Raw genomic sequence first — 144179 nt, 5'->3', positions numbered from 1 at the left:
TTCTTCAGGTAATAACATGGCAAAAAGAAAGTAAGTTACTTGTAAGGCTGTTCCCATCAAGGTCATTTCACAGTAAGCAATACTGTGCTAACTAATGAATTATTGATCACGTGTCATTTAACACTTGTTATTCACTGGTGTTACACACTCAGTGGTAATTAAGTTTATGCAACAGTGGAAGACGCTGATAGAATCTGTATTAAAACTGCAAGTCACACGTGCCAGTAGCTCCAAGACTACATTTTATGAATTCTTAAAATTGCTTTCCTTGGGTGAGATAACTCAATGACAGCTAATGCAGTTTACAATCTCCTGAGTGGTCTTTCCAAATTAAAGCTGAAATCGAGAAACTGTTTGCTTATAGTATCTTTAATCCTACGTAGTTTAATACTTCATCACAACCATGACTACTCATAGGCACCTAAATGCTTGCCAAAATATGTTATAATCTGCAGTAGTCTTTAAAAGACACTCCTCCCAGAGCCACTTCACAGGAAGTCATTCAGCAAGCCAATTCTAGCAGGATTGTTCATCACCACATGCAAGGAACTCAAAGCTGTCTGCAAAGAGAAGCAGCACTATGATTACCTATTCTGATGCCACACTAGCAGTCCAGTGACAGTGCAGATAACAGATCTTTGGAATTCCCATGCTTAGCAAAAAGTGGGGATAAATTTGTAACCTACTTACAGAGAGCCCATTCTCTGCCTGCATGACATGGAGCTAACCCCTTCATGGTAACACACAGAAGCAGTTACACAAATATTTCACGCTGAGTCTCCTGTAAGGCAACCCTTACAAAAGTTTGTAGCAAAGACAGAATTATGTATCAAGGTCTCAAGTTAACCTTCAAAAGTTTAGCATGTTTGCTATGCAGTCACCTCTTGATCACTTTTGTGAGTTTATTCCATTCATATGAGTTTCCAGATAATGAAGACCAGTCAAACATCAGACTCACCATACCAGTTTTGTTCAGGTCATGAGCTGAGTTCCCATATCTAAAACCAGATGTCAGAATCAACCTTATTCCTGTAAATTAAACAACTGGACTTGTGAGATTATTTTACTCTAAGAGTATTTTACCCTGGAAAGACCTTCTGTCTTCAGGAAAAAAACATATGTGATGTGAGGCTATCCAAAAACAGATAAACAGCAAGAAAAGGGAATTCCTGAATTAATTTTTCATTGATAAGAGTTTCATAGTAACATTCAGTGCCACAGAATAGCATTAAAGAGTACAATTTCTATAAACTGGTGCTATTTGCTAAACAATTAAATTTGGGAATTGTTTTCTTTGCCCTATCTGCTAGTGATTATCTGTCTGCTTAGGGTATGTCAGTTCACTCTATGTGCTAACATACCACGTTCTTTAATGAAATGGCCAGAGACAAAGAGCTAGAGGAGAGGATACTCCTGGCAGTAAGAGATTCAGTAGGAAAAAAAAACTTGGGCTGCCTAATGTCTGACCTACAGAATGTGACACCCAAAATACCTTGTGCAACACAGATGTAAAACTCTAAAGACTATGCATTTTAAAATTAGAAATAAAAGCTGAAAGGAGACCAGCTAGCATTGTGGTATGGTGGACTTTCAACAGTTTTCATGGCATTGCCATCAAAACATCTTCAAAATAGATCAATAGTCAAATCAGACTCCTAGAATCTGAGCCCATAATGAACAGTTCTGCCATGTTCAGAGATCATGGAAATTTGGTATATGACATTGAGAAGAAAAGAAATCCCCAGAAACAATACATTAAGAGCCTCAAATTCCTCTGTGGAAATCAGTCTAGTAGTACTGTGTCTTTTCCCATCCTGAGCAAGCCTTCTAAATGAGCTATTGTTGTCTGTAGCCTTCAGTAGCCAAAAGAAACTCTTATTTCAGGTGAAACACAAGTAAACAATATGCCCTTCCCTAGAAAAGTATTTCCTCTGACTGTATCTTGTTCTCATCTCCAGTCAGTTTGGTTGTAGAGAATCACAAGAGCAGTGACAAACTGAATTGGCTGTAACCCCTTCAAGTGTTAAAAGGAGATTCCAAGACACTACAGTAGACCTCTATCTCCCAACAATGTGTGCTGAAAGTCTCCTTTCTGAAGGAGAGACAGGAAAACTAAAGCAGTGCTTTTAGCCCAATGATTCTTCTCCCAGCCAGCAGCTCAGTGGATAGTCTGCTGAATATTCCTGCTCAAAAACAGTGAAAAAAGCAAATGAGAAGCCAGAGATATTTCATAAAATGTACTTTTATTTCTTCATTGAAAAATAGCCCTCTACTGCAGCCCGAATATCCCCCACAGCACCAGTTACCTGCAGGAAACTCGGCACACAGTTTGAAACACAGACGTCATAGCTGGAAATATCAGCAAAAGGTGGGGAGGGGATAGAGGCAGTGTTGGCACAGAAATAGTGTTAAGGCAACAGGTTATCCAGGCCATCTGAACCCAAGGCGGGTTAGTTTTAGTCCCCCTCCCTTCTTCCCAAAGACCACAGACTTCTAATTTGAAGACTAAATTAGTAAATACATACACAGAAAGTGAAGCAATTTAAGAGTAGCTATTTTCTGACAGAATTGGTTTCAAATAATTAATTTTTATCCCCACGATGTTTAGGAGCTGCTTGATTCTGAAATGCTAGGACGGTTTCTAGCACAGCCATTCATAAGGTTGTTACTGAAACTTGATTCCTTGAGCCAAGGGTAAATCTTTGCTGTAGTTGATTGTACTGAAAGAGAAACAAGAATTTAGAGACTTAATCACTGAGATAGATAATGCAGTCCAAATCCTATGTACAAGCCTCTGATTCCTGTCACATCTAAACAAAAGACTTCTCTAAAGCAATCTGCCTACTTAAAATTATGAACTAATTTTACTCCAGTTTTCAATACAGTAACCATGTACAGGAAGAGACCACATTTTCCATTATCTCCTCCTTTATAGAGAATCTTCTCTTTAGCTATTTAATCTATTACTAGGACAATGTCCAGATAGAAAAGTCAAGGTGGGATTTCTTATGTTCATATGTCCTTGCATGGAAAGCAAAGACAGCACAAGTAAAGGCTATGGAAGTCAGCAGAGGATACTATGGTCATGCACTATGGGCTGCCAGATTTGTGGATAGATAACCAACATATAGCTGAATCACCTACCAGAGGCAATAGTGGTGTCCTCACTGTGGTTGCAACTTAGTGTATTTCCTACCAAGTTCCAGTAATTTTTCAGACAAGATTAAAATCAGTCAAAATGGGGGGGAGAGGGGGCAGGAACCCCCAAACCACCTCTTTTTTTTTTTCCTTTGGAAAATAAAAAAAATGTCTTTATAAAAACCTTTCAAATCTTCTTCTACTATGAATGTGAAGAAAAGGCAATTACACTTACAGATGGTTATGTCACATTCAGTAAAGATAGTAGACTTGTACCCAAAGATTTATATGTTTTGAACGTTCAGAAGTTCATCTGTATTTTAAATCTATTTGGTCTGCCTTACCAAGTAGATCGTCTCATATAAAGTTTCCATGAATCACTTCCAGATTCTCTTCCCCCACCAGTGTGCTTTTCACCACCTGTACCAAAAACATTATAAATTAAAAGCCAATTTTTGGACACAGGAATCTGGACTAATTCCAGGAGTTAAGACATTTTTATAAAAAAACATGGTAAAACTATTCCTTTCCTTTGCTCTTTATCTGTACTAAATTACTACCCCACACAACATGCAAAGCTATCTCTCTCCTCATACTTGATGCAAAAAAAAATCTGCCTGGATTTCAAAGTCTCATCATGGTCTCACAAGAGTACAAGAATGTGGCTGGTTCTTGTACCATTTAAATGGTAAACTTAATACTACTTCTTCCACCCCCTCACTTCCTTAAGTATATACAAAAAAGAGAAATAAAGGCAAAGGATTTTATTAAAATATTTCTCACAAAAATACTACAGACCATACATCTTATATAAACTTGCCAGTATACACAAAATTGCTCAAGATTGTTTTAGTTAAAACCTTTACACAGTTTTCCACCTGGCCATACCTTTAAACACCTCCAGAATATATCTCTGAGTTACACTCCTTTGATGAAGGGGAGGAGAAAGAAGTAACATATGGGTTTTTTAAAAACCAAATACAGGTATTTTTAAAAGTTTAAATCTAACTACCACTAGTCAGTATCTGTTTTCTGCTAAAGCAGTATGATTCAAAACGAAGTTCATTGATTTCTTCACATTTAGTCGTTTAAATGGAATGATTACAACCTTGAAGAAGCGCAAGTACATACCAAAAGCACCTCCAATCTCAGCTCCGCTGGTTGGGATGTTAACATTCACAATGCCACAGTCAGATCCCTTTGGCCTACAAAGATAAGGCACAATTCCTCCTTAGGATCAGGAAAGGCTCCCTCCCTAAAATGAGGGTTGTAAAACGCTCAACTAGCATTATGTATAGGTTTACAAATTACATGAAAGACTGATCTTATGTGCCTCAGGAAAGTATAAACGTAATTTAAATTATACCCAAGCCAGCGGAAAATCCTTCCCAAATCCTTGGTAAAGATACTGCTGGAAAGACCTTGTTTTACTTCATTATTCCAGGCAAAAACCTCCTCTTCCTCCTAGAAGAAGCATGTGTCAATGGTTATCCAAAGCAAAGCAGTCAGAAAGAAGTTCTGTGAGAAAAAACCCAACATACTACAGCCATAATGCAAATGTACGGAATGGCACTGGACAAATACACACGTACCATGTCAGCAACACCTCCATGGCTGCACAAACAGTCTGCTTCTGAACAGGTATGAGCAGTATCAACAATGAACACTAACAATAGAAACATACTCCTGTAGAGATTCTCATTGCAACTCCAGAGCTCACACACAGTGAGGCAAACAGCAGCTATCTCACAGAGCAGAACAAGAGATACCACTTCTTGAAGCACTGGGACAATTGCATGGATATGACACGTCTGAGATCTGTCTCGTGACTCTACTGTTACCATCCTTGACACCTGTTTCCCCACTGTTATTTTACCTTAAATTTCAGCACATACAGTATGGGGGCAAATGTCTCAGTGTGGACAATGGGCGCATTATGAGGAAGGCCAGTCACAATGGTTGGTTCAACATAGTTTCCAGGGCGATTTATAACCTTCAAAATAAATAAAAAATAAAGTTCCAATCAGCATCCAGCTTAGTATTAGTGTAGGAAAGGAATCCTTCATGGTCTGACTACTACAGCCGAGAAATCTGAAATGGAAGGAAGACCAGATAGTCTGAGTAACTTAAATTTTACTTATTTAAATATTTAAAATATAGAAGCATAACTTATGTCCACTAAGGATGTAATCCAATTGTAAAGTCTAGCAGCTGAGACTTCCTTTCTCCTACTTGTAAGCTACTTAGAATTTTAAAAGTGTAAAGAAGATGAAAGACAATGAAAGACAAGAACTTCCAGAACAATAAGCCAATGAGAAACGTCCTGTATGATGAAGATGTACAAGTGGTTGTCTTGAACCTCCAGTATTTCCTCAAGTTAGATATTGTGAGGGACAGAACTGCATTTTTCCTTTGTTATGCGTTTGACATTGCTGTTTTTATTTTCGCTATTACTTGCAACTGGGGCGTGGTGTAAGAGTAGCTTCCAAGTAGAATTGCCTTTACGCTGAAAAAAGGATTGAAATTCAAACATTCTCAATCTGACTAAACTAACATCCTGTAGTGGCTGACAAGACAAGCTGAGGTACAAGCTTGGCCTAAGCCATCACATTACTGTATTTTTTTCTTAGAGCACAAACTGTAGCAGGAAAAATAAAAGTTAAGTCACCTTTCCACCACAGACCACAGAGCCACCTTGTTGTTTTGCTTGTTCTACTGCATCAAGGAACATTTTCACTGCTTCTTTGGTATGAAGTGGCCCATACAGAGTGTCAGCTGAAAAAAAAAAAGATTCAGAAACATACTTTCATCAAAACTGTGTATGTTTGCAAATATTCTTATCGCAACATCTTGGGACTAACTGTTTAATCTGTCCAGGATGAGCACTATTAGCCAGATTCTTCATCTTCCTCTCAGAGTTGTATTCTAAATGAAACCAGCTATTTCCACCCCCTGGTAAACTCCTAAAATGCATGCTTTGGATCTATAATCACTTCAGAATTTAAACAGAAAGAAACCAACAGCAACTTGTTTCTTAAACCCATGAGCTGGAAATAGCTACTTACAATCCCATGGATCACCGATGCGGACCTGGGCATAGGCCTTAGCAAGCTTTGCCACCACCTCATCATGGATACTCTCATGGAGAAACTAAAATGTGGTAAGAAAGTTTTAAGACAGCGCAGTTGATGTAACTATTTCTGAAGTACTACTGCACTTTAAAGGGGGCTGAATGAAGAATGGAAATAGTGTTGTTCATATTCAGCAAATCCCAAAATTAAAAAGAGATGGAGGCCAACGCCTCTGAAACAGCACCAACATCAGGAAATGAAGATGTAAAACATCATGAAGATTTATAACAAGCCAAGAAACAAAAATCAGTTCTAATTTTACCGCATCTCAGATCAGTGTTATTGTGTTCTGTCAGCATTTCAGTTTAGTGTTCTAGAATAAACACTCAAGAAATTTTATTGCTAGAGTTTGAGGAATCACTGACACATCCATTTTGCCTAGTATTTCCTGAATTAACCCAACACTGACAAGACTATACAGACACTGGCTGAAACTATAACACCATTAAACTTGTTAAAAATGATAGGTTAAGAATCAATAATGAAGTAGGTAACATATACCCCCTTGCTTTGCTGCAATATAAACAGTGCACCAAAATTTGTAGCAGTCACAAGCAAAGCTCCAGCAATGAAAACAGAAAAAAAGAAAAACTTTGCCAAGTACTGTTTTCCTGACTTATAGCACATTTAGAAATACATACAAAGAAACTGTTTAGAGCTAGAATTACACTGGAATGAAACCACGTTCTTATTTTCCTGCCATACTTATTTTTGACAAAATAAAAATGTGTTTCAAATGTTATTTGTTGCTCTTCACAATATTAAGAATTAGGCATTTTCTGAGCCAACTTGGAATGAAGCTAAAATTCAGAGCTACTCAAACTAGACAACACTCATTTACTCACCAGCCTTCTAGCAGTTGTGCACCTCTGACCTGCTGTTCCCACAGCAGCAAATAGAGCAGATGGGATGACTAAGTTCAGATCTGCATCTTCAAACACTTAAAAAATTAAAACATGAGAATGTTACTAAAGTAAACAGGCAGTTCACCAGACTTAAGATGCTAAACAGTATTAGAAACTGACAGGTTGGTCAAGAATCATTAGGAATAGCTGCACTAGCACAGCATGGTAAGATACAAAGAAACATCTTGAAACTCCTATTTCTCCACAGATGGAATTAGACACATGCAACTGGACATAATTATAGGCTTGAAGAGAGCCTTTTGCAATAAAGTTTGCAAATAATTTCAGCTTCCTTTCAACTCAAGAAACTACAAGCAATTTCTTGTCATTTCTCAACCTTGTCTGTCTCTGAGAAGTTTATCAGCATAAAGTAGCAATCGTAAAGTGTATCCAGGTGGCCTTGCAAAAAGCATAGCTAAAACACACAGGTGTATAAAATGTACAATGAGCTGAACGAATTCATCTGGCTAGAAGACACTGAGATGTTTTATAAAGTTCAAAGGATCCCCAAAATATCACTCAGCTGAAGTCCCACAAAAGTTTCTTAAGCATCCAAAACTATTATTAAGTTTGGGACAAAGTCCAACCAAACAATGATTATGTGATCATTCAAAGTCAGTAACAGAAAAAGCAGGACTTTCCATTAAAAATAAACTATTTTCAAAGCATAAACAAATTTATACTGCTGGCTACAAAGCAGCATAGGAAAAATGAAGGACCTGTTCAAATGTGATTTTCAAAGGAGTAGATGATGTAGCATCATATTTGTACTTCAAAAGAGTATTTATATGTAAATAAGTACATTTGTCCAGAATATGAGAAAGGTGAAACAAAAGGCAGCAGCACCAAAGGCCAGCAATTTAGATATTCATTGAACTCATACATTCTTTCTGCCATGCTGGTCAGCTTTATAGTATTTATGTTGTTTATCTAGGAACTGGATCATATCCTAAGGTACTTAAACCTGAAAAATGTGCTACTGAAATAAATACCTGCATGCCTTTCTTTCAAGTACTGTAAGCATCTTAAACTTTATATATAGGTACTTACACTCTAAAATGCTAAAAGTGCAGTGTTCACAAGATTACATATGAAAGTGCAGTTAGGCATCCAAACTAACTTCCTACAGAAATGGTGGGGGTCACTCTCCACGGAAGTATCCAGAAGGTGTCAGGATGTGGCACTTGGGGACATGGTTTAGTGGTGAATATGCTGGTGTTTGGTTAAGAGTTGAAGTCAATCTTAAAGGTCTTTTCCAACCTTAATGATTTTACACTTAAAACTATCTTAAGATCAAACTTAGTTTAGTACTGTCTACAACCTATCATTGAAGTTACTGTTCTCTCATTCTGTTCTCCTCTTCAACACTGATTACTTAGAAGACCTTGGACTCTCACTTTTTATCTTAAAACACTGCTCCCTCCACAATACCAAAGACAGAAAAACCCCACAATGTTCTATTATTCTACACAAACTATATGTACTTTTAAAAGCCCGGGGGGGGAAACAAACAAAAGAAACAGGAAAAAAAAGGCACAATTAGCTATGAATATTTGTATATTTCAAAATATCATTTATGAGATTAAATTTCTGCAGAGCATATTACCAATAATGGCATTGTTTCCTCCCAATTCCAGCAAGCTTCGACCTAAAGAAAAACACAAAGTAAGTTATGTTACTAAAACACAAAGTAAGTTATGTCAACCTACATCTGGGTGAATATTTACTATCTGTTCTGGTTTCTGGGGGGCTTTTTTACAATTGTATGAACTTCAAACATATAAAACCAAAAATATGTTTGCAAAGTACTGTTTATAAACTAAGAACTTAGAATCCAGCAGCTGAGATTCTTGCCTGTACACTTTTAAATATTTGCAACAAAAAGAGCACCTCAAAAATAATCTATTTTACACTATATTTATCAGGAGTAAAAGGTGAGGGGGAGGGTATTCATATATTCTAGTCATATTGCCAAAAGACCATAAGCCCTGGTTGTTCACCCTAACAATCTTCAATTAAACACTAATGGAAACCACCACACCTCTCCCCAAATTAATTGTAGGACTATGGATTTGTGGATAACCTGGAAAAAAAATCTGAATTGTATCAGAACTAACTGAAAAATGCTGTACGTATCTATGAGCAGTTTCAAACCCCAGTTTATCTATGCCAAAAAAAGAAAAGGAGGTGACATGGCTGAAACAAACTTATTTTAAAATCTCATGGGCCACCACTGCCTTCACCAAACATGGAAAGAAATGGGGAAGAACCCACACACTCACCAAATCTCTCCTGAACCATAAGCGCTACTTGCTTGCCCACTTTTGTGCTGCCAGTGAAGGACAAGAGGTCCATCCTCTCATCTCTCGCCATTGCTGTCCTGTACAATGGAACACAAAGCACTGTGTTCAACAAGACACACAGACAGAAAAGCAGCTTACACCTTCCATATACATCAGCTTCAACCAGGGAGATCTTTTAAGCCAGACATACTTCTTTGAAACATCAGATGATGAGCTAATGGCAGGAGAGCTTCTTCTTAGCCAGAAAAGAGGAACAAGGCTAGGCTGTTTCCATTCACCTTTTCAGGCCGAAAAAGCATCATCTGTAGTAACACTGAAATTCAGTCTAAAGTATATTGTGAGATCAGCTCCAATTGTTATGATCTATAAGACAATATGCAAATCTATGATTTTTTTTTTTAATACTTGCCATATGTTTTGCCTTCTCTTAAAATACTCAAAAGATATTTTTGAATATACATTTGTACTGGGGATTTCCTCATTGGAAAAATCAAACAAAGTGATTTGGATTGTACAGCTTCCAAACACAGGTATACATCTATAAGCATATGCAGAGTCCTGCATGAGCATGGAAAAGGGAAATTACTCTCCTCCACAACTAATCTAAAAGGTTAATGTATCATACATTGAAAACTCTCAAGAATATGGTAAGGGGAACCTAATATTAGCTGAATTCTTTGGGTGTAAGCATATGCAGAAGTGGAATATAAACTTAGTCATGTCTCTTCATTAAATATCCAACAAGTTGTTTGCTTGCAGCTGATCTCACAACAGCAAGTAGACATATGTATTACATTTAGTGCAGGGCCAGAGTTTCAGAGCAGCTGATAAAAATCATGGCAACATATGCATGTACTGGGAACTCCTAGAGATAGAATAATTTAACAAGAAGTACCTCCAAGAATATTTTTTACCTTTTATAAAGGTTCACAAAACACAAGAAATGTTACCTACCCAATATCGGCTCCACCACAAACCAGAGAGCAGATTGCTCCAGGCAACTTGTTATCCTCCAAGACTTTGGCAATTATCCTGAAGTCAAAGATGTAAAAATGTTAGAGATTTATGACAGGTGCAAATAGAGAATAAACCATTAGAACTGTCTGGGGGTTTTGGGGTAGTCATAGTTCAGTGTAAGTGTTCTCAGGAGTTAATATTAGATCTACAAGACGTAGTAATTACTTATTTCAGGTGGCCTACTTTTACTTAGCATTTTAAAACAAGCATTATTGGTAATGCACAATAAGTATTTAAAATGTTAATATAAAGTAACAATAAACCTAAAGAAAGTATCACTATGAAATTTATTCTTTGGAGAAGTTCTTTTTATTGAGAGGAAGATAGAAGAAACCAGAACTCACTTTGTAACAGCAACACTAACAAGAGATGTTGTAGGAGCACCCTTCCTAGAAAGAAAAAAAAAATACATTATCTTCCTATTCTTTTCAGTTCTTTAAGAATAGGAAAGAATTCAAATAAGCAAATAATTCAAATAATTTTTAGGATCTCTGATCTACAGCATGCTTTGGTTAGGCTGATTTTCATGTACAAATTAAGACAAGAACTCAAGCATTTCCTTCTGCAGCTGAGCATTTAAAACTTCTACTGAAATCCATGTGGACAAGGGCTAGGCCAGACTTCAGACTGAAGCAGGCAGATGAAAGTAAAGCAGGAGACAGGAGAGAAAGTAAAGCTACTCATTTAGATTTTTAAGCCTAGCTGTACCAACTCTGAATATGTTAACTACCACTGTTGCAATCCCTCACCCTAGGTTCTTTATTTACAGGCTATTTGGCTAAGTCCTGGAGGCATCTGTACCATAGCACCTCAAAAAAGAGGTTACCACAAAATTAAACAAAGCTGACTACAAAAAGACCTAAAAATAAAGAGAATTTAGGCCTACATTATATAGAATCAAATATCCACAAATACCTGACACTAAATAGCAATTTAATGCCGGAGTTAATAGCTTTCTAGTTTAAAAATACTGTTAGGCAAGTGGAGAGCTAGATCTTACCAGAGGCAGGCATTTCCACAGATCATTGCAATTGCGCTGTTCCACCCATAAACTGCCACGGGGAAGTTAAAGGCTGTGATGACTCCTACTAGACCAACAGGATTCCACTGCTCTATAAGGGCATGGCCAGGTCCTGAAAACAAAGCCACAATAATGCAGTTTTCATCCATTTAATGTTTGTAGTTTTTTTTAAAAAGGGAAAATATATAAGCAAGAAACCTAGCATCACTCTTCAGGCTACCACAGCATTAGCCTGCAAAGAGCTTTATTGTTTGTGCTCTGCAGCTTACCTGGATGTATGTTAGTTAGACTGTGCAAAAAGCTAATGATCTGACAACAAGAAGTTTTATTATTTAAGTTATTCAGTTAAGATAATGACCTGTGGTAATCAACAACTGACAAAGAGGTCTCTCCTTTCTAATTACATTTCGAAATTTTTTACATAGTTTTCTCTACCAGCTCTCATCAATAAAGAAATCAAAGAGAACCAGTGTTTCAAAGAACAGAGAAAATGGATGGAATGACCTGCTGATCTGTCACTTCATTAGATACTTCATTGGGTGGCACTACTGCCCACTACACCTATTCCTAAAGCTCCCTTAATAACACATAGAACAGAGATCTTGCTGCACTACAAGACAGTATATTTAAGCTACACTTCCGTATCTTCGTTTCTTTGAAGGAAAAACAAACAAACAACAGACAAAAGAAAAAATATAACAGACTTACTTTCTGAAGGCAAGATGGGTCCACCAATCATTCGGGACAAACCAACAGCATAGTCACAGACATCAACATACTCCTGCACTTCCCCAACACCCTCGACAAAAATCTTTCCCATTTCCAAAGAGACCTGAAAAAATTCAGAGGAAGACAAACTTTTTTACAAAATTCCCTTGGATCCCAGTATTTTGTCTCTCCCCATAGTCAGGTGTATCTACTCACCAAGTAAGATTTAACACACACTTTTTCATTAGAAGCTTCCCCAGTTATTCAGAACTTAAAGAAACAACTCACAAGACAACTGGACAAGGGTCATATCCCAGTACAACAGGAAGAAATTAGAAAAGTAAATTAATGGAGAAAAATTTTTAAAATCCTACTGAAAGGAGCATCGAACACTAATGAGGTTCATAGATTTAGATCAACAAAACCTTGGATTTACATAAGCAGGCCTGCCTACATGGTGTGCCAGGCAAGGAACAAGTTGTAAAAGAGGAATTACTCTGCTCCAGCAAAAGAACACAGCCACTTACGTTATTCATAAGCAAACTACTCATCTTACAACAACTCATAGCAAATTTGAGAGATTTCATTTGGAGACACTTGCTGACATGTTGAATATTTTACTAAACTTGGATTTTAAGAATGAATTTATTGGTTTTTTCTGAAGTTGATCTTAAACTACATTCTTCTCTTAAAAATATGTTAGATTTACTCATTTGAAATGTATCTGTGAGAATAAGCTGGTATTTGAAGATATCTTCATCCAAAGGTGAGAAAATTTGAAAATTCAGGAACTGAGAAGTCACCTACTTATCTCTGCTCAGTTTTGTAGTCATGCTCTGATAGCTAGGTGTGACCTTCATGCAGCTGTCACCTATCACTTTACACTGTTGATTGTACTTCAAAAAGGCTGTTAAATGAGGAATTGGGTTCAAAGGATTTCCACAGGATTTTTCTCTCCATGTGAAAGTTAACCTAAAGATGATTAACTGTATTTCTATGATGTCTATGGTTATCTCAAGACAGAGGGAACAGCCCCTATCTGTGACCAAAAAACAGTATCAGATATATTTACTAAGAAACACAGTAGTGGATCTGTAACAGCAGTAGAAATACCTGGATACCTCACTAGGGCATGGCAAGGTAAGGCTGGAAACTTCCTAAAGTGTATGAGAATGATGAGTTTCTATACTGTTTCTTTTTACATATCCTAAAGCCAGGCAAAGTCCTAAAACCTGAATACCTATTGCACGTCTTTCATCCTGAAATTCATCCTCAGTCCTAGCAGAGCTGAACAGATATCTGTTTGGGAAAATTAAGAAAATGTGGCAAGAAGCCATAAGTTTTGGTCAAGGAATATAGAACAAACTTCTGTCTGTCCACATTCATAATTCAAAACTCTACTGTTTTTGAATACAGGAGTACAGTAGCACTGTAATTCCACCACAGAAACTGTGCTGAGGAGACAACATCAAGGGAAACGGCAGAACAAAGTTCTGAAGCTTAACAATATGGGCTTGACTACACATGGAGTTATTCACTGACAACTGTTTCCGAACAGCAGCACAGACAGGCAAGCCCTGTAAAAAGGAAGTGGAAGTTGCCCACTTGTCTCCTTTTTTTTCCCTAGCAACTAGCAAGAGTTTTAGAGGAATGGTCCTTCAACCTTTATACCCTGCACGGCACTGCAAGATCATCTCGTTAAGACCATTCTAACTTCTGAAGCCTCATATTTCCACAAGTCAGTTGCAAAATCCTGCAAATCACCAGAAAGAGCTCAAGGTTAAAAACTCTGTATTTGAAGGTCTTTTTCATGATACTTTTGTATTAGGAAGTGCCCTATCTGACGGGCAGGAGGGAAAATAGCAGGGCAACAGTTGTACCACTCATCCCAGAGGCACATAATAAATTTTCTTTTCCTATTATACATTGTCATGTCACAGAATCATAGAATATCCTGAGCTCAAAGGGACCCACAGGGATCATCAAGTCCAGCTCGTGGCCCAGCACTATCCCCAGGAATCACACCACGTGCCTGAGGGCATTGCCCAAACACCTCCTAAACTCTGCCAGGGTTGGTGCTGTGACCACTTCCCTAGGGAGCCTGTTCAGTGCCAAATCACCCTGTGGGTGAAGACTCTTTCCTTAATAAAGTGACCAAACTCTCAATGGACACAGTTTCATGCCCTTTCTATGCCATAATATTTTTAAAATTTTTTCTTCTTTTAAAAATTAAAACTTAGTTAGGCAAGATAACAGAATTAACAGCAATTATTTAACAATTACTAAAGTTAGTATTGCAGAGAAAACTCTTAGTATTACTAACAAAAACCCCAGTTTTGACACACCCCTCGCCCTCATTCCTCACTTCCCCCCCACAAAAAAATGTAAGCTACTTCTGAAAATACCTTACCAAGCTTCCTAGAACTTTGATTTTTTGTCTTAGGGCATCACCAATCTGTCGTACTATTTCTCCACGTTTAGGTGCAGGGATCTAGTCAAAACAAAACAGAAGAATCTATGTGAGGCTGAAAATCTGTAACTCCTGCTGTATATATACTGCTAGTTTTCTGTCCCTGCAGTAAACAATCATTGATTGTTGTGCTTTTTTGTTTATCTTCCCAAGACACTGTTAATTGTTCATTTTTATCATGTGCACTGCTTTACAAGAAACTGTCTTCTGCCTCAGAGACTGATAATACTGCAAACATTTTGTCTGTTAAAAACTTCAGTTCCACTGAATATTGCCAAAAGCATCTGTTAAACTACATCACCCTCAATGCAACCAAACAATCAGCTGCACCTCAGGAAACAAGCATTTTTCATAAAACTACACTTACTGTACTTTTCTGTTTTTGAGCCTTGAAGTGTACTCAATACTACACTTCCAAACTTTCTTTCAGTATGACATTTTACTTTGATAGCAGAAATTAAGACACATAGAAATCCCAATCATGAAAATATTAAGCTCATATACCAACTCTTAATATATTTTTAACGTCGTATCAGTATGGTAAATAATAATGAATAGCCAAGATGAATTTGCAAACCATATGTAACAGGATTTAAACAGGTTTAAAACAGTAGTTCTCTGTAAAAACAAGACTGAGGAGAAATGCATAAACCATGCAAGCATATCTCTTTACAGGCAATATCTTTCAAGTAAGCTCATTATGAACAACAAAATTTACAAATTAATAACAAATAGTTTTGAGAAAAAGTCTTCAAGAAACATTCGATGTCTTGATTCTTCATCTGTTGGATTGTTTTCAGATTATTTACACACATGTTATCAGTCTACAACATCATACTCACAAATTGTAACAAAAAAACATGTACTAACATATCCTGAGGAAGCTGAGAAAGCTGTTTTGTTCATCCTAAACTTTGTTGTCTTCAGATAAGGTAAACTACTTTACTGGCTAAAACATAGAGTGCACATCACCTTTTGAAATCCAAGTTTCAGATTCTACCAAAGAAACAACAGGTAGCTGTAAGAACCAAGCCTGGCACAGCCACCAACAGAATGGATGCTAGCTGGACACAGCTGGTATAGCTGCATGACGATCTACAGCTTGCTAAGGAAAAATACCTTAGCTATGATATACAACAGAACACAAATGCTTTTCAACACACAGTTATTCTGTGAAATATCAAGACACTGGGTGAACAAAAAAAATGTTTATAACCAGCAGTCTTCCTCAGACCATGAGAACAAGATGATCAACACAAGCTATACATCTAAATACTCCAGAGTTCTCCTAGAAGAACGCAGGGGACAACATGAAGTGAAACATGCACAGGAATAGTTCAGGTGCTACAGGGTTTCTGAACTTCACCAGACCTCTTGGCAACAGGTCACAGGCACAAGCCTTGGTAAATCTGTCAGGGTTTACAAAACAAACATATCCCACAAGTCAGTGTTCTCATCTTTGTACCCCAATGGGATCATACACAGACTATCTGGGTTTGTTTCTTGAGGTCTCCATTGCAGATTTTTGCTTTAATGCACCACACACCGTACGAACACATTTTTATGCCTCCACCTCATGGGGCAATCTAACAGCCTGTCTCTGCCAGAGATCTGCAAAGAAAGAGAAGTCTCCGTTAACTTACATCAGCCCAGATCTTCCATGCCTCTTTAGCCTTCTTTACTGTTTCTTCATAATCCTCCAAATTACCCTACGTGAAGAAGCACATCAAATTTAGGAAAATCAAACCCCCACAAAAAAGCTTCTGCATCCAACTCACGACATTTTTATAGAGTACTTTCACTACAGGATACCACTTTTACAAGGATGCTTGTATGCTGACACAGTTTGGTCCCAACATGACAAGTTGTCTGAAGCCACTGTCAACAAAAAGTACATCTGCTGCTTAAATTAAAAACAAACAAACAAACAAACACCCTAAAAACCCACAAAAAACCCCAAACAAACAAAAACCCAAACCAACAAACAAACAAACCCCCAAAACCCACGGGCAGAAACTTTCATTCGGGTGTTAGAGGAAGCTCCATATAGAATAACAGGTTTATATATGTCTGTATATACATATATAAAAATATGTCCTAATCCATCAGCCACACCAGGCATCAAGGGCTAGTTGAGTCCTAATACACAAAAGTAGTAGGTAAATACAATAGCGCTATTCTTACAGTAAAAACTGTCACATTTACTTGAATGTCACGTTGCTTTCCTTCCTACTTCATCCCAGGCCACTCATCCCTACTAAACAGGAACAATCTGTCCCTATTTTGCAACTCCCCAAAGGAAAGGGGAAATGAAGGGGAAGGGTCCTTGCTCTTCCCAAATATGCTTGCAAGAGTGCAAGGCGGAGGGCTTGAGACAAGAAGGAAAATAAAAGAAGGCAAACAGACTGTTTTTCTTCACAGGAAAGCCGCAGGCATATTGCCAGCAGTAGGCCCTGGCTGCGACGAGCTCCAGCGGCCGCCCTGGACTCAACATCCCCTGGACCCTGCAGCGGTATCGGGAGTTTCGTGCCCTTCTCCATGCGGGTCGCGGCTGGGGCAGCGCCCAAACCAACGCCCCGGGACGCCTGGCTCCAGCGACAGGGCCGCGGAGCTCCTCCCGCCCCCGGGAGGCGCTGCCCCCGGCCGCGCTCACCTGCCGGACGCTGGCGATGGGCTCGTTGTTGGCGGGGCAGTACGTGGTCACCACCTAGAGCAGGACGGGAGCGGTGAGCGGCAGAGCCCCTTCACCCGGCCGAGGGGGGTCGACCCCCGAGGCCCCGCCGCCCGCCGCCCCCGCGCCCCCCGCACCTGCCCGCGGCCGCCCCAGCGCCCGTTGTACACGCCCGGGTTCTCCTCCTGCAGCCCCAGCTCCCGCAGCCACGCGTAGCGCTCCTGGCTGATCAGCAGCGTGGACATGGCGGCGACCGGCGGCGACCCTGCCCTCGGCAGCGGCAGCGGCAGCAGCGCAGCGAAGGCGCGGCGGAGCCCCAGCATGGCCGGCGGCGGCCAGCGCGGGGGGACGCGGCAATGGCGGCCGCGCCCCGCCCGCCCGCGGCCATTGGCGGCGCCGGGCCCGCGCCCCCCGCCCCGCCCGGACACGGCCCCGCGGCCAGCCTGGGCGGGCCGGGCCCCCGCGCCGGGCCTCCCTGACCCCGCCTGACCGGGCCCGCCGGCCGGGCCTCCCCGCCCCGCACTGGCAGCGCAGCCCAGCCCGTGTGGTGTCCGAAATCTAGCCCCACTCTGCTTCTTTTCGAGAAGGGTCGACTGAGATGGGGCCTCATCTTTGTGTATGAGTATCTGAATGGAGGGTGGCAAGAGGACAGAGCCAGAGCTCTGGTCAGTGGTGCCAAGGAACAGGATGAGTGGCAACAGGCAGAAACCGGTGAACGAGACGTTCCACTTGAGCATGAGGAAGAATTTACTGTGCGGGTGACTAAACACTGGAACAGATTGGCCAGAGAGAGTGTGGAGTCTCTCTCACTGGAGATACTCAACAACCATCTGGATGCAAATCTGTGCCACGCGCCCTGGGATGACCCCACTTAAACAGTCAGCTTGGACCAGATGACCCACGGTGCTCCCTTCCAATGCGATCCATTCTGTGATTCTGTGGGATTCCACACACCCTTCAAGAGCAGCAGGGGCAGAGTCATCCCCAAGTCATGTGTTCCTAATTGCTGCAGAGAATAAGAGCAGGGACATCAAACCAAGGGAAAAAAACCCGTAACTATCTTTATGCAACAAATAGTAATACATAGGAGTATGCACAAGTCTTTCCATTCTCCAATACTATGCTTGAATCTCAGTTAAAAATCTCCGTGTCTTTGGCTTCTGCGCCAGCCACTTAATCTACATGCCAGTGTTTGTGATGTTACAGCATTTTTCTTTTCCCATATGCAGGACTAATGCACTTGATATGCACTCACCTTGCAAAATGAAGTGATTTCTATGCCGTATTTTACCGTAATTACACTTCAGGTGGCTTTGGAGATTTAGATTACTCACTTTGATCATGAAATATTATTTTCTGAATGACCAAACCAATGAGGAATAAACCCTGATCCTAATATCTAAATATCTCACACATACTTACGGGATAGAAGAGAAATGGCTCTGCTCTCAAGAATGCCATTATTTATTTTTTGGTTTTCCACAGCTACACACTTTTCCTTCATGTAAATTGCATTAACTATAAATAGTAATTTACTCTTTAAGAAATGTTTGTTGAAGTAATTTTGTCAAATGAAAAATATTTTTGGATGATGTAAACAGATTAGTAGTAAAAAATAATCTTGGCAAAGTTCAAGAGCTGGCTTTACCTTTGGCTTTCCTGCATGCCAGATCAAATTGTCCCTTTTACCTGGAAAATGTATTTGGATGGTATAAAACTTGTATCAAAAAGGTAGCAATGTTTTCTTTCTGCAGACCTTCACATTTTTTGGCCTTATATATCTTTACAAGATCAAACAGGTGTTTCACCACACAGCATTGTGTTCTAACAAAAAAGTGGGACCCTCAAATGTTCAGGGCAATAGCTGAGATGCAGGAACTGAATTTCAGTTCCACAGTCCCTCCTCATCACCATAAGCAGGTAGTTCCTTAGCTCCTCTAGTAACAACTGCACACAGCTATTGGTGCAGGACTGCTGGTTGAGCCACAGAGAAAATCTGAAACCCTGGCACCGTGCCTGACTTGGCTGTGCTCATATTTTTTGCTGTAGAGCATCCAAGCAGATGAAAATATCACTGTCATAAGTGGTGCAAAAGTCCTTTCCAGAGGGACCTGGGGCCAGCTTGTCTGCAAGCAGCCAGTGATCATGATGCAGGGCTAACCATGTTGTTATTAACCGTCCACTGCAGTGAAGATGTGCTTAGGCCTACATTCAGCCTTAGTGGGGCCCAAGCTTTTCTTCTTCCTGCTGTGTCCACTCCAGATCCACATCTAAATCTACGTATCTTCAAAAGTTGCAAGCACAACAGGGGTGTGAATTCAGGTCAATGTCTGAAATAAAGAACAGACACAATCTGTGCTCTGTCCCACAGTCACAGAGCAAGGCTAATCACAGGGGAGTGTGCAGGATAGAAAAACACTGTGCAACAGCCAGATACATGGAGGTGGGAGTGGGAGGAGAAGCCCTGTATCACACTAGAGTAGGTAGGTTTTTTCTGTTTGTTCTACATGGGCATCCTGAGCTTGATATTTTTAATTTTTTTCAGCCAGAGTTTTAGAGAGAAATCATCTGTCTGTGGTAAACTTACTTCACTTTGTGATCATGCTAACATGACAATTTTTATTCTTCTTGATTTACATGTGTTGTATCCACCACTGAGAGCACATCTTGAAATTTGTGATATTTAAAACTGGCCATGAAACACTATTCTGCCCTAAGGTTATAATTAAGGTTCACTTCAAACAAAGCTGTCAGATATGAAAAGATTAATTTCAGTGATGCTTGTGAAAGTTGGTAAAAATATATCCTCATCGTGTCCATCAAAGCTTCCTTCTTTACAGATCTGATCAGCTGAGCATTGTCACAGGACCTCTTGGCTTCAGCTTAGAGAAAGAAACGTTGTTGTCAAAGGGGCTTGGAAAGGGAGGTAGTTCAACAATATCCCAGTTATGAAACAGACTTTGAATCCTATGAAACTGTTCTCTTGGGTTCTGGATTCACTACAGGGATCTTCAGATGTAGTTCTTCCTTTCTCTGTGATTCTTTTTCTCATCTGTAGGGAAAGGTTCAAATTCCATGCATCTTTAAAGCAATATCCAAGGAGTGTTACCTGGACACAATGAGGGTGGAGGGCCAAATGTCCCTGTTCAGGAGGTCCCAGAGCTTTTACACTTTTGTGAAGATAGAACAACATCAATGCAGTACAAGCAATTCAAACAAGGGGAGTGGGGAGGAAAAGGAAGAAAGCTTCCAAAAATTGCTTAAAATTTTGCTTCCTTTCACATATTTTTGCAGCATGACAGAACCTTGCCTCAAAGCAGCAGGCTCCTCTGTCCTGTTCACATGACTGTTATTTCAGTTAATTTTCAGAAGGAACTGTATATTTTTCTCAGTGGTAGTACACACGGAATTCAAAGAACTATAGTGATTCATGCTCTGAAAAACAGTCAGATCTACAGGAGGGAAAGCAAACAACAAAAAGGCTCTCTTGACCTGAGGTATTTCAAATCAGTGCTTTTCACTTTTGTAGTTTGTCAGTTGCTCATATTTTAAAGTGTCCTATTTACACTGCACTGAAAGTGATAACTGCCAGAAATTCTAATTCTATTTCAATCCTAAGAAATAGGTATACATGTTGTATAGCCCATAAAGACAGAAAATGGTTTGAGGTATTAGGAAACAACAATAACAAAAAGAAAAACAAACAAACAAACAAAACCAAAAAAACGCCACCCAAGAAGGTATCTTGTCATGTGCACAATGCAACAAGGAATTTAGCATGATTAAAAACAGTCTTTGCATATTAGCTCCAGGTGACAGTGCCATGGGCTGTGCACTCTGGCTTGTCCTCTTTCGATATTGTCCGTGCACTGATAACAAGAGAGTTACATCCTTGGGTGCAGCTTGATGACCTATACCATAACAAATTGCTCTGTCTTCCATATAGCCTTTTCCACCTGCAGAAAGCAGTTTAGAAAGTAAGTTACCATCATTAGAGCCATTTCATCACTGAGGAAATGGAAATCCAGAGCTATTGCTTCACACACTAGGGGCAGAAATCCCTTTGAACTTAAGTTTCAGTCTGGTATTTAGCCCTCAGACCTTGCTACTGTATCATTCTCAATGTCCCATTGTGTTACAGCTCTGGAGTTCTCATATAGACTGCGACTGTTGTAAAAGCACTTTCTTCTTTGCAAATAACAAGCTCCTAGTAATATAAAAACGACTAGCAAACCCACCTTGCACACAGTTGGCTTGTCATGGGAGTTGTGTATATCTTTACACTGATGGGTGGAATAAACGGTGATACGTGGAAAAATACATTTTACTCAGGCTGGCAGCCTGTCCCCAGCTGAACTCTGCCAGGAATCAATACTGGGCTCCACACTGTCCAACATGTTCATAAACTATCTGGATGATGGGATTAAAAGCACTTTGTCTAAGTTCACTGCTGGTGCCAAACTGTGACGAGGTGAATCCATCAGAAGGGAGAGCCATCTTAGAGAAACCCTGACAGGCTGAAGGAGTGGGCAGGAAAGAACAGAGTGAAGAAAGTAAAGTCTTGCATGTGGGAGACAACCAAAGAACCCGGAACAGGCTAGGATTTGTGTGGTGTGGGAACAGCCTTGCTGGAAGGGACCAGAAGGTCCTGATGGACAACAAGCCAGACACGATTCAGCAGTTCACTGCAGCAGCAGCAGCAATGGCAAAAGGCTAGAGAACCTGCCCCATGAGGAACGACTGAAAGAGTTAAATGTCTCCTCCAGGGAGAAGAGAAGGCTCAGAGGGGACCTAATCACATTATTTGAGTACTTCTGGGGTATCTACAAAGATGATGGAGGCTCTCTTCACAAAGTGCTATAGGTAAAAGACAAAGGGCACTGGTAACATTTGCACTGGGTGAGGTTTCATCTTGATGTAAGAAAGACATTTCTTACAACAAGAACTATCACTGGAACAACCTCCCTAGGGACTTGGTAGAGTTCCTATTGCTGGTGGTTTTCAAGATGCAATCAGATGAAGTGCTAAATAATCTCTTGTGGGTTCCCTTTCCCACAAAAGGACTTGATGAGTTTCCAAGGTCGCTTCTGAGATTCTCTGGCATATGTGGAGTGCGTTGTTGTAGAGTCCAATATATGAGCAATGGAGAGAAGGACAAGGAGAGGTGCAAAAGAACTTAGAACTACTTGAAAAATTCTGATGGATTTGAGGTACATATTGAATCATGCTGAGAACTAGACCACATAGGAGGGGAAAAAAAAGGGCAATGTTTTATATATACATGGGGATCTTTGAACAACTTTGTTATCAGCATGGGGCAAGACTGTCCATATTAAGTAGGCATCTCAGAAAGAGTTTACTTGCCAATTTTCATGTTACCACATGGAAAACAAAACAAAACAAAACAAAAACAACAAAAAAGCACAAAAAAATCCACAAAGAAAACACAAAACCCCCTGAAACCCCAAAAACCAAAATCAAAATCACTACAAACAAACAACAAAAAACCCCCAAAAAAACCAAAAACCCAAACAAAAAAGCAATAAACCAAACAAATCACCCCCCAAACAAACAAACAAACAAAAAACAAACAAAAAAACCAAATAAAATTTAAAAAAACCAACACCAGGTCATAAGTTACTTGGAAATGTGGGACTTTAAAAACAACAGAAACCTCCCCATATGTTTAAAGGGGTTTACCTGGAAGTTCAAACAGCCAGAGAATCTACCTTTTGTGCTGAGGCCATGAGCTATACATTACATCTACCTGTTGCTTAGCAGTTTAGGATAGGATGCAACAGGCCAATCACATTCAACATTTTTTCCATACTGATAACGTGTGTCTCTTCCCCTGTAGTGTTTATGATAGAACCCTGACTACGAAGGAAGTTAAAGAAATGGGTGTTTGTGTAGCCACCATAACAATTTTTGGTTAGAAACAAAGGTTTTCTCAAATGTAACTTAGCAGCTAAATGTCTGTGTGGGTGGTAAAGATGCTGTGAAAATAGCCTACCCTCTAGGAATGTAATTATTCAGTGCTTTACAGATTTGCATTTCTTGGCCTTTCAGTAGCATTGCTTGATGAGAAAGGTTGGCTGTGCAGCTGATACAAGCATTATGCAGAGATCTCTGTGATACATGCAGAAAATTGCTATGAGGACATTAAGAAATGCAAAACCAAGAAAAAAAAGGATCATCCAAATGTTAGCTAACATGAATCTGGATTTCATTATGACAATGTGCATATTAGAATAATAGGGGTAAGAGAGTTAGGGATGAGAATCTACAAGAATGAAATCAGCAGATATTTGACAATACCTGTCTGTTATAGGGACATCATATCTTTGAGATACATATTTAAGTTCAAGCCCAGGAATATGTCCAGATAGAAAAAACATCATCAACAACAACAACTGCATTTTTTTTATGCTTCAATATCCAGTGATATTGAAGCATAAAACCAGTGAACCAGTGAACCAAAGCCTACAACCTCTGGAGACCTGGCAGAAGATTGAAAGAGAAAGGAATTCAAGAGCTCAAATTCCATGTGAAGCTCCACAGGTTTTGAAGGGCAAAGATCACCTTCCCAGGAAACATGGCTCAGCAGCTATCAATACTCCCTCCTTCTGGATAACATTCCCGTGAATATTACAGATTTGGGGCAGAATGGGACATGTCTGGAAGGTCTTTAGTCTTGTTGGCATGGAATAGTTCAGTGTTAATTCTGAATTCCAATTTAGAATTGAAAAAACCCTGCTTGTCCTGTTAGAGAGAGGAGGAGTTGTATTTAATCCAGTTGGCATCCTTAGACCAAATGAACCTGGAAAGCTGAGTCCCATGTATAAGTATTACTGATCTTGCTAGGCTGAGAAAAGTATTACCAGGACTCAACTCTTTTTCCAAAATGGGCGCAAATTATTTAACCCTCATTTTTGGAGCTGTTCAGTTGTGTAGTACTTTCTTCTTCTAATATACCCTCAAAAAGAAAATATGTACAGATATAAAGAAAATCTGTACAGATATAGAAGTCAAAGTAATTTTTGATTCTGATGCTCAGCAAGACATCTAGGATTAACTAACATTTCACTGTAACTCTGAAATCCCTTAAGATTGCTGCCAATATAGAACTGAAAACACCCAGGGACCATCAAACACATTGTAAATATAACATTACCTTGATCAATGTATTCCACATTATTGGTTACTGTATAATGAAGTCAACTTTGTGGGAACTGTCTTCAACTCAGTTTTATACACAGTGTCAGGTTGTTTAATTCAAACTACTGCAAACTACTACTAACACACTTCCCCTTTGGAATTCTAAGGAAGTCAGGAGGCAGTCTTAATGGATCAGTGATTAAACTAAATGGAAGTTGAGAAACCTAAACTTCCTAGGGAGACCTGTGAAGCAGACTGCCAAAATCAATCAGATCTGTGAGAAGTCAGGCTTGAAGGCGAGGCCCAGTGAGTGGCAGGGATATTTTGAAGTGTTTCATACCTCATGGGAGCAGTTGCATGCTCTGTCTTGGACTGCTACTTTCTCCTCTTGATGTCTGTATAACTTAGGTCAAAGTTACAAGGTACTTATATAGCTTAAGTAATAAGATATCAGTTTAACCTGATATATCAATATAATGTAAATCATAGCCTTTGATACCTATACCTACCTGAATCATAATTTTTATACCTATATAACCTGATATAAATAACTTTCTATACGATGTAATGACTATATTATGACTGTATATGGTTAACTAGCTGCTTAATTCTGAATAGATATAAAAGAAGAAAAAAGCTCATCAGGTGGATAGTGTCAGAGATAGGTGAGTGTAGTACTAATGAGAAATTGGCAAATATAAAGCTAATTAGACACAAAATAAAGAATTTAGGCCAGTTAGGATGAGACAGAATAAGGAACACCATAACTGTGCATGCTCCAAAGACAAAGTAAGAAAAGTTCAGATGTGAAGAGGACCTTGGAAGCCTTCATCAAAGACCCCCGACAGCCCCCAAACTGGGGAAGTGCAAGCTCAGTGCAAAAGAACTATCTAATGACCATAAGATCTATATAAATATATCTAAATATACTATGTAAATTAGTTCTAGCACGTATATGATGATGTTACAGTGATTTAATAACACTAAGCAATACTTACTGTATAAATATACTACAGCACTTGACAAAGGTGGGTGGGTTAGGTGGAGATATCCCCCTCACCACCACAGCTGCAATAAACAAATACCTGCTCTATAGACACCGGTCTGTGGGGATTTATTTCCAGCCTAACTTTTGGGCATCACTCTCCTGCAGCCTCATCTCCAGTCTATGGCACTGAACTTGGTGAGCAAGCTTGGGAGCACAGCTGATGGATATTTTGCCATCTGGTGGTAGTTCACAGGGGAAAGATCTCTGTCACCAGCACTCAGAGGAACACAACCAGAACAGATGAGTGTGGTGGTAGCAACTGAAAAATGGTTTTCAGAAGGCTCACGGCAGCACAGAACCACCCAACCCCTGCAAGAGACCATTATCTGCCCACCTGCATCTCTTGCATGTTTTATGCACGCCCGTGGTGGTACCTGAAATGAAAACAGAGCAGCTCACCAGCTGTATTTCTAAAATTCTGTAGCTAGTGTGGGATATGTATCACCGTGAGCCTAGCTAGATAAGGACACTCAGGAGACAGAGGTCTGGGTTCAAACAGAGCAGCAGGCAGGAGACCCCACCCTTAGTTTATTCTTCCTGTTATATACCTCTCACAAGGTGACCATGGATTGGAGGGTGGTTATTCCACCTCTCACCCACATTGGCCAAGGAGGCTGTCATTCAGCCTCCCCTTCTCTTGGAGAAGGAATCCATAACAAGGGCAGTATTTACAAAACATGGTCTACTGTTTACATTTACGAGCGTTAGAAGCTGCACACTTCTGCTTTAGTATGAACGCTCAGTAAACTAGGAAAACTCAGGGCAACAGGATATATAAAAAAAATTTAAACAACAGGAAGAAGAAGGAAGAAGGAAAGAGAGAAGAGGAAGGAGAGAGAGGAGAGGAAAGGGAAAGGGAAAGGGAAAGGGAAAGGGAAAGGGAAAGGGAAAGGGAAAGGGAAAGGGAAAGGGAAAGGGAAAGGGAAAGGGAAAGGGAAAGGGAAAGGGAAAGGGAAAGGGAAAGACTCCCAACCCCAAACTGAAAGGCTTGTCTCTTCTGCTGCCTTCCTTCCTCTGAGGTGCTGTCACTGCCATGCTTGAGAGGGCCTCCTCCCAGTCCATGGCCTCCTGCTCCCAGCATGTGCCCAGGTTCCCCTGTGCAAGGCACTCCCTGGTGCTGCTGTTGGCCTTATCATGGGGAGGGATGGGGTAAGACTCAGCACTCACATCTTCACAGGAATCTGAGATTTGTTGTGGTGGGATGTCCCTCTCAGAGAAGGGACATCAGGTACAAGGTCTCACTGGCAATGGCCCTGATGTCCCCCTCCTCTGTAATACATGTTTGTGTCGTGGAGCAACAGGGAGGAGTGATGTCACATCTGGTGCCAGAGTGAATCAGGGAGGGAGATGGGGGGGCTTCCCCCTAGGAACTGCAGGTCCCAGTACCAACAACCCGGGCAGTGCCAGTGCTGTGACTGCTGCTCAGCAGGGTACAAGAGCAAAGATCCTCTGTACTCTCCCCACAGAAAGCTGCCATTGGGCAAAAATGCTTTGTAGTGAGACATTCCAAAGGACGTGATGGCTCAGGAGACGCGCATACAGACTTTCAAAGGGGAAGACTCTTCCCGAAGTCAAGGAATTTTTTGGGTGGGATGAGGTGGAACTGGTCTGTGTGGATTGTGAGAGAGGAGTCCTAGGGATTCTTCCTTTCCCAGCTCTGTGGAGAAACAACTCCCAGAAAGATCTCTTTAGCCTCCAGACTTGCTGGTTTTCAAGCCAGAAGTGAAAGTCCTCATGTATAGAGGCTTTGAAACCTGATTTTAATGGTCCAGGTCAGTTGTGATGAGCATTGGTGAGTGTACACTTGCCAGCTCTAGCACAAATTCAATTGGTTTGTATGGAATATCTCTCAGGTGATATCAGCAGGATGATATCACAGATCCAAGTCTGTACTGCCAAAGGCCTTTGAAATGCCCAGACTCCTTTTTGTTGACCATTTGGCCTGGCTCCTGTCTCCAGGTCTACTTGTGTGCCTTGTAAATTTCTGCAATACACCAAAGATTTTCTTTCAGTACTACTTGTGAAAGCACATATATCAAAAAGTAACTGGAGGTAAAGAGCTCTTTGCACAGTGGTCCCACCCATGGGACATAACCAAGGATTCTGTGGAGGTCTGGCCCATGGAGTCCTCATGAAGAACTGGACAGTTTGCTCTTCCCTGTTCTGGAGACACTAGTTGTACATGAGCTTCCTCCTGGCTCATGCTCAAGCGTCCATGCTCTCAACCTGAACCACAAGAACATGGACATGGGGTGTGAGACCTAAAGCATGAAAGCTCTAGTTGGTAAAAATAAACAGCAAATTAACATTAAAACACATCCCTAAGTAAACCAGAGGGAACAGACGCTGGGGGTCACACACGTGAAGCTGAAAGCAGGCGCAAGGAGAGGCAGGGCCACACCCTCCTATGTATCTCACAGAATCACAGAATGGGTCAGGTTGGAAGAGACCACAGTGGGTTATCAGCTCCAACCTCCCTGCTCAAGCAGGGTCATCCTTGAGTACACTGTAAAGGATTAAGTCCAGATGGATCTTGATTCTGTCTTGGGGGAAGAGTCAGTTTTGTCTTCCTGAGCAATATTATCACAACTACATGCTGAAAATTGAAGGAATACTTCCATCAAATATAGAAAATCAGAAATTTCCTTGGGTTTTATTTTTATCTTTAAAATATTTTATGGATATATTTCTCATACTATGAGACTACTGGATGGCTTTCATAAAGGGAATTTAAAAACATCCTTCTGAGAAACCTTTAAAGTTATGTACCATTATTTCTCCATCTTCTTCATTTTTCAGAAATGTTCAGTGTAAAATATGATACATATTCTTTTCCTGGGGAATCAAACCAACAGGATCTGTTGGCAAGCCTCTTTGGCAGTGTTATTTCAAATGGTGGTATCTCTGGATTCTCAAGGAAGGATGACCCGGAGGAAGGCAGTTGCTTGGAGGATACTGCTCATGCTCCTTGATCAAGGATTTGTGTCAACATCATCTTGTTGGCAGAAGGATGTTCTTAAGGGTGAAACCACTACTGTCCAGAAAGAACATGAGGAATGTTTCCTCCATGAGACAACCTTCATTATCAGAAAAGGAAACGTTTCCTTACACGTAAGTGAGATATTGAACATGGCAGACATGGAAGATTTGCATGTAGAAAAGTGTTTCTAACTGAGTAGTCAGAAAGCTGCTTGTTTACAGCCTTCTAGAGATGAATAACCTGTGTGCATGGTCTGTGGACACATAGGGTCATAGCAAGATACGTGAGCATACAGAGATTTGATAATCAGCTGTTATGTGGCTTGCATTTCTTTATCTGCAAAGAGAATCCTGAATGACATGGACTCCTCTTCTTGAAACTGGAGCTGGAAGAAGACTTGTCATGAAAAGCACATTTCATATTTGCTTTAAAGGATTATTGCTATTCACAGGATCATTTCTTTTAGCCTTTCTGACACTGATAACAAAAGATACATATATGTGTACTGCAGATGGAAATCTATATAGAAGCAATTGAGGTCTTTGAAGTCTGCTCAAATATTGTGCTAGGGACTCAAAAGGAAAAATCATTCTTTAGAAACTTGCATTTTTTCAGGAAGAAGGGAAAGGTAGCTGGTAGATGCTCACAATAGTGTACAGGAAAGGATGATGTTTCTCGGTAACAGGCTCATCACCCAAATCAGTTCTACTTCTCCCCCATATTGAGTCAATGAACCACAGAAAAGAGATGAAAACTGTTGTCTTAGATGCAATCGATTCTTTCTTCAATGTGCAAAAAAAATGCAAATGTTTTCTTTTTCTTTGGCACAAAACTTTCATTTCTCTCAATGAGTTTGCTTTGATACTTTGCTCTTCTTGAGAGAAGCTTCAGTTTTCTCTCCTGGAGGCTGGGTATGTTGCCAAGAGAGGGCAGCAAACTAGCACAGAAACTGCATGCTTGGCCCTGTATTAGGTCACATGGGAATATAAGGAACCATTAGGACAGGAGATCTGTGTCTTGCTATAATTACTGCCCGCTGCAATTTACCTGCTGTTAGTTTGTTCTTACTGCAAAAGCAGACCTCTTAAATGCACTTTCCCCTTTCTGTTTTCTTTCAAATAAAATAAATAAGCCCAAACTTCTGTGAAACATTTGAAAATAAATCCTGTGCTGTGGAGAGCATGGCTGGACAAACAGCACACACTGCTCTGGGGATGCTATGTAGAAGGCATAAATCCCACACCTGCCTTTTCATGGTTTTGCGGAGGACTAAATGTATGTAACAAAGTGTACAGCTACACTATATCTTTGTTTCTATGTGTAATACATATTATTGTTCGCACTGTCAGCTTCCTACTGCAGGTTTCATTACACATAACACAGGCTCTGATCTCCAATGGGCAGCACTTTCTTTCAAATCCATCATTCTTTTAATATCCAGAGCCAATTCCTTCCTGTGTACTGCTACACCATCAGGTCATCACACAGCCTTAAAATCAAGCTTATTACAATATTTATTGAATTGATCTGGGCTGAACCTGTTTTATTAAAAAAACAAAGTAACCTGATTGTTTTCAATACAGGTAATTATTTTTACCCCCGAAAGGCCTGCAGTGTTTTGATCCCTGTCTCAGTGGTTAGTTCTATTGCCCATATTTTTGAGGTTATATTAAAACACAACATTCGCAGCAAATTTTCACCTAATGAGAAAAATATCATGGCCTGACACGTAAAATTCAGGTAAAAAGGGAAGGTCTGTGTGGGCTTTGTGTAACTGCAGGACAAGCTGCTGTTACTCTTTGAGGTTCTGCTCTTCTAAGGTCAAACATCATTGCTGGCTTTTTACCCATTGATTGGAAAACATCTGAAGCTCTACTGATAAAATGAAACTAATATTAAGGACTGGAGCACACTGTTCTAGCACAAGGTTAGAATTGTGGGAAAACACAAAGCGGTGGATGAATCCTGCCACCTGCTCTATACTTAGATTTTAACACATTAATGCCAGCTTAACCTTGTGTACAAAAAAGGAAAAGCCTTGGGTCAGACCAAGACCTAGTTATGGAAGACCTTGGCAGGCTTCTCAGAGCAGGAGGTGCTGTGAGAGCATCAATGCCACAGGAAGGTATTCAGACAATTTCAGACACAGAAGGCCTTCTGTCAGAAACTTGTCTGGCTGGTGAAGGGGAAAAACAATGATCCCACCAATGACCTTGCTGATTCTGCTCAGCCAGTATGTTGTACATGAATCTGCATTTTAAGGGGAAAGAGAGGAGGAGGACAGGGAATGGAAGTGGTGGTGTTATGGCAGGCAAACACTCTTCCCTTTGTAGGTACCACCACTCACATATACAAGATCTGGTTTGGCCTCGCTTGTCCTCTGTAACCTGTGCAAGAGCATTGGAGTCCAGATTAATTTAAAGGCCAATTCAGTTGTACAGATTCCCTGGAGGGTGTGAGCCTTGGCTGCACTTTCATGCTACAGCTAAATTGGTTTGGCAGCTGCTGAAAGTGGCAGGACCCCCTCTGCTCCACACTCCCTGTGGGGTTTGCTCAGGTCTGCATGCAGCCTTAGCAAAATTAAAAACCCCAGCTCCTCCAATGTCTTTGCAGAAAGGGAGGAGACTCCTGTGAGTTCATCTTGAGCTGTGCAAACAATGATTAAAGAAATAAACAGGACTGAGATGTTGAAAGGCTGACCATTTGGTTTCTGCAGGTGGTGCACCTTGTATAAACCTCCTCTGAGCTGAGCATTGGCTTCATAGTGTTGTCAACACTTGAACTGACCCTTTGTCTTAGTGTCACTGATTTCACTAGAGTGAGAGCACAGATCACACAGGGGATGGATAAGCTTGCACCCTGCATCTCTATGCCAGCATCTTCAGCACAATACCTACCTTTGCATCACATGAACTGCCAGAAGAGCTCTGCTCCCCTGGATGGACTTTACAACTGGTGGTAGCTGATGGGTCTTTGTGGGAAGTATTTGTCCCTCTTGCAGGCCAGAGAGTATTCAGCATTAAGTTCACCCGTGAAACAGTCTGGGAAATATAAATATCAGGGGTTTTTCAGTATTTCTCTTTCTTTCATCAGCTTCAACCAGTCAAACAAACTTTTTGTTTAAAGAAAAGCAAAGAATTCCTGTTTCCACATTAGCAGTAGCTCCCAGTAGCAGTTCTTCTGGGAGTTCTTCTTCTTTTTTCTTTCTCTAACTTCTTTTTTTCGGGTTTTTTTCCTTTTTTTTTTTTTTTTTTTCCTTTTTTTTTTGAATGGCGAAAGCAGGCATTAGTGACTATGAAAACATTTGTATCACAGAATCACAGAATCACAGAATTACAGAATCACAGAATCACAGAATATGCTGATTTGGAAGGGATCCACAAGGATCATCAAATCCACTCCTGGCCCTGCACAGGACCATCCCCAAGAACTACACCATGTGCCTAGGAGTGTTGTCCAATGCCTCTTGAGCTCTGTCAGGCTGGTGCTGTGACCACTGCCCTGGGGAGCGTGTTCCAGTGCCCAGCCATCCTCCAGGTGACGAACCTTTCCCTGATATCCAAACCAAATCTCCCCTGATAAAAATTCAGGTTATTCCCCTGGGTCCTGTCACTGGCCACCACATTACAAGAGATCGGTGCCTACTTCTTCTATTTCCCTCACAGGGAAGCTGTACCTGCAGTGAGGTCTCCCCTCAGTCTCCTCCTCTCCAGGCTGAACAGACCAAGTGACCTCAGCCACTCCTCACACGCTTCCCCTCAGGGCCCTTCACCATCCTCATGGCCCTCCCTTGGACACTCTCTAACAGCTCAATGTCTTTTATTGCAGTGACCAAAACTGCACAGAATATGCAAGGGGAGGCCGCCCCAGTGCAGAGTAGTGGGATTATGTGTGTGTCCTTTTTGTAATGGGCTGTAGTAACTCCAGATATACTGCTTTCAGCAGAAAGCAGCAGAAGGCTAATGACTTGAGCACAGGTCAGGGAGACTCCAAGCCAATTAACAAACTATGGGGCTCCTCAGCTGAAATTACACAGCCTTATAAGTAGCATTTCAGAAGTTTCCAGCAGTAAATGAGACTACGGCTGTTTGCTCTAAGTTTGTGATTCTGCATGCTGACAATGCAGATGGAGCCATCAACATTCAGAACCTGCTGCAGAATAAATTTTGTGCTAAATCTGGAGTAATCTTTGCAGTGTCACCTTGTAATGAACCCGTCTTGGAGAACTTAAGTAATATTGTGAATGGCTCAGCATGGACTATTATGCCATCAACAAAAATTTCTGAATTAATCCTGTTATGTGTTTCAATCCTTCACCTCCCTTGTCAATGCTTTTAACTGTATAAATTGCAGCTCTTCTGAGGCCATTAAGCAACCTGCTTACCCAGAAACATTTTTGTTTTGCAGGCTGTTAATGCACTGTAAGAGGATAGCCCTGACCTTGGAAAACAAGGGGAGAAAATTTTCCATGACTCTGCATACAGGCAACAGTGAGAGATACAGAGGGAGGAAAGGATGAAACAGAAACTATAGCACTTGTCATGGTGGAAAACTTTTAAAGCAGACCATGTTTAGATTAAAGCAGAAGTGATATTCATTGCTATCCTTTTATGAAGGAAGGGAAACCCTTCACTTGAAGAAACTAATGGTAAAGTTCTCTCTTAAGGCATGTTAATTAAGCACTGTTGAATGTTTGCTGTATACGAAGGCATGCCTGTCACTGTTTCTGCTTAGAGGCACAAGTTGCTACCAAACTGAAACCTTAGCTATGTTTGGCTTTATCTTGTGAACTCTGGCAGAAATATATTGTTTTCCATTAACAATGTACAGCTTTCCACATCTTGTAGCTGATACTGAAAAATGTTAATAGAAGAGGAACTCTTGTTGTCAAAACGAAATCAATGCATTATAAAAGGCATTCCATGAAATACTTCTTGCTTTCAGAAACAGGCTATTTTGGTTTTGTTACATTTGAAGGGCTTTTTTTCTATAAAGAAACATTTTCTGATGTGTTTTTTTATATCAAGAAAATTTTCTGGGATCATTCTGACTAAACTTTGTTTGGCACATTCTTTATAGAAAAATATTAGACAACAATTATGTTGTAGAAAATAGTGAGAGAGACTGTCTGCAATGCAGGTGTTTTGATCTAAGGCTGAAAAAGGAGAAGAACAGAAACAACATCAGTTTCAAATACTTTTTTTTTTTGCATTTCATGTATGCTAGTTCTCAAGCATATTTGAACAGATTTAAGACACTGCTTCAATGTTCTTTTCTCCTTCTGTACTTGGTAGGGTTGCTAGCAGTGAGTCAGTAAGCTAGCTTGAATTATCAATATAGTCTTGTATTGGTGATGTGAAATGTAATTACTAAAATAGCACTGGAAAACTTTTACTTTTTCTGGTAGCAATTAAATTAAACATGATTATTTATTATTTTCTGAATACTGAAAACCATCTGTTCCAAATTTAGGGACAGTTAGCTCTGAGCAACAATTAGTTCCTTGATGAAAAGGCACTAAAGGGGCTTTAGTGTCTGGTACAGCATCTATAATGTTGCTCATGTTGTTCAGCATCATGCTTGTAGGAGGGAGCTGGTGTGCTAGCTGTGACAGTGCTTGAATGTGATATGATTTTTGATACAATGCTTCGTGCTCTGACTGTTACTTTTTTTGCAAATGAGAAGACTAACAGCTATCTATCTCTGTCTCAAGAATTTAGACCAAGGATCATTTATGGACACACCATGTGCTTCAGTGACATGCAGGCTGTGCCCTTCTGCTGCAGTAAAGTTTGTGGAGTCAAGATGCTGATGGATGTCTATAGCCCTTGCAAAGCACTCTCAGTGCAGCCAGTCTTGGTGCCTGGAATGGCAGAAAGACCTGGGCAGAGTAAGAGGATTTCTAAATTAATCACCCCCTGTGTCCCCAGGGTCATGAGTAGTATCTTTCAACAACAGGCAGCTGCCTGCAGCAGTGTGGGGTCACTGTAAGCAGGGTAGGCCTGGGCCTCTCTTCTCTCTTTTCTCTCTTTTCTCTCTTTTCTCTCTTTTCTCTCTTTTCTCTCTTTTCTCTCTTTTCTCTTTCTTTTCTCTTTTCTCTTTTCTCTCTTTTCTCTTTTCTCTTTTCTCTCTTTTCTCTTTTCTCTTTTCTCTCTTCTCTCTTCTCTCTTCTCTCTTCTCTCTTTTCTCTCTTCTCTCTTTTCTCTCTTCTCTCTTCTCCTTTCCTCCTCTTTTCCCTTTGCCACAGTGGGGTGGCCCGGGCCACCCAAGCTCCTTGAGGAGAGCCACAAGCACTGTGAGCAAGGGTGGAGAGTTTCAGTTGTGGGAGGCTTTTGGTGTTCCTCTGCCAGTGCTGATTCATTGAAGTGCTGTCTACAGTATTTATAACCTTTTTTATTTTTTCTCCACAGTGTAAATGTACTTTTTTTTCTGTGATATTTAAAATGGTAGATGTAAGACAACATGTCTATATCATGCAGTCTATAAATTACACCATTTGGAGGATTATGCAAAGAAAACAGAGGGAAAAGAAAATGGGAAAATATCTAAGAGAAATAGGGGTAGATGTGATCTGTCCTGAAATCTTATGCAGACAAATGTTTACAAAAGGAAAAACAGGGTTGGACCAAACTTCAGCAGCCCAGAGACTCCTGTTCTTGGGCTCCTGAGATGTTGCATTGTTGTTGGTAGTTGTTTCTCCCACATCTATAAAATCATTCCTTCTGTTTGATCCCAGAAGATACCAGTTGCTTTGCTGGTGAGAAGCCCATACTTGCAGGTAGTATCCTACTGTGTAGCTCTCAGCCAATGTTTGGCTGTTAAAGTCCTCAGGTCATTTACACTTTAATGATATTCTCTTTCAACAGTTAGTTCAGAAAAAAGTGTTCCCACAAGTTTTACTGTCTGCTCATATCACTGCATAGTGCCTTCAAGAACCACACAGACAGCTGTCTTTAACACTAAGAGTCTGCAAATAAAAATTACCATCTGATTTCAATGCTGAGATGTGTTCCTTGCAACTACTCACCACTGCCCATCTTCCTGCCACACTTACAGGACGTGTACTCTGCTGACCTGCTGGGTGACTGCTGCCGCAGCTCCAGGCCAAATGAAGCTCCTGTGACCTGTCTGATGCTGTACTCACTGCTGACTGCAGCTCTGCTGTACCTCTCCCAGGCAGCTGTCTTCATGCTACGTGCAGAGTTTCCTGAGCATTGCAGCAGAATGCAGCACTCAAAAGAGTATGCAGAGATACTCTGGCAAAGGGTGGAAATTTGTAACCTTCTATGAGAAAAGCCTAAGAAATTAGCATTTCATCCAGCTGTGACCTGATCCTGCTCTTGCAGTCATCATTGCTAGTGCTGGAAAAGCAAGCTGAGCAACCCTCTCCTGTGTTTGCAATGGTAAAAGAAAAAAGAGTTCCAGAGTTTTGACTACAAATCAAATATATGGAATTACGTCTAAAGCTGAATTACTGCTCTGCAGGAAAAGCTGAAGAAAACTGTTGCCATGACTATTGCATTTGCAAAGGAGACTCTTTTCTGCATCTCAGAGTACTCTGCAACCAGCAGCATCCACATTGTCTCCTCTCTCTGGACGTTCCAAATGTTACCTTGATAACACCTGTCCCCTTTGTATCTTGCCAGGTGTGAACAAAGGGTCAGGGATGGGGAGAGACCTTGGGCATGCTGAGCATCATGTGGACTTGAGTGAAAGGACGCTGGCCTGGGTGGCACAGGCAAGGCCACCTGGTCACCTGGGTCAACAGCTGTGTTTGAAGCAGGTGCATTATTAATGGTTGGAAATCCAAAGTGCCCAAACGGGTGAGGAAAGGTAGTGGTCAGGCCGAAAGGGCTGGGCCAGCAAGGCAACACACTGGAAAAATGTCCTCTGGCATCAATCTCAGCCTCCTCTCCCCAAAGCAGGTTAGGTGTTCAGAGATGTCCCTATGCTTTGCTATGCTCAGCTTTTAAATGAGGACAATGATCTTTATGTCACAGAAGGCTACATGTATTTGATTTAAAAGTCTTGTAGGCATTGTACAGTGGAAAGCAGAGCTAACACACTCCTTATGCGTAATAGTTTATTTGGCTTTCTCTGTAGCTGAATATTTGTGATTTTAAATTTTTCTTTGTTCTGCCTGAAGGCCTATAAGGATTTCAGCAAAAGTGCTGAGACATATTAACTGGAATAAGCCATTTCTTTTCTCTTAAAAGTGCAATCCTATTGCAAAATTTCTGGCATTCATTTTAAATGTTTCTCTATCAATTTGACCTATGGAAAATGTGAAGTCTTGCAGCTGCCATCTCGCCCTGGACTGTATTTATCCCTTAAAGAAAGGGCAAAGTAAAAGCAGCAGCTCTTCCATCTCAGAAAACCATCCATAGGGCAAAGTAAAAGCAGCAGCTCTTCCATCTCAGAAAACCATCCATCTCATTTGGTGCAACCACATGAGGAAAAAAAGCCAAACCCAAAGCAGAGATAAGGCAGCTTCTCCTCAGATTTCACTGCTGGCAATGCAGGGACTGCCTGCAGTCCCTGGCTGATAGCCAGAGTTCAGGGATATGCAAGGTACCAAGGACAGTACCTGGGTACCCAAGGTACTAGTGGCATATATCCCAGAGATTTATTATTTTTAAATAAGCTAAGGCAATCTGTGGGAGAACAGTTTTAATGAGGTCAGATCAGTTAGCTAAGCAAACATCTCCACTCTGCTCTAACCGAATCTTCTGAGGCATGCTTCCAAGAAGCCCCAGTAAAATGCATCCAGTTTGCAAAAGGAAGTGGAGCAGATGCTTATGCCCTGCAGCAGTGGAACTGGAAGCCTAGATAAGGAAGGAATTGGTTACATAGATGTCTCTTGTAGACCAATGCAGAAATGTGAAACCCATTGTCAAAGGCAAGTGCTAAGAGCTTGTGGCCTTTCCTCAAGCAGGCCGGTGATCTGGACAGGAGGATGTGGGACAATGACAAGGGGATGGCTGGGATTAACAGCAGCTCCACAGAGAGAAGAATTACTGCTGAAATGAGACCCGTCTAATCAGAAAATCACCAGACAGGCAGAGACACCCCTGCATAAGGGAACTGAGAAACTCAGTAGCTGAACCCTATGTCATTTAAAAATACATCAACCCTCTGCCTCCTTGCATATACTTAAGCCAGGTTTGGATATAGTTTTCCTGTTAGTCCATGCTCTGTCTTTCTTCAGAGTTAAGCTAGACCCAGCAATCAAGAGAGAAACTAACTAAAAGGGTCCCAAGTCATGATTTAGTAGGAAGCTACTTCCAGAGATCTCCTCAGTAAAAGACCACACACTTGACTCTGACCAGCTGCTTATGGAAATGGTTAGAAGGCAGAAAATGAGAGCAGAACTTTCCAAACCATGTAAGCATGTGACAACGTGCATGCATACTCTCACACACACACACACACGGCCAGAAACCACTGGGATTCTTTCTGACAGACAGAACGGTTTCAGGATATATATGGCAGTGTAAAAGGTCATGGCTTGTCTGAAGAGCTTGATGCCTCTGCAGATTTCCAGTGACAGTTACAGCTGCAGATGACTAAAATGTAGGGATGCTTACAGCACTTGCATCTGAAGCCAAGGACTGAAATACTACCCGCCTGCTCCCCGCCACTCAGCAGCTTTTGGGAGAGCTGCAGCGCATGGCGTGCCGCAATCCAGACCGTTGCCTAGCACTCACACTCTGTTTTGTTTGCTCTCTCTGATTGTGCTGGCTGGGGCTTAGGATAAATTGAGTATTCATCCAATTATCCTGGGCACCCCTTTCTACTGCCATCAGTTTGAGGAAAAGTAGCTTTACCACATGGATGTTTGCTTCCAACCTTTTTGAACTTCCTGGAGCCTTTAGATTCCATTAACCCAGAGTGCTCGCTAGCTGATCAGATCTGTAGTTTTTCTCTGCAATGAATTAACAGAGACGTCCATGCAAATGCTTGGGTTAAGTATGTGAGTTAAGTATGCATATCCCAAGGATCATGATTTGCGTAGTAGATTTCATTGTAGGTGAAATGTCTGTTCCATACTTGGAAAGCAGAGGATGTAATGCATACTTTATTCCACCCACTGTGGAAATCTTGCTAATTCAATAGCTAAAATTCTGTTGATCAACATTGTTTGGCCCATCTTTTCCTTTGCCGGGGAACCAAGAAAGGAAAATAATGGGAATAATTTGTGTAGTTTCAAAATAGGGCAGCAAGGAGACCGGGAGCAGTCAGTTCTGAAAGTTTCACATCTATAATATACCAGAATGGGTACAGACTGAGGGACTACAGAGGCTTCTGGTGTCAGAAGGCATAACCTGAAGTTTAACAGAGCATAAGTATTAGTCAAAAAAATCAACTGTAAACAAAATCACAGTACATGCCCAATATGTCTCTGGTAGAAGATCACCATGGCAAAGCCCTGTTCAATTCCAACATGACTAGCAAAATGAACACAGCTGGCTCTACCTAATAATGGCATAGTTAAAGTACAAATGGTTAAAGTACTAGTTTGTAAAAGTAGAGGGGTTTTTGTGCCCTTTTTTTTTTTTAATCTCTATCGTAGATAATTGTTGGCTTTAAACTACTGTTCTGATGATCTGAGACTATCTCGTATTTTGCAAATGTTGCTTTGGTAGTGAAATTTGCTCCAGTAGTTGGTTTTGCTACATTTAAATCCTACCCTTCAAATTTACAGGTCTTACTGCTCCAGATCTGCTGTGGAGCCTAGGGCAGTTTCTACCAGAATGCCATATTGAAGAGGCAATGTATAGTCATGCACTGGCTAGCAGGAATATCTTAGGGTATATGAATTCAGATGTGCAGGTCTTTTATTATGCATGTCAGTGACTGCTAGGAGAGGAAAAAAAATTCTGGGAGAGAAATTCAGCCTTCACAAGCTTCGCAGATACTGCCTTGAAAGCTAGGTGCACCACTGCTGCTGATTTTGAAGATATAAATATTGAATGTCTGAAAACTGCAACCTCTGTCAATGCACTTTCAACCTCTTGAAATAACACCAGGGCAATGGAGAGAGGAAAGCAAATTTTGCAGCTTGCACATCAAACACCAAAATAATGTGGAAAGCTGTAGGTAAATTAGAATGTATAAAATTAGAATGTTAAAATTTCCTTATGTATACCTGTTAGAAATCCTTGTATCATGTGGAGTAGCATCTGTGTCCTGTAGTATATTTCCATTACTAAACTATACCACGTATTTGAGGGAAGTTAATCCATAAAGTATTTCTATTAGATGAAACTATATATGTACGGGTATACAGCTATACAGATGTATGATTTAATAGCCATAGAGTTAGTATTATTTGTAAAACTTTTTATATGTTGTAAACAAACTTAGATCATTATGTTTTATTTCCCTGTTTTCATAGTACAGAAAAAATTAGAGAGCCAAATACTGTTATGGATACTCGGGACAAACCCCTGACTCCCCTGGAAACAAAATGTCATCCTTACACCCCAGGGTGAGTAGGCAAAGATGCTTATTTCCTCATAAGAAAAGGACACTAGACTTCTTGTCTCAGCCTGTGTCCACAGGCAGATTGCAGACAGTTTCTGCTGTCAGCTGTGGGTTAAACACCAAGGGACAAGGAAAACTCATAGCTTGCAGGGGTTCATCAAACATACCAAAACTTTTCAGATCCTGCCAACTTGCATCTCCAACCATCTCATAATTTCTCACAATCTTAACGTCAATCTGCACAAGTCTGGTGATAAAAGAACGAAAGAATTTTATTGTCAGGGTGGTAGAAAGAAGAGATTTCAGTTAAAGGAAGAAACTTCGTCATGTAGCTTGTCCAGAGTGCACTTCCATATGAAGGGTTGGGTTTTTAGACCAGAAGTTGAATATCTAGATCATTGATGTTACCTAAAGTGAGCAAACACAGTTTAGGAGACTAAGCCTGTATATGCAATTACCTCATGCATACAATCTCCCCAACCTGAGGATGTGTCTAAGGCACATGGATCTTGCTGTCTTGAGGCAGAGAGGGCTATTTTGTGATGCAGCACACACAGACATGGCTTTTGAATGAGGCTTAGGCAAGAAGAGAAGGTTCCTTGAGCCTTCAACCTGGCCCTGGCCCAGGGGTGCAGATTTGCATCCCTGGCTAGCCAATGCAGGGCTCTCTCCCCTGTGTCTCAGCCCCTGGCAACAGATATTTCCAGCACAGGTGTCTCTGCCCTCACAAAGCTCTTCTGCTTTATGAGAAAATACATAAATATTCATGGTTAAGAGCATGTTTCAGTGATTGCTTGTAGCATCAGTGGTGGTATCTGTGACACCACTGGGGCTGCCAGAGGCGTGGGCAAGTACTGGCAACCAGGAGGGCACTTCACTAAGGTAAGTTTGGCAGCAGTTGACAGGAGTTTGCCATCCCTCCCTTGTTGCCCAGTAGTCAGGGTACCTCAGGGAAGACCTAGTATTCAGGCTACGCTTGAACAATTTAGCTTTAGCTCATATGCAGGCAGTTGCACAAATGCTTTATGCATCTGTCTGCTCAGCTTGCCATTTGCTCTAACTCCCCTTTTTGGAGCCCTACTTGATATAATATCCTATATTGGCTTCCTGACTTGACTCTCAGACCGGTCTGTGTAGGCAGCTGGGTGCAATTTAGGGAAGACACAGACTGCAGACATAACACAGAACAGCTGGAGTTCTTGTCCACCTTGCAAAATGTAACACAGATTTTTCTGAGTTAGCTTGGGGCCTGACAGAAGTACAGTCATGCTGGGGATACCAATCATTGCATGAACAAAAGGGATAAAGACTTGGAAGAAATCACTATATTAATGCATATATATGCCTTCTAGTGCCAAAGCTAACAACTGAGCTGCAGATTAGATTAGATTTCTCTTTGCTGTATTGCTGAGCATAGTCTGCCTTGAGGATGAAGAAACCTCTGAACCTTGTGTCATAGGAATAAGGAAGTGAAATGTTGAAACTGAATACAGCACTTTACAACCACATCTCTTGCTGAAGTCAGAATGTGACTTCCAAAATATTATCAATGGCAATCCTGGAAACCCTTCAGATGGTTCAGACCAAGCACTGTCTAGAACTGTCTAGTGACCTGTGACTTTTTCCTTACAGTATTACCATTTGTAGACAAAATGAATATCAATTCTTCAGTCTGGAAGGAGGGATGTGAATACAACAGTAAAGCACTGATGTATGAGACACAGTGCTACAGAGCTGTGACCCAGACAATGAGGGGACAACTGCTCCACACAAAACCAGAGGTGTCTGCAAGGTGAGTAGCACACTAGTGTCTTGTGTATGTGACAAATACCTTCTGCTGCCTACTGTGAAGAGCTGTGAGAACAAGAATACCCCAAGATGAGAACCAAGTAATTGTAACACTATTATTTCACTTAACACCATTCTCCATTCACAGCTTTCAAAACCAGAGTGTTTTGAGGAGAGAAACTGCAAAACTGAACAAGCATGAAGACTGACTTTGTCTTTTCAATGGCATGCATTGTGTTTGTGGCACCACGAAAGATCCCAGCCTGACATCAAGACCCCTCTTCCCCATGGGCATGGGGCTATTTTTCCTGCATCCAACATGAGGCCAAAGAGAGGGAGAGGTAAGACAAATTAAATTGTTGCTGGCACAGTGTGCCCATGACAGATTGACTAGCTGTGAAGGATTGAAGTTGAAACCTTAAAGCATGGATTGGTATCTCTTGTTTTTCATGGTGCTTCTGGTACACTGGGTCAAAATATTTGCTTTTTACCTCTGGGAAGTTTGGCTTAGGTTCATTCTGGGAGCCAGACACTAACTGCAGTAGGGAGGTCCAGGCTGGGGTCATACCATGCCAATCCTCAGTGCCCCCAGAGCCAGGTACTGCCAATCAAGTGCTTCCCCCACAAGGCAGTGTGAAAGTATGAAACTCATAAAACAGCAGTCAGGAGGCAGCCACATTGTCAGACCTCCTTAAGTCCACTTAATTCATAAGAATGGCCTTCTTAAAATATAAATATGATTAAATTTTTGAAGATGTATATATAATGACATATGAAAGGGGAAAACGGCAGCAGGGCACTCAGAGAAGTATAACTCCTGTAAATTTTTCTTTAATAATTAATTTTTCTGCTTAATTCATAGATGACTACATCTAGTCACTCTAAGGTAAATTTCAGAAATATAAAGGCAGACTTATTATTTGCCAGAGGAGTAAGATATATTTGTATAAAGAAGAAGTCCAGTGGTCTGACAGGCAGTGTCTGAACTCCCCATCAGTGTGCCTTGTGGTTGCATACACGGGTTTATCTTCTGCCATGGTCCGGCATTACATCTCTGCAGAAGCCATTCCTGTTTTCCTCTAGCCTACTTGACCAATATTTCTCCTCTGGACCCTGTCCCAGGACCTTGGCCTAATTCAGAGCTGGGAGGGGGTGAGGACAGGTTGTGTTTTGACACCCACAGATGCATTACTGTGCCCATTGCCCCGGAGTTTGCAAGCCCATCAGTGCTGACTGCACTGCTTACTGCCTGAAAACTCCAGAAATTGAAGGGGAACAGTCAGTCAGGTTATCATCTCTATGTTCCCTCCAGCACAGAACTGTTCCCTACAGTACCTTACTTATACGTGCTATGATTTACACAGCCCACATGGCTATCAATTAGCTCCCATAACTTTGAAATTATTTTTCTGGCCTGTCAGAGCCTCCCTACCAGCATATTATTTTTGACACTAAGTATGCCCTTTCATCTGCTCATTTTGTTTCTAATTGCTGTTGACTACACCCAGCAAATCTCATCAAATAAATCCTCCATTCCACTGATATATCTTGAAAACGTTCTCTTTTCTTCTTCCCCCCACTTCCTTTTAATTTAGCATTTTCACACAGTTAGGTCTTTTAATGCTACTCCATAAATTAATACCACCACTTCCTTAAAAGTTTTAATGGCTTTACTCTAAATTCCCATCACTTTCTTATGATATGATTTTTCTTCTTCTGAGTCTTGCAGACAAAACAACCAGCAGTCTATGCACCATCTTGCCAGCATTGGGTACAAAGGGACAAAGAGCCAACCAGGCTCCGATACATTGCTTTTGTACATAAAATTACAAACTGAACTGTTTTCTCTCTCCCTCCCTTTTTTATTCCCCCACCCCCCTTTTTTTTTTTATTTTTTTAAGTGGGGAAGCTACTACACTGCATTTCAAATTTATATCTAAATTACTGCCCATTGACGCTTACGAGCCTTCTCTTAGTTTGTTTCTGCATGTGGCTCCTTTCTGAGACTTCCAGGTAACATGCTTGGTTGTGACAGTATTTACATTCCCTTGCTCAGGTGCAGCTCTTTTAGGATTTTTCTCCCTTTCTATTATCATATGAATGCGCAGTAAATGCCCCATCGTAAGCCTGTAGCAAGCCATTTGCAATTTCAGGCAAGAAAAGCAAATTTTGCATGAAACAGCAATGTTGTCCACAGCTGGAGCATCTTCTGTGCTGCAAAACTGGACTTTAAGTCCAGTTGTTTTTTTTTTTTAATTTATGAAATATATATGTACAGAATCATAAAATAGTTAGGGATGGAAGGGATCTCTGGAGATCATCCAGTCCAACTCCCCCAGCAAAGCAGAATCATCTCCAGCAGGTGAATATATCCAGGCGGGTTTTGAATGTCTCCAGAGCGGGAGAGTCCACAACTTTCCTGGGCAGCCTGTTCCAGTGCTCTGCCACTCTCAGTGTAAAGTTCGTCCTAGACTGAGACGGAAATTCTTTTGTTGCAGTTTATGGCTATTACTTCTCCTTCTACTGATGAGCACTACTGAAAAAAGTCTGGCACCACCCTCTTGGCACCCGCCTTTGAGATATTTATTTGCAATGCTGAGCTCCCCTCTCAGTCCTCTCCTCTCTGGACTACAGAAGCCCAGCTCCCGCAGTCTCTCCTCCTACGGGAGACGCTCCGGATCCCAAAGTACCATTGTGATCTCCGCCGACCCTCTCCCGCAGATCTTGTCCCGCTTGTGCTGCAGAGCACAGGACGGGACGCAGCAGTGCCGGTGTACAGCACGGATGTGTCCACACAAACCCCACGGCGTGTCTATGAGGTGCATTCCCAAAGCAGCTCTGACGGATTCCGTGGGATTCTGTGGGACCTCTCTGCCCTCCGCTCCCTCGGCCCCCCCGCCCTGCTGCTCCCGGCGCCCCCTAGCGGCCGCCTGCCCCCGCGCGGCGCCCTCGAGCGGCGGCGTAGTCCCGCCCCCGGGCGCGCCGAGCGTGGCTCTGATTGGTGGCGGCGGGGCGGCCCCGCCCCCTGCGCAGGGCCGGCCCTGGCGGCGGGGCCCGGCTGTCATGGAAGCGCCGGACGGAGCGCGGGCAGCGGCGGCGGGTGCGTTCTTCTGAGGGCGGCGGCGGCGGCTGCGGCTCCGGCGGGAGACGGCCAGGAGCGCCCCGGGAAGGTAACGCGCGGCCTGGCGGGCCTTTGCAGCCGGCTCCGAGCACGGCGGCCGCGGGGGTTGGGTGCCGTGAGGGAAAGGACGGAGGGGGATGGGGCCCCCGGGCTCTGGGCGCAGCGGGTTCGGTCGTGCGGCGAGCGGAGGGCTCGGGCTCTTCCTGCCGCCCGGGGCTTGGCGGGAGTGCGGCCGTCGCCTTCCCCACCCGGCTGCCCTGGAAGTGCGTATCTTCTGCGGGAGCCGGGGGCTCAGTACTTGGGATACGCCCCGAAACGAGTCGGGGGTGCAGCTCACGGAGGAATGAGGGAGAAGAGGATCGTTCGGTGTCTGGTGTGGATAACGCGCTGGTAGGATCAGCCCCCTCCTCCCCGTAGCTTTCCTCAGGGGCCACCGCGCGGCCCGGGAGAGTCCCAAGGAATGCAGCTGGACACCGGCACGCCACGACAGCGACTTGTTTGGGTGTAGCTGTGGGAAAATACAATGCGGTTGCTTGTTTGCGAAGTAGGAGGTGAAAACATCGAGAATTCTCCTTTTGCAGATTTGTGATAAGCATAGCCTGCCCTTCGTCAGGACCCTGTTCAGAGTCTCCATGTTGTCCTGTCTGGATGAAACTGATCTGACAAGAAGCTGGGGACATTCAGTTTGGGCTAAGCACTTCCAATAAACTCTTGGCTGAAAAAATCAGGTGTGTATCCATCAGGAAGCAGAGGTACAGAGTAAATGGATCTAAAGACAGCTGTCTTCAACGCAGCTCGTGATGGCAAGCTGCGGCTCCTTTCCAAGCTACTGGCAAGCAAAACAAGGGAAGAGGTGGCCCAGCTGATGTCAGAAAAAACCAATGGTGCCACACCACTTCTGATGGCAGCCCGCTATGGTCACCTCGACATGGTGGAATACTTGCTGGACCATTGCTCTGCCTCGATAGAGGTTGGTGGCTCGGTGAATTTCGATGGTGAGACTATCGAGGGGGCTCCGCCGCTGTGGGCAGCGTCAGCCGCCGGCCATTTGAAGGTTGTTCAGTGTCTGTTGGATCACGGTGCATCTGTCAACAACACAACGCTGACAAATTCAACGCCACTTAGAGCAGCCTGCTTTGATGGTCACCTGGAAATAGTCAAGTACCTTGTGGAGCACAAAGCAGACCTGGAAGTATCAAACCGTCACGGGCATACGTGCTTGATGATCTCATGTTACAAAGGCCACAAAGAAATTGCTCAGTATTTACTTGAAAAAGGAGCTGATGTGAACAGAAAAAGTGTTAAAGGTAAGTTAGTTTTTTTCACTTTTATTGTGGTAAACAGAGGTTACTCATGTACTTTATTAGGAGTCTGACATCCAAAAAATATTCTTTTCTCATAAAGCATAAGATATAAAGTGTTTATAATTATGTTTTTAGTTTTTCTTTTTAATTTACTCTTTTTTAACGTGGATTATAAAATTTTGTTTTAAATTGATACATTTTAATCTTAAATCCCTAATTCTTAAAAGACTTAGTCATATGAAGTGTCACATTTATGCGTATGTTAAAAGCTAATAAACTTGCTCAGAACCAGTCTGTGTAGTAGGTTGGTCTAGCAACATACTCAAGTACATGAACAGGTATTCTTGGTTTTCATACTATTCGTTAAAAAATCAAGTATTCTGTACATAAAACCAATATATGCCAGTAAAACTGGTCTAAGGAAATACACATAAAGGAGAAAAATTACTTTCTGCATTGGAAGATGAATAACCACTTTGGTATTTACCCACTTCCTCCAGATTACTGAGTAATTTTGTACCTTTTCCAATGTTAGTAAACAAAAATATATATTAGGATTAAAGAAATGAAGATGTATGTGACTGTGATCTCAACAGAAGGACATCCAGTGGCTCACGGATCTCAAACACATTTTACAGTTGCTGTGGTGTTACCACGGAAAGTGAAGACTTCTGGAGTTTTTTTCCTGTGATCATAATTAGTTGGATATTTAAATTTTTTATTACATATCAGACTTGTGTTTAGTTTTGATATTAGCTGAAAAGCACACCAGTTACTGCAAGTTACAGTTGATTTTTTATCTCAGTGAGCCAGGATTATGTTTCAGGTTCTGGGTTTTGTAATAGATATATATATATATATATAGACTACTCTGCTAGCAGTTCTTTTTGTAGCATAATACTTCTACTGCCTTTTCCAGGCTAATTACATTTTTAGCTGTATACTGTACCTTCCAGTTATTTGTGTTAAAATATCCTTTGTGTCTAGATTATTGTATGATACTGGTAAATACCAAATGTGAGAGTAATCTTTAGAAAAGCTGCTTGGTCAAATATGCCTTTTTTCAGCAAATCATGCAAATATGTGGGTTTAGCGTAAAGAAAGCTAAACTACAGATTTGTCATGGAGGTGGGCAGAGCAAAATAAATCTTCCTTTGTAAGGGTTTGAGGTTGCTTATGAATCATCATGGACTTGTGGTAGGATAAAAATGTCACTTTTCTAAATAACGTTCTGGGAATAGCAAGCTAAATATAAAGTGTGTAAGCAGCTGAAAACTTGGGATTTAGTTTTAAACTTGTCCCTTTATATGATAGGTGTGAACCAAGCAATGCTGTTAAATATTTGATTTAATAGGGAAAAAGATGTAATTCTGCAGCTCTTCTTCTCCCTTATTTTGTGTTGGTGGAGCAAGCTTTACCTTACTTGTCTGTTTTATTAATTTTATTAGTGATTCAGTATTATTTGTTGTTGTTTAAATGACTGAGGATTTTCTCAGTGCTGTCAATTATTATCTTAATTCCTTTCTACTTCCTTTAGTTCCTGGGTGACTTGCATGTAGGCACATGAGCAAAGGTTCTAAGGTAGATAAATGATCCTTAATTAAAGAAGTTGGATTGGATATGATTCAGCTCATTAAAACTCATTTTATACTTCAAACTGTCGTGTGTACAACTCGATGTGTGTATATAATAGCTATCTGTAGGTAATGTGTGGAAATCCCCTCTGGTAGCATAGGAGTATACTTTTTGGTATCTTAAAGAACTCTGAAGTTACTGAATAAGTGGTGGTGAGGTAAAGCAAGCAAGCATGTACTGTAAACCCTAGAATTCATCTGTGGAATGGCAGAACATAGGAAAATTGGTAGCCGTAAGTATTGTAACAGTGGCTGAGATTCGGCAGGTAACCTCCTCCTCAGTTTTGTTTTGCAGAAATGCTATTGATTTTAAAATTAATCCTGCAGGATTAATTCTACATTGTCGCCCTCCCCCTCAAAGAGTCTTGTGTATTACTTTCAGTTTCTACTCCTCCCTGCTATGTACTAGATGACTGACAGTGTGTCCCGTGCTTGTAGCAGGAAGATAACAGAGCACCTGAGTTTTCTGCTCCTGAGTAATGAAAGTTGCTGCCCTTGTGTGTGAGTTCTTTTTAGACAGGCCCCTTCCTGGGCCATGTATAAAGAAGCCTATTGTTCCATGAAAGATGTAAAATAAAATGGTTGCATTTAAAATTGCAGTGCTCCCTATGAGAGTAGAACTGTGTAACTTCAGTAGAGTTCCTGTTGTGGGAGATTACTACAGATCCTTTTTCAGATACTATTCTTAGAGCTTGTGTGAGGGTGGGGGGCAGAATTACTTGAACTATGTCTTGTGGTTTTCCACTGGATTTTCATATTTCAGAATAGAACTTAATACACATTTTAAACCTCATGAACAGGTAGATATGAAAATGTTTCAAAGTGTTGACAGTTCCAGGGAAAAATCTGAATACTTTGATAGGAAAAAATAGGTACATTCACTCGCATCTAAATGTATGAAAGAGTAGATGAGAACGTGGTGAAATCTCGCTTCTAAAATGCAAAATCCCACAGCTGTGTTTTGGACTATGGAAATTCAGAATTCAGAAGTTCTTGAAAAAGTTACAAAAGTACTGAAGTACAGCCAGGAAATTAAGATGTTCCTAAAGATTTCAGAGTTTGTCAGGTAAGTTGCTACACCAAGGTGAATGAGGTTAATTGTAGGTCTGGCAGTGTGGCATGGTAGATGGTGCTGAAAAGGATGTTTGTGTAGATGAGTCCTCAACTGTGAAAGATGGCCAGTGGTTCTGAATTTAAAGTACAACCTTTGGTGGTATTTGTTTCTACTGTTTTGCAGATTTGAACTTTTGCACAGTTTCTCTGAACTTCTATGTAGGATTTAGGCCGCAGACCTGTAAGCAAAAGATTTAAACAAAATATTTTAGTTTACTTGAAGAATGTAAGCAATAGGGACACACTGATAGGTGATGTAAGAGTGGTGGATGGGTTTTATTATTTTGTAATTGTGGAAAACAGCAAATATATCTCTAGATAGGAAACAGCCTAAGCAATACTTCACAAAGCGAATTAATTTACCTCTGTCTCTGATTCATAGCTTTCTCCAGTGTACTACTGTCATGATTTAACAGCAGCCAGCAGCCAAGCCCCAGGCACATGCTTGTTCATTTCCCTACCAGTGAGATCAGGGAGAGAATACTTGTAGGTTGATATATTGACAGTTTAATAGGGAAAACAAAAGCAGTATACACAAGCAAAACAAAACAAGGAATTAATTCACCACTTCCCACAGGCAGGCAGGTGTTCAGCCATCTCCAGGAAGGCAGGGCCCCACCATGTGTAATGCTTACTTGAGAAGACAAATGCCATCACCCCAAATGCTCCCCGTTTCTTCCCCCCAGCTTTTTGTACTGAGCATGATGTCACATGGTCTGGAACATCCCTTTGGTCAGGTGGGGTCACCTGTCCCAGCTGTGTCTCCTCCCAGCCTCTCATGCACTCCCAACTCCCTCACCAGTGTGGAAGTACAAACAGCAGAAAAGGCCTTGGCTCTGTGTAAGCCCAGCTCAGCAATAACAAAAACATCTCTCTATTATCAACCCTGTGTTCAGCACAAATCCAAAACACAGCCCCACACCAGCCACTGCAAAGAAAATTAACTCCACCCCAGCTGAAACCAGCAGAACATTTAAGATGCTGCAAATTGAAAGTAAAGTTTAGTGAGTTTCACCTGTAGTTAATGACCTCTCAGATGGCAAATTGTTATGCTATTCCTAAAAGTAGGAAGAGTGTGGATAATGCTAGAGTAGCAGAAACAGTTTTTTTCAGAAGGTGGAATCCTAGAACTAAAATCGCAAACAAAGCACATGATGTTTTGTCTCTGTGCCAGATGAGGAGCATGTTCTATGTCAGCTGTGTGCCATTTTTTGTTCTGTTGCATTATGAAGGCTGCCAGTGATTTGTTATTAGAGTGGTGCTACCTTATTATTACCTTCAGAACAGACCATTGCATTCTCAAATACAGTGTTTTGCTGATGTGCTTCTATTTGCGGTCTTCATTTGGTGATGTGTAGGCAGGAAAATGCTTACTCTCTTAACACAAGTGTCAGTGATCTTAGGGATTCCAGATTACAGATTTGTGTTCTTTGGGGCTTTGTCTGATTTTTTTTATTTAAAGTACACTATTTCGTGTAAGTTCCCCAATAGAACTGGTTTTTGTTCAGACTGATTGTCTTTGATTGTAAAGAAATCTTATACTACTGCTTCAATTTCAGAGAGGACAATTAAGATCTTGCTGTTTGAAAATGTGCAATGCACATTTTAATAGTTTGTGTTATACGTTATTCTCCTCTGCCAGATTTGCAGAAAGAAAAGGGAAAAAATCCATTTTTGCAGCAATGAATTAGTTTAGAGATAAACTATGCATGTGCTGGTAGCCAGGATGGGCCTAATGCAAGGGAATTGTAACCTTTTTTCAAAATACGTGCTTGAAAGGCAGGTGTTTTACCTGAACATAGCTGGTAAGTCTTTCCATTGCTCAGTGGCTTGGTATGCGGTCTCTCTCTTCAAAGTGTTTTCTGTGGTTTTGTTAGTGGTTTTCACCAACTCTGCCTGCCTTCAGTAGTTAACAGGCTCATCAGCAAGGCTAAAGGCTAGTTTTTCTCCTCCAGAGTATTAGAAAATCAAAATTCCTTTCTAAGAAATGCTGGACTAGGCCTTCTCTTAATTGTCGCTTAAGATGTACACAGGAGTGTTTGATTGCATTTAAAAAAAAGAATACTGTGATTCTTAAATTCCACTGGCACAGTACTTGATAGTTTTGTAAAATAATATGGTAGACAAGGTTTGTTGACTTTGTTTCCTCATTTTGGGAAATATAGAAGCCTACAATCCTCTGTCTCTATGGGTACTTTATTAAGGGCTAGTACTGTTTCAGTATTGTTTGTTCATAAGGGGTACTAGAAGGTGTAATACTCAAACCTGCTGGTAAGGGAAAAAATCTGTTAATCTTTTACAGACATGGCAGACCCAGAAGTAGGGAGATTATAGAGATTCATGCTCTTTCCTTTATGACAATGTGGTCTAGTATGTGTTAAAAAGAATTAATTTTCTTGCGAAGTAAACATTAAGAAGTCTTGACAGGTTTATTTTCTTCAGAGGATGTTTGTCTTCTCTGGTTGCCAAGGTTCATAGAATCATTGAGGGGGTAGGGGGGGGTAAAAAAAACCCCAAAACAAAGGTCCTTGGGTTTTATTTCTGCTTGTTTGTTTCACTTGTTGTTGCTTTTATTATTATTAATTATATTTTAAATTCTCCCTGTGAATAAACACTTGGTCTAAAAGTGTGCTGTGTCTTTTTTGAGGGGGGTGCAGGGAGTGGGTTACTTTTTTTTTTCCTTTTTTTGTAGGTATTGCATGGTATAGGGCGCTGAAACTTGTAGATATTTTGTATGTGACCGTGTGTGGAAACTGAACTTCAGGAGGAATGTCTGTAAATAAGGAAGATGAAGATACAGTTGAAATTTAATTCTAACTAAGAAGTTTTTGTTGAAATTAAATGATTAATAACATGCTGTTATTCTTTTAATAACTAGTAATCTTAATAATTAGATCATACAAGTTCTCATGAAGTACTAAAGTGAGCAAGACAGCAATTATTCCCTTACAGCATATGGAAATCAGATTAAAATAAATTGTTGAGATTAGCAGTTCTTTGCATTTTTTAGTTAGTTTCTTGAAGTAAAAACATTTAGTTTTTATTTGCTATGCATACTAAGCGTTAGGATGTGTAACAGTTTTCTTGTGCACTGTCCATGTTTGTATCTATCTGGCAATACTTTTAAATCAATAAAAACTCTCGGAAGACTGAATTACTTGAAGTGCTGTGATAGAAAGTAATGTTATATCTCAAAAGTTTCACTTTATAAAAGTGATCAATTCATTTGTAAGGCTGCAAAAGTATATACAGGTGGTTAATTTTACACACTGGTCTGTCATTTAAATGAAATACTTTTTTTCTTTTGTTTTTAATGCTCTTGGATAGAAAATCAGATTGGTGTTAAGTTTTAATGTAAGTTCTATAATGTGGGAATTTGATAAACCATTTTGGAAGTGTTAGGAAGTGGATGCGCTTAATTGGTTGCGAATCAAGTCAAATCACTTTCTGTGTCATGGCTTCATTTTCTTTCATTCCCTTGTCACAAGCTATCAGTCTATTTTGGGAGTTAATTCTGACGTAGAAAGGTCTGTCCTCCTTATGAGTTTGAATACCCACCCCCACTCCAGTAAGCTTTTTGGAAATACTGTGTAGTTAGTTCTGTGATACATGAAGTGTTTCTGAAATGTTCATAACTACTTTTAAAGTACTCCTGTTAACAAAAGAGTAAAATGTGAAGATACAATGCCAACTACTCATACCTTTTCCCGTACTTAGTATCTGCAAGATTTGGAAGGAATGGAGTTGTGGTTATTCTGTTTCTTTTTGCTATTTTTAATGAGAGGAAGTTATTAGGTGATGTGAATAGTAAAATTTCATATAGATAGAAGCAGTTTGTAAGTGGTATTAGCAATACAATCTAGTGACACTCAATATTTATCAGAGCAGTATCAGGATTACCAGAACCATCTGCAGTCCAGTTTTTTGTCTGTGCAAGGAGCCTGTCATGTTATGGTAGCACTAGCAATCATTGATATCCTGCGTGCTATATTGCAATTAAAAATTGATTAAAAAAAAAATAGGTGAAACCTACTTCAAAATAATCAATCCCACCTTTAAAAAATTAATTTGACCAACACCATCATATGTGTCTCTTGGGACGTTGCATGTCAAAGAGAATAAATTTCAAATTACTTTTGCTTTCTTTTTGCTTTTTTCCTTCTTAATACAGCAATAGATAAACTTTTTTTATTTTGTTACTGAATAGATAATGTTACAACAATTGAATTAACTGCTGAATTATGTTCAGCCACTATTTATCACTGTAGACAATATAATCACTATAGTGACACCATAGACAACGTAATGTTTTGAAATGGATGAGTTAATTCACAGAATAGTGATTGATTTGCTGTATTTATTTAAACGGTTCAATTCCTGGCCAATGCGTAGCCTTTAATTTACACGTTAAGGCCTCTCCCATATTTTCTTTCAATTTTTTCCTCTAATTTAACAGTTGATACTTGCTTGGTGTAGATGGCTGGCAGTATTATTTCTTAAGATTGGGGTTTATGTTTGGGGGTATTTTTAAGTTGGCAACTCTCAGCTGCCTACTCCTAGGCACTTTTCTATGGAAACTTGTGTTTCTTCCCACTACTGTATCTGTACAATCCAGTCTTCATTGTACAGACTTCATTGAGATGCAACCACTATTAGTAGTGATGGCCTCGCATTATTAGTTTGAACATCGTATAATTTAGGCTGTGGTTATTTTAATTCAAAGGGCTACTGTAGTATAAATAACTGGAAAATTACACTACTTCTGATAGGCTGTTTAAACTGAAATCAGTAATTGTAATATCAATAAAAAACCTGAATTATTTCAAATTTAGGGCATCCAGTTGGAAAGAGCAGTGAAATTCCTTGGAGTCTTAAGCATATTTCCACATGTTCTACATAGCAGCATTATAAATTAATGGCATACAGACTGCTGGATTGAGTTTACTTGGGCAATGGCCAAGCTTATTTTGTATGGATTTTTTTCAGTCATAAGTGTGTATGTCTGGAGATTGATAAAAGAGTAGCAAAAGCAGCATTACGTGTGATGGATCTGCCATATGTGATTTGTGTAGTTGGCATTGTTACAGTTGTCAAAGCTAGCAAAATATATATTAATAATTGTGAAACAATGGTAAGAACTTTGATGTTAATGATACCTTTTGGCTTATTTGTCTTTAATATGGTTTTAAGCTACTGTTTTTAAATATATTAAGAATATTTACTTGAAGTTAGAAACAGCTGCCAGTTGCAGAGCTCTGCTGTGAAGGATAGTGTATGGAGTTGAGTACACCCTGAAAAACTGTGTTAACTGCTGGCTCAGCCAATACCCATGTGCATCTGGTTTTGCCTTTATCAATAAATGCAGAGCTGGAGATGTTCTGAGGGACCAGCCATTCTTTAGTTCTGGATTGACTGCTGTAGTCTCATTTTAACTAGACTTTCAGCAGCATAGCAAGAGTGTATTGGTAAGTTTGTATATAGGTCTGCATTTGACATCTTCCTGTCTTAGCAATGTCAAGGTCTTGTCCTTTCTCACTTGACATATTGACAGTTTTCTGGTCTGTGATGTCAGATAAAGAGAATTATAGTTGATAAGCTATGATGTATGCCAAATTTGCCAACTTTCAATCCACCTAAATTTGCTTAAATCTCTACTCCTGTAATCGAAAGTTTTGTTAGTCTCAGTAGAGATTGTAGTGTGGCCAGGCCTATAATTGACTCAGTGCTATTAATGTTAAAAATTGCCTAAGGTGTTAGAAAACAATAGAAAATACAAAATTCCCTTTGATGAACTAGATTTAACTTTATGAAACTTGATCGAGTAGGTAGTTTCGTGTGCCGCTTCGTGCTGGGATGTCTTCCTCGGTTTACTTGTTAGTTAATGATTGTAAAATCACTGGCCACTATTCAGAAGTGTTTCAGGAAAAGAATATTTTGAAAGTTAAGTTCACTGTCAACAACTGAAGTACTCTACTATATTTTATGGGCTTTTTTCTTAAAATGTTTTAATTTTGCACTAATTGGCCCCCCTATTCAGGGGACAAAGTATGTTCGTAACTCTGGTATAACTGCAAAAACGTGAGTCATGAGCTTTAGAAAATAACTTTTTACTCATCTTTTGTGCGAATGTAGTTAGTGTGTCCGCTAAATTTTGGCATCTGCTGGACCTGGATTGAGACTCAGTGTGGTTTGGATAACTCAGTTTTTCTGTTACAGATATTTTTCTAGTTGGAAATTCTCTGGAATTGAGACTGTCAAAGAGGCTTTAAAAAGAGTTCTTTAAAAGAGTTCTTCTTTAGATGGTTCACAAAACAGCTTGAGGAAGACGCAGGAGTTCAATTTATATGTGAAGTTTCGAGAACTGAAAGATAAGAGAGAAGGAGTGAAGTGTGGATGTTTGGGATAGTAGTGAGGAAACTATGGCAAAATGCCAGTGCTCATTATAAAATATTCATCTAAACAGTCTTTAAATCTCTACATCTTTTTTCTGCGTATCAAAACTTGCAAAGCATTAGACAAACATTTTCTGTCTCGGCTTGACATAAGATAAAAACAAGCTGCTATGTGATAATCTGCTAATATGAAACACAGACTAGAGGTCTACACTGTGGACCTAAGGTGTCTGGATCTGCTGCTGAAAGAGGATATTAAATTTAGAGGGGAGTAATTATGGCTTGACCAGACACTTCTGAATTTTGCTTTCCTGGTTTTTTTTCTTTTCTTTGACTTTTACTCTTACTGTGCCTTGTTAGAAAGGAGATAAGGATGTTATGAAGTCACATATGTATAAGGTACAAGGTGTCAAAATTGTTTGTGTAGATCTACGTTAAGTTCTTATAATTGCATTGGAAATGGCATGTATTTACTCTTACTGAAGTGTTTTTAATAAGTATAAAATATTATTTCTTATGAACTTAAATATTTTTGACTTTCACAGGTTTTGCTTTGGAATTTGCCATTGTAAGCCAGTGTAAACAATACATTTCTGGCAGAAAAAATGTATTAGTGGAAAGACTTCACTTTTAGTTTTAATTTATTTCTATACAGTGTTAGGCTTTTAAAGCAGATCTTCGGCATGCTTTTGACTAGAATGAAATAATTTAGTATAAAGAGTGAAGTGTGTAGTCTAGATATCAGTCTGGGAAAAAACGTGTATGAAGATAAATAGGAGCCATGGAGTGTACAAATGTACTCTTATCCCTCATGCGACCTGAAGATTTCTAGTGCTTTCTTTCCTAATCCACAGTAGTTTACTTAGAGACTAGAAATACAGCAGGAAGTCCCACTGTATATCACTGTCTTGTTGGCATTTAAAACATAAGCCCACCAAAAATACAAATAAGGAAGTTTCCTGAAACTGTCTTAACTTTTAAAAGTCAATCTTATTACTATGAATGGGCAGACAGACATTAGAATAAGAGGTGTCCTTTGTGAGTGTGGAAACTTGCTAGCAGTGTAACAGGAACTGATGATCTGATGAGCAGTTAACTGAATTTGCCAGGCTAACGATGTAGGAAATCTTAATCAGGTTGTGAGGTAGATGTTAACATGAATTTTCCATTAATTAATTTTGTGTGAAGCTGAAAAGGTTCTATGCCTGAGTCTGTAATATGTATATTATATTATAAAGGAAAGGGTAGATGTAAATTGTGTGGTTTTAAAGGCAGTCAACCACATTAGAGACTGTTATGTTAGGAGAGGGTCTGGAGAGTTCATCTCCATATTTTTCTTCTGCTCCAGTGAAGTACACATATCTGAAGTTAAGCAAAACCATCTAGTTGCAGCCAAATAGTGAGATACTTAGCTGTGGTATCAAATACCTGCTTTTTAATTTCCTGTGAATGTTTTCAAGCAGGTGACACTAGTGCTTACTAGAAATTTCCCCACATGGTATTGGAAATGGAATGCCATTAGATATAAAAGACTGTGCAATGTCATGCTAATGGAAAATAATCTGCATGTAAATCAAAGGTTGCTTATAACATAGATGTCTGTATATTATGAGTTGAGGGCATTTTTTTTCTTCTTGTCTTTGGGAATCCTAACAAGAAGAGCAGAGGCATTAAGGTGGGACTTTAGGTAAAGGCCTAAAAAAATGTTAAGAATAGATTGTCTGGGTTTATATATTCCCTTGACAAAATATCCTGCTCCTTTAGAATATACTGGCAGTCGCAAAGTCCCTAGCTGAGATGGAGGGTCTGTTGTGATGCTTTCTGTTGAGCTAAGTAATTGCTTCAAAACATGAAAATCAAGAGATGACAGGTGAAGAGAGGAAAAACTATAGGGTAGGTGAAAACAAAGCCGATACTGGGTTAGCCCAGCATTAATTTTCGTACAGATTACAGATCCCACTATTTTTTAATAATTGCTGGAGATTGAGAGGAAGGGAAAGTTAACAGGGGAAGTGGGAAAATTGAAGCAATATGGAGGTAGCCATCTTAAGTTTCTGTTTCATACTTGAAAGCAGATAAAAAATCCCTTAGGAAATAAGTTATTCCAGTTGGGTAATAGAATATGAACAGTGATCATTTAGTCCAACTGCCTGACCAATTTTTAGCTAAACTGAATCAAATTAGTGAGGACATTGACCAAAGGCATCCGAAACACTGGCAGGCTTGGGGAATCAACCAGCTCTAAAAAAAGCCTCCTCAGTGTTTGAAGCACAGTAAAGTTTCCTCATGTCCCATCTGAATGTCTCCTAGCACAGTTCTGAGCCATTGCCATATGTCCTGTCACTGGATACTGAGGGACCTCCCTCTCTGCTTCTCCTCAGGAAGCTATGGAGAGCAGCAAGATTCAGCATCCATTTCTGTACATTTGACATATCCCAAGTCCTTAGCAGCTCCTCACAGGGCATTCCTTCTAGCCCTGTCACCAGCTTGGTTGCCGTCTTCTGGGTGCATCCAGAAGACTTTCACATCCCTCTTAAACTGGGGGCCCAGAACTGCTCACAGTGCTCCAGGGAAGGTGGTGCCAGTGATGAGAACAGCAGGATAATTGCCTCCATGGGCTGGTTGGCTGTGTTTGACGCAGATCTTGCTGGGGTTTACCCTGGTGACTCACACTGAGCCTGCTGCCAACCAGCACCCCCAGGTCCATTTCTGCAGTGCTGCTCTCCAGCCTGTTCTCCCAATTCATATTTGAGCCAGGTGTTGCTCAATGCCAGGGGCAGTGTCCACTGTTGGTTCTTGCTAAATTTCATGCCCTTGATGATTGCTCATTGCACCAATCTGTGTAGATCCTTCTGGAAGGCCTCTTGTCAATGAGAGAGTCAACGGCACCTCCCACTTTGGACTCCTCCTCAGGCTCTCTAATGATGCATTCAACTCCTGCATCCAGGTCATTGACAAATACACTGAGCAGCCCTGGCCCTAGAAATGAGCCCTGAGGAACACAGGAACACCTCTGGTGACCTGTCTCCAGCCACTGGTAGTCCCACTCACTGCAATCCTTCAAGTTCTGTCCTTCAGACAGTTCTACACCCAGTGCACCTCGACCCTACTCACCTCACAGCTGGATAACTTGTCCCAAAGGATGTTGTGGAGGACAATATAAAAGACAAAAAAGGCAAAACTTAGTAAAAGGCAAAAATTCTACATCCGCTGTCTTCCCTACATCTTCTGGATGGGTGACCTTATTCTAGAAGGATATCAAATTAATTAAAACAGGACTTTTCCCTTGTCAGCCCAAGTTTCTGGTATCTAATGATTGCATTGTCCTTTAAATGCCTTACAGTAGCATTCAGTATAATCTTCTCCATATTTCTTGTGAGGGTTGAGATGAGACTAACAAGTCTATAGGCTCCCGGGTAATCCCTCTTTTTTATCTTCTTATAAAATGAAATAACAGTTGTTAGCTTCTATTCAGTGGGGACCTCCCCAGACTCCTAAGACATGTAGTGGCTGATGGAGAAGGGTACTGCCATAAAAAACATCAGCTTCTTCAGTACTCAGGTAAATCCCATCAGGTCCCATGACTTGTGAACTGTGAAATGCTTCTCAGCTAATCCCTCAGAGGTGTCTGAACAAATGGGAAGTTAGTATTCCTAAAGTCATTTTCTAAATCTGGGGACTGGGCAGGCGATAATTTATCTGTATTATTAAAGACTGAGGCAAAGGAAAGCATTTAATGAATGTCTCCACAGTTCTTCACCCTTAGTAGTCAGATGACCATCTTCAATAAGTGTGTCAGGTATTTTCTTAAGACCTTCTCTTGTTGCTAGTGTACTTTAAAAGCCCTTGTTGTCTGACACAAAATACTGGTCAGTTTCAGCTCTAACTGAGCTTTGGCCTTTTGTATCTTGTCCCTTGCATATATGAACCACAGCTGTGTTAAATTCCTGCAAAGCCTGACCTTGTTTCCAGACAGCATACAATTTCTTGTATGAGCTCCAAGAGGAGTTATTTGTCCAATCAAACTGGTCTCCTATCCTGTTTGCTTGACTTTTGATACAATGGAGTTGCCAACTCCTGTGCTTTTATGTAGTGAAGAATTATATTTCAATTCTGGTTTGGGGGATTTTCTTAATCCTGTTTAATTAATTGATAATAATATCAAATATTTTGATTTTTATAACTGCATGACAGCCTTGCTTTCACAGTACATAAATGGGGAAACAAAACCTGTTTTAAAACCATAAATATTTGGGTGTTTTTAACTATTCTTTTTAACTATTAGCTTGGTGAGATTTGAACTGTAATTTGATATGATTTGTGTAATTGTGTTTGTTATCTTGCAGGAAATACAGCACTGCATGACTGTGCAGAATCTGGAAGTTTGGAGATCATGAAGATGCTTCTCAAGTATTGTGCTAAAATGGAAAAGGATGGTTATGGAATGACTCCTCTTCTGTCAGCCAGTGTGACTGGCCACACAAATATAGTGGACTTCCTGACCCAGCATGTACAGACTAGTAAGGCTGAGCGCATAAATGCCCTGGAACTTCTAGGAGCAACATTTGTGGACAAAAAGAGAGATCTGCTTGGTGCTTTGAAATACTGGAAAAGAGCTATGGAAATGAGATACAGTGATAGGACTAATATCCTCAGCAAACCTGTGCCACAAACACTAATCATGGCTTATGATTATGCTAAAGAGGTAAACAGCTCAGAAGAGCTAGAAAATCTTATTGCAGACCCAGATGAAATGAGAATGCAAGCATTATTAATTAGAGAACGTATCCTTGGCCCTTCTCACCCAGACACATCCTACTATATTAGATACAGAGGTGCTGTGTATGCAGACTCTGGAAACTTCAAGCGTTGCATCAATTTATGGAAGTATGCTTTGGACATGCAGCAGAGCAATCTTGATCCGCTGAGCCCTATGACAGCCAGCAGTTTGCTATCATTTGCTGAACTTTTCTCCTTCATGCTTCAGGATAGGGCAAAAGGCCTGCTAGGCACTACTGTCACTTTTGATGATCTAATGGGTATACTGTGCAAAAGCGTTCTTGAAATAGAGCGGGCCATGAAACAAACCCAGTGTCTTCCTGATCCAATACAGCTGAACAAAGCCCTTTCCATCATTTTGCATTTAATTTGCTTGTTGGAGAAAGTACCTTGCAGCTCAGAACAGGAACATTTTAAAAAACAAACTATTTACAAATTTCTTAAGCTTCAGCCTAGAGGAAAGAATAACTTCAGTCCACTTCACCTTGCTGTTGACAATAATACTACATGTGTTGGTCGCTACCCAGTTTGTAAATTCCCTTCTCTACAAGTTACTGCTATCCTGGTGGAATGTGGTGCTGATGTAAATGTCAGAGACTCAGATAACAACAGTCCATTACACATTGCTGCACTGAACAACCATCCAGACATCATGAATCTCCTTATCAAGTCAGGTTCACATTTCGATGCCACAAACTCATGTAAACAAACAGCTAGTGATTTGCTGGATGAGAAGGAGATAGCAAAGAATTTAATCCAGCCCATAAATCATACTACTTTGCAGTGTCTTGCTGCTCGTGTAATAGTGAATCACAGCATATCCTATGCAGGGCATATCCCTGAAAAACTAGAGAACTTCGTTTTGCTCCATAGATGATAGTGTGGTGTTCCAGAGTACTGTTTTTGAAGCACGACATGGTGATACTTTCCTTGAGCACTGTTGTGATACACCAGCGTTCCCTTAGCTTGCTCTGTTTTGCTCTCATTGGCTAGTGTTGTTAGCATCAGATCTGCAGAGTTGGTTACCCAGTATTTAATATGAATATGCCATATAATATATTTTGTGGATTATTTAGAAATGTGATGCCATATTTAGACTTTTTAAGTTGTCTGCCAAAGGCTTGTCTTTTCTGGTCTGATTTGCCTGTTGGGTGTTTGGGACTGAGTTGAGTATTTTCCACTGATGTCTTTTTACTATAACTGTTATGTGGATTTTATACAGTTGGAAGGTCATCTTTTTTTGGTTTTGCTTGAGCATTTCTACTCTTACTCTCTTCTTTTTCTATGGACTCATTGCTAAACTGTTCAAGTTGTATGGACTTGTTAACATTTGCAACTACCATAAGTGCTTTTATCTTCTCTATGCACTGGCTTAAACATGACTGTTGTGTGTGAGCATATTCTATGCAGCACTTGGCCAATTTCAACTTAAATGCCAATCTTGTTTTGCAGTTTGTTTAGAGCTCTCTTGAGAATGCTGTCTTCATAGCATGATGAATTTTGGAGTTATTTATCAGCTCTCCAAACTTGGGTTTGACTTTTTTGACTGCTGTAACTGAGGTTGCTTTCATTTTGATCCTCTGGAAATTTTTCCTAAACTGGGGAGAAGAAACTCTTGCTTCTTCTGATTGTAGTCCACTTGAACTTTAAATCTGAAAATTGTTCTGTTGCATCATGCAGCTGGGGGAAGAGTCCTCGTGATGTACAACTGACACCTTCCCCTCTGCACTAACGTCTTGCTTCTGCCGGTTTTGTGACTAGATGTGAAGTTTGCTCAAAGTTGAACCTCAAACCTTAATGATACATTTCTATGAGAAATAGATCAAATATATGCTCTGCTTTAAAATCTGCAAATCAGCTTTAGCTACAAAAGAAAACTAAAGCATGTTGATGGCATGATGTTTATCAGTCCACATCTAGACATCATATAGTATAGTAAGTGGCTGTCTGCCAGGGTATTGAAAGTTCTATAGCAGTGTCCTTTTTTTCTTCATTTTAAGTATCTTTATAAATACTTGCATGGATTTTTCATCTCTACTATGTCAGTTGTACGTAACAGAAGCAGAAGTTCTGTTGTGTATATAGCTCCTATTAAAGTACCTATTTTTTATAATATTTGCACAACAGCTTAGCTTTTGCAACAGAAAGGGCTCTTTTGACTTGATAAGAAGTCTACAAATGAAGATCATAAATGTGAGTGCGATTCAGGTAATTAATATAATTCAGCACTTTACTGTTCATTAATAGTAGGATTTATTATGGCACATTAGCCCTACAAATGTCTTAAAGTGAAATTAATTTCTGTTGGATAGGATACAGTTTACTTGCAGATTTAGTTGTCTAGCATATTGGGGTATTTTTGACTAATGTTTCATCTCAGTCATGGGCAGTAAGTGTACCTATGGGGTTCTTGCTCCAGAAATCAAACAACTTGTTTTATGCCTTTGTCAGAGATGAGACATTTAGAATCCAAATTGATTAGGTTAGGAGAGTCTTTTTAATACTTTAAGTTGATGTTAGAACATTTTTGTTATTTGTGATTGAACTTGAGGAAGAACTTGTCTTGGAAGCACATAAGAATAGCCCTTCCTTGTTTATGTTCTGTTTTGGCATTCCTGCCAGTGTATGGCAGTGTACAGGTGCCTACTAGCTTAGCCATTTTTGCAAAAATTATGGGGATGTTTTTAAGCAAAGATATATTGAAAGCTGTGCTGTTTGTGTATTGTCATTACCAGAGTTGCTGTTTTGAAGCAATTTCACCGGTTTGTCCCTTGCCATGTCTATGTTGTATACTATAATGTGAATCATAGCATCATTTAGGTTGGTAAAGATCTTTAAGATCATTGAGTCCAACCCTTAATCCAGCACTGCCAAGTCCAGCGCTAACCCGTGTCCTTAAGTGCCACATCTACATGTCTTTCAAATACCTCCAGCCATGGTGACTCAACTGCTTCCTTAGGGCAGCCTGTTACTTTGTTTAACCACTCTTTCCATGAAGAAGTTTTTCCTTATATCCCATCTGTATTTCAATTCAATTTGAGGCCATTTCTCTTTCTTGTATTACTTGTTACTCCGGAGAAGAGGCCAACCCCGCCTTGTCACAACCTCCTTTCAAGTAATTGTAGAGATTAATAAATTCTCCATTAAACCTCCTTTTCCTAGCTCCCTTAGCTGCTCCTCATCAGACTTGTGCTCCAAACCCTTCTCCAGCTCCACTGCTCTCCCCTGGACGTGCTCTGGCACCTCGATATCTTTGGTGTAGTGAGGGACCCAAAACAGAACACAGCACTTGAGGCATGGCTTCAGTGGTGCCCAGTGCAGGGGACAATGGCTGCCCTGATCCTGCTGGCCACACTATTGCTGATGCGGGCCAGGATGCAGGTTTCTCTTTCATCACACAAAACTAAACTCTATTCAGTTGACTGAATTGCTGTGATTTGTAATGCTTGGGACACATGCCACTCAGCTTTTCATTTGTGAGGATATGTAGTTTGGTTTTTGAATTTATACATTTTAATGCTTTTCTGCTGCTCTGTAAAAGTGGGGATAATCAGCAAATCATACCATGTTAGAAATACATTATATGTCAAGTCATAAAATAATTCTTTTTGTATAGGTCACAGAGAAAAGGATTTTTAGAGTTTTTTACTTTCTGTTCTGTAATCTGTTCTGCTCTTTGGTGGTCTTAGTTTAAATTTCTATTGTCTTAGTTTAAATTTCGAAATTGTCTTTATAGCTGACAATTGCCCTGTTTAAAATTAGTTGGACATTATTAGTTGGTTGTTCAGCCCGAGGAAGAGAAGGCTACAGGGAGACCTTATAGGACCTTCCAGTACCTAAAGAGGGCTACAAAAGAGCTGGAGAGGGACGTTTTACAAAGTCATAGGGTGAAAGGACAGGGGGAGTGGCTTTAAACTGAAAAGGGTGAGATTTAGCTTAGATATAAGGAAGAAATTGTTTACTGTGAGCTTGGTGAGGCACTGGAACAGGTTTTCCAGAAGAGTTGTGGATGGCCCATCCCTGGAAGTGTTCAAGGCCAGGCTGGATGGGGCTCTGGTCTGGTGGAAGGTGTCTCTGCACATGGTAGAGAGGCTGGAACTAGGTGATCTTTAAAGTCCCTTCCAACCCAAATCATTCTATGGTTTATGATCATTAGTCCAGAAATATAATATAAAAATTGTTAATTGTTAACAATTTTTTAAATGGAAAGCATTCCCAAAAGTGAAAGTGTATCACTATTAGTTCTATGTAAATCTAGTGAATATAGCTACAAGAAAGGCTGTGTTAGCTGCTCTTTAGAAACACACCAGGCTATTAGTACATGCTGATTTATTGCATGAATGTGTATCAGTCCGAAGGATTTATCACCTCCATGCTGAATTCAATTTTTCATGGTGATGAAGCTCTCTGCTGAAGAGAATACTTGTCTTGCCAGATAACTTGGACTTAGGTGTCCTGGCAGATGAGTTCGTGCATTTATGGCCACTTTGCATTTAGACCTGTGTGTTTACACTACTCTGTTTTATTTATCTTAATTTTAATTTTGTAATATTTTTAACTCCTTCTTTTACCATTTTTCTCTTTTCTTCCTATTTTGCTTTTTTTTCTGATGAAGCGTACTGCTTCTGAGCTACTGACACAGAAAAATGCAGAAAACACTGCAGAAATAATAATATGCCATGCAGGGATGAAGCAAGTTTTAAACTGATTAAACAGCTTACAAATATCACTCCCCTATAGACAAAGGAACTGATACTTCCTTGCCTGTTGAGACCTCTAAGGTAGGTTTTTGGGGGAAAGGGATAAATGCATAAAGCAGCTTTTCTTCTAATAGTTGTGGGTTTCAACTGAAGTACTTCAACAAGGAAGATGAAAAATATTTTAAAAAATCTAAAATTATATTCCTATTTTTGTATCACGTAGGCTGGTAACAAGATTCCAGCTGTCTGCGGTGTCTCTGTTCTGTTTGTTAAGTATAAAGACACTTTCTGAAATGCAAGGCAACATTGTAGTTAGTGTTCCATAGACACTTCACAACACTCCCTGGATAGGAAATAGTCTCATGTATTTTCTAAGTCCACAAAGAGCTGTCTTTTAACAACTGTTTTGCAACTGGTTAAAATTAGCCTCTATTTTTACAAACACTACTTTAAAGAAAGTAATACAGTGCTATAGCAAAATCCTTGAAGGAAGATTTGTGATTAGATGAAAACCTTCTGAGGAAAAGCGTGCCTCTCCTCAGTTTTGTATCAGTTGCAAGGTGACAGTGGCAGGATATGCTCTCGAAATAGCTTCCACATGCTTTGAAATATAGAGTGGAATGACTGTTATACTCTAAAATGTTGAGAGGCATGAAAAAGTAGACTAAACACTAATTTCACCTTCTGTGACTGCAGTGATGCCAACTGGTATTTAACGCTTCAAAGTAATTTTGGTAATTTTGATGAGAGACATACTAGACCGCTCATATTTCTTGGCTTTGAGTGTAAAAGTAACTGTTGAGCCCTCAGTGAGGGCAGAGTGAAAAGCTGTTGTTGGTTTGGTTTTAAATAATGTTGTATTTGTGTTCCATTCTATTGCAAAGACTTCCTATGCAGGGCTAGCTCCGTGTATGGAAATATTGCCGTTTCTTTTTTACGTGAAGTAATTTAGCTTTAACAGTAATGTAAAAAAGGAATAACAAGTATATGTCATTGCTCCTACTCTCTTTAGGCTCCAAATGCAGATTACATTAAAAATATGTTTTGGAGAACACCTGTCCAAGTGTATATATCTGTTTTCTTTTGGATATTACTGGTTGGTTGTTGGGGAAGATGGAACAGGAAAGCTTGGTAAACTACTTTCCGTGTTGAGTAGCTAAATGTGAATGCTGCAGCTTTGACCTTCCTGTCATCAAGTATTGGACCTTAAGCAAAATGTCATGATTCCTGCTCTCTCTTGCTGTGAAATTGTGGTCTGGCAAAGCCTTTAAATTTCAGTGGTGGGTAGTAGTAAAGACGAGGGTTAAACTGGATGATACAGGAGAAGTTATTTTCCCATTTTCTGGAAAAAGTAGTTAGTCACACTGTTAACTGAGGGTGAGCATAGTACTTTCAGTTTGTAGTCTAAAAGTAGATAGCAATGCCTTGTAAGAAGTAAGCAGCAGTTTTCAAGAAAGCTGGACAAATTAATATTTGTCTTCAAATTTTTGAAGGATCTTCCATATTGCATGAACAATTTGAAAAATAGAAGAATAGAATATTTCAAGGGTGAGAGAAGTAGAAGATCCTTATTAGAGGCAGCTAAAGAATTTAAGACTTTGAAGAACATTACCACTGTAATTTCAAAACACCTTTGTAGTTAGGCACAGTGGTCACAATCCTATCGTATAAGGGAGTGCACATTTCAGAGAGCTGGAACTTTATATTAGGCCAGATCAGTAACAAAAGGATAAAAAAAAGATGAGGTTTTGGATGAGGAAAACTGCTCCAGAACTTTCTGGTAGGATAATTGTCACACAGATGGCTTTAGTGAGTTGGATGTAGGTTCTCTTAATTAGGAAAAGGAAAAACTGGAAAGGATCATCTACATCATTATTTGTCCTTCTGCAGTTGCAGATGATGAAAGATGTCTGCTGTTACCTAAGGCGTGTAACCATCCAAAAGTGTTTCTTGGCAGTAACAACTGCTGGCTGGTGCTTGAAGACCAAAACTCATCATACATAGTAGTTCAGGACTAGGGAAAAAAAAGAGACCTAGTGTGAGGTGCATTGCTGTGGCAAAGGCAGTACTTCTGTTTGTTTTGCACATAATATCCAGAGGGCCAAATGCCATCTATAGTGAACAGTGGAAGGCCCTTCTCCCCCACTCCAAAGTCTTACCTTTGGTTGATCTCCAGCATTCAGAAAAATTTAGAACAGGCTATACTCAGAAGTTGTGGGCAACAATGTTGAGTTATGCACACAGGGGAAAAAAGACTTGCTTTCTGATTCATGTAAGTGTCTGTCAGAAGCCAGTGAGTGTGAGGCAATATAAATTATGGAAATGGCAACCACATCTCCCATCAGATCATAAAACATGATCATGAGACATGATCTGGGTTCCTCTCTGAAGTTCAAAGGGTTGCTTCTATCATAGCTCCTGAAGATTTATCAAACCATAAGTTCCTTACCAAAATTCTCCTTAGAAGGGTTATTTGGAATTCCCATCTATCAATAATTAGAATTTGAAATACATTTCCTTAATGTATTTCAGTACTAATTCCTTAATACTCCCTAATACTAATTCCCATTAGAAGTACATGTTTTCCTAGCTTTGTATGTCTGATCTTCTCACAGTTTTAGCACTTGTCAATCCTTCAGAGAGAGTTGTCCTCTTTCAGCCTTCATGTGGTTAGGCTAAATTAACCAGTGAAAAGAACTCCCAAGCTGTAAGAATGAGCAAAAACCAGAATAATCTAGAGTTGAGTAAGATGACAGAATGGTTCAGTTTTCCCTTTTCCTCTCTCTCAATTGTATACTACCAAAAAAACCCCAGAATCCACTGGTTCACTAAACACTTTTTGCTGCTGAACCTGCAATTTAAATTGCCAATTCATTCCTTTTTACAATGGGAGGATATTTTTTTATTCAGTAAACAGTTGATTGTTTTCTCTCCAGATTCCGTAGCTTGTATTGTCCACTTCTGATATTTTAGGTGCCTGGATATTGCTTGTTCCATTCACACACAGTATTATCCTAGCTAGAATGTGAGGGAAAACATTCAGTGAATGAGCCAGACTTAGATTATTTTTTGTTTCTATCCCATAGTTTCAAAATAATGAACTTACCTTTTTTTCCCTTCTTCTTGCATGTGTGGCTACCAGGTATTTTATTGCATAATCTGTACTTGTTATTGGCTAGTCTGCAAGATGTGGTCCTCCTAGGATGACTGCTCTTTCTGGTTTTCTGGCTAAAGGAAGCACATATCCCACTTTATCACTCTTTGTTTTCCCATCATGCATAAAGTGGAAACTTCGGGAAGTTAAAAACTCAAAGAAACAAGCAAAAATCTGAAAAAGAAAACCCAACAAAAACCCAACCAAAAAAACCCCCCAAACAATCAAAAACAACAAACAAAAAAATGCCAACAAAACCCTCAAAACTAAATCAGAAAACAGGACCTGCTGTAAAATAACAAAATATGCTGTGTGAGACAGATACCCTGTGAATCGCTACAAGGAGTGTGGATGTTATTTCCAGTCCCACCTTGTGGTAACTGAGGGCCAGATAGTTCTGTGAGAGAGCTGGTCCTTGCAGGCTGCACCACCCCCCCCGGCACAGCTGTTCAGATCGGGGATATGCTTTTCAAGTGAGTTTCCCCGTTGTCCATCCTTTGCTTATTTGGATTCATGTCACTGAATTGTCTTATGCACAACCGGTGTTACTTTTGAATGCACCTGAGCTTAAAAGTGTTCCAGAATCTCACTGGACTAATGGCTGTCTGATTCATGGGAGCAGACTAAAAGTTGTTCGGAGATAATTCCTTTATCTTCTCCTATTCCTCCTCTACTCCCATTGAGTTTCACAAACTTTTGATCCTTGGCATCAACTCCTCCAGTCTACAGATCTCCTTTCTAATACAAGTGTAACAGTAGTTTTTAGTTTCTCTTCTGATGTTAAACATAAGTTGACACATATATTGGCTTGGTTTTCCTCTTGCTTTTAGGTGGTTACTGTCTCTCATGCTTAACATCCCATACCCATGTCCTTCTTTGAGCTGGGTCATGAAAATGAGATAATGTAGTTGATTGCAAAAGGTGGATCTACCATGTCATTCATTAACTGTCAGAAAATGAGTCAGCTGTGCGACATGCAATGCTGATACTTCCTCTTGACAGCATGACTGAGTCAAAGTGCAAAGTGCTACTGATGTGTTGTAAAGAAATATTTGCTCCATTATACAAAGGCAGAAACTAAGGCACAGACTCAGTGACCTCTTAAAATGACCACAGGAAGTATGGACTGCAGCAAGAAACAGGGTTCAGATCATCTGGCTCCAGGGACTTTGAGACTCTTTACCCCAGGTAGGTTTGACGTTGGTAATTTCATAAATGAAGACTCTGCTATGAAACAAAACAAAAACACCAAGAATTTCTTAGGGAAATCAGGTTAATGGTATTGCAGTTTTAATGTATGTGTCTGTCCTTCCTCTCCCTCATTTTTCAATATGTTAGGCCAGTTTAATAAACTCAACAGAAACAGAGCAGCCTATGTGTGTCTGTAACTTCCTTGAGAACACCAGGGTGAGCAGATGGCAGAGTCTGTACTAACAGTTCCCACTGAAGAAGAGGATCTGGCAGGAGCTTGATTCTTACTAGGCATGAGAGAAACCACACAGGAATTAAAATACTTAGGACCATGAAAAAGTCTTTGATCACAGTCCAGGCTTTACTAGAGAGCAGCAGATCTGGTCACTGTTCAGGATGTGCCATTCTTGCCTTACATCATATGCAGTCAGTGCACCTGCATATCTGAGTAGTATCTGAGCATCAGATTATCCTGCTTTGTATAGTCTAATCTCCCTCATTAATCCCCTCATAAACTCAGTGTCCTGAGTTTGCTGTAGTGGCACAGAAAGTAAATAAGAATTGGCCAAGCTGCACAAAAATGAGAAACTCCAGGACCTTCTATGGCTGTTCTGTTGAGTAGTTGTTGCCTGCTAAGCAAGTTGGGTGAAACCATGACTCCCAGTTCATCTGTAAGAGTTCTGACCTTGTTTGAATTACAATTTCTATTGACCTTGGTACAAGCAGTGAGCCAGACCAGACTCTGTGATCACTCTTTTTCAGAATCCTTCATGTCAGTTCTCAAGTCTGGAAACTGTTGTATCAAAGACCTCAAAGTGACATGAAATCTGTAAGAGGAAACTTGTATCTGGGGAAGAATTGTTCTGTGGATAAACAGATCTAGCACTTCTGCCCAATGATGTCTACTTGCCACTGAGCCTCCAGTGGAAATTTTCCTGAGAACCCTGCTTGTGCCCATGCCTTGGCTTAATTTTCCAGCTCTCGTGAATTCTTTGTGTAGCAGTGTTTCTCCAGCTGTGATGCCTTGCCTTTATGCCCCTCTGAAAGCTGCAGTGCATAGTGGCTGCTCTTGCCCTGGGCTGCCACTGAGAGCCAGCTGCTGAACTAGTGAGCACTTCTGTGACAGTGATGCCTGGGAAAGTCCAGTGCAGTCTTATGCAATGACAGCTATGTAAAATTAAAATGTTCAGATTTCCCTCCATCCTTTGTGACCCTTTCTGAGTGTGCCATCATTGCTTATCATTATCATTATCATTATCATTATCATTATCATTATCATCATCACTCTGTTCTCTGCTGCCTGCCTTTATTGTTCCCAGTTGCTCTGTTGAGCTTCTTCCCACTGTTCCTGTGCTGCCATTGTGGCTGAGTCACGCATGCATCCAAGTGGGAAATGCTTGGGAAGATCTGATGCTTGCTATTCCTTAAGCAGCTTGTGTTGTTTCTAAGTTGTGTCAGTTGGGAAGCAGAAAGGCTTGAAAGAAATGCAGGATTCAGCTTGCTTGTCCTTTGTTGAGCTTCCTGGTGAGGGTGCGTAGCCTCCTGTCATGGTTTCACCACAGCCAGCAGTCAGAACCCAGGCAGCTGCTCACTCACGCCCCCACCAGTAGAATAGGGGAGAGTTGAAGGGTAAAAGCCAGAAAACACATGGGTTGAGATAAAGACAGGTTAATAGGGAAAGAAAAAGCCACACATGCAAGCAAAATGAAACAAGGTGTTAATTGACTGCTTCCCATGGGTGGGCAAGTGTTCAGCCCTCCCCAGGAGAGCAGGGCCCCATCACATGCCGTGGTGACTTGGGAGGACAAAAACCATTACTCCTAGTGTCCATCCTCTTTCTCCTTCTGCCCAGCTTTATGTACTGGTCATGATGGTCTGGACTATCCCTTTGGTCAGGTGGGGTCACCTGTCCTAGCTGTGTCTCCTCCCAGCCTCTCATGCACTCCCAAATTCCTCACCAGTGTGGAAGTACAAACAGCAGAAAAGGCCTTGGCTCTGTGTAAGCCCAGCTCAGCAATAACAGACACAACTCTGTGTTATCAACCCTGTGCTCAGCACAAATTCAAAACACAGTCCCATACTAGCCACTGAAGAAAACTGAACCCCAGCTGAAACCAGCACACCTCTTCACTAATGTGAAATGTGAGCTCTGTTCATCACACTGTGCAGTGGGTTTTGTATCACATGATGTTGCAAGATGTACTCCGCAGGTATTACTGGTGTAAGCTATTAAAGATTCCATAAGCAGATCTCATCCTGGAATCAGTAGCAACTGTATTTCCTCACACGCAGCGGGTACTTGAAAAGCTTTGCACCTGTTCAAACCCCTGTTCTATTTCCTAACCTGCTGGTTTTTGCTCTTGAAAATCTGCCTTAAAAAAGTGTCATTCCATGTCTTTCTGGATCGCTCCACTTTGTCCACCAGGTTCCTCTGTTATGACTCTTTTGCCCTTCTCTGCTACAGAAATATGTGGTAGTAGGAATGTGACGTTTCATGTGTTTCTTCTGAAGATGTTTAACAACTCTGCAAAAGTGGAAAGTGCATTAAAATTGCCTCTTGCAGGGTGTTCTGTCTGGTTCTGTCTTGCCAATTAACAAGGCAAGAGTCATTTACCTCAGAGGATAAGTTCTAGTAGGCAAAACAGAAAATTTTACATTGGTGATAATGAAAATCTTCAAATTCCTAGTGTAGAAATATGTTTTAGCATGTTTTTTCGTGTTTATGAAGTGAATATGGAACTGTTTTCTTGAATCCAAAAAGAAAATAAAAGGAAGCTGGACATACTTCTAGTAAATGAAAAACCAAACATGCTATGAGATGGAGAAGCAAGCGAAACTTAGACCAAATAATGCTAAATGCACAGACCTGGCTTCTTGGCAAAGTAGGCAAAAGAAATTCTAATCTTGCACTGACGGCAGATTGTGTTTTGCAGCAGAAGAGGAAAAAAGGCCAGGAAGTCTTATAGAAGGAGGAAGATGTAGTGGCCAGTTGGACTTTTCTGGTCTATATGTACTTAATGGTACCACAGAGGGATTCTGTCAACCCTTGCATTTACCAGCTCTTCCTAGCAGTCTTTGCTCTCCATTTTGTATAATGGGCAAAGATTTGAGCTCGTTCCTATTGCAGCAAGTGTGAGGGATGAGGCTGAAGAATGCACATTCTCCTCTTCTCTTGCAGCCAGCAGTGGTGCAACAGGGATAGCAATGGCTGCTGCTAGAAGTCCCTTTCACTGACAAGCTCACCGAACACAGCAGCTCTCCCTCCGTTCTCCAGAACAGGGAGAAGTGAAGCAGTTGGTCTAGACAGCCCCCTTCTTTGAATTGCAGTGTGATCTGGAGCTGGATACATTGATTGCCAGTCAAGGTATCTGAACATACTGCTCTAAAAGCAGCATGACAAAAAGCTGGGGCAGTACCACTTTCCTAATAAATCCTCACACCCTGCTTCAGTTTTTGGCTGTGTAACGATCTGATACCAGCAGAAAACGGCCAAGAAGAAAAGTGAAAGAAGGAATGCAGCTACTGCAAAGCCAGCCTGATTTAGCAGGCAATTGTAAATTTTATTTGGGGGGTGAGAAGTGCTGGAACACTAAGTGGGAAAATAAAATATTGCTACTGTACTAATAGTGCAAGGCACTAGACACAGAACACTACAGAGAGAACAGGGTCTGTGCTCACATATTGTGAACTGTCAGTCTTGAAATCTGAAATATCACCTCAGTGATTTTAGCAAGGTTTGAACCCAGAAAAATGAAAACATAACTAGAAAAGTAGCTTTATTTCTTTTCTAAGCAATTCAGATTTGGTGCACTGTCGTAGAATCATTCTCTGACATGATGCTAATGATTCCTTAAATTTTCACTGTGATTGATGCAAAATTACTTCAGCGTCTTCTGTAAAGGATTTCTCAGCAATGAGCACTTTACCTTCTAGGCAAAGTTGTCTGCACAGTCAACTATTCAGCAATCTGCTCAGCTGAAAAAAACACTTTTGAAATGAGGAAATACTCTTTGAGACACAGAGACAGAAATGTGCTAAGTATTGTGTAAAAGCATGCAAAATGTAAAAAGTCCCTCAGTCCTGAGTAAGTTTTTGATCAAAAGAGAAGTTTTAGAAGATGGGAGGAAATGTACAAATTTTCTTTAATCGAGGAAATCTGTTGAATAGACAGCTAAAACAACATTTGTTTTATCTGTAAAAGCTGGATAAAGACTTCTAAAAGAAAAAGATTAAGTAATGTTATCTAGATTTTTTTATTTTATGTTCTCTGGAAGATGGCTGATGATGCTTCTTCCAAGAAGAACTACTTTTAGTCAAATGAAAGTGAAATCGTTTGCTTTCACACAGAAGTGTGATTTTTAATCAAGAGTATCAGAAAGACTTACAAATCAACAGTTTTACAGATTTTTTAGTCTGTTTCCACAAAGCATTCAGCACGCTGCTGAAAGGTGTCTTGAAACTCCCAGACTTAGCACCTGGGGTTGAGCACCTGTGTAATAACAGTGTGAAACAGGGTCAGGCATTCCATCCTCATTAACCAGGCAAGGCCCAGCAAGCATGCCTGCAATGTGTCAACGTGTGTGTACAGTTCATGGTGTAAATATGTATGTGCATGTGTAGCAAAACACTGAGCTCATATGCACGCATGTACTTAGAGACCAGTGAACCCTCTTTGGTCATTAATTGGGCTTTTAACATACCGCTTCACTTGGCCAAAGTAGCAAAGACAAGGCAGAGTGACTTGGTCTTGAGGCCAGTGCACAGGTACTGGAAAGCAAAACTGAAGCATTCAAAAAACCAGACCTGTTAACAATCATTGGTTTTTGACTTATGTGGCTTGATGTGATACTGGCCATGGGAAAACCATGAGCTTGGAGAAGACAACGAGAAGAACACTAATTTTTATAGATATTACCATATTTTGTGTACTTAATGGCATATGAAGCTACTGCATATATGGATATGGCAACACTATTTTTTCTGGTTTGGCATGGTAAGAAAAAAATGTGACAACCTAGTGTAGAAGGGAAAAGAAATCCAAAACTGCCTTGATTTGCTTTTGTGCTGTGAGCATTTTAAAATCAGTTGCAAGCTTCCACGTACACTTTTGCCCTGATGCCTGAGCAGGTGTCTCTTGGATTAAATCTGGCAGGTATCCAGCGAACATCTCCACTGAGGCAGCTTATTGAATGGAAGAAGGAATATGGATGTTTTTCCTAAGACGTTTTTAAGAGGAACACCTACAGTCTCAAGTTCCGTAGGATTTTTTTTCTCACAATCTTTTGTCAGTAGTTGTTCTTCTTTCTCCAAATGGAGTTACTGCATGTAGAAGAGAGCTGCAATAAAAGCTGCAACAACTGTGCAGCTGTGTTTTACCTTAAAATGGTCATACTATCTGCAAAGTGAAATGCAGTTTGCTTAAGTATCTCTCTTTTAAAACTACTCAACTAGGAATTTGTCTGGTTCTACACAAAAATGAAGATAAGAAATATCTTTGTCTTGCCTGCAGTGTCTGGGAGAGATCAAAGTGTAAAAATTCTTCATTATGCCTGTGAGATCCTGCAACAGAGAGAGCATCATTCCATTGGTATTTATCTCAGTATGTAATTGCTATTGCCAGAATATATTGTCCCTAGCTATTTTGTGCTGCAGAACATGTACTGGGAAGAGGCACCTTTGAAACAGTACAAATTGCAAGTGTGAATTATCAACACCAGGAAAGAACAAAGCCAGCAGTTTGCAGAAGTAACAACTCTCCCTTTTGCTCTCTCCCTAACTCCTGACCTGTGTGTTTTAAAATCAAATGAAGCATGTTATTGTTCGTGGCTGTGATGCTAGCATTAAGGAGTGAACCAGTGACAGAGTTCTCATGTTTGCAGACAGCCCAAAGCTTTGGCATTTGGAAGGAAGTTGTTTTCCAGTGTTCTCTCCAGGATGACGTGGTGAAAGCTCACAATGATACATGGCATTATTAGCTATGCAAATACCAACTAAAGCTTCTAGGAAAGACAAAGAAATATCAAGATTATTAATAGTGTTGCTCTGACTCTTAAGACTTAGTGAAGCTTAGGAGGTTGCCATCACATTCTTAGTTTCACCTGACTCCTGCTGCCTCTGTCCTGGTTCTGTGAACATGCCCAATGCAATTGCTACAGCAGTCTGCACTTGGCTGACACGCAATCCCTCTACAGTATTTCTTCAGACTTCCTTCAGCTTGCACCATTTAAGATAAGCTGTGAGGGTAACACCTCCCATGGAAGGATACCTGGGCTGCTTTTTTCTTCCCTTCTGGTGCAGAAGTCACTGGTTTGCTAGTGGCAATATGTTCATCCAGCTAAAATAGCCATTTTGTTGCCCTTTGAGCCTAAGAGACTTCTCTGGGAGGAAGTTTAAATTGTGTTAAGGGCTTGCCAACACAGGAAGTTTGTGCTGTCAAAACACTCATGCAAACAAAGCGCTATAATGGCAGGCTGCTGGTACTCTACCTGTCCTTCAGGAATTCAAGGTATTTCTTAATGTTTCAAGGCACTCTGGAATCAAGTTTGATAGGTTTTGCCAAATGGAATACGGACAGCATTCAAAACTGTAATGACGTGGCCTAACTGCCGAAGGGCAGAGGAGGAAAGAGATGCAGTGTCTTAGCAGAAGGAAAACTTTGTCTTCCATTGATGGGATTTAGGGTTCATAAATCCAGGAGAGACCTTTGGGACAGCTGTTTGGCACAGGTCTCCTGGAAAGTTAAAAATTTCCCAAATCAAAATGGGTGGGGGTTATCTGAATTGGCTTTTTTTCTGACTATATTGCTGCTTGTGTATGAGGTGTATAATGGAAACAGTAATAGCATCACCATGGAAATGGTAAATGGGGTATATGTTTCTACAGGAGCCTTTCTCTTCTCAGCCCCAAAGTGCGCAGAGGTGAGGCCATGTGATTACCTTGCTCCTTTCTTTTTCCTGGAAAGATTTTAAATCTCCTAGGTTCTGAATTATTGGTGTTTCCACATCTTATCAAGCTACCATATGTTGAAATAGGATTAAACTGTTCATACAGAGATAGGAGTTCACTGTGTACGCAGCTGTGCAAAGTGAAATTTTGCCAGACATGTTAAGCCATTTAATATTACGAAAAAATTTGAAGGGGTACAGGGGACTTCTGATTAAGCTAACAGTAGTTGTGTTTTCAAACATGTATTTTATGTTTCAAAACCTTTCAAAAATGTATTTGCAATGTGCTTTGGCAAATACCTGGGTTTGATGGTCTCCTGCTTCTTCCTGTGAGTAGTTTCACTGCCGTCTAGGAGACTGGACATGTACTTCATCTCTGACAGCCAAATGGTAAGCATGCATAAGAAACTGAATTTTTTCTAGCTGTTAGTGCTGTTAGTACCAGGATTGTCCAGGCTGGATGGGACCTCAGGATGTCTCTTATTCAACCTCCATCTGAAAGCATGGCCAACTATGAAACCAAGTCAAGTTGCCTCAATACTTTTTCTGGTTGGGTCTTGAAAATCTTGATGGTGTTTCTCATAGGATCATCTAGCTTCTCTAATGCTTTTTTGGAGAAAAATAATTCTGTTTACAAGTCAGACCAGTGTATGGGCAATTTGTGCTTTTTGTCTTAGCTGGCTCAATGTACCACCTTCTGGAAAGTACGTTCCATGAACATATCATTTGTAAATGGTATGCATTGTTTGAGAGAATAGAATTATAGAACAGAATGTGTTGGGCTGAAAGGGACTTTAAAGATCATCTAGTTCCAAACTTCCTGCCATCCACCCTTTATATCATGTTGTTGCGCCTTTCTTCTCCTAATATTAATTTAATAGATCAGCAAGATTTCCTTCCTCCACATTTTCCAGTTGTCCATAGGGGTCTCATTTCTCTTTTATGCTTCTCTGTTGCTGACTATTCTTCAGCAACCAGCTGTATTCCAGGCACCCTTGTCCTCACCTCTCTGATTTTACACTTCTCCCAGCATCTAAATTTCTGTGTAATTTTTGTGTGTAATTTTTCCGTGTAATTTTTCCATGTGGGTAGGCAAGGGTGTATATAATTATGCAGAAGAGCAAAGTTAACAGAAAAATATGATGACAAAGGCAAACAATTAAAAATTCAGTAAGGACTGGCAGCAGTGTCATTCTCTATTCCCACATGCACATGGCTGATCAAGCTGCTGGTAATTATATGATCAAGTTATTTTATTCCCAAAAGCCTTCCTTGTTCCTTGGACAGGATGTGATTCTGGGTGTGAGTCAGTGCTGTGCATTGAAGGAAGCTGTTTGCTGTTGCAGGAGCTGAGACATTTGTAGCAAAAAGGCCCAACAATTGCAGGAAAAGTTAGAGGATAGCCTTCTCTTTAAGGGGACTGACCCCTGCCCTGGCCATTTGGATGACTGTGGTCCAGGATTTTGGTGTGTCCAGGTCCAGGATTTTCAAGTGTCCACCTAAATTCTCAAGGGCAGTTACAGTGGGCATTTTACACTTTCTAGGTGCTTACTTGCTTGATACCTGGTAACTCGCTCTCTTCACAGATATAACTGAAGTAAATAGGAAATATTTGCTTTAAATGTTTAAAGAAATAAGTTTTCTGTTAAGAATTGTCTGTGTTCTTAAAAAATCATCTCTGACATTTCAAATATGAAATCAAAAGCCTGAAAGAAAGTGCAGCACAGCTAGTTTAATACAGCATTAGGAATGTTTCTCAAGCTCTAAATTAAAAGAAGGCCACAATCAGATAGAACAGACATGCTAATGCAAATGATAGGTTCTCTATTCATTGTCATTTTGTTAGGCTTGTGGCTTTTTGTGTTTTGTGGGTGGCAAGCTTAGGCGAGGACAAGATGTGAGCATGGATATCGGTGACTCTTAAGTTCACAACTTCTTGGTGTCATTCACTCTGTTATTGCAGATACTTGAAGCCTTATTACACAAATCTGTTACTCATTTAGTAATACTAATACTTAAGTTAATTTTGGAGTTGACTGTAAGGAGAAATAAGCCAATGTACTTTGGCCCTTCATCTACCCCAGAGCTTGCACTGTCTGCCATGGACCTCCACCCTCCACTCACAACCTTGAGTGCATTGTGTAGCCTCCAGCCACAGAATATGAAGTATGACCTTTTCAGGACAGAGCCCTTCCACTGCATGAGTGAGACTCCAGTGCTCAGCCCCCGCTGCAGGTGTGTGGGGTGATCTGACAGTGCAGGGCCACTTGCTGGTGCAAGCACTCTCCCTCAGATACTGCCATGAGTCCTTATTCACATGCAACTGGGTGGTGTATTTTGATAGGAAGTGTGTAATATACCTTCAGCTTTCACCGGGGATGGACGAATAAGATATGTATCAGCTGCTACGCGTCTAGGAAAGGCAGTGCTTTATTGACTCTTGCTTCTGGAGTCGGTCTGACGACTTGTACGTGTAAGTGTGATTTAACCAGTGCTGATGTGAGATGAGTCAGAGAGGATTACACATATGTTGCATGACTTCCTTATAAAAAAGTGTTAACCAGCTGGAGTACAACATCAAGCCTGTCATTTCGGGACAGAAATTTCAAGCATGCAAGAAACAGGTGTCCCCACAAAATGCTGGGCCCTCCAGCAGGAAAGGCTACGCTTTAAATATACAAGTGAATACATTTGTTTTGGTGGTAGGTCACTAAGCAACCTGCACTGCACCAAGAAAATACAATCTTGGCAGCACTTCTCAGTACAGTCGGCATCTCTGGTGTTGAATCTCCATACCATGAATTAGCACTGACAGCAGCTGCAGGGCCTTGCCCACTGCAAAATGCTAGGGCAGATTCGCAGCTACACCAGAGATTTCAAGTACAAATTAAAAAGCAGGCATGCAAGTTTAGAGCAAAGTAGTGGCTGGTGTTTAAATCTTATATATTATTGTCAGTTCTTAGAGGTAGTATGAAAATGGATTAATAGTTACAAAGGCTATAATCCAAAATGTGGTGGTTTGAGCACAAAGATTACTCTTACCTGAACGTTGTCAAAGAGCAAATTTTTATCACAAAAATCGGGGGCAACCAAGAAGGCTGAAAGAACATTGGAGAGGGAAAAAGGGATAAGATGTTTAAGAAGCAGGGTGTATGTGAAATACATAGTGCATATCTCTGTCACTGAAACCCAAACAAACTAAATGGCCTCACCCAGTTGTTCCTCAGTAAACTCATCATCCTCACATGTCATACCTAACCATGGCAGTCAGTCATATGAGATTTAGTTTAGTGAAGCAAACAAGTGGGTTATTTGTCATTAAGAATAGACATCTTTTCTCAATTTCTTGTTGGGCTTTGTGTGGCATGTCCCCTAAAATAAAAATCTCCATAGCCTCTGCCCGACAGACAGACATTAGAGAGGTCTGTCTGTGTCCTGTCTGGGGACAGGACATAGAGGATGTAGTTAACAGTTTGCCTGATCTTCCAAACACCTTTAACACCAGTGAAACTTGTAGCTAGCTAATCTATAGCACAGCTTGGTGCCAGACCACAGGAGGAGACACAGGAACCATTTGCTGTCCACAGAGGAGCCACCTCCTTGGGAAACCTGCGGCTATAGGATGCTCTGGCATGCTGTAATGCAAACCAGGGCATGCCCTTACTTTTGTTGATACAAAACCTGTCAATGCTTTTAGAAAGCAAAGTGGTGAGAAAGTGTGAGGTCTGCATAATACAAATTTATAGCTCTCCTTTGCTGATGGGAGTGAGCTACCTCAGGGTCTGATCTAGTTTGAGGCTGTATGAGAAATGGAGGGATTGAGTAAACTATAACATTGAAAACTGACCTAGGAAATCAGGTGACAAAGCAATACACAGCTACTAAATAGCACTTACACAGTAGAATGAGCTGGCATGAATGGGAAATCTGTGTGTTGAGACTGATGGTACGCCCAGTCATGGCCTCATGGTTTTCTTTTGTAACAGAAGGAATGGCCTGTATGTAATCCTTCATGCTGAGTTTACTATTTCACTTCCTCCGTGTCACCACCTGAGTGTTGCCATAGCATTTTAGCATTTCTGCATTTACTAAAATGTAATTTCCTCGAGCATGGAGACATTTAAATGGGAGATATTTACTTTATGCTATCTGCTCCTTGTGGACAATGGCAGGACATGAGCCCCCTGTGAAGTATGTGAGTGATGTGAAATGAGTGTGATGCTTATCCTATACAAAGGCTTGTGAGGAAACAATGCCAGTTCCATGTCCAAACAAATGTTTCATTTGGAAAGGAAGTTAAAATGAGACATTAACTGGGAATGACACTGCAGTTTTATCAGAAGACCCCAGAAGTATTAATTTCTCAGCTGTTTATCTTGCATTTGCTGCAATATTGTTTTAAGACCAATTCCTAAAATGTATTTCTTACTGCTTACCTCATCTTGTAGCCTCAGAGTCACAACTTGATGAGAAGGACTAACATTTTTGGGATGATACAAGGGGTCAAAGATTGTAATAAACTTCTTCTGATAGTGCAGCTGCTTAATTATGTCACCTGCTTCTCCCTCCTACCATGATTATAGTTATATCAGCTCTCTGGTTTATGGCTCTATACATTTGTTAATACCAAATATCTTAATATTGCAAACAGCCCACTTGACTCTAATCTGCGTGGGCTGTGCTGCGGATCATTTGTCTGGTCCTGACTGAATCGATAATCATTCTCAGGAGGAGAGAAATGCAATTAACTGTAACAAATACGGAACACAGGTTTTATCTTTGTCCCCTTCTCTTTTCCCTGTCTTTCTCCTCTTTTTAAATTTCCTTTAAAAGGCTTTGAGAACAAGGACTAACCATGGGTAGGAAAGAAGCAAACCCCCCTTTTGCTCTGGGACAGGCACACACTGCTTATAACATGGCATGTAAAGGGAACTTATCTTTCAGGCTTTCTAGTATAGGCTGCTGGCTGAGCAGCAGCAGTGACTGAAGTGACTTGATGGAAGATCGGGATGCGTCCTGCCTGCCACCTGCTCCACAAACAGGTTTGGTGGACCTGCTATACCAGACTGCTCAGCTGGGGGGCTATTTTGACAGAGGCTGTTTATTTTGGGGAGATGTCAGGAATTGCTGGTGTGCTCCTCTGACAACCGACCTGCAGTGGGAGAAGCCAAATGGCAGCAGGATCACCACATGTGAGTCCCCTCTGATGCCTGCTGAAGTGGCTGGTGGGGTGTCAGGTCTCCTCCACAACCATATAATGAAGAGGGATGGAGAGAAGCTCCATAGCAGCAGCAGCAGCTTAGATGGGAGGATTTGGCTAAGCAATGTGCATATAGATACTGGCAGCACCTGTGAAATTCACAGTCTCTCGCCTCTGGAAGCAAAGGTGTTCCCAGCTGGACCCTTCTCAGAGGGCTGCAATCTGAGAACTGCTGGTTTGTATGACATGGAGTGCTGAGGCCATGGGAGGGAACCACCCACCTTCTGAAAATATCACATATGTTTATAATTATTTTTACTGAAATACCTGAGAGGCAGAGTGGCTATCTTGCTAGCACCATGATCCATCAGCTTCTAAGAAGTTACTCAAGTCTATTAATTTCAAATGCATCTAGTTGTTTTTCGTGTGTCAGTTTCTGCATCCCCAGGTTGGAAAAGTGAAGCACTCAGGACGTAGCAGTGGGAACTCTGTTCAACAGCTATGGAAGGAGAGCCTCAGACATTGCAGGCTGGGCACAGGATAAAAAAAGTCCTTGAGAATGATAAACTGAGTTGATGCCATGAAAAAACTCAAAGATTTTAGCAGTTAAAAAAATTCTAGTGTTGATTTTGCTTACTCTTGATGCTGTTCTTTGATTAATAGTGCTAAGGGTCAATAATCCGTGGTATCATCGTTCTTCGTAAACAGAAATAAAGCAGCTGACTTTTAAAATAAATATGAGTCAAGGTTCATTTGCTGAAGGAATCAAAATAGTATCTTTTAAATTTGACATGATATTTTCTTCACAGTTCCTTATTAATCTGTTTGCATTTCTTTAATAGAAATGTTTGTTAGTCTTGCAAGGCATAATGCTGAGAACAAAATGAGAAAACATTTTATTACCTTCGGCATGTATAAGCTTTCCTCTAAAGGAAAAATCCTGCCATTAACGCACATTTGATGTTCTGCTAAGTGTAGCAAAGGAGCAAAGATTAGTGACAGAACTATTACAAGGGGCTAGGAACACACCTATAGCTGTGTGGCTTTAGTGGTCCACGAAGAGGGGCTGTTACCTGTTTGTAGCAGGTGCTGAACTGTGTGGATTCTTTCACCCAGGCAGAATACAACAAAATACTCAACTGCTGCAGATCTCCACTGTTCTCCCTAGCTCAGTGGCTCCTCCTTGTGCAAGGGGATGCTGGCATGGGAAGGTTGATGGTGTTGCCCCATTCCACACTTCGCCAGAGTGTGCTCTGCTCTGCAAGGGGCAGCAGCTGCACCTGACATGGCCTGTGGGACCTGGAGGGATGTGAGTAAGGCTTTGCTGTACCTGGGGTTTAGCTTTGAGGGACCCAGCTGCAGCCTCTGAGATCCCAGAGAAGGCTGCTCCAGGTTTGTTGCGTATCTCAAACCCACTCTGGAGTCTCAAATGAAGAAGCATCTGCTCTATATGACATGTCTGTGCCAGGGAGGGCCAGGTTTGTGATGGCAGCATCTGGGATGGCTCAGCTGTGGGACAGTTAGGATGTGGGAACCCATGACAGCCCCCCCAAAGCAGGGGATAAGGTCCCACAAAAAGAAATACTAGCATCATTGTGACTATTAAGTTCCAGTTGCCTTGAGTGTGGTGTCTTGACAAAAAGAAAATGTAGTTACTTCTCTTTCATACCGTGTGTTCAAGAAGATCTAAAAGTAAAACAGAAAGGAACTAGTGCATATTTGGGGTCAGTCCTGTTTTCTCTGTACTGCTATTACTTTGCAATGTAGAGGATTTTCCACTGGCAAATTCACTTTTGAGGAGCTGAGTTACTTTTCCTAAAGAAGTATAGTAGGGAATTAGTTCATTTCTTGTTTAAGTGGATAAAATATTGCATTGTAAAAACCTTTCCTAACACATTGCTTGAACTTTCATCCAGAAAAGATCTTTCAGCAAAGTATGATCATGTAGAAACTAAAGATTTTGTTTTTCAGGTTGAAATTTCCTGCTTTCTTCAAAGATGGAAACAAGTGGTTTTAACCCAGAGGAAGGTGGCTTTGGTAGCAGACTTGATTTTAGGCCAGATACAGAATCTAACTGATAGATGAAAACAGAGGATGTATCACTAAGACTTGTTACATTTCTACAAATGAGGCTTCTGAATACAGCCACTGAGGTGTGAAATAATAACAGCTCAGCACACAGTACATATTACCAAGTATGGCACTGCTTTGTCACCTTTTAGAAATAATTTTATCATCTTGCTGAAAAGAAAACAAACCAACAATCTAAATAATCTAACCAAGAACCCCCAAAGAAACTGTTAGTTGGATTATTCTTTGTTTTATTATTTAACACCAGCTGACTGTAACCCAAAAGAATTACCTCAACTAAATTAAGCAATGTATGTGTTTAGGGGCCTCAGAATAAACAAATTGGCACTGAGGGCTACATTATTGAAAGATGTTTGTTTAGGTGCCCTGGTTCAGTGTGAAAAAAGTACCCATTTCAGAAGCACCAGGTATTGGAAACTCCCCAGAAAGGTGTGTGCTTCTGCTGTGTGGAAGAGCAGAATGCACTTGCTGAAAGTCAGATCAAACAACTGGAGCCCCTACATTGGCTAGGAGAGGGAACGATAAAGCAGTGGCTGAAGCTGCACTGTCACTGGGAAGGACCAGTAAGGTCCCCACTGTAAGCAGTACTAGGGCTGGCCACTGCCTAGCTCTGCTTTTTTGCCTGCAGTTTGCACTTTTTGCTGCAACTTTGCCACAGGACAGAAGTAACTAAAAGTACCAATACATCTAGAAAGGGATTATGTTGTTAAACTGGCTTTCCAAGGAAACACTGCATAGCTTGCATGCACCTTAACCCCCCAACTGGGGTGGGAAAATCTGTTGATTTCCAGATTGCATGCTAGGGGAAGGTCTGCTTTATATTTGTCCTTTATGCTCCAGCAGTTATTACTGGTTGATGTCTGACTGAAATACAGGACCAGACTGATCTTGTACTAGTGAGCTGTTTCTGTTTTTCTTCATCTTGTCTTGTTCTGCTGATAAGCAGTAATTCTGCAGCTCTGCTCCAGGATCCTGAACCTGCCACCTGAGTGTCCTTCTCCCTGTCAGTAGGGATCTAGCACGTCCTGACCTGTGTCACTCTACATATTGCTTGCTTAAGTGCCTGAGAATGAGCTTTTTCACCCTATGTTCCTTCTTGTAAAACCAGGACCAGCAAAATCCCTCCCTGGGCTTGCACATTTTCTTCCTGCTGTATTGCTTGGAAGACAATTTGGAGCTGTCTGGGTTGGCACTGAAAAGTGAGGATAGCATCTGTGGATAATGAGCCCGAGAAGAGCAGTTAATGAAGATCTTGTTTCAGAAGCTGTGCTTCTCTCAACCCTAGAATAGCCAGAGACATGAGTACATGAGCACGATGTTCATTGCACAGTGCTATTTTTGTCCCTTTCCCTTCTAACCACCTTTCAACACCTTGCTGTGTGGAACCTTCACCTCCTCTTGGTCTGGTAGGGTGCAACACTGGTCTCCAAACTGGAGGTGTATGAACCCTAGGTGGTGTGCAAGACAGCCCACTAGGATGCAGGAAGAATATATTTTTGTACCATTAATAAATAAGATTAAATTATAATTTTAAAACAAAGTTTACTTCATCCTTTTTTTTTATTTATTTATATAGGTTTTATAATGTATGTACTATTTAGCTCAAAGATTTTTTTTACTGAGAGCAGTGAGTAACCAAAGAAATTTGGAGGTCACAGGCTTTAAAAGACATCTCAGAAAGCTGACATCTGCAAACCTTTCTGTTCCACAAAGATCTAGTCTGGTTTTCCCCTCCAAATCAGTCAGCCCCACCAGGGCAATCATTTTCCTGATTGTCATCTACACAGGTATTTCAAGCCTTCCTGCCATGTAATTTTCAGTCCCACCTGGAGTCTGTACAAACTGTGGTGTAATCACCAGTTAGGCTGGGATGAATTCGTTGCATGTCATCAGCAGAGCTGGAAATCAAACCAACTAATCTGTCAAATTTATGAGGGCCTGCAAAAGCCTGGATGGAGAGATCGGTAATAATTCTCCACAGGAAGAGCAACTAAATTTCAAGTACCAATCTGCCAGCTGGAGATTTGCTGGGAAATCAAAATCTTTGTTAGAAATTTATACTGACAGCTAAATAGTAAACCAACAGTGCTAGAGCAAACCTGGTGTACCGTCTGTCCTCTGCCACAGGCTTGGGAAGGATGCATTCTCTCCTTCTCGTTTTGTGCAATACAGATCACGTTTCTTTTACATGCTGTTTGTGGCAGCCTTAAGGCCTTTGTAACGGTGGCTGTAGCTTGCTGAGAGGTCAGTGAGGTTGATCTCACACTCCTTAGGCTGACAGTGATCTTGGGTGGAAGCTGTACACCCTACAGTAGTTCTCCCCTGGTGAGTGCAGCTCAGTGTAGCCACAGACACTTAACAAGGTTGGGTTGGTACAAAAGGAGGGCAGTAACTAAATTCAGAATGACCTACTTAGACTGTGTACTGAGTTAGTAGGTACTGATGAAATTCAGTGTGAGAGCTACCAGAAAGTAAGGAAAGAAAATCATGGTAACCTGTGTAGGGTCACCTTCAACTGTACTCTTTTAGAGCAAGCAAGTTAATGGGTAAAGGTTTGAAAATAGATGTATCTGAACCATGTGTGTGAAATTTCAAATTGATACATGCAGGGATTATGCCTGCCTCTAAAAATCTGTCTATAAAAGTGCAGGAGAAAATCATCCTTTTCTGGTAACAATAAAAAAGTTCTCCTCTGTCCCCTATTTCAAAATGTTCATCTCTGCTGGCTCACTTTCCACTGGGAATCATGAAGGAATAGGGAAACTGGGAATCATCTGTGAGGAAATAGAGGGAGGTTGATGTGCTCCCCTTAGTAATGGATATGTGGGCTTTTCTGCATGTCATTTGGCATTTGATGCATTTTGACATAATGGCAGTCACACTAGGACATAAACACATATTCTTGGAAAAAAATGCAAAATTTGGGTACTGTGCTCAGAAGTTTCTTCTCCAGCCTTTGAGAACAGAAACTTAGGTGTGGATGGTTAGCATTTACTGTGGCTGGTGAGGGCTGCTATGAAGAGATGAGCTGGGGCCCAAGTATACCATGTCTTAAGCCCCTAAGAGCTTTGCAGGTGAAGACCTTGATTGATTTCATGTAGTGGATTAGTAGGTGATAGGTGCCTGCAGACCAGAGGTGATCTAGAGTAATGGGACCGTCTCCACATGTGAAACCTGAATGATGCAGAGTCCTGGAGCTGCTAAGAAGGTTAGTTGCTGTAAAAAAGATGAAAGTATGAAAACTGAAAAACAACAGGGTGATGTGTGTGAATATGGAAGGGTTTTTTGTAGGAAAGCACTATGTGATCAACATAGCGACACAGGTTGATTTATTTCAAGAGGAAAGAAACTCTAGTACTGTCTGTTTCTAAGCTTGAAATCAACAGCTTCTGGTGTAGATAGAGCCTGATTCTCAGTAAAGAAGGCTCTTGACATTGTACACATCCTTGGACCAGCAGTATATGCACTTCAGAGCACTTCAGAGTCTGAGGCCTGCTGTAAATATTTAGGACATCTCAAACAAAACCAAGAGCCTCATCAAAGGTAATTAACTATCATTAGTAGGAAGAAAATTATTTGTAATCAATGATTTGTGTGCTCCCTAGTCTATTCCCAGCCTCTTGGTTCTTATCTATAACATCTAAGATAACAAGAAAGACCTCTTAAAGTGAAACATGTCTGTCTTTGCGCTATGTGCCTTTGCTACTCTTGAAAAACATTCTTTCCTGAGGAATAACCAGCCATTCTTTTAATAAAAGCCAGCATTTGATGGGGCTGTCTTTGAAGGGAGGTCACTGTGGGGAACTTTGGTGTTCTTCCCTAATCTCAGACATAATCATCTCCAAAGGGGAGGGGCACTAGAGCAACAGGCAGCCAGAATGCAGGAGCTGTTGTTAGCGGTCCAGGCTGCGTGGCCGTTTTGTTGGTCTGGGGGTAAAACTGCTGAACTCAACCCTTTTTTTTTTTATTATTTTTCATCAAGTCAGTGGTGAAGCCAATAAATGTCAGCTGAGTCACTGTGGCCATGGACTTGTCATGAGCCAAAAGCCACTCCTTGCCTCCACATTAGTGCTAGGCAGTGCAATGTGTAAAAGGTACATCGCAGGATGTGTGGACACAGCTTTGCCCTGAACTGAGACCAGTGCTGCACCTTATCACAGTCTATAATTCTAGAGGAACTCATACAGAAAAACATATTTAGGACTACATATGTAATACTCAGCACAGAACTATTCAAGGCATTTAGTTTGATCTTTGCAACTTGGGTGTAATACCTTCTTAAACCAAAAGCAGTGTGGCCAGCAGGCTGAGTGAGGGTTTTGCCCCCCTCTGCTCTGGTGAGATGGGCCCACCTGGAGTTCTGCATCCAATTCTGAAGTCTCCCTCAGAAGAAATACATGGATCTGTTGGAGCAAGTTGGGAGGAGGACCATGAATGATGGAACATTTCTTCTATGAAGACAGGCTTGAGAGAGTTGGGGGTTGTTCAGCCTGAAGAAGAAAAGGCTCCAGGGAGACATTATTCCATCAATACTTAAAGTGGACCTACAAGACAGCTGGAGAAGGCCTTTTTTTTCAGGGCATGTTGTGATAGGACTTTGGATGGGACTTTGGATAGGACAAAGGATGATGGCTTTAAACAGAAAGAGGAAAGATTTAGATTAGATACTAGAATTCTTTACTGCAAGTGTGGTGGAGCACTGGAGAAGGTTGCTCAGAGGTGCTGTGGATGCCCACTGCTGGAAGTGTCCAGTGCCAGGTTGGAGGGAGATCTGGGCAACCTGGTCTGGCAGAAGATGTCTCTGCCCATGACAGGAAGACTGCAACTAGATGATCTTTAAGGTGCCTTCCAGCCAAAACTATTCTGTGATTCTGTGTTTCTCCCTCTGTCCCTACGATGCATACTCTTCCCTGTGACTGAATTACATTTTAAAGGACGTGGTTTAAATGCATCTTTCCATCTCAGCAAGTGAATGGTGGTATCTATTCCAGAGTAAATATCAGTAGGTTTGGGGCTTTTTTGTTTTTTGTCAATATCTTTTTTATAAAGCTGCAGGTCTGAAGAAAAGAATTCACACAGCTGTTAAGTACAGCTATTATGGATTTCCTTCCAACAGGGAATGTAATAAGAGACTGAAAGCTGAAGAAAACTTCTCAGGAGCACAAAATCATGTTAATTTATTGACAGAGAAATTTCAAAAAGACTGCAAAGAACATCTGGCAGCTTCTTCCCTAATTATTTCCCTAAATAATTGGAGGACTTTAATTAAATTTTACCTTAACTGTATTTGTCACTGGACTTTTATGGAACCTTTGATCCTAGGGCCTAGGGCAAATTATTTAAGTCACAAAACACTCCCAAGAGATGCACTTTCATGTTACTACAAGGCAAAGAAATAGAGAAAGCAGAAATAGTCCACTGACAAGACAACACAGGAAACTTGTAGCAGAGGGAGGAAGGCAGCCTGGGGTCTCAGGCAATGTGCTGTAAACCAAGCTTGACCAAAACATAATATTTTTGCTTTTTTTTACTTCAAAGCCCTTTTACAGGAAAAGATGATTTATAGTATAAGAACTAAGGGCTAAAATATGCATGTACCTTTCCAAGGGCAAAATTAATTCTCTAACCTTCTACAAATGTGGTGCTTTTGTGAAGCAAGGTGACTGCACAATTTCTTCTGCTCTGCTTAAAAATATCTCACAGTTATCAAGTAAACTTATTGCCAGATCCCAGAATGAGCCTCTTGAGTGCTCTTGACATCACAAATAAAGTTGCCTCTAAATAAATAAACAAGTAAGTAATGTTGTGTTGACTCTCCTGAATATTAAAAGCTTGCATTTTCCTCATCTCTCTCATTGACATTACCATAATTTTATTTCAGCGGTTTTCAGATAGCTGTGGTCTGTGAGATCTACTCTAACAAGGCCCCTAGTGAAGCTACCTCCATGAGAAACTCTAAAAGTCCCCCTAGCCTTCTTATGAGCCTCCCACAATGCTGTCTGTGCTACCCTTCTCAGCTCCACTGAACTAATTGCTTACCTTTGTGACTAGCATTTCTCTGCCTTAGAGTTACTTCATGCAGAAAAACAGCTGCACTTCAAGTGGCATGACTGTACTATTCCTTTGCAAACAGCACCTCTGTGTTTAAGTTCAGAGTGAAATTTAATGTTAGTGGTGCTTAAAACCAGGATAGTTCTTACCCAAGTGAAACCTTCGCAAAGTGGAAGGTCAACAGCTTCATCAGAGCCATCTCCAAAATGCTTTTCTTAAAAGGGAGAAGTGTGCCCCTTTCCTACCTAGAAGTTAATTATACTTTGGATAAAAAAAAAAAAAAGGGAAAAAAGCATTCCTCACCTGCCTGTCCATGAGATATTAATAATCCCTGTAGTATGCAAAATACTTCTGCGCATAGAATTGCATCTGTTACTGAGACTCATGTATCATTTTATAACTAGCATTTCATAACTAGCATGATAATACTTGCAGGGAGGGAGTCAAGTACAGTTAATACACATACCTGCAAGAGCTATTCCAGCAGGTACTGCTGGGACTTCCTATGTTATGTTTTGATTAACTTAATTCTCCCCTATCCAATGTTCCTCTCTCAGGGGCTGTTGAAACCCAAAAGATAATATTTTTAAACTAACCAGAGATAAAAAGCCAGCTTGAGAATGTCATGCATTTCTCCTTCAAAGTGCCATACTTTTGTGTATTTGTTGTGGTGCCACAGGCACTAGTAAAAGTGTTCCTAAAGGATATTGCCCCTGGAGTACAGCTGGAACAGTGTTGTGTTGCTGTGACAGTACTGTCACCTTGAGAGCACTGGTGCTGGTGGCAGTGGTTCCTTCCTGCAGAGGAGAGTCTGGGCCTTCTGTGAGGATCAAAACTTCTTCCAGCCATGGTTGGTGATATTGCCACAGCATCCTGTGACCAAGAAAGCCATTTAAAAGTCCTCTTGTCCATCTTAAACTCCAACTTCTAAAGCAAGAGATGCAAGTCTGGAAGTGTCTTGTTTCCTCCCTGCCCTCCCCTAGGGACTAGTCAGGGACATTTCTATACCTGTTGTTGCTTTATAGTTGATTCTTCCTCTGGTTCCTCATCACCGGAGGCTGGTTTATGTTGTGTGTGTTTCTGCAGTTTTTGCTGGGAGAGGCATTGATACCCAGGGACAGACGATGTGTTGAATCCATAAGGTGACTTTGGTCTGTGTGCCTCGTGGGATACAAGATACTGGGTGCATACTTCATCTGTTGTAGAAGAGAAAAACCTTTGGCATTAGGGAAGTCACTGAACATGCAAAAGATGAACTTACCTTTGTGTGTAACATCAGTTGTGCTAGGAACCGCAGCTCAGAAAGGTTGGTTGTGTTGCTGGAAGCTGCCATGGAGAGTGGCTTACCACAAGAAAGACACTTTACTTTCTACAAAAGGGCTTGTAAGCAAGGAGACCAAAAAAAAAAGGTAAAAATTTTAGAAAGGAGCATGTTTTGTGCTGTCATTTCCCATAATAGCGTGACAAGAGTATTTTCTGGCAAGAAATGGTAAAGGACTTAAATTAAAAAAACTCAGGCCATGATTGAAATGTAACATTTAAATTCATAAATTAATCCCAAATGACAAAACTGCATGCATTAGAGAAGAAAAAGAAATGGAATAATAAGTGGACAGAGGAAAGAGACTGGTATTGTTAAGATAACATCAAACCTGTTTTTTTCCTATTCCTTTTAATTGTCCAAGCCAGCGTAAAAAACCTAAATAATCAAAACTGAGAAGAATTTCAGCAATGGGTTCAGAGTAAGTATAACTTGCACTGTGACTGTCCCAGGATTGTGTAAAATAACTTGGTGAACAGATGTTAGGGAGCCCCACTGTGGAGCATAAATGTTAAATGGCTCTGTCTCCTGTGCTGGATGTGGGGGCAGCGGCAGTGCCAGACCACAACTTCCACCTCCACACTACTACTTGAGTCCTGCTACAATTAACAATAATCACTGTTTTATCCCTTTCAAAGTATAGCCAGGGACCTTAATTGCTAATGAGGGATAATTTAATGATTGGTCAATTTAAGCCTCAGTGGTACTTGCATTTCCTGTCATATGCTGTCACCAGTCTGCTTTCTCAGCAGAAAGGCTGCACACTGAGCAGGGGAGAGCTGAGTCAGCCCCTAAGCACCTCTCCACCACTCCTGGTCAGCACAGAGCTAGAAGGAGCAGGGGTTTCCCCTGCTGTGTTATTGTTCCTGCCTACCCTTCCTATACCAGTAGGATCTCGCAGTCCAGCGATCTGCTGGCATGACTTCTTCCACCCTATTGTTGCCTCTCCCACAGTGCCGGGTTGGGCAGCCCAGCTCGTCCCGATATGGATGTGGCAGGGCAGCAGCAGCCAGTCCTGCAGGGCTGGAATCCAGAGGAACTCACTGGTGACGGGTGAGGAGACAAAGCTGTCTCTGTTTCCCCCCGGGTGCCTGCCACACTCTGTGCAGAGCTGTTGCTGACAGCTGGGTGCCAGAGAGTGTCTGTCTCTCTGACGTGGGGAGGGGACAGTGTGTCCCAGGACAGCAAGGACTGCCAGGCTTGCAGAGCTGGCTTTCAGGAGCATCTCTTCTCTCACTTAAGCTGCTGGGGTCTAAAACCTCAGGGGCACAGAAACAAGAGCAGAACCAGCCCTTTGTTCACACCCACATTATCAAGGAAGTGTTCATCAAGAGGGACAATGACAGGCTTGAGGAGCAGCCCCCTGTATCAATACAGGCTGAGGGATGAAGGGATTGAGAGCAGAGAAGGATTTGCTCCTCTCTGGTGAGACCACACCTGGAGTTCTGTGTCCAGTCCTGGGGTCCCCAGCACAGAAAGGATGTGGTCCTTCTGCAGTGAGTTCAGAGGGACACAAGGCTGATCTGGGGACTGGAACACCTCTCCTAAGAGGAAAGGCTGACAGAGTTGGGATTTCTTCGTGCAGGGAAGAAAAGGCTCTGGGGAGACATTACAGGACTTTCCAGTACATAAAGGAGGACCTTTCTTAACGAAAGCTGGAGAGGTGTGTTTTACAAGGGTATGTAGTGATAGGACATGGGGACATGGCTTCAAATTGAAAGAGGGTAGATTTAAATTAGCTATTAGGAAGCAATTCTTTACTCTGAGGGTGGTGAGGCACTGGAACTGGTTGCCCAGAGAAGCTGTGGATGCTCTATCCCTGAAAGTGTTCCAAACCAGGCTGGACGTGTTGCTTGGAGCAACCTGGTCTAGTGAAAGGTGTCCCTGAACATGACAGGTGAGTTGCAAGTAGATGATCTTTATGGTCCTTTCCTACCCAGACCATTCTGTTACTAAGGCTGCTGAAGACTGCTTTAAATGCTAATTCTTTCTTCAACTATTCAAATCATGATTTTGAAGTGCATAGATGAATTTGTTTCTCCGACTGGTGTAGGCACAGCAATTTCCCTCTGCTGATGCATGGAGCACTCTGATGTGGACACTAGAGCCAGATCACACAAATCACCCCATCAGCTTGCAGTCAATTTGGTTCTGGTCAAAGCTCATTTTCCATGGCCAGCAGTGTCTATGCTGATCTCATGAGCAAGCTGACAGGCTGGGGAAGTTTGGCGTGACACAGCCCATGAAAAAGCCCAGCCAGCAGTGGAGCTCTGCCTGAGCTGCTGATAATCTCATTCCTTTAGCTCTCCTTAATCAATTTAAAGCATTAGAAACAAATTTACAAATTGCAAAAAGGCAGTTTCTCATAAGATACTCAGTTGCTATGCTAAAACAGCAAGAACAGTCTGTACTAGTTATTTCAGCAAGCAGTGGAAGCATCAGTGACAGTGGTTTGGCCATTAAGAGCTCAGCTGAATTTCTGGTCAGTGCAAGACAACATGTTCGTCTTCCTGGGATAATGGATGATTGCTGCAGATGATTCCAGCTTCCCCAAATTGCTAAGCTGCCATAATGTTACAATGCTTCTCACTGCCTGTGATAGCAGAGGTGAAGTTCTGCATGGAAATGAGTTCTGCATGGAAATGCAGTAATAACAAGGCAAAGACACAGCTGGTGCTTGGTGGGGAAACTGAGTGCCTGAACCTGTGTGGGTGGGTGTCAGGGGCCTGAGATGCCCCTTGCACTGGCCAGGTAGTGTTGGCATATGGATGAGGGCAGCTAGTGCTGCGCTTGTTTACTGCATGCATGCTGCTATTTCCAACTCCGTGACTCCCTCTGTGTTCCTCAGGGAGATTAAGGCTGTCCTTATTTGTGCGAATCCTCAGCTGAGATCATCCACGGCTTTAGTATCCGTGCTTTAGTAGGGCTGAATCCCATCTTGCAAACAGGTTTACAGTCAGTGCTGCCATGATGGCAAGGATCTACAGCAAGGGCACCCACGGATATGCTGGGGACTAACCATGTTTCTTCCCCAACCCCTCTGCAGAGCAGAAGCATGCACTAGGCAGTTGTTTCCTCTCCAGGCAGTCATCAATGGGACCTCTGCCTATCCATTCCAGAGGACAAATTCCAGGAGGAATTCACGCAGGGATAATAGCCGTGGTGTCTGCTAGCAGCCCTGACTTGGTAGGAGCTTGCAGCTAAGATCCCCGCAGTGTGGTGAGATCAATCACACATGCAAAGGGCTTGGTGGCCTCCTTGGTGGTGCTGTCACTGGGGTGAAACATGACATGGAAGCACATGGTGCTAATCCAGCTGGGAAGTCAAATATAAATATAAAAACTTCTAGTTACTTTTGTAAGCAGAGAGGATGGCCTTCAGGAGGCTTCCGTAAATGGGGCTGCAGTGCCTGAGATCATACGTGAACAGCTGTTCATGTGTGATGGCCATGGCAGCCCATGGAACCACCTGGATCTGGCTGTTGGTGCTTCTCGTGGTGCTCAGAGCACAACATCTGCCTGGGGTGCCAGAGGCCTCTCTGCCAGGCTCATGTGGAAAGGGATGCTGTGGAAAGTGCTGCAGGGGTTCTCTGGTTAACAGTCCTGTGGAGCAAAACAATAAAGGCAGCATGTGTCTGCTCTTTTCCACTAGCCTTTAATAGGGCATTTTCCTTGTACTTTCAAAACCATATTAAACAATACTCTGAAAGTACTGTCCACCCTCCTTTCAAATAAATGCCATTATACAATATGAATGGTTATAGTCTATGCATTTTTGTCTCATTGTATTCCACTTTTTTTTCCTCCTGCAGAAACCTTTCAAAACTTGTATTTAGGTCTATCATTAGGTGTTGAGTATTCACAGATAAAAGCAAGGTACTGTGTCAGCTTGACCCAGGATGATGACTCTCCTGCTGCTGTCTCATGCGTTATGGTGGAAGGACAGGCTGAAACTGAGCTAAAATACATTTGTGTTTTCTGTTTTTTCCTTATATGAGACCTTTTTTGTCGTCCTAGAACCAAAAATTCAAGACTTTAATTTTTGACTTGAAATGTCATTTTTGGCAAACAGTTTTAGTACTACACTTTGGCAGACCTCCTGTGCCTTTTGCAAAAGAGCAAAACTAGCATATTCGTATGTGGTTGGAGAAGTACACTTGCTAACCCAGATTGCTTTTGACCTAGATGGCAAGCTCCTGCCTGCTTGTCTGGCTTGGTTTCTAACAAGTCAGCTCCCACCATTTGGGCAGCTGCCATAACTCCCTTTCTCCAGAAAGACATTAGGCACTTAGGTGAAATCTAGGTCAGCCAAATGGGGGAGGAAAAAAATCAAAACTTGTGTCTGAATAAAAATGTAGAAACACTGCATTTGAAATTGAAATTCATCTGTTTAAGAAATCTCTGTTGTGACAATTCTGTTAAAGCAGGACTGACATTATTTCCTGAATTTTCAAGTTGTTCAAATTTCCTTATTTGTTTGTTGATAATTGACTAAGCAGTTTGCCAAATGTTATGCCATCCAGGGCTCGTAAGTGTTGCTTGTGCCTCTAAAATTTTGTTTTCTCATTTCCAGTGGATCACATTTTGAGATTTCAAGAAGAGAAGTTGTTTGTGGAGAGTCACAAAGGTGCTTTCTTTAATGGCTTCTGAGATTTTTTTTAAATTGCCCTACATGGACTACACAAAAATAATTTTTCATTAGTATTTTATTTATTTGCCCTAGTATAGAAAAGTAGTACCATCAGATCTTCACAAAGGCCATGTTTGCTTCTTGTCCTGCGTGTTATTCTGTAAATAATAATGCTACTTTTATAAAACCTCAGGACAAGTCTTCTGTCCATTTGGTATGTTTCATGCTAAAAGAGAAAACAATGAAGATTTCAATGGACTCACTGTCTCAGCATCTTAACATATTTTAACCAACAGGATATGACAAGAAGATGCAGCTGACTTCTTTCAGTGTGTAACATCTTTAAGCCTGCAGCTGATTTGTATAAACAGTTATTTATTTAACAATCTCTTATACAAGGAGACTTCCTGTGAATTGCTTAATTTGAGGCAGAAAAAACACAGTGAGCAAAAATGTCACTGGGAGAGCTTAGAGCGTAGAAGGAAAACAATAGGTGCTTTTCTCATCTCTGATCACCAGCAGCAATATATGTTGAGAATATTCATCACAGAAGTTTGGGCTCCCAAAGCTATGGCTGCAAATTCAGTTGCTTCCCCCCTTCTGCCTTCAAGCTTAGTGCCTCCCCTGACCACCACTTCAGCATGGGGTGTAGGCAGAAAATGGGACAGATGATTGGGAAAAGCAGCAGTGACAAGTGACAGGGATGGAACCGTTAGCTCTGCACATTCCTGAGCAGTGGGAAAAGAGCTTGGAAGCAAAGGAGGGAGGAAAGGGGGAAGAGGAGACAAGAAAGTACCAGAAAAAGAAAACTGGCTGAGGAGTCAATAACAAAGATGGACAAGATTGGGAGTATGGCACTTCCATAAGGGGCAAAGTAGCTGGTTACAGGTAAATGAGATATGTTTTCTCCATAATCTGGAGGAGACCTTTATTCTTCTTTCAAGTGCATACATTCATTTGATATCTGGGGATAAAGATGTTTTTCTGTCTTATTATGACCTGCATCCTGTAATTTTTATAGGGGAATAAATCAGAATGTATGTATTAATAATTGGTAGCATCATCACTACATTTTCTGCAAATTGACCTTTAGATTTCACTGTACCATAATCAACTTCACAAAAATTACGTCTAATCTAGAGTAAAGCTACCAGATTTACAAACAAAAAGCCCACAGATAAACCCACCAAATGAAAGGGTGCAGAGGGGGCTCTCCACCTCTCCACTGGAATGTCCCTGTAGGAAGGGCTGGTACTGGGGTCTCCACACATCCCACCCCACCACAGCATCATGAGCAGGTACATTCCCAAGTGATACAGCAAGCCTTGTGTTTCGTAGAAAGACAGCACAATAACTTAAAAAATATGTTAGTGAGGATGGCTGCAGGTTTAACATCAGTCTGTGATTTGGATTTGCCAGCTTGTTCAAGGGATGCTACCTGTCTCCATTCTGAGGCCTTGCAGCACTGAGCAGCATGCTGCACTCTGCTGATGCTCAGCTCAGCTCAACTCAGCACAGGCAATCCTGCAGTCAGTGTAACAGCAGCTGAAGTGGTTTTACAGGTTCCTGATCCTGTCTCACACACAGTTGAGGCAATGATTTTTCTGCAAGGACTTGTATGCCTGCTTCCAGTGACTTCTTTCTGCCTTCAATCCTCTGTCCCACAAGTGTGTGCTCTGCAGAAGGCTGTGGTTTCAGCCCAGGTACAAAACCTTTGAAGAAATGACCTGCCTGGATCTGTTTTGTCTTAGTTTCTTTTAGTTTTCTACTCCTCCCCATATCTTGCTCCCAGCTTGCTAAACCTTTATACTGGTTGCAAAGAACTTAATAAGCTGAGAGGATCCATTTCTTCGCACTCCTACACAACTTTAAAGATGAACTTTTTATGGGACATTCCAAATAATAAGAAATCCCCACAATGACTCTATATGCTGACTTCTATTTTAGAGTTGTGTTATCAGAATCATCCTAGCTACATGTCAGCACAAACGGAGGTGTGCATTTCTTGGGACTGGTAAGTTAGGCTGTGTTTAAGAGGAAGACATGTTGTGTGTTTTGCCAGTAGAATATTCTGGTTGGTTTTTTTTTCCATAACTTTTTCTGGTTTTCTCCGGAGGGCCTCTTTCAGTACACTGGCAACTGTTCTCTTCAACAAGATAATAATTAAGATGCAAAAACTTAAGTTGGTGTCCATATCCCACTTTGGCTTCTCTTATGTGCCCTGTGGGAAATCCTTGGTGTATGTAGCTGGCACTGCAGCCCAGCTTATATTAACCTCTAAAATAATGATATTTAATTGAGTAAAAGGTGAGCTGGTATAGAAATGTGGGGATAAACAGAAAGAAGTGCACCATACAGATGGTTCATGAAACAATTACTTACATTCAGCAAATGTCTTTATGTGAACATCACTGTGACAAAATTAATAATGTTTTGTCATTCTAATGCTGTGGCAAAGTGATATGTAGCTCAAACACATCAGGAAAGAATAATAAGAAGATATGAATGCATTGTTGAGTTTTGGGAACAGCCTGCAGATTTTCTGTCAGTATTAAGCCCCTGGCCATTGCATTTATTTTATAGACCCTAGTTCTAAATTCTGATCTTATGATGGGAGTGGTATATAAGCAATTAGCAGATACTCTGCATAGAACAAGCTACTTGCTCTGCAGTGGTGCTCAGAGGCACAGAGTGTATCACCATTTTTCCATAGAGTCCCTGTGTTTAATTAATATTCCCTAAGGTGACAGCCTCTAGTGCTTGCCTTTTTCTTCTTTCTCAGCTTTTATTTCATTCTTTGATTTTTCCACTGTGATCCCCTAGAACTGCTAAAGAGGAGGAAGTATTCTCTGCCCATAGCTTGCCTGTTTCTGCCATAAGTCTCTTGAGTTTAATCAATGTGTGACTGAGGTGTGAAACTGTGATACTAGTAAATTAATGTTGTCAGAAGTGTCCTAAGTGAAAAAAGAGCTTGTTTTTATGGAGACTGTCATCACAATTTATGCTTCGTCAGGAAGAATAGTCTGAGCTCCATCTTTCAAACCCTTTCCATGTAATAAAAGATGCTTGTGCAGTTTGCCCTGATGGTGTGGCCTAGGTGTGCAAGCCACGTGTGGGCGAGGGAGTGGAGGCAGATCAACTGCATTGCAGAAGGTCTGTTATAACCAGTGTGTTTCCCTAATCAGATTCTGGTTTTGTTGGAAACAGTTTTGTGCTGCTCAACACCTTTTTAACTCTGTCTCATAGTTGCTGGGAAAGCAAGGACAGTTCCCATGCTGCATCAATGCACAATGAAAGCTCAATTAGGCAACCTGCTTCTAGCTACTGCCTGCAAACTTCTGCTTTGGGGCAAGTTATTTCTGTGCCTAAAAGGGGCAGCTGGGCTATGATGCCTTTACTCTGCTTCTGACTGGAGTAGCTGGATTGTCAGCCCCATTTGGAGACAACAGGATGGACAGAGCCCTCATTTGGGCTCAGAAATCTCTTTTCTGCACCATAAGGAATACAGAGAGCTGCCAAGTTTCTCATGAGGGAAAATTCAGTGGATGAGAGCAAAAGTAATTTCAGATAACTGTTCTGTCTCCGACATGCCTCTCTCTTAAAAAACTGCTTTGATTCACAATCCATGCTCTGTTTCTTTGTCTCCCAGTTAAAGATTCAGGCAAGACAGAATGACTGCTTTGATTTTTGTGGAAGCTCTTGTCAGACACCACATGGCTGTGTCCTAGTTGCCCCAAATCGTTCTAGTTTGGGGCTAGGTTGTGTGAGTTACCTTATGTGCTTTTCAGCAGTTCTGTACAGGGACCTGCATTTTGGTTGAATTGGCCTTGGAAAAAATCCTCACTCTTATAAATATTTTGACCTGCTGCCAGGCTATAGAATTCTATTCTTAGAGCAAATGATGCTATGGCAACTGTCCCTGCAATATGACACAGTAGCGAGAATCATGTCTTCTTTTAATCTCTGCTCCCAAAATACCTTCTGCACATCCCAAGCCACCTGGCTTTCCCCACCCTCTTCAGAGCCAGGAAAGCAGCTCCTTCCCAATTTACTTTTCTAGTTCAGTCTGAGGCAAAACCGTCTTAAGCCAATTTAAGTGGATCTGAAATAACATACTCAGTCCCAGCTGTCATAACCTACATTGCAGGATATTCCCCTTACTTTTCTGTGACACTTTCCCAGTTGCTCTTATGATCTGATTTCCCCTCAGGAATTCCTAAATAATCCTGTGACATGGGCTCTATCATACCCTATATTCCTCTTTGTATATCCCACCAAAGGTGAGTCGTCAACTTGAAAATGTCTGTTTGCACTTTTTTCAATCAATATAACATGCCATTTATTCAGAGGCTAACATTTTTACACACAGCCTTTTCTGACAAGACTTACTTGTGTTTTATTTATTGATCTATGTCCTTTACAATAGCTAGATTTTTTTGGAGCCCATGTGTGTCTTTAGTTGGAATGTACCCATGGCCATCCTAAGAGATGGGCTGTTCCTTAAAGAGCTGAAGACCTGGTGTTATAAACATGCTCAGAATTAATCATTGCACATTCAGGACTGTTAGCAACAGATCTATAGAAAAATCTGAAAATTTTCACCTCTCCTGATCCATGCTTATTACCTACTAATTTCCCAAGTACACTGTGGGCTTGTACTTGGCATCCTGCTAGTAATTGGGAGCTGCAAGTGCTGTTTGCTTGGGTACTGAGCCACCTACAAGTTTCACAGCATTTGGTGAATAACTGGAGGATTTGTGTGTTCAGTTCATCCCATATGCCATGATTGTCTTCAAGTGGCAATACAGTGATAGCAACAATATGGCTATTGAAAAGTTCTGTAGATAACAGATAAATTCACCCCTTGTGTAACCCCACTGACAAATGACCTGCAGGTGTAAAAGTAGCACACAATGTAGGATGTAAAGGGGTTCTTCCTGCTTGAGCTCTCTTTGTTCTGCTGCCCTCCCAGGTTGCTGCTTGTGTGTGTGTGGCACTGATGTGCTGAGGCATGGCTGATAATATCATTTACAGCTCTTCAGTAGGGTCCCATGGACATTAGAAAAGTAAATTGTCGTTGCTAAAATGTGGGCATGAACAAAAATTCTTGCCCTGATTTCTCTGCCATAGCAATCATAATTTCTAGCATAAATTATATTAACCTTCTTCCTCTCATAAAAAGTGTTTTAACCCTTTAGGGAGAAAGAACAGGGTAACAGGCTAAGAATAATGTAATAATGGCTAAGTAATAATGTGTTTTAAAATTTACCACTGTGCCTCGAATTCCTTCTTACTGGAATGTAAATCCTCTAAAATACATGCCATTCACATTATGCCTATTTCTTCCAGCTTTCCAGTTGTCTTCCTGTACCACAGGAGGACAGACCACCAAACATTAGAGTCTGGCAGGGAAAAGGAGGGAAGGGTGAGCAGATGAGAGTGCAGAGTCCTTCTCTGCCCCAGCTGCAGAATGAGGGATCCAGAGCGGAGCAGTTTCCCTCTCTGTTGACACCTGCTAACTGGCGTGCAGCTTCAGGTGAGCACCCGGAGCCATCTGTCTCCCCATGCTGCCATCCAGCAGGTGCTGAATCATCCAGGCAGCAGGGAACATCTCCAGGAGGAAAGGAAGCAATAGCCTAACACGTTCACTGCAAGGATTTGGACCTTCAGCCGCCAAGGCCAGCAGCCTGTCTTCTAGGGTCTGAGCAAACCTCCTTGCTCCAACAGTTTTGGGGTTAATCGAGCTATACACTTCTTTTTTTTGCCAAAGACAAAATGACATCCCTGGCAACAAACACCCTATTGCATTAGCATGGCCTAAGCCCATATTTTACCAAAATACCCATGGCCAGGCTAAAGCTCCCCTGTATGTGATGTGGCTGTGCCCAGGCAGATCTGACTCTGACACCAGAGCTCGTATCATTGCAAAAATTCTCTTCTGCTTGCCTGCATAAATAATTCTTTGTTGTGCATATGTGTTTACATAGTCAGTCTGAGTTTTCTGAAGTTTCTAGGGGTGCAGGAGGGGGAAGAAACATACACCCCACTGGGATTAACCCCATCTGGCTGTGCACAGCTCTGCCTTTGTGTGTTTTTCCAACTCAGTCCTGCCCTCCCTCCTCTCACACCCACTGGCAGAAATGGGCCGTCCCAGCAGTGGCTAATTGTGTCGGGTCAATGGCAGGGCAGCGGCTCCCTCTGCTCCCCCTCAGCCCCTTTCCCTTCCCTCTCCACTCCAGGTGCTTTCTGGAGGAGACAGTCAAAGCTGCATGGCTTTGAGGTTTTTCTGGATGGGGTCCTGTGTGCCTACCAGAGATGCAAAGAACCAGCTGCTTGGGCACTGGGCAGAAGTGTCCTGCCACAGCTGAGCAACCTGCAGCACTTGGGTTTTGGTGAAGGAGGTGAATGCCACAGAGGCAGTCTACATCACTGGCTCCCCAAGATTGGGTTTCATCGATCCTTGATGCTTTGCATCACGCCTTTTTGTTGTTACCATTTATCATGCATTTAGAACGTGCTTGTAATGAGGTAATTATTTTGTCCTTAAGGGAAGCATGTACTCCAGCATCTGTCATTAGCAGCACCATGTGTTCAGTTTATGCTGTAGATCTTCAAGTGCTATATTTGGATTCCTTTGTCATAAAACACCTCAGGTGTCCTGTGGAAGCCTCAGACAGCCCTTTGATGGACTCCAGACATCCTCCTCATTGGCCCATTATCTTGTTTACCAGTTGCACTCTCAATCACCTATTATATTAATTGCAACAGTCCAATAATTAGATTTCCTGTTTTTGAGGCCTGCGTGCTATTATTTCAGCCTTCCACAACACATAGACCTGGAATGAGCGCTGCCAATTTGCATTCATGTTAACCAAGTGCAAACAGAGCAAACTTCCTGGGAACTTTGGAGAGGACACTGATGTCTGCAAGGACACCAGGCACTGTAGAGCAGTTGTGCTTTCCCTGCACAGACTTCCCCACTGAAGAGAAAATTTGGCCCCCTAGTTCCACTTTAACCTGCAAGAATTGAGATTTCCCAAGCCACTAGCCAACTGCATCATGACTACCAGCAGTGGTTGTTTCATGGTTTCTTTAGCATCTTTAGCATCTATTTTCTAAATGCAATATTACTCAATGTTTCTTACACAAGATCTCCTGGAAGCTTCCTTTCATGCTCCCTTTAATAAATCTCACCATTCAAAATCACTTGCTCTATATGCTCTGCGCCATAGAAAATATTTGCAGTACCATTTCATTTCTGTAGAAATGCATTTATTTCCTATAGGAATAATATACAGTAAGCACATTTTATTCCACTGCATCTGTCACACGGGAAACATGTCTTGGGTTTAGACATTTTCCTGTCCTTTTATGAAAACGCATGAACTTGTTCAGGTTATGAAAACATTGGAGGATCTGCTTGACTGTTTACTTCCAGACCACACCCCAATCCTACCTCGCCTTCCTCACCCTCTCCATTACAGGGCTTCCTACACCTTCAGTGTTTATGCCAATGAAGTCGGTGGAGGAATCCTTTCTGCCAAATGAAGTCTTACTCATTAAGCAGCAATTTGTTGTTATATTTAGCACAGGTTTCCTCACTAGGCAGACTCTACAGTGTATCCCAGAAAGTACCTTTGGTTTCTGTGGGAGCTTTGTGTGGGTTGCTTATGAAATTCTACCTGTTGTGCATATTATCCACCAAGGACCGAGCTGGAGCAGAGACGCTTCAGTGAAGCTTTTGACTCAGCTAGCACTGAAATTATTCCAGCTCCAGCAAATAAATAACAGCATGGTAAGCAGTATGGGAAATCCAACACAGCTGACACTAGAAAACCCCAAGGAAGCTGCAATGGAAGCGGGACTTAGGGACCACAGGGCACCGACTGGATGCCCTGGAAGAGACAGCATGCTACGGTTTGCACTGGACTGTGAGAGGCACTGACATGTCCAGGACCCTCCACACTTCGGCAGTTCAACTGGGGCTAATCATCAGACCTTTTCCTGGCCCAGTGTGGGCGACAGTCTCAATGAGATGCTGTGTTCTGGCGTAGGAAGGAATGTGTGAACAGCACATGGAAAGGGTCAGAGGGATGGGGCTAAAACAGAGCAACAGTGTGTGAAGGAGAGATAGAAGAGGCTGTGCTTGCACACTGAAGTCATTCCTCAGAGGAGATGACAGTTTTATAGTTTTTCACAGTCTTTGGAAGCACGTATTTACTCAGTAATAACAACAGTTTAAAAATTCCCTATTAAAATAATAGTGCCTGCTTTAGTCCTTCTTCAGGGAAAATGAAAGATTGGGTGGGTTTTTTAGGCTAAATACATCATTCCCTGTTCTTGTCAAATATGCACTATGTTTTCTACTCCTCATACCTTCTACAGTCTTTTAGTTCCTTTTAAAATACTCCTCTTGCTAAGAGCAGAGAGACACATCTGATAATGGTTATCACAGTAACATTCCTCAAGGGCTATATGAATAGTTCCTTTTTCTTCTCCTCCTCCTCCTCTTCCTCGTCCTTCTCCTCCTCCTACTTTCCCAGCTTAAGTAACATCTACTTTAATGCATTGCTGGATTTGAGGCCCAAGTACTACTGAGGGCTCAGCTGAGACCTAATGTCCCATTTGCCATCTTCTGAGAAACTGGGAGTGAGAATTTAATGTTCCTTCTTTGTTCCGCAGTGGGCAACACTAAATGGAGAGGAGCTGCCAGCTGTAAGCTACTCCTTGCCTGCAATATGAGTCATGTTTCTAAGCACATATTTTTTTCCTGATAAAAAATAATAAAAGCAAGTCTTCAATATCAGTAGAATATACCATACATTTCCACTCTTCTTAACCAGAACAAGTATTATCTTTTTCCTGCAGTGCATCTTGGCTCAAATATATTTGCACAGCTGAGGGAAGATTCAGTTCGTGGAACAATACAAAGATCACAGCAGAAAACAGACAATTATCACAGCTTCTTGGGAATCAGTCACTAAATCCTCTTCTAAAAATAAAGGAACATATATGTACATCAGCAGTGAACACAGAGTAATTCCTTTTTTCAAAAAGATATTGCTGTATAAAAGACCAGAATAAGAATTTTATTAATGCATTGCTTTTAATATAACAATTTTGCAGTCTAATTGCATTCCAGAAGCAATTATCTCTTGTAGTATGTGCTCTGGAGGTAATGGAGACAGAAAAAATGTCTCTGTAATTAATGACAACTTAAAATCTTCTTCATGAAAAGCCCTTTGCCTGCCAGACTTTTCACAAGCAGCTGTGTCTGCAAGGCTGGTTTGGCTGACGAGGTGCATGGCTGCTGACTTCCAGGGCTGAGCCCTGGAAATATAGTATCAGTCCCTGCCTACAGATCAGGTTCTTTGCAAATCTGAGCAAGACTACTTGGTTTTCCACCAGAATCTGAATGGTGGCACAAAGCCTTTTTCCCCAGAAATGCTCTTGACCAAGAAAGCTTTGCTTTCAAGCGCCACTCCCACCCTTCCAGGACAGGAACCATCAAAATTATGTTTTTGTTAACATTAGCTTGTTATCAAATCCTTGTCCAGCTGAGTTCTAAACCTGCCATTTGATTGCATTTTGTATTTTAATCATCGTGTAACCACGTTCTTTAAGTACATTTTTCCCCTGGGCAGAGGCCCTGGCTGTGCTGTGGTAGAAGACTGGTAGGTATAAGTTTCTGGGTTTTTTCTAGACACTCCAGTCTGTGTGTGGAGTCTGATTTATGAGATATTTAACTAGCCAAGATAAAGAGTATGGGTAAGAGTAGGTCCTTTATGGCCAGCTTGAACCTGGTGTAAAGCATTCCAGCTTCCTTACAAGCTTTTGTGCAGTGTTAGGGCAGCCTCTGCTGTAACTTCACAAGGCTGGCTAGTGTGGCTGGAAAAACACATCATTTCTGGCTATCATGGAAGCACATCTAGTGAATCACTGATTAGTAGAATCACAGAATGGTTTGGGTTGGAAGTGATCATCTAGTTCTAAACCCCAACAGACTAAGTTGCTCAAATGTCCATCCAACCTGGCCTTGAACACCTTACGGATGGAGCAACCACAGCTTCTCTGGGCAGCCTGTGCCAGTGTCTCACCCCTCTCTCAGTAAAGAATTTCTTCTTTGCACGTACTCTAAATCCCTGCTTTTTTAGTTTAAAAATGTCCCCCCTTGTCCTATCATTACTTGCCCATGCAAAAAGTCTGTCTCCCTCTTTTTTCATAAGCCCCCTTTAAGTACTGAAGGCCACAAGGAAAACTCTAGAATCAACTAAAATATATATTTTTGAAGATTGTGGTTCCATATGTACTCTATCTCTACACACTAGCTAAGAAACCGTGATTTTTTTTCTCGGTGGATGAACAAAAGGCATGAATTTTTCTTAGGTGACACACACACACAGGGTTCCTAATCTGCTGATCACCACTAGCAGCTTGCTAGCTACCACATTTTTACATCCTACTTTGAAAACACCATCCATCTTGCTGCCCAATACACATATCCACCAGAGTTCAAAGGCAGATGCCTGCTTCAGCATTCTTCAGAACCTCTATGTAATTCTGGTTGAGGAATTACACCCAGCCAACTTTGTACTTAGTACACAATTTCTCGTCTGTGTAGAATATATCTGGTGTAGAACATATCTAGAGTATATCTAAACAGGTGTGCAGTTTTGGGGGCTGCACAGAGACTGTGTCCCCCACACGCTTTGTGTGGACAGCCACATGTACCTGCCACAAAAGGTGAGCAAAGAATCATCAGCTAATTTTGAGAATTGTTACAGAGGCATATAGAAACTTTCTTTTCAGAAAGGATTAAGAAAAACTGATGATTTTTGTGGTGTCCTACTAAAGCTGTTAATTGGGAAGTTATTGTACACAAAACCAAGCATCAAGCCCCTGCCTTTGCAAAACCACAATGTTACTCTCCAGGCTATTTTATGTCAGAGCATATCTTGTTAACAAAAGTAGTGGCTGCAAGGACAAGAGAGGAATGCAATTGGCTCTGTAACAAAAGTCCACTAGAGGTGGAACAACCTGCTTTGATCTATAACACTCCTACAGGAAAGCTGTAAAAGTTGCAAAGTTCTCAGAGCTACTTACTCAGGTAAATATTGGGTCTCTATACATCTAGCAATGATAACATATAATCTCAGAAAAATACAGTGTATTTTCCTACACATAACTATAGAGAGGGAAACAGAAAGAGGTTTGCCTGAATCTATTCTCAGTTGCTTGTCTTCAGAGATAAATAAGTCAATGTCCTTCTGTATTTTCTTCATTTTAGAAGGCAAACATGCTCAGAGATCTGTAATTATTTTACTCAGTCTTCCTTCCATGGAGGGAGTGGAGAAAAAATCACAGCATTCATATCTGAAAGCTGGACATTGAGGTCAGACAAAAAATTCTGTCTTCTTCTGTCATCCTCTCTTTTTGTGTTCTGCTTGGTTGGTGCAATAATATTGTGTTGCTTACAGGCATCTGTAAAATAATAAGGTGATGCCCTAAAATTAGATCAGTTGGGCATTTACCTGGTAGCCGTGGATCATACTGTAATGATGAGGTTAAATCAGAACAGCTGCCTCTTGGAAGTTTCCTGAGGGCTTCCTTGGTGATGGCACAGTCTCCCTTCATTCACAGAGAAGGAAGGTGCAGGCCAGGCACTTCCTGAAGGCAAACAAATGGTTCTGTTATTCTGCTCTGTACCATGCAGCTGTGAACTCTAATTACATGCACAGATCAATCAGTCCATGGCTGATGTCTCCGTAGATATTTTCTCGTGGTAAACAGGGCTCCAAGACCTTGAGTAGCCCAGGAGTAAAAAGCCTCAGGCACTTCCATTACATGCTCACATAGCTGGAGATGATTTCTAGTTTCTTGACAGTTTGCCTTCTGGCTGCTTTAGAAAGGTGTGGTGCTCTCTTCCTTTATTTTTTTTCCCAAGAAATTGCCTGCCCTGCACAGTGTTTAGGCTGTGAAATTTTCGAATGTGTTTGCCATACTGCAGCAGAGCTTGTCTGGCAGGTGGGTTTTGTTTATCAGTGAAGCCTTTTCCTGATGACATGCAACACTTCATAAAACTCATCTGGTACTAGTACTGCAGCCAGTAATGAAAAGAACATCAGAGGTAAATAATAAATGAGTGGAAACTCAGGTTTTGCTGAGCATCATGGTTTGATCAGGTACACCAATCAGAGCTTGCCTAAAATCTCATTCAGGAGGCAACTCACCAAACACAATGGACAGCCAGTGAGTTGACATGAAATGTGCAGATCTGGTACATCAAGATGTTGATCTTGACACACAAAGCACTGGAATATCCATGTCCTGAATGGGTCCTCTGAACAGAGAGGAGGAGCACTAAACAGAAGTAGGCATTTCCATACTGTGCCTGTTTTGGATGGGATGGAGTTAATTTCTTCCCAGTAGGGGTGTGATTTGGATTTGTTCTGAATACAGTGTTGATAATACAGGGATATTTTTGGTATTGCCAAAGTCTTACACAGAGCCAAGGCCTTTTCTGCTTCTCAACCAACCACATGAGCAACTGAGCTGGAGATGCACAAGGCATTGGGTGAGGACACAGCTAGGACAGCTGACCCCAACTAACCAAAGAGACATTCCAGACCACCATGCTCAGTAGATAAAGTGGGGTGGAAGTAGGAGGAAGGGGAGTATGTTTGGAGCAATGGCGTTTGTCTTTCCAAGTCATCATTATGCAAGATGGGCCCCTGCTGTCCTGGAGATGGCTGAACACCTGCCTGCCGTGGGAAGCAGGGAATTCATTCATTGTTTTACTTTGCTTTCCTGGGCAGCCTTTGCTTTTTCTATTAACCTGTCTGTATCTCAATCCGCAGGTTTTCTAGCTTTTAACCTTCCAATTCTCTCCTTGATCCCACTAGTGGGAAGTGATCAAGTAGCTGTGGGAAGTTTAGTTGCTGACTGGAGTCAAACCATAGCACATACTCCTGGATGGTGTATTTCCACTTCTCTTTGAAATATTTGACCTTTCTTAACTGCATCACATGGTTAGAAATCCAATGCCGAATCCAATTTCTTTTTCTCTCAGCAATTACCAGCTTCTGTGATGTGTACATTGTGTAGATTTATCTTTCAGTGGATCTATTAATTCCCTCTAATTATTGAGGATTTGGGTTTGTTGTTTTGTTTTGGGTTTGTGTCTGTTGCAGGGGGAGGGCTTGCTTGTGTTTCTGTTGTTGTGATGTGTCTCCTCTCTGCCAAAGTCCTGCACACAGTATTCTTATGGGGTTTCTTCCCCCAGAAGCTCTAGCACCTTTCACTGTTTCGGCACTTAAGCTCTATTCTTGTTTAATCTGTTTGTTCGTTTGTTACTGTTGGCAAGCATGACATTGCAGCAATGAAAGCTCTTCCATCTCTCACATTTTTCTCAGTTGTGACACTTGCTGTTTGGGTTATAGAGATCTGTTTTCTTTATCCATTGCACTGTACTTAATAAATTGATCTATCACTGGTGTGTCAAAACATGTCCAAAAGCTCATACAGTAGAAATCCTTTTATTTTATTATTTTGAAACAGTTTTTCTGTTTTTCAATTTTTTTTTTCAATTTTTTGGTTTTTTTCAAACTGGATCATTAAAATAATAGTTCTTCTTACTTTATCTATCCTAACGTCATCATTCTTGCTCCTTTTTCTGATCAGTGATTTCACTACTTTCTGCATCATTAAAGGCACACTCTGCAGAAAGCTGGAGGTAATGCTTCATGTCACTTCATCTACTCTCATGCTCAAAACTGTACCTGATGACTGAGTCAGCATGCTCTAACTTTGTGTGATATTCCCCTACTCCAGTTCTATAATGAGGCTCCACTGAGTTAACATCTCCTGTAAATGCATCTTTGCATCTCGAGCAAATTTATATATATATATATATATATATAAACATACATACACACGCATGTATGTATATAAACACACATATGTATAAAATAATATATCTTGTCAGCATTGCACAGTTTGTGCCAGTGTGCAGAGTTTCATCCAAGCAGCACTAACAGCCATTAAAATCTGGAAGCTGACCATTTCACAGGTCGTCCTAAGCATGACGATGACTTCAAGAATTGAAATAAGGATGAAGATTCCTTCTGCCTGGAAGGACTCACTCTCCAGCTGTCTAGTTCTGATTCAGTCTTGCTGTGATGCTCATGCTCTGCACTCCTCAAGTGGTTACTCTGTGAAGATGTTCTGTTTTGTGCAGTTTTGCTTCCTTTAGTCTAGGGGTAGATTTCATTTACCACTAGATCGATGTAGACTGATTCCTAGATGAACTGTAGACTAGAGAGCTGCTGAATTTAGACACTGACCTTTAGCTTTCCTACCACCTCCACTGATGCACATTTGGTTTGATTCATAGTGAAATTTGAAGAGTTACTTTTGGTAAAAACAGAAAACCTTCCCTTAGGTCAGTAATGTAGCAAACAGCCTGATTTGATAGTTTTGCTTGATTTATTTTAATAGGAATAAACCTCACTCCAGCCAGTTTGGGGGAAATTTGTCAGCTAGTCTTTTTTTAAAATATAGAAATTACTCCCCAAGAAGCTTGATGAGCTTGAGTTACTAGATGTATTTCCTGAAGTTCACGTTTTTTCTTCTCATGTTATGGAAAATATAAATGACAAGAATGTTACAACCAAATGTCTTGATCTAACTTTCTGTGGTTCACAAGAAAAGACATTTAGCCTGTATCTAAGCCTGTAATCTATTTTATGTGGTTTAGAGGTAAGAGGGTAAATTGCAGGTGAGGTGAACATTTGACTAATTAAAACAAAGCTCCAGAGATGAGGTGGTACTTTAATGCTGTGATGTTTCTACACTGAGAATATGGATATGAATGATAACTACAGTTTCAGCTCTGACTCCAAAAATCCTTATTAATAGTGCAAGTGGCTGCACAAATTTCTAGTGTGTGACAGCACAGTAAGTTACTAATGCTTTGTGAATATGCGTGATGATTTATCAGCTTTATTAAATCAAAATTCTCTTATCTGCTTTTTGACAATCCTTTTTTTCCAAATGCCAATATTTGTGCATCAGAGGAAGTATGGAAACTGTGCAGTTGTTCATTTACAACGTGATGATTAACCATGCTGTTGGATTGCTGCCATTCATTCCTTCCCTACTGTGTGGATGTCAAGCTGGCAGTCCCTGAGCACAAGTCACACTGGGCCTTGGGGAAGCAATGCCACGGGAAAAGGGATAGCCAAAGACACTGCTCAAGAGCAGTGCACAGCATAAATCAGCTTTAATGAATGCACTGAGAGAAGGATAGAACTAATTCCTACATCTTGAATCTTAGTAACATGTCAATTCATTACACAGGATATAAACAAGTAAGTAATTCAAATAGAAGCTGCCTATTAGTGGGGAAAAAATTCCAGTGTTATTTCTGTGACTGAGTAGTGCAGACAGGATTGTCGAAATCCATTGCGCAGATCTCCTGAACTGCTCTGCTATTTGTAATTTTTATATTTGTTAATATTTTTGCAACTTCCTCCACACATGGTAAACCCTAACATTATTTGTCATCTGAACTCTTTACAGTATTGCATCATTGTTTCAACGGTTTAAAAATAAGGATGAGCTGTTATTTTTAAGTAAATGTCTTAAAACTTATGACTGCTTTGAAATGTATTTCATCCTGTAGATCAAAACTTACGGCTGGATCTAACTTTTATTGTGACTTTCTTATAATAAATCTCAAACTGACATTGCACAATGTCACTCTCCATTCCTTATACAGTGGACATATAAATCTCAAAGTTGTGGAAGCACTGCTTTTCATGTTACAGCAAACTAAAAGCTGTCTCCCTTCCCTCCAGATGCACAGCTATGCCACAGAGGTCCACCCTTAGTGTCCCACAGGCTTACAATGCCTTGCACCTGGCAATGAGCCCACTGGCTGGTGTCCTGTGCAGCACACTAATTTTAGCCACTGGGAGCAACAGGGGAATATCAGCCAGGTGCTCAGATCTCTCAGGCTGTTTAAAAGTGAAGCCCCATGTAGATTCCCAAGGCCCATGAGCTTTGTCTTGAGATGCTGAGGAGGCTGATATTGACAATGACAATACCCAGTCTCCTGGGCTTGGATAACAACTTTCTTCTAGTTCTTGATCAGCAGGAACACCTTATTCTTTTATGAAAGAATATTGACATAAAACAGTTTCTGGTTCCCGCTTGCTTAGGAGAGCCAAACTAGCTGAGCAGTCTGATGACTGATTGTGAGATGGCATTGATGTCTTGGGATTTGCCATGAGATACAACCTGGCTGTGGCTGCAGGCTCCCTTGCACTGGGACAGACTGAAAAGCAAGTGGGCCCAAATCTCCCAAATGTACTGATTCCCATGCAGCTACTGCAAAACACATCCCTCCTGCTAGACCTCTGCTGTACGTTTAGCAGAGTGAGACTTTTTTTGGCTAAATGTGCAGTAAGTTTCAGAAAAAGGCTGGCAGCCTAGAAGCACTTTATGTCAATCAATCAATCAATCAATCAATCATAAGGAAATAAATAAATAAATATGCATGCACGTATTTGTTACTACTTTAGAAGAGCTCTGGGACCACATTAAGCCGGGGTGAAAGAGGAAAGAATGAACAATAAAGGTGAAAAGCAAGCTGATGTATGTAGGTGGCTAAATGGAATTAAATGTGTAATTATGTGGCAAGGGGGTATGGCTATGAATCACAAACAGTGCTACCATTTTTAAAATGAGTGCCGAGGTGAAATAGACCTCACTACATTTTAAATGATATAAGTGGGACTGAACCTTATTTGTTTCTATTAGTCTTGCTTGACTATAACTTTTTTTCTTTTTAAGAAGTATGTAACTGTTTGGAATGCATTATGCTCTGTTTTTCAGAGCACTCTACTGCTGAAGCATATGATGAGTCACCTAATTGAACAGGGATGTGTGTCATTACATAAGGAGAAAAATAGATTTAAAGTACCACCCAAATGCCAATGTGTATTCTGATTTTGATTGCAGTAAATAGACTTGGAAAGAGTTCATTTTATTAAAGAAAATGAAATATGTTGAAAATTGGTTAGAGCTGGAGGTTTAGGGGACATGAGTTTAAAAATAATTTTTAAAAAAACAGAAACAATATTCTTGCATCTACTGATCTTTTGAAAATGTCAACATCTTCTGCCATTTAAGACAGAGAAGAAAATTCTCCTCTTTACTCAGCCACAAAAGAATCTGGTTTTCTTCATAATACCCATTAGGAAGAAGGTGCCTAGAGAGCAGGTGATGTTTCCAGTACAAGTTAGAGACACTAGAGCTGAGGATGATTTAAAAAATGTGGACTGTAGCCGTAAGGTGAAGATGGAGGCTGTGTAATTGCTTACGGTATATGACTGGGTGTGCCCACACCATGGGGCTAATGCTAGAGGCAGTGACAAACAACAACCCATTATCCTTTTGGTAAAGCCATGACTGATAATGATGTCAGAGCTATTAAAAATAATGAGCTGCTCATATCTCACAAAGAACTTTGGGTGGATGTAAATCCCTTATGCAACATCACCCAGGGTGACGAGAGGGGCAAGAAAACCTTTCTGCTGTGGGAATGGTGATCACGCTGGCACAGGGACTCAGCCCTGCCTGCTACCACTCCTCCAAGTATGGCCTTACACCTTCACCACTGGCTGTTAGGAAGGCCACCAGCACCACCAAGGTTAACAATTTCCTTCAATGAAAGTGGCCCAGGAGAAAGCTCAGTCTGACATTACTTAAAGCCTGAATTTTCCGTGCTGGACCACAGTGTCATGGCATTGCCCAGCATTCTGCCTGCCTGATGGAGATGAAAAGCAACCAGAGGTTTAGGACAGACAGCCTATGTATAGCTTAGCTGGGAGCTAGATCTGTGCATGGTGGGCTCAAACCACTGCTCATAGTCACCTTCCTAACCATTCTTTGCTTGGGGTGGGTCCTCACTCCCTAGCTGCAACTTCTCAGGGAAAGAACAGTGTCAACCCCATAGTTTTTAGCCTACAATTGATTATCCCTGCTTCCCACTCCTCAAACCAGTATTAGTAGCTTTTGTAGGCTTTTAAGGATGCTTTACACCCTGGTGACACTGGAAACCCCAAAGCTATTTCAGAACCCAGCTGGAACACCACTGTGTAAGTGGTGGCATATCACCCCAACAGCAGACTGGAGTCTGCAAGTCAGATGGGGTGAGCAGGCAGGGGACACATGAGGGCAGGCAGGGAAGAAGAGGTTATTAGGAAAGGAGAGTACTCCATTTTTCAGCTGCCATCCCTCTCCTTTGGGCTGAGGAGGAGAGCCTGCCCCAGCCTTTACAGCACCACTGAGCACTCTGGGTGACAGGTGCCTCCCTCCCATGGTGATGTGGACCTATTTCCCTCAGCCTCAGGAGACATCTGCACTGCAAAAGGCCAGAGAAAATGAAAGCAGATGGTAGACAGGGCTAGTGTGTGGGTCTAGATTTTGCTTCACATGCCTGTTTCTCTAGAATTAGTTTCCCTTCCAATGAGGGAACCAGTGCTGCTGCTCCTCTAACTGCTCTTTCCTTCACAGGCTTAAGTCCCCTAGAACATTTTCACTTGCCAGGTTTCGGGTGGACTTGAACTTGGTGTAACATAGCTTGGCTGCTGGAGGCCACTCCACTATTAATAACTCTTCAGTTGCTTGAGCACGTAAGGTCCCTCATATTTCCCAGTAAGTTATATTTATATGGTACTTATATGACGCAGCAAATTTGTAAAACGCCACAGCTGCAAAAACAGAGTGTGTTGGGATTGAATTCAGTCAAGATCCTCACTCTGCTTTCAAATCAGATTGCACCTGTTGACACAGATTACTGCTCATGTGCCATAGATCAAACCTTGACTTAGAGAGTTTCACATTAAGTAAATATGTAAGGAGAACATACAAACATTCCTGGGCATAACTACAGACATAGATTGATTTATACCTACATAGATACTGAACCACATGAAAGAAACATTCAAAAAAATACATGAGCTGACAACCATAGTGGAAAATGCATGTATGAACCAGTGTGTGTGCTTTGTGTGCAGATCAGCATGTCTCAGTATATGGGCATTTGCACACAAATGCCTCCATGCAAACACAGATGGATGGTCTGTGGTGCATAGGCTTCACACAGCTCTGGAGGGCTTGCCCTTTATGTTAGCTGGGCTAACTTTTATCTAAGATCTAACTTTTTAACAGGATCTAACTTTTATATTAATGAGAAAGAGTTGCTTGTTTCAGAATGAGCCTTGGTGGGTGAGTTAATTAAAAATAATAATAGTTTGCCAGCTGCTAATTAGGAAGTTAATAAGTCATACACTAAAGTGTTACTTCTGCATCTGAACAAGCTGGTTTAAAATTATCTCAGAGGAGACTGTCTTTCAACCAGCATCATTAAGTATTGTATACATATTAAGTATAATATATCATATTCTCAGAAAAAAATAAAAGCTGATTTATTGATGAGTAATTTTCTTTGAATAAGAAGAGATCCTTTTCCTCAACAAAATGAAGTCCTCTTCATAGAAGAGATATATGTTATCTCTTTTGGCTGAAAAGATCTTCTCCAAGCTTCTAATGATCATAACAGGAAAGGAAATGCATGGAGGTAAGGTTAGTTTAATCTACCTGGTCTTGTGGTGTGAAAAGCAGTTGCATGAAACCACTGCTCTTGGAATGGTAAATGAAATAGTAAAATGGGAGATTCCATCAGTAACTTCTTGCCTTTATCAGCACAACAGTGAGCTGCATTTAATGTCAACACCCTTAGAGCCTCCTCCTTGAAGTCTTTGCTGTCCTCTAAGTCCACCATGGCGCTCAAAGCATGATAGAGAAAGCGAACGCTGTGCTTGTGGGTTACAAATTATGTCTGAAGATGTAATAACTGGGAATACTGGAACTACTATAACAGTAGCATCCCACACAGTCCCAATTTAATTTCCTAGGAGCCAACACAATGTCATAAAAAGCCATGCCACCATGAAAGTTCTTAAGAGCTGTGGAGTACAGCTTGAGAGAGCAAGATACAAAGTACAGCCTGTGTGTGAGGATAGATGTGTTAATTATAATACTGAGAACACAAATAAAAAGATCAGCATGTTGAAGCCCCAGGAAAACAAGTGGCCCATGTATCCAGTGCTGAAATTTTTTTAGGATTATGAGATCTGATGCTAGTGCACCTGGTTGGGCAGAAAGCATATATGCATTGTGCAAGGAATACCTCAGAGGAGCTGCTGTGCCCGACACACTGCCCATGGCTTCCTCTGATTTCCATAGGGAAATGCTGCAATACATGTGGACAGCAGACCCGGCTTAGCTACTGGGACAGGAGAAGGACTAGCATATCTAACTAGAACTGTGGAGGCCAGGATTTTGGAGAATGTAATCGTTCGGTCTGGGATTACAGATAGCAGTGACGGTTCATTCTCTGACCTCATGGAGATTCCCAAGGGACAGAGATGTGTCCAGCATCTCTGGGGAAGCTCATGCTACAGGGTGATGTGGTGGGTGCACAGTTGGGACTGTCAGGGACGGGACATGCAGTGTGCCACAGCTCCAGACTGTTCCTGAAGCACACATGCTTAAAGCAAACACAGTCCTGGCTTTAGACGGCATATGCTGAGTGAGACTATGAATCCATGCAGGCATCGAAACAGGTCTCTTTGACAAAAAATGTGTTTAAAAGTCATGTTTAACAAGTATGAAGGGCCTACACATACCGTAGTGGTTATTGTTAGAAGAATGTTGCTTTTAAAATCAAGTTTAAGAACATGAACTGTGACCAAGTTTCAAATAACCATCCTACTGGATATTTCAAAGAAAAATCCTACTGATGGTGCAGGGACTTCAAGCCTTTGGCCATCAGGGAACAAAATGTTTATCTTACCAGCATTTTGATACTTGGCATTGGTGCATTCCTGTCTTTTGAAGATGCAAGTGTGTACTGTGAAAGCACCAGCCAATGCCACCTGCCTTTCTCCTCTACTCCTGGCATACACACTTGTGCAGTGGTAGGGGATTTTCCAAGTATTTTAGTCACTAGGATGATAATAGAAAACGTTACATAACGGCATTTCAATTGGAGGAGGTGAAGAGGATGTATCCTCTAATTTTAACATAAGAAGAGAGATACTGTCAAACAAAATAAAATTAAACACTCAAGGAATTGTGTTTCATGTAATATCTTCTGTAGGTTAATCTTTGTGGACAAAAGCATACCCACACGGGTTATTGCAGCTGAAAGGAAATATTTCCAAGTTCTTACCCAATGCTGGCACCAGGTCATTAGGAGATAGGCTGTTGTCTTGCCCTTTGTTTGAGTTGTCCTACCTTTTATACTCTAGTAAGAGAGGAAGAGAACCTGTATTAAAAATAAAAGGACATCGGATTTCCACCTATCACAAGGCAGAAGCAACAGTAGTGAATTGGTGAAGAGTCACAGAGACTTTGCCATGACAGGGGGGTATTTGCACTACGCTGGCACATTCCTGCTAAACGAGGCTCACCCTTCCTCACAATGGCAGGCAGAGAGCAGCTTCTGGTTATTTCATAAGTCTGTTTTAATAAGTGGTTATTTTAAGATGAGCAGTTTTCTGTCCCTGGACTGATAAACATTCAGATCATCATACTTGTCGGTGAGATGGCAGCAGTTGCTTGTTTGCACCCATCAAGCAAAATGGCAAAATTATGTGCCACAGTCCCTGGGTAGAAGTTGAACCTTTTGTGACAGCTTTGCCAAGCAGGCACTGCCTAAACTGCTCTAGTAGCATGGTAACAAAAGAAAGTTGTCTGAAAGTTTGTGATGGTGATGCCTTGGGAAGGCTGAGCTGGAACAGAGACTAGACAGCTAAGAGAATAAAGAAGGTATTTATTAAAAGGCTTTTAAGGATACACCTTGGGCAGTACGAGAGCCTGGCCAGGCTGGACACACAAGATAGACCCAAAATGGTCACAAAATGGACCACCAGTTATGTGGTCTCACACTTTTGTAACTTTTGGTCCATTTACATATTGGGGTTAATTGTCCAATGGTAGCTTCAGGTAATGAAGTCCCATCCTTATTTTCTTTCTTCAGTCCACTGTTGTTCATGCTTTTGGCCTGAATCTTGTAACTGTTGTCCTTGGTCTTCAGCTGGAAAAGGATTTGTTTTGTCTACCTACTCTGTGAAGAGAGTTTATTAGCACTTAATATGAGGCTCAGAACTACAGCCCTAGGCAGCTCAGAATGTGGAAAACATGAAAGCTAAAAGGCATTTAAGGCATTTAAGGCATCAATGGAAGATCGAAATGAGGAAACATAAGGTAATAGCAGTATCAAAGGTGAGAGGTTTATGAGATTATGTTTTGTAATTTGTAATTTTTTCATTCTCAGTTTTGACTGAGTCCTGGGAGGCTGTAGAACAGAGCTCAGAGAAGCTTATTCCATGATCAGACCTCATCTTCCTTATGGAAGCTTGCTGTCTTCATGGGTATGTCTGATTTGGAGGGTATATTGATTTTGGATGAACAAAATTGGTGCTAAGGATCTTCTAAAATCCTTGCCATAGCAGAGAGAGATGTTGTGCTGGCCTCACTAATACTGTCAGGCTCACTGGGCAGTTTATGTGGGTAAAGTCTTGAAATGTTTCTTTTCTAGTTCACCCTCATAGGTAAAGCTTCACCTGACCAATCTTGACTCACAGCATTTTATACCCCTGTGAGCTCTCTGCTCATATCCAAGAGGAAAAGGAAGGGCCTGTGTACTCTGCAGGGGAGCACTGGATGGGGGTTATGGAGAACAAAATGTCTTTCTGTTGATAGATTTTGAGATCACTTTGGGGTTACAGTATCATAGCAAATATTCCTTTAACCATCTGGCTTTTCAGTTCTGTCTCCAAAACAAAGAAGCCTCAACTAAAATAACGGGTGTAGAACAAGAAAGACATCCCAAGGCAGAGTTGTGTGTCAGCACTGAGACTCCAGGGAAATTGACAGGCTATTTTCAGCTGAAACATGGTTTCAACCAACTTCGATTGGTATGCTGACTTTTTGTTTTCCCTGTATGCAAATGAATGTTTCCCTAAATTCACATAGTAGCTAGACAAAGACAAGCTTATTCTAATGTGCTTCCAATGTCTTTAGCGCAGGTTCATAGGAGATTATGCTGAATAAGTGATTTCTGCTTATGCAAAATCTCCTACCATGCAGGAACCCAAGGTAATTTCCTCATCATTCTCTTTGTGACAAAGAAATCATGACAGAAGACAAGAACATCTCCCACATATTAAAAAAAAAAAAAAAAAAAAAGAATATGTAGTGGAAATAAGAGAGATAGGATCTTATCAGACATGCAGCAGCTTCAAGAACCCCAGGCCCCTGCTGCAATGCAGCTGCAGGCAGGGTCTGTTCTCAGTGGAATGGCAAGGGCAGCCTCTGGGAAAAGTAAGGGATGAAAGCTGATGACTTCTGCTCTATCTGAAGGTCTGTAACTATGCCATAAGCTCATAAAATCATAAAACTGTAGTGTGATAGAATGATATGGGCTGAGAAAGGACCTTAAAGACCCTCTTGTTCAAACTCCCCTGCCATGGGCAGGGACCCCTTTCACTAGGCCAGGGTTTTCTGAGCTCTATCCAATGTGGCTTTGAACACTTGCAGGAGTGGGGCATCCACAGCTTCTCTGTGGATTTGTTTACTGTTCTCAAGGCTGAGGAAACTGGCCATGCTTTCAAGTGAGCTTTGGGCCAACAGACCCTGACCTGTGCAAGGCCACCACGAGGCAGCAGTGGCAGCAGCAGGGGACTCCCTGCTGCAGGGGACAGCAGCACCAGCTGCCAACCTGACCTGCTGGCTGCAGGAATTTGCTGCCAGCAGGGGACCTGGGTCTGGGTGTTGGGGGGACTGGCAAAGCTTGTCTGACCCCTCACGCCTACTCCATAATGTTCTGAAATGTAGACACCAGTGACAGTGCTGGGAAACCTGGAGAGCATCAAAAGTGACTCCAGAGCTCTGGGGGTGGCAGTCAGGGACCCAGGTGATGTTGTAGTTCCTGTCAGAGGGGTTAAAAGTGTAAGAAGGGGGAAGGCACTGGTACTGCCTGTCAAGAAACGTTTGAGCAGCAGGGTATCGTTTTGGGCCATGGGACCCTGTTGAAAATCAGGTTCTTGGGAAAGACACAATCCAGCCCACTAAATGGAGTAAATACATCTTTAAAAGGAGGGTGGTTGCCTTAGTAAGAATATATATATATCTGCATGCATATGCATGCAGATATAAAATTGCAATTAAAATCTTTGTTCAAAGGCATAAATATCTACTTAAACTCACACACATTATTTCAGAGAAGGAAGAACATTTTTTGCAGTACAGAGTGCTGAATGCTAAACTAAACACCAAAAAAATGAACTCTACTGTTACTAAATCTGGCAGAAGCTCCCCAAACACACAGAGTATATACTCCATGGTGTGGCATGGTAGGACTGATTTGGTCTAGTGTTTTGAAGGCTGAGGTCTGTGTGCATGCAGCTCCTGGTTCCACCCCTGGTCAGTGCCTGGGGTAGTGACCTTCTCTCCAGGCACAAGATATCTCACCGCCTGACCAGCAAGTGCCACACCAGCATCTGTCTCTGAGTCTTTCTCCATTGCACATGTCCTGCACTGGGGGCTTCCAGATTGCCAAAAAACAACCAGAGCAGGCCACGCAAGGAGTCTCTGGCATCTCTGTCCTGTGCATCACGCCGCAGCAGTGTAAGCAAGCCAGTGCACTCGAGGGGCCAGCTGTGTCAGCCGGCACCCTTCTCCCAGTGAAACAGTTTTCCAGCCCAACACCACCACCCTCTTCTGCTAAACTGGTTGATTGCTTAATAAAGAGGGCAGCAGCTAGTGCAAGCTGATTGTTTGGTGCTGACTCCTTTTTCAAGGGTCAGCACCGAACATTTGTACTTGCAAATTAGCATCTTTGAGAAAGCACCAGCTCCTGTGCTCAGTGCTCTCCAGCCAGTTCTCACCTAACATCTCAGTACCTAGCAGGATTTGTGCTCCTTCCTGCTCCTCTAGCCTGAGTACACTTGCACCTTCACATATGAGAGGTAAAATTGGAAAAAAAAAAAGTTTGCATGACAAATTATTGTTTGATGAAATTGTGGTCTAGCGATAAAAAAAAAAAATGATGACACAACTGATACCTTGTATTTTGCATAATATTAATAACTTAGCATAACCCAAGTAGTGCTATTATTACTCCCAAGCGTGACTGATTAGATATATAAAAATAGCTTTTCTCATCTCTAGAATATATTTGTCTTTCTAAAATACGGGTTTTATTTAAGATCTTTAGTTTTGAGTGCCGAGCATGTGAGGCAGAGTTTGACAGCTAAGAGGACTGCTTGTCAGTGGAGACTGGATCATTTTTGCAGAGTGGTGGGGATGACAGAGAAGGTTATTTTGCAACTTGATTCCCAGTCCATGTTTGTGCAGTGCCTAGGGTATTGAACCCTCCTGGCTTAAGGCTTGCTAGTGCTGTCAAAGTGCAGGTACAAAGTCATTAATCTACAAGAGCCCCTCAGGAGCAACAGCCTCGGGGCCCCATGCACAAGGGCACTGTACAAGCAGGCAGTGACACCAAAAGCAACGGGCTTGAGGGTTAATCTTTACCAGTGGGAGCTCTCTCTTGTTGTGCCTCTGTTCGCAGGGTTTCCAGAGCAAACCTGAAAATGCCCGCCTGATTTCACTTACTGTAGGAGGTATGAAATGAGAGGGTGATTTCTAGAGAAGAAATAGGCTCAGAAGATGTGAACTGAAACAGGTCCATTGGTTTAAACAGAACTGCACCAGTTTGTACCAGTAGACCAATTCATAGACCAAAGGATATTTAATTGGGCTAAATCTCATCCAATTCAGCCCTGTCAGGCTGATGTTGCTAGAAATGTTGTTGAAATGTCTGATAACTGTCAGGAAAAAGTGCTTGTTTTAAAATATGTGCATATATTGCTATAAAGTGATGGGGGAGATGGGGGGGCAGGGTTATAGAAAAGAAAGAAGACCTAAAAACTCTCAGGCTTCTAATTTGCTTGCCTTTTTTTCTTTTTTGCTCACTTTTATTGACAATGATTTTCTGATGCCTTTTTCTTCAAAGTGGAAGTAAATTTATTACAACTGCCACCATAACAGGTATTTGGCATACTTGTGTGCACTAAGGGAAGTGATGGGTGACAAAATTTCACTTCTGTGGATAACTGTGGACTGGAACAAAGCACACTGCTGGAGAGATGCAGTGGGTTTGAAAACACCCTGCCCTTTCCCCTCCCCTACAGTCTTCTTCTAGTCCTCATGTTATTTTGGGGGTGATTCAGGATTCCCCAAACCCTCATCAAAACTCTGCCTAAAGTGCCATTTTCACATCAGATCCTTCCCAGTATAAAAATGAAAACCCTCCTAAACCCTGTGATAACAGGCAATTAATTCCTTGGTACATAATGGTAATTATTAATGATTAAACCTACTCAGCACTTTGGGTAAGATGAGCACAGGTATCAATTTCTGTTCCTTTTCCACTGCACCCACTAGTTTTGTTCAGAGGAGGTATCACATGCTGTGGCAGAGTTAAAAATCAATAGGGGCTTTTTTTCCCACGTCCTTCTTGTTTTTCAATGCAGGCCAAAGTTATCTTCCCCAAATGCTCAACACACTGCTATTGGCTGACTCAATCATTACTGACTGCAGGAGCTGTCAGAAAGCTCTTAATCCTCTGGATTTTGAAGTTCTGTCAAAAACGTTCAGTGTAATTAAAGTTACTCCATTTTTGTATAACATCTAAGAACCTGTTTTGTGTATTCCATAAGCATGCAATATCACCTCTCCTCTCCCTCTCCTTTTGGTGTACAAAAACTGTTTTATTGAATGAGAGTAGCAAAAGATTATCTAAACTTTAACTTCTATCTGCCAGTCTCTTCCTATACAAGGGTAAAGTTTATTCTTGCAAGGGGTCATGCTGACTTCAATAATGTGTATTTGCCTGGGCAAAAAGCATCCAGGTCAGTAAGGGTGATCAGGACTCTGTCCCTGGGTTGCAGCCTCTTTGCATCTTCTGGATATTTGAAGGATATGCTGCAGGATCAGGAGTAGATATTTAATTATTAACCTTTCTTAATTTTTTCCACAGCCCTGGGCAAAGTAATAGGACTTGTTTTCCCTTGATATATTGGAAAAAAATTAAGGACTGCCCATGACTTGCCAGTGCTGTCTTTTCCACATCTGCTGCACTAAAAGAAAGAGATTTTGGCTTTATGTAGTGCTTTTCTTCAGCTCTCTTCACAAAATGTTAACAAATAAGTTAAGTGCAATGGCTCTCAAGGTGAAAAGGAGGCAGACACTGTGTACTCCATATTGTTTACACTCATTAGGATGTTGCAGGCTGTTTCACAGAACAGGGAAGAGCTGGATGAAAAGCAGCACCCTCTTGTAACAAAAGCAAGAATTGTTTGCCTTTGTGTTGCTTCCCACTGTGTGCTTCTTTAGTGCCACAGAGATCACATACTCAGGAGTGCTGTGTGCCCAAGTAAGACCCCCAGCCTCACTCTCCTTTCACATGGAAAGCCTACCAGAGGAAAAGAAAAGGCAAAGCTTTTTCTCTTTTTTACTCAAAACTGCACTATAATGAAGGAGCTGAATTACCCTCTTTATAGCGCTTAGGCCAGGCTGGACTCCTCCCTGGGCTTGGATGTGGACGTGGAGATGAAGACAGTACATTCTCCACCCCACAGAGGTTCTCTGGCATTGGCTCCAGGTGCATCTCTCTGAAGATCTGCCAGTGAGCCAGACCCAGAGCTACTCAGCTTTAATGCCTGCCTAGGACACAACAGGCATGTGGGAGCAACAGCTTGCTCTTTTCCTTTCTGTCATACTAACGAGCATCCTTTTCCTGCCTTCAGTGCAGGTACAGGCTGATTCTCAGCAGTGCCAAAAGCTTCCCATTCTATAAATTCTCTGTTGCTGAAGTTGCCTGAACAGATTTAAATTGTCAGCTGAAAAGAGCCATTCCTGTATCCATAATGCCAAATATTAGCACAGATTTGGAATCCCCTCTTGCTTAGATTGCTGTCATCTGCACCAAACCCTGCATCTGTGTAAGGCCCCATCCTGTGACGCTTCTTGTCACAGCCACCACTGCTCTAAAACTTTCAGCATAGCTTGTTGTCAAGCAGGAAGAGAACACATACATTTTTCTTCAGTCCACAAACTTCTTTGTCAGATTCAGTAATGCCAGCTTACAATGACAGCAATGCCAGTAAATGCCAGCATTTCTCTCCCTGCGACCACCAGTGGAGGGTCCCTACTAGATACTACAGAGTGGTTCAAAAGCCTAAATAATGATGGATTTCTGTGAAATCCTTTAGGACTTTCCTATACATATAATTTCTGGTGTGCCTGATATGTCTCAGCATGGCCCCCAAACTTAAGGACAGATAAATCATTGAGTATATATCGAACAGCATATAAGGACAATGTTTATAAGGAAGGTGCAGTCACCTAAGTCTGAGAGCACGTTCCCCTCACTACACATCCTATTTGGATGTCCTGTAATGGCAATGAAGTCCTGGTGGAAAAGGTCAGCAAATAACTGCACAGCTCAAAAATTTCAGACATTATAATCCCGGCGCTTCAACTTCCCTCTTCCTCATGCTGTGCACTATTCCTCGCCAGACAGGAGCATTTTCGGCTCGCTGCCTCCTGTTCTCTTCTTGCTGTTCTGAAATCAAGAAAAACAGCCCCCCTTTTAATTAATTAAACTTGGTTCATGTGGTGCTGAGCACATCACATTTTATGAGAGAACTTATAGTTATAGACATTAATTTTCTTAGGAAGAAACCTTCAGACTAAAATCAATGCATTGCTCATGCAGGAAGCAGTAAAGTCTCTTTGGACAGCAGGGTGTTTTTGTCTGCAGCCCACATATCTTTCCAGCTGTGAAAGCTCATTTGGATGCTGAAAACTCTAGAAGGTGTAGTCAGTGAGGAGTGGGGTGAGGGAGGAAAGAAAAAACTTCTACACAAAGGGCCTGAGGTTCCTGGTCTGTGACAAGGTGAACATGAGCCAGCAGTGCCCTGGCAGCCTGGAGGGACAACCCTATCCTGGGGTGCATCAGGCACAGCGTCACAGCCGGGTAAGGGAGGGGATTGTCCTGCTCTGCTCTGCTCTGGGGCAGCCTCACCTCCAGTGCTGGGGGCAGGTTTGGGTGCCACAATACAAAGAAGACACTGAGCTGTTAGAGAGTGTCCAAGGGAGGGCCATGAGGATGGTGAAGGGCCCTGAGGGGAAGCGTGTGAGGAGTGGCTGAGGTCACTTGGTCTGTTCAGCCTGGAGAGGAGGAGACTGAGGGGAGACCTCACTGCAGGTACAACTTCTTGTGAGGGGAAGAGGAGGGGCAGGCACTGATCTGTTCTCTGTGGTGATCAGTGACTGGAGCCAGGGGAATGGCCTGAAGTTGCATCAGGAGAGGTTTAGGTTGGATATCAGGAAAAGTTCTTCACCCAGAAGTAGTTGGGCAGTGGAATAGGCTCCCTAGGGAAGTGGTCACAGCACTGGCCTGACAGAGCTCAAGAAGCGTTTGGAAAAATTCTCTGGCACCCAGTGTGATTCTTCACGTGTCCTGTGTAGGGTAAGGAGTTGGCCTCTGATGATCCTTCTGGGTCCCTTCCAGCCTAGGATATTCTATGATGCTATGATCTACAGCCTGACCTGTCAGCCTGACCTCAGTGCCTGGCAAGGTTATGGACCAGATCATCTTGAGTGTGATCACATGGCACCCACAGGACAGCTGGGAGATCAGACCCAGCCAGCATGGGTTTAGGAGGAGCAGGTCCTGCCTGACCAACCTGATCTCCTTTTGTGACCAGCTGACCCACCTGGATGCAGGGAAGGCTGTGGATGTTGTCTATTTGGACTTCAGCAAAGCCTTTGACACTGTCTCCCACAGCACACCCCTGGAAAAGCTGGCAGCCCACGCTTGGACAGGAGCACTCTCTGCTGGGTTAAGAACCAGAGAGTGGTGATGAACAGTGCTGCATCCAGCTGGGGGCTGCTCACCAGTGCTGTTCCCCACGGATCAGGGTTGGGCCCAGTCCTGTTTAACATCTTCAGTGATGATCTGGGGTAAGGGAATTGAGTCCACCTTCAGCAAATTTGCAGATGACAGCAAGCTGGGAGCATGTGTGGATCTGCTGGAGGGTAGAAGGGCTCTGCAGAGGAACCTGGACAGGCTGGGTAGATGGGCTTACATGGCCAAGAAGGCCAAGGGCCTCCTAGCCTGGATCAGCAATGGTGTGTCCAGCAGGGGCAGGGAAGTCATTCTTCCCCTGTCCTGGGCACTGGTGAGGCCACACCTCGAGTGCTGTGTCCAGTTCTGGCCCCTCAGTTCAGGAAGGACATTGAGACCCTTGAGCACATCCAGAGGAGGCAGCGAGGCTGGTGAGGGTCTGGGAACACAAACCCTGTGAGGAATGGCTGAGGGAGCTGGGGGTGTTTAGCCTGGAGAAAAGGAGACTCAGAGGTGACCTAATCACCCTCTACAGTTCCTTGAAAGGAGGGTGTTGCCAGGTGGGGGCAGGCAACAGGATGAGAGGACAGAGTCTCTTCAGCTGTGCCAGAGGAGGTTTAGGCTGGACATGAGAAAAAATTCTATGTAGGAAGAGTGGTTGGGCATTGTAATGGGCCATCCAGGGAGGTGACGAGTCACTGTCTCTGGAGGTGTTTAGAAAAGACTGGACATGGCACTCAGTGCCATGGTTTAGTTGACACAAGGGTGTTAGTTCAGAGGTTGGAGCTGATGATCTCCAAGGTCTTTTCCAACCTAGTTGATTCTGTGATCATAAAACACAAGATGATTAGTGTTTCTCTTTTATTACGTGGATTGCTCATCATTTCAGTTCATGAGACCACAGTGCCTGGCTTTTTTCTTGGAAAGGTGAGGAACAATAGGAGGAGTGTGAGAGCACAGGTTACCATGCTCTGCTGCAAGAGTGGCCTGCAGGCATGTCAGGTGAGAATGGCATTTCCTATCCCTCTCAGAATCTGACCCTGAATCTCATCTTATTCATGATGAAGCAGGGGACAAAACAATGTCAGAGTAGTTTTCTTCCGTTTTTTTTTCTTTTTGTTTTTGGTTTTTTTGGTTTTTTTTAAGGAGAAAATAAGTGTATATTGTGTATATTTCTACTTGTCACAGATGTGGGTAAAGCTGGAAAATACAACATAAATGCTGCTCTGAATGTCAGAAAAATTAAACAACAACTAAAAAAGAGACGAAGCTTTATTTTACTCTCATGGTAATTTTTCTAGCTAATTTTGTTATTCTTCTGGGTTGTGTAATTTATAAACATCTGGAATCAGCATCAGTCACAACACTGCAGCACCATCCATCCCCTATGAGCTCCCAGGTAGACACTCATGTCAGGGCAGAAAGTCAGGCAACCCAGTCCACATGGGCCTTCTGTCTCTGCTTGTACCTCTTGGGGCAACAGGTGAGTAGAGATATGTTGAAAAGGATAATGTAGAAGGAACCTTGACACCCTGGGATCTTCTCTCCTGCTGCCACAAGAGACAGCCTTGAAGCAGTATTGATTCTGTGTCTTTGCATGGTAAAAAGGTTCTTGCCTGCACCTGCAGAGGGATTTCTGGCTGGTTTTCTTCCTGATTCTTATGTTCAAGAGGTGACAGACAAGTAGTTTGTGGGCTGATGGGCTGCACTTCACACCTGGGTCTCACAGCTATACCATCAGATGTGTTAAACAGATAAATGAAGATACAGCTGAAACCACCCCTGATCATTTGTCCTTTCTCCTGGCTACAGAAATTAAAGAAACAGCTAAACAAAGTCAAGAAATAGTTGGAAACACCCTGAAAATGATAGAAATCATCTTCAATAGAGGTAAGGCTTCTTACCATATCTGTTAAAAGATATGAGACACAGAAAGCCATCCCTCAGTGAAATCACCCATCTGGAGACAAGTGCCCAAATGGTCTGTTCTCAAATGAACTCTTGTTGGCCACATCAGGTTGAACCTGATACTCTTCTCAGAAATTTACAACCTCTTCTCTGCAACAGAGTAAACATTAACAGGAATTTCTCAGTCACACTATTCCCTGGGTATTATTGTTTTAAGAGCAGAGTTTGGCACAGGCTATAAAGTGCATCTTCACAACAGGTCGTTTTTGACTCTTTGATACAGTGATTAAGTTAAGCAAATTCCATGGGCTAACTATTAATTTGTTTTGTTTAATTGCACATTTTGATGTAGCTGTAGGGTGTCAGTGTCCAGAGCTGCTGGAACTGGTTGCTGGCCTGAATACTGACCAAGGAAGTTCTGGCTATGCAGTGTGGAGCTGTGATTTGCTCTTTTGCAAGTAAGTTGAACCTAGCCTAGATCAACAAAACCCAAATAGTTAGACACATCCCCCTCCCACAATGCTTGCATTCACTTTAAAGTCATTAAAATTGCAAAGTTTTAGTCTACCTCCTTTTGAATGTCCACACTTCTGTAGATGCTAAGGTTTCTGTCACCAGGGACATCTAGAGATTAATTGCTTTAATGTACAAGCAGAGTCAGTCTGCTAGCTCATCACAGCTAAATTTTCTCTGTAAGCCTGCAGCTTTGTTAGGGGTTTGGATGACTCCTCAGTCTGATGGACTGCACACTGCTCCAGCAGCATTGTTGGAGGGTTCTGATCTTCCTCCCACTGAAACACAGTGCAATATTTGGGACTGTATAGAGGCTAAATTTATATCCAGATTCATTTAGCCTTGTCTTCTTCTCTCTTCTTGAGGAGTGTATGCTTATAAGTGCATACAGAGGTATGTGTGTGCATTTAGACTGGCGGGGACTGTCTAGACCCAGGACTGGGCAGCTCTACCCTGTCTGCCTCTTACCTAATAGGTGATACAACAAAAAGTATTTGGACAATTTGGATTACCAGGAGACTGTAGTCTCTCTCCTGGAACTGAAAATCCATGGCAAATGTGAACTGTCCCTCAGGCAGCCCATCAGGCTCAGGTGTGTGTGCATGCCATGGGGGAATACCAAAGCACAACATTTTAAACCAAGGAGTACACCTCTCTCTTGCACAGATTATCATGGAGATGTTACATTTCCTTTTTTCCTAACTCTAAAAATAAGCATGGAAACTTATACACAGTTTCTGTGCCCCATCTTGGCCCTTTTCCATTATGCCAGAGGGTTTATCTGCCTCTGGTTATTCATTGAAATAGCAGCTCTGAATAATGACACTGGCTTCATATCTGTATATCTATCTAAAATCAAGCAAGAGAACTAAAGAGCATTACATGGCTTTGCCTGGATACACAAGCAGATCAAAAGGGCCAGTTATCCATACCATTTGCCTAGAAACTTCTCCTTTTCACTCATATTATGAGTGCTCTCCTGCAATGGAAAACTCCAGAGAGACCCATTTTCCTAGCACTCCAACAGTTCTCATTTCTGAGCAGCAGTAGATAACTGTAGTGAATATGTGAGGGGACATTTTCCTTTTGTGATTCTTTTGAGATTATTGGATAGTATTTTAGAGTTTTCCCTCCAGTGCATCTCAGTTTTTTGCTTAATCACCTCATTACTATATGCTTCTTTTTACAGGCAGGCATAAACCAGCAAGCTGTGGGAAAATATGCCCAGTTTCAAACTGTCTGCCATCAGCATCTCATCTTGAGAGAAGATCCAGGCTTTGGGAGACAAAAAATTATCTGTGATTCATCTTTGTGATTTTAATAGGCCACAATTACATCCAAGGATGAAAACTCTGTTAAGAACTAGGGTGCTTGAGACTAGGATCTATATTTTGCACTGCAAGTTCCACTTTGACATTTAAAATATTTTTACACTGGCTTATCTGAGTTAGATAGTGAGTCCCTTGGAGAAGTAAAATAATACAGATAATTTGGTTTAACTTTTTACAAGAGGAGTTGTAGAGGATGTGTTTTCTCTGTTTCCTTGAATACTAGAGATTTCATGTCACAATTCAGCCACACGTACATTTTCTATTTCATTACAGCACCTGGAATATGCATGAAAAATTCCCATAAATTGTTAAGACATGAACAAGACTTCAGGAGTTACCTCAAGCAGGAACATCCCGATTAGGGTCAGATAGAGTTGTACAGGGAAAGCAGAAGCTTCATCATCTACATAGACTTCTTAATGCTGCTCTTGCTTTTCTAAGAATCCAGGAATTGTATGAGAATATTCTCTTCCCATTTTGAGGCTGAAGTTGCTTTTGCATTTGGCATTCATCTGACTAAGCTCAAAAGATAATGAATTAGACCATATGCATAGCTTGGACTAAAAGCCAATCCACTGCATTTTAAAATCGGTTTTTATAAGCATTTGCACAATCATAAGTGTGTGACACGGATCAGAACCTCCACCCTCAAAGCTGAAATTAGATGTGCAGATTGATTTACTAATCTTACTAACCATTTCACAGAAATTCAAATTCTTTCCATTCACTTATGAATATTTGCCTAGCATTTTTAAGTATTTTGCAAGTCATGAATATTTTCACAGAAAAGGACAGATTACTGACTATCTCCAAGGGCATTGATATTATTAACAGAAAAGCTGGTTTAAATAGTCTTATAAAATATGACCAGACAACTTTTAATGAGACTCATTTAGTCTGGATAAAAGAACAGAGAGGACCTAGAAAAACCTGGTAAGTTATTCTAATTTAGGTGGTGGGAGTTTTTTTGTTTAGTAAACCTAGATGGACTTTTCCCATCAATGTATTGAGTTATTTTGAAAATCTGATTTTCTATAATTTAAATTAAAAGCCCTTGATAATTTACAATGTCTTGGAATAATGAGTGATTCAAGTTAACTTTTTTTTGTGAAGACCTACCTCTTGTGCTTATCTGGAAACTCCTATTTTATTTCAGTTTATTCTACAGTGAATAAAGTTGAAGGTTTTCTGAGGTGGTTTTTTGTTTGTTTGTGGGGGTTTTTTGTTTGTTTGGGGGTTTTTGTTTTTGGTTTTTTTTAATAGCTGGTATAGTTGAGTTCTGCCCCTTTCCAGTCTGAAGAGTCTTAAATTGTTCAAATTTTTACCATAGGAAAGCTGTTCTCTATCATCACAAATCTCGCCTTTTTCCCCTGGAACATCTCAATTCTTTGACCTTGTCTGAGCTGTTTCAAACAAAACACAGTGTCAAAGATGAAGCTATGTCATAGCTAAACATACAATGGCATAATGGCATTCACTGCTTAGTCCTTTACCATTTTATGAACAACTTGCCTCTTCCTTCCATTTTCTGAATGGAGAACCAATATTCCTTGCAGAGCAATCTGGAAGATTTGGAGCCACCTTGCAATGGCAACATCTGCCTAATGGAGAAAAAGAATCATTATGAACCTAGTCAGTAGTGGTGGGCAAAATTTCCAGTCTGGATTCCCAGACTTATCTTTGCCCATGATGTAAGAAGGTGAGCTGGGAGGCACCTACCAACTGCTAGGACAGGTCTTTTGTTTCCAAAAGTTGTCAAGGAATATTAATACCCCAAGGCTTGCAGAGTAGTAATATTCTAGAATTGCATTAGAAATCACTTCTTAACTAGTCTTGCAAAATTTATTTTTATTGGCTATACCACAGTAGAAGTCTTAGCAAGGATGATGCAAAAGACTGCAAACTTGTGGCTGGAGATGGTTTCGGCCTCTTGTGAAGCCTCTTTAAAGGCAGGATCATTATATCCAATTCCCTCCCAGGAGGGTAGCTTGCTTTATGACTAATAGCACAGTTAAGTGGCACAGCTAGAGTTCTTGGCAAACAACATATGGTGTTTTTGAGCATTGTATATGTTTCACTGAGTATGTTTCCCACACTGTTACCTCATGACACTTCAGGGCACTGCTTGTCTCTGTTTATTATTGCTGTGTTAGTCCTTTAGACTTTTGTTTTCAAATGCTAATTATTTAGAGTATTGACAGCAATTCATAATATAAAGATAGATATACCTGCAAATATACCTTTTAGGGTGTTTCTTGTAACTGAGACTCCATATTACACAAAACCTTTTTGATGACAGACTGTCTCAGCTTCCATCATATTGCGCACTCACAAGCTGGGGACTCTTTGTACAAAGCACCAAGGCCTTGGGTTTATGCCAGCTAGAAACTCAAGCACTGTTTGACTGCTTGCCTCTGTTCTTTGGAACAACAGCATTTTCATTTTCACAAGTAGCCTTTACATGAATAAGCTTGGTTCAGAGGCAGCCAGAAAGATACATAGGCACACAGAGTGATAAAGCCCAGCCACGCTGAGCAGAACACAGTACACTGTGTTTTTTCAGGGAACTCTCTGGAAAAGCCATCATAATGTTTTCTGCAGAGTCTGAAGAGTAAGTCCCAGAACAATCCTTCTGAGTCACCAATTTCCATTTGCACAAACCTGGTCTTAAATGAAATGATAGAGAGGCAATTAATGGTTAATCCAGAAAAGAGACAAAACCTATCAGATTAAATCAAACAGTGGTCAAATGCAGATGGAAAATATCTCCCCCCAGTTCACTAAAAAGAGAAGGGATAGTGGATTAGTTACTACCAAAGCTCTTTGTTACAATATATGTTTTTACAAATACACATTGCAACCTGTTCAATTAAAAGTACTAGAATAGATATATCAGGTTAAAGGTGAAATTGCCTGCCTTGGTTTATCTGAAAATCTCATCTCATCTGAAATCATATCTAATTAGCATAATTGTTGCTCTAAAAGCTGTGAATTGTACAGGTAGAGAATGTGGATTCCATGTTGCCTATATGAGCTAACAGATGCAAGTTGTAGAGAGGTGAGGCACTGGAACAGGGTGCCCAGAAAAGCTGTGAGTATCTCATACCTGGAATTGTTCAAAGACAGGTTGGATGGACTTGGGGCAGCCTGGTCTAGTGGAAAGTGTCCCTGCCCATACAGCTGGCTTGAAGAAGATGATCTTTAGGGTCTTTTCCAACCCAAACCATTCTATGCTATTATGATAACTTGTTCACATGCACAAGACTGATGCTAGACTGAAATTGATTGCCTCAGAGGGGGTCTGTGGGGTGCAAAGTGCACTAGCCTGCACTGCTGAATGGAGCAGCTTTCTTCACCAAAGAAGACAGGTGGTTGTAACATTGGTTCTCTTCCCAAAAACTGTGTCCCATTTATTTCTTTAGTATACACTGAGGAACAAGGAAGGAGGATTTTTTTGCTAGGTATTTCTTGAATTTCTAGACTTTCCATCCTCGGTACATTAAAGAGAGCAGCTTCTTGTATAAACCAAACAGGAATCTGCAACAGCAGATTGTAACAGCTAATGTCTATGTTTGCAACAATTTGTGAGTTTGAAAAATACCATATCTCTTAATTAGAGTTTGATGGGTTCTCTGCAAGGTCACTACAAAAGAAATAAAATGTAGATAATTTATTTTGCTTTAAGCTGATATCCAATAAGTTACTCATGTTCCCTAATAATTGACTGCAGTTTATTTTCTGCTTGGGCAACACTTTATGTCAGTCACTTGTTTCACTCACTAGATAAGCTTGGTAAATTATGTGATATGATCAAAGCAAGGTAAATTGAGCAATGATGCTTGTGGGTGAACATTCTAACTGATGTTAAAACTGATGTTTTTGTACTGATGCAAAGCTCCTTTTCTGCAAAGCTGGGCTTTGTAGCCTAATGGTGTTTCATTCTCTCAGCTGCCAAATTGCAGGACTTTCTTATGTTCTCCTTTTTTATGCATAAAAAGGGAATGCATGTGTGATATAAACAAAATCGTAAATCAAGAGCATCCTCATTTAGACCACATGTTCCCCCCGCATTTCGTCTTCAGAGTAGGAAGCTTAGAGTAGCAGATGTGCAGGGAGCATGTTGATTAGCTGCATGTATTCCTGTCTTAGACCATAAATGCACCTATGGTTTACAAAATATCACGGATTGGAATATTACCCTATAATAATAATACCATAGTCCTAATAATGCTATCATATAGATAACAAAAAATAATAATACCACATAATGATAGAAATGCCAAAAAATTAAGAGAGCCTGGGAAAAAATCAATACAAAACTGGAAAGAAAGAGGGACTGACACTGACTGAATGTTTAACACATATTTGCACACACATATTCATTCCATGTGGGCTTTCCTAGCTGATCTGTTCATTCTACTAACACCATGACTGACATTTTCATTAATCATTCAATCCAAACTCCCATCATTCACCCTAACAGTCCCCCCTGTAACAAAAACCTCACAAGCATTTAAAAACCCCCTTGAACCTGACCATGATCTTTGACTAATTCACAAGCCCATCCCTCTTAGGAGTGCTCCTAATCCTTCTTTCAATATTATTTCCTGCTCTACTACTTCCCAGACCACCAATGACAATCAGAGAACTGCCAAACACCTTTCCATGCTCCAACTACAGTTCATCCACTTATTTACAAAACAGCAATGATCCCACTAAACAAGGGAAGGCACAAATGATTTTTAATCCTAGCATCCCTAATAACACTCCCACTGATGATTAACCTTCTAGGCCTACTAGAGTATACATTCCCTCCCAGCAATCAATCATGTTTGCCTGTTATCTATTTTACTGTCAATGTCTACAGCTCTGTGGTGCACAAGTTACTGCAAGACCCGTTCTGTGAGACTCCTAACCAACTTTCCTTTTGCCAGATGAGAACATCGGCCTTTAAATCTGGCCCAAGCCACACTCAGCAACTCCTACACTTTTAGTAAACGTCCTCTTCTGGATGGAGAAGTAAGAAAACACACAAATAACCCCTAAATATATGTTTTGGATTTTCTCTTGTGGCAAATGTCTGTGGTTTCCCCATTGGCAGAGGATGTTTCCTTTCTTAGAAAATTAGTTTTTAGTTCTTCTCTTTTCATATGCAAAATAAACATATCTAGCAATGAATAAATATATAGCCATCCTGGGTAGGCCTGTGAAATGTTCTCAGTAGTGCTGTAAGCCTGTTCATAACAGGTATAGGCAAAATTTCAGGGCAGTACCTTCCAAGTTGCTCTCATGGACATGGCCCATGGGCTCTTAGAGGCAAACTGTGCACTGCCAGCCCTCTGCCAGTCACACAGCTACAACCTCTGGGCACAGCAAACAACCAGCCTGAACCTGAATAAAACTTTTAAAAATGTTTCTCAGTTGCCCCATCTCTGGGTCAGAAAGGGGTGTAATCTGACACACTACCACTTCAGAAACATCAGAAACTGATGAATCAGGAAATTTCAGAACTTCTTTCTACCTCTGTGACTTTTTTCTATGGCAGGCAGTAATTTCACAGTACTTACATAGTGTTAAAGGTGTATTTGGAAACACAACATGTACATCTTCTATTTTAAGTAGTAAGATGATGATCCTTTATTATCAAAGAGATATTCCCGCACAATCTGGAGCCTCACAGGCAGTTCCAACAGGTGAGACTGTATCTGTAGAACTCTTGGCTTGTATGTGTGTCATTTCAAAGCTATGTCATGAAAATGCCCTTCTAAAGAAGTGTCAACATTCAGAAATGTTGACAAAGACTAAAGTTCAAATGTGGTTGTACTCCTAGCAACTGCAGATTTGTTGGCAGGTGTTTCCAGGTTCATTTTAAAGTGTCCTCCCAATAACAACAGGACAGAATTGCATGTTGCTTTGCATTTAGGTTCAGTAATCTGAAGATAAAATACATTTATATTTATGTTGTCTTCTCTTATTCTAGTAAATGGGATATCTACACACTTGTTATGAAGAAGTGAAATTTTCTAAGATAAAAAAGAATCATGCATGATCAGGAAAGAAATTACCATAATAATATTCATTTGCATTTGCAAATATCTTTAATTTCAAGTGGCTTTACAAATCTTAGCTTTTGCTCAGGCTTAGTCTTTGTGTGGGCATGTCTAAAGCTCATACACGTATTTGCAGTAAAGCCCCATGAATTTATATGCAAAGAATATGCAAAATCATAGGTACATTTAGTGAGCAGTGAAGTCACAATTGTACAAAGGAAAGCTTTTTATGAGAAAGAATCGATTATATTACTATTGTTGTTTGTCAAAGTAATGTTTTCAAACACTTCTCAGCTATTACTTGCACCCAAGGCTGTTTCAGTAAAGCCATGAAATGACCATCCCTAAGTCCGGAGGGTTGGATCCAGCCTTCCTGTATATTCTCCCATGTCACAACATTTGAAGCACCACTTAAATAGCTCATTTTGTCTCCTTGACATGACATCTGCCTATATAATCACCAACTGTCTTTGTGGCAGCTGTCTATTCATTCCCCAAATCATTAAACTAGCTCTAACTAACCAGAAAGAAAGTAAAATTAATATAACACTTCATCGTTCAGCAGCTGAGTCTTTAAATAGAATTCCTGCAGATCTGTGCTTGTCTGTAGCACATTCTGCTGCAGATGTACTGCTGCAGGTGAAAGGGCCCTTTATTGCATAGTTTCTAGCTGGATCTACTAGAACAACTGTTTAAAAGTCAACAGAAAAGGTGCTGGTTTAATCAGATTACACTACACACAGAAAATGCTGTTAGACAACAGAAATTGAATATATACCCCAAAATTAAAACCCTGATATTGCTTGGTCAAGCTGGAGGAAGATACTTGGCACATTTGCATCTTCCGAAGCCAGCAGAATAATTGACCTGAAGTAAATAATATTATGTCTGCCATGAACTGCACTCAATCAAAAGAAATAAAAATTATCCATGTTACACTAATGACCCTTTTTATTTACCATAAGAAATTTGTATTTTGCTTAGGAACATCAGGTCTTTCCTCTAACAACTAACAGGCTTGGCCTCTGCTGGCAAAGCAAAATAGAGAAAAAGAAACAGATAAGATAAAAACTAAATCTTTTGCTGTTAAAGAAATCAAAAAGCTAAATTTAGAAGATACCATTCACAGCAAGAGCTACATGATGCAGAGAATAACAATGGAGTTCTTTTCTGCAAGCCTCTGTCAGATGCCTGACAAGGGACCCCTGGCAAACATGTGCACTTAGGAGGTGTGCAGTCTGTTCATCAGCTTTGGAAGCTATTTTGGGACAGCCATTTGTCTCCAGGTGGTCACCATCCCAGGAGCAGATTTCCACCAGAACTGCAACACTTCAGCCCTTCAGCAGCTTCTGGAGGCAGCCTCTGGATTTGTCCCAGTGTGAGTTTCCAGGGGATGGTGGGCACCCTGCTGCAGGGGGTTATTCCCCTGTGTGCTGTGGCTGTGGTTCACCAGCAGCCTTTGCCTTTCTTGTTTCCCTCCCAGGCAGCCCTCAGAGGCTCCTCCAGTACCACGGAGGAATTTGTCACACACAAAAGTGGAAGGCAGATCTAGTCTTCTCCTATGAAGTGCCTCCTGTGACCATAATGTCGCGTTCGTTGGGACAATAACTTCTGGCGTTGACTCATTTAAAGCATCCAGCATTTTAGTGTATGTTTAAATTTTTGTTAATGCACCTTCCAACTGCAAGAGTAAAAAGAAAAGCTACGAAACAGGGGTCTGTGTACTTATTTAGATCATTTGAGCTCCTGCTCAAGCATCGTGTTGTTTGATGCACTTTAGAGCAGACATTATAGCAACATATTGATTTCCTCTAGGTACAGTGAAAGGGTGCTAACATTTTTCTGCAAGATAAATTCCTTGAACAGCTTCAGTATGCTGACGAAAGGCTGGAAAAATGAAAATGCCCTTAGGACTAAAGAAACAGCTTGGACAGCAGGTTTACTGTTTCTCTTTCTGATTCACGTTGTAATAGCCCAGGTGTTACATTCTTACTTGACCACAGACAGAACTTTACAATGCACTTAGAAATCAAACTTTTGCTATTTTCATCAAGAGCCTGTGTGTTTCTGGATTGTGCATAAAACTTTCGAAAGGTGAGCATTCATTCTGAAGGACCAGTTCAAAGTACTATCTGATTAATTTCTGTATCCATATAATGTATTTTTCTGCATTAACTTATTTTTGTTTCCCAAAAGACAGTTAAGAATTTTTTTTTTAAAGATATTAATCTTTATATTGGATTGGATTGTATTCAAAATTTAAACACCACTAACCTGTGGTTTGCTAACAGTTTATGTACTCATGAAGATAACTGTAGTTCAGTGCCTTAATTCAATAAGCACCAAAAGTGTTTACTACCTGGTTTGTGACTATGTCATTAATACTTTCAGACTACTCAGCTTTCCAGAGCAGTTCTGCAAGCAATGCATTACATTTGTAATACTGACCCATCTCTAGCTTTTACACAACTGGCTTTTGCTCAGCAAATTCAAATGAAAATGATAACTGCTTTGAACCAGCTTTTTAATTTGATCTACTGGGATTACTAATGCAAATGCATGAAATGTATCAATTTACTCTTACTAGTTTTTATAGGCAAGGGAACATCTGATTTAGCCCATTTGACTTTGGAACAAAAAAGCCTAAGGTGGGTCTCTCCTCCATGGTACTGGTTTCTGTAGAAATGGCAGCTATGATTTAACCACAGATTAGCAGAGATTTTCAAAGGACTTGTGCATGACAATGTGTCCAAACGGACTTAGAAATGGTATTTCTGTAGGGGTAAGATATGAATTGTTTAAGAAAAATTAATTTGATCCTGATACACTATTAACATAGCACAGCATGTCTGAGAGTCGATGGACATTGTCTCCATTTCACAAGGAAATAATGAACACTTCTATTTCAAGTAAAGTACAAGACTTTACTTCCTAGTAATTCTTAATCACTGTAATGAAAGGTATTTCAATCTTACTTTAAGTTGCAGGCCAGTTTTGTAAAATTATGTAACACTGAAATGGAGGTGAGTATAATGCACAGAGATGTTTGTAAAGACAAATGTTACTGCCACTATCTAGGCACAGGCACAGATACTGTGAGGAAGGGTGCATGCTGAAGCTCCAGATAACTGCACTCAGGGCGTCCATCTCTGGGCACCCATCAGCTGTGTGTGTGCAGGACAGCATGGGGGAGCTGCACAGGCACGTTTCATGCCTCCCAGTCAACACCCAGAAGATGGCAAACATAGAATGAAAATGTCCTCAGGACTGGAGCATGAGGGAAAATAGCATTTGCTGTTCACACTTTTTGATGAGCTCTGACAGCAGCTGCCATATCCAGTGCATCCTGCAGAAAGCTTTCCACACATCAGGAGAAATGCTTAGACATCTCAGGCATAGGTCTGGGGTTTAGTCATTCTGTACAATTTCATATTGCATTTTCTTCTGGATACAGTATTTCATGCAATCTTTTTTGGTCAGGTGGGACCTAACTCAGAAAAAGAGCTTATGGAGAGACACTCCTGACTCACTTAAAAGCATACTATGGTAGAAATGTTCAAAGTGTTGCTATTGTAAATGAAAAGCATCTGGAAGAATTTGATTTTTCTTGTTTTGGATTAATATTATTTCCTGTGCATTTAGTCTCAAAAGTTGCACTGGTGTTGCACAAGCACCTGTAAATTCCATTGTCTTTGTTTTTTCCTCTAATTGTTGATTGTGGTCCTAGCAGTGATCTTTCTTTTCATTTCCTTGCTCTTCTGTGACCTTTACAAAGAGCATTTCAACCTTTCTGGCAAACCAGACATAGCAAAATTTTAAAAAAGTAATTTTGAAGAGATACTTTTAAGAGAGATAAGATAGAGCTGTTAGGCAAGAAATGATAGTTAAGGTCATTTTTGGAAGTGCTTCAAACCAGACCACATATACATATCAGCAGGTTCCCACACAAATGTGTCCTGAGGCTGCCGATCAGTATTGGCATGGGGATTGTGTTACGTATTCCTCAGTACCTTGGAATATGAGACCACAAACATTTGTTTTATGGGAGACCTACTCAACCATGCCAAGTTATCTGTGCATGTACCTGGTTACAGGATTTGACATTTGGGTTAGTATTTGACACCAACAGACACTACCTATGACAGGACAGAGCTGGCAGGCACAGGCTCAGTCTGAATGGGTGTCTCCACAGCCAAGAAGCTACTCTTATTTCCTGCAGATGGTCCAGCAGCAGTGCTAGAGAGGGCTCTGTCAGCATCCACCTCTTCATCCACCCAAGTATAATCTCATCGGATAAAAGCCAAGCTATGTAAAAGCTGTATGAAATGAAAGGGTTACAATACATTTTGGTCACTTCTCATTTGCATATTCCTGGGAGTGAGCTGAGACATGACACATAATAGATTTGAAAGACCCAGCATTTTGTTTTGAGTTCATGGCTGTGGACTCTGCCTGTCTCTTCATCCTTGCAGGAACCTGTGTAGGTGCAAACACAATCAGAGTAGTTGTGAAGTGAAACATAATCTGTCAGTCAGATACTCACATCACACTGATTGCACCCAGGAGACCAAGGAAGAGAAGTGTGTGCAATCACACTGATTGCACCCAGAAGGAGACCTTGTGGAAGGCAGAACCACAAACGCAGTCTGCAATTAAGCCATGTTCCCCATGATGAGAACTTATTGTCCCAGGTCCCCATCAAAGCCAGCCATTTCCAGGTATGTTGCCTTTTATTTTGGAACAAGCTTCGACTCCCAGCTGTGGACTCAGAGCCTTCAGCTGGGGAATAGACTAGCCAACATGCCAGCTCTTTGCCAGCTGGGACATGTGTGCATTGGGAAAATCCTTCTGGGCCATTCATCTGGCTTTGGGAAATGATACTAAGTGACCTTTATTGCATAGCAGCATCTAGTGCCAAGGGCACGAAAACAGTGTCAGAAGAACTTGTTTGTTTTTTTTTTTGAAGAGGTAGTGAAATGCTAGTGTGTATGTGCTGATGTGTTAATAGAGGCCTCCAACATAAAGATCATGCTAAAGCCATGTATCTCACTAGTATAGTTCTAGTATAGTTCTAGTATCTCACTAGTATAGTTCTGCAAGTGGGGAAACTCTTCAAGCCACATTACATCAGCATTGTCAGAGCAGGAGTGTGCCTTGGCTCATGTCCCTGAGTCCTAGCAAATGGTACTCCTTTGAGTGCTCAGTGCATTGCTGTGACAAAACCCCGCCAGCTTGCAAAAAACACCTGGAAACATCAATAGAGGCAGGAGAAAAAAAAAAAAAAGAAAGAAAAAGATGATTCCTGTTAGGCACACCAGGGTCAGATCCCTCACAGTATCTTGTCAAAAACTTTTATTATCCTCAGCGATGCAGAATACAATTGGGATACTAAAAGTTATCAGCAGAGTGGCAAGCTCTGATTTTGTAAGCTGACTAGCAGGAATGGTCAGGATCCAGATTTGCTCTACCTAAAGGAAAGTATACTGGAAATAGCTTTTGACAGATGTCAGAGAGAGAGAGACAGTGTATCAGTCCTACTGGAATTCTCCAATAAATAAAATGACACAAGGGAAATAAAAAGAAAAATGAACTTTGCTTGGAAATGGAGAAAATCGCCTAAGTTCTGTCAGAGCATATAACATTTTGCTTAATGGTGGAATTGCTCAGTGAAATAGTTTCCAAGGAGAATGTTGAACTTGAGGGATGTTTTCCAGCGTTATCATGTATCAATCTGGAATAAGTTTCCAAATTTACTATTGTATGCTCAAGGGTTTAATACCTCTCTCAACACAGCTTCAGCTAAATATCTGTAAAAGGTGCACATCTGTATTTTCTTTGCCTTGAGTAATAGCTACTATTTTTCTTATTTATGTGGCACTGACAGTGAGTATTCATCAATTTAACAGAACTGTGCCTTCTGATAAGAGAAAAATCCTGGCATCCAACTGCTCATTTTTAGTTCCCCATCCCATGGGTACTGGAGTGACCACTCAGCCAGAAGACAAGGAGGGGAATGGCAGTGGTAATGGCAACAGTGACTTTAAACACTAAAATATTTTGTGCTGCCTTAGCTCTGGGTGTAACTCATCTGTGTGGAGCTCAGAAGTATCCTGTGAAGATTTATGTGGGAAGTAGATCCTGCCTGTGATTACTACCCATTGAACACAGGAAGAAGTGAAAACCTGTTCATGTAATTTTTAGCAACTATACAGAACAGCCTACACTGAAAATCACCAGTTTGGCAGCTGGTTTTGTGAACATACTACTCTTACTAGCATTAAAACTACTTGTAATCTTACCCTGACCTTTAGATTTTGGGTCATACACAGCTAAAATCATTTAATTATCCCAGGCTGTCTGCTGATGAATTATCCTTGCAAATTCTCCTATTAACAATCTGTAATTATGAAACATACTGAATATTTTTTCCTGATCTGCCAGAAAGTTCTGTAACATAGTTAAGCCTCTCACCTTTCTCATGAAGGCTGTTTTCTCTCATACATGTTGTCCTGGGGTGACAGGACATTTTCATGCTTTGTATCCCAAATCGTGGGTTTTTTATTTTTTTCCTGTTCCCATGTGCCCAGTTTGTTTTGTCTATAGCTGAGCCCCTCCCCTGGCTGCTTGCTTTTGGCTTGCTTGCTGCTAGCTTTAGGCTGCTTTGCTGGCTTTGCTCTCTTGCTTTCTGCTTTTTGCTTGGGGTTTTTTTGCCATTTTTCTGCTTTTGTGTTTCCCCTTCTTTCCTTCCTCCCTTCCCTGAAGACATCGGACCTGCTTCGGGCCCTGATTTCGGGAACATCAAGGGAACACCCCCCGGAGTCTGCACCTGAAAGAAGCTGTGACACCCTACCCAGCAGAGACTGCTCACCCTCTCTTGGACTGGTGAAAACATTTCTTGTCATCTCGGACTGTTTTTCTTGTGTTGGGGAGTGTTTTTTTCGTTGTTTCTCAATAAACAAGTTTTTTCCACTTTCTCCTCTGAGGAAATTCCTCCCGAACCCAGTGGTGGGGGAGGGAGTTGTGGAATTTTGTCCTAAACTAGGACACATGTAATCATCAGAATTACTCTTTCTCAAAGACTCCATTAAGGGAAAAAAATCTCCTTGTATGACTTACAGCATTTCCTTATCAGTGCCTGAGGCATGGCTCAGCCTGGTACTTGTTTGAGGAGAAATCAAGCACGTGTCCCTCACTTTCTCTACAGTGCCCCACAACACTGTTTTTTTCCAATCAAACATATTTCTGGTCTTGACAGGATTATCTAACTAAAGGCCACTGTGACATGCATGGTTGCAGTCCATGTTAGCAAGGATAACATACTATACAAACACTCTACATATGTTTGCATGGGGTTTTTTTTCTAAATCATGTATTACAGACTCACTGCATCACTGTGCCTCCACTATGAGCTATTTCACTCCAGCCGTCTCCAACACCTTGCATATTTGATACCACATGTAAAGATTTTCTTCCCTTAGATGAAAGTGACAGTGTTTTATATATTCTGATAGCCCATTCATTTTCATTGAAAACAGCTTGATATTTTGCAGTTCTGCCAACAGGCAGGAACTAATCAAATGTGCATCACTTTCATTTTCTGCTTTAAAATGGACAAAACTCTGGTATCTCAAGAAAAGCAAAAAAACATGAATAGGAAAGGATAAAAATTACAAAAACGTAGTTACTGACCTCCATTCCAACTCACCATTTAGCTGTGAGTTATTTACTAATCATATTGTTTTCAGCTGCTGTTACCCTTACCTGACACTGAAGCTTTCCAACAGACAATTAAAACTAATATTCCTTGGATCTATTTTCACTTTTTGGTCATTTCAAACATTTTCTAATTTCTGTGTACTGCAGATAGGAATCAATAATGTCTATGCAGATCCTTCTAAGGAAGCTACGCAGGAGTAGCAATACAAGGGAAAGAAAAAGCCCATGCTTCTCGTTGGCCATATATGTAAGAAGAGATCATTGTCTTCAAATACATCTGCAAATTCATCAACACAGAGTATTTGTCAGGTTCTTATTACAGTGTCAGCTTCCTGGGGCTATGCTTGGAGCCACAGGACTGATGTCATGAGGTTCCAAATGGTATTGCTACAGGCACAGTTTTGTGGGAATAGCAGCAGACTATCCAATCAGTCCCTGCATATGTAATGGGTGGTCTCTGTTGCCCTGTTGGCTGTTTTCACTTTCAAGTTTTCCTACTAGATGTCTCCTTGCTCTAAGAACTATTTTAAAATCAAGGAAAATTACAAATTAAGAGCTTAAATGAAGGTCTTTACAGCCTCCTGAACTCTGTTTCCCATCTCACTGCTTGTTAATGCTGCTTCTGTAGTATTTGGGGTTGAAAAACCTATCCAAAACCTTATCAAAAGCATCAAGGACTGTTTGTGTCAACTTTTTCATACAGCAACATTCCTAATGACTTCACTGGGACATTATCAGGACAGAAATCAGGAATACTTAGCATCACATGACTTTCAGAATGTATACTCCACAAGAGAGTCCATGAAAGATTAAGGGAACAGACAATATGTTGAGGGTCTTCATTAAACCCCTTCTTCTAAATTAGTATCAAGATCCTATCTAACACACACAAAATTTTACCCTGTCTCTTGCTCAAACATTTACTTGACTTAATAGGCACAGACTGGTACATTCTTGCCCATGCACTGACACATTTTCCAGGAAGCTGTTCTGACACCGGGTATAAAATTAGAGGCAATATTTAATATGGTCTAGAGGGTGCTTCTCGTTGATAAATGGGTGTCGGTCAAATGAAACTCAGTGAATGTGAATAAAACCTGCTAGCAAACTGCTTGTTTTCATTGCAAGTGTAAATCTGTGAAAGCCACAATGTTTAACTCTGT

General features: G+C 41.2%; 2 protein-coding genes and 1 long non-coding RNA gene across 3 annotated transcripts; 2 read left to right on the top strand and 1 right to left on the bottom strand.

Annotated features, from left to right (window-relative positions):
* Positions 1-2224: 2224 nt before the first annotated feature.
* ALDH7A1 (aldehyde dehydrogenase 7 family member A1) lies at positions 2225-17761 on the bottom strand. Its single transcript, XM_063422729.1, has 18 exons — positions 17502-17761; positions 17347-17400; positions 16337-16402; positions 14634-14714; positions 12224-12347; positions 11495-11627; positions 10839-10883; positions 10432-10509; positions 9457-9554; positions 8781-8822; positions 7115-7209; positions 6204-6288; positions 5807-5913; positions 5015-5131; positions 4505-4602; positions 4270-4343; positions 3483-3558; positions 2225-2720 (listed from the first exon to the last, which is right to left on the bottom strand). Exons 1-18 carry the CDS (start codon positions 17685-17687, stop codon positions 2666-2668), a joined length of 1614 nt encoding a protein of 537 aa, XP_063278799.1. The 5' UTR covers positions 17688-17761; the 3' UTR covers positions 2225-2665.
* A 27078-nt stretch (positions 17762-44839) lies between these two features.
* On the top strand, positions 44840-65924 carry FEM1C (fem-1 homolog C). The gene is made up of 3 exons (XM_063422400.1): positions 44840-44995; positions 45528-46253; positions 59736-65924. The coding sequence occupies exons 2-3, from the start codon at positions 45710-45712 to the stop codon at positions 61043-61045; spliced, it is 1854 nt and encodes a 617-aa protein (XP_063278470.1). The 5' UTR covers positions 44840-44995; positions 45528-45709; the 3' UTR covers positions 61046-65924.
* A 9748-nt stretch (positions 65925-75672) lies between these two features.
* Positions 75673-131342, top strand: LOC134564259 (uncharacterized). Its single transcript, XR_010083503.1, has 4 exons — positions 75673-75718; positions 127311-127388; positions 127759-127864; positions 129109-131342. It is a non-coding gene; the product is annotated as an uncharacterized LOC134564259 (long non-coding RNA).
* Positions 131343-144179: the final 12837 nt, after the last annotated feature.

The sequence above is a fragment of the Prinia subflava genome, chromosome Z, assembly GCF_021018805.1.
Source record: "Prinia subflava isolate CZ2003 ecotype Zambia chromosome Z, Cam_Psub_1.2, whole genome shotgun sequence".
Taxonomy (NCBI): domain Eukaryota; kingdom Metazoa; phylum Chordata; class Aves; order Passeriformes; family Cisticolidae; genus Prinia; species Prinia subflava.
The sequence above is the reverse complement of the archived record's forward strand: the minus strand, read 5'-3'. Positions and strand labels throughout refer to the sequence as shown.

Coding starts and splice junctions, on each gene's coding strand:
- ALDH7A1 (XM_063422729.1), bottom strand. CDS start 17,687: ATGCTGGGGCTCCGCCGCGCCTTCGCTGCGCTGCTGCCGCTGCCGCTG. Junction 17,401..17,501: donor GCTGGGGCGGCCGCGGGCAG/GTGCGGGGGGCG, acceptor GTCCTGCTCTAG/GTGGTGACCACGTACTGCCC. Junction 5,132..5,806: donor CTGTGGTCTGTGGTGGAAAG/GTGACTTAACTT, acceptor TTTATTTTGAAG/GTTATAAATCGCCCTGGAAA.
- FEM1C (XM_063422400.1), top strand. CDS start 45,710: ATGGATCTAAAGACAGCTGTCTTCAACGCAGCTCGTGATGGCAAGCTG. Junction 46,254..59,735: donor GAACAGAAAAAGTGTTAAAG/GTAAGTTAGTTT, acceptor GTTATCTTGCAG/GAAATACAGCACTGCATGAC.